Source organism: Anopheles ziemanni, chromosome 3 (genome assembly GCF_943734765.1).
Source record: "Anopheles ziemanni chromosome 3, idAnoZiCoDA_A2_x.2, whole genome shotgun sequence".
NCBI classification, from domain to species: Eukaryota; Metazoa; Arthropoda; class Insecta; order Diptera; family Culicidae; genus Anopheles; species Anopheles ziemanni.
The window spans coordinates 51,116,223-51,260,401 of NC_080706.1; the positions used below are offsets into that span (position 1 = coordinate 51,116,223).

Below are 144,179 nucleotides of genomic sequence, written 5' to 3' on the forward strand. Positions count from 1 at the left end.
CACACCCATAGTTTGCACTCAACTAGCGACTGTTGTTTGGCGCACGGTACTATGCAACGTAATCCCTTTTTTACTTTTGCTTAATTTTGATAAATCCAATTATTGCTCGGAAAAAATCGGTACTATATGATTAGTTGTATTTGATTCCCGCCACTATTCCCTATTATTCGAAGAGAACTAGATTATGAACAGTTGATTCGGCATTTTTAATTCGTTCGAGAAATTCGATGATGTTTTTCCTGCATCCGAGGGACAACACAATAGCTTACATTAGAACTCCTAGCTCGCTCCTGTTCGTTCGCCATTCGCCGTCAAAGGGTATTATTTCTTATGTCTTACAGTATCGAATATTTTTTCTAAGCTTATCGGAAGATGCCTTTGTCTTGCAATTTCTATGTTACATGTTTCAATTCGTTGGGACTATTAAAAAATAAGCTTGATCGGGATCTGCAGCCAAATAGAATGAAAAACACTACTATTTCTTCTGTCATAAAAACAACAATGGAGCAATTATTGGAAAAAAAGGATAGAAGAGAATATTTTTAGATGTAATTACGGTGAAATTATAAATTGCAGGATAAAGTTTAAATTCTTTTTTCTGTTATATGTTTCAAACATATTTAGGAAATTTGGCCTTTTCCGAGCATCTATTTGGGTATACATTCGACAACGTCAGACGTTGAGCTGCATAAGAACAGAAAAGCGAAAAGCTTCTGCCGATGTCGAAGGTAAAACCGAATTTTGTTTTGTAGTCTAATAAAATCAATTCTTCCTTCTCTGCCTTCCTCGTCCTTCCATTGATTTGATCGCATTTTTTCGTTAGCACAGTACCGTTCGGTTTTCTCGTTAATAATATATATCCCAAAACTTTTCACAAAAAACGATCTTCCCCCTACTTTAGAGCAGGCGAGAAGCTGTTTACTTCTGACAAAGAAAACAAGAAAATACGAAGTTTTAAAAACTCGTCTCTAAAATGCATCAAAAAAGGAACATCTAGTCCAATCACCGGTATGGGGAACGGCATTTTTCGGAACACTACATAAGGGGTGGTGCTCGTGCCGCGCGTCGGGGTGTTGTAATTGTGCGCGAACGTATCAGAAAAATGCAGCCGCCCTCGGTCCCCACCGTCTCTGATCACAAGTCGCTTTTTGTCATTTTATGCCCTTAAATCGTATTCTTGCTCCCTTGCATCCTTGCTCTCATTTCAGCGAGAATATATCTTCTTGCCTTTGCTTCGGCTTCCACACAAGTTTAGTTCGATCATACGCACCACACTTCTCCGAAAAGGGAAGGTGATTGACACAAAAAAGTAAAAAAAAAACAGTTTCACGAACAATTGGAAAATGGAAATTCAAACGGTTTTCAAATTTGAAACATGAAACGACACTCCCGAAAAATAAGGCCCACTCCTCCACGTCCACACTTCTCGTTGCATAATTGGGCAAAATCACACTCATTCACCCAAGTAACGGTGGTTCCAGCGAGGTATAAAGTCACTGGTACGCCAGATACTTCCAGGTTCACACATTCACAACACTCATCCATACAGCGGGAATTCTACCCTGTGCCCTTGCCACGGTGGTAGCTTGTCCGAAACGAAGCTTTCCGGTGCAAAAACGCACGGGGAGACACCCGGAGCGCGTTCATAAATATTGCTTTCTAATCGTTCACTGGAATCGTACGCTATGTACAAGTAAAAATGTCCCCAATTGTAATAAATGATAAACGCGAAAAAAAGATCATCTTACCACCGTGTAAGTTTCTACATCAATGCTTACCTCTAACGACGATTTTCCTTATGCTACTAATAAGCTTACGAACTAAGTACACTTTGCATCAACATTTGGGGATGCAAAGCGTTTACCTGATATTCCTGTTTGACTCGAGTTCATCTCGCACTCACCCAACCATTGCTTTCTTACAACATACGTATGTACGCTCCTCTACAAATTATTTGCTCGCATATACAAAGTCTTCAGTGGAGAGGCGCGTTCTTGTCACATTCACAGTTTGACAGTATTGTTATTCCATTACTTACACTCCTCATCGTTTCCTCCTTACCATTGATTGTATGCATTTGTCGAAACGCAATTCCTAACCTCGTTGTATAGACAAACTAAAAAGTAGTCCGGCAGCTGCACGATGCGTCCCCGGTAAATAGTGGGTTGTTTTCCCCACCGTATGATTTCCCTTAGCGATACTTCTTAACACCCATCTCCTCTCCCACACATTCGAGGCACTCATCATAGCAGCTGCCGTACCGAAGAGTCCCTGAGGTTACGAAGTACATGAAAATAAGGACAACAAGTTAATTCTTTTGGTTTTCTCGTAAGCTAATGATGTAAGAAGAGAAGCGCCTTTGGCTACGTACAGTTAAGATGAAAATTTGAAAGAAAACTTCTTCCGCCGAAACCCTCACATCATTCTTACACTACTTTTTTTTAACATTTACCATTCGGGTACAGGCGGTGGTAGATGTCACTTAATGTAGTATTACAAGACACATAGGACAGAGAGTCTTCTCATATATGTGTGGCTTAGTTCGCACTTCGCGTGCCTCGATCGGCGCGATTATGTATGCACGCTTAAGGATAAAAACTATTCACTTTTTATATTATACGGATCTTTCTTCAGGAAGGAAGAAAATTATCGTAACCAACAACTCAGCACACTCACGGCCATCGTTTCGGTGAACGGAAATGTACCGACGAGCGAGCAGAGTGTGGGATAAATGAATTCAATTGTTAAAAATGTAACGAAAATAGTAAATATTGTTTTTGATCAACATCAAACTATGTCTCCAAAAGATAACCGGAAAAATAAAAACAAAAAAACGAAACAAAGAGCTAAATCATTTTATGATAAATTGAAAAAAAAGAAAACATAGAGCATCACGAAACAAAAATAAGAAGTAGAACTAAATAACATTCGGCTAAGGAGTTGCCTTTCTTTCGCGATCGAAAGCAAGGGGAGACGCGACAACAAACTAGCAAACAATGCAATCAAAAGAAAATAAAAAATAAAAAACAAATTTTCTAATTAAACATACTCCAATAACTCGTGACCTCTTCCGAAAACATGGCCATGGATGACGAGTTGTTGGTTGGCATAGCGGTGGTTGTTCCGCCGGAAGCAAACCCACCGCCGACAAAATCATTCTGACTGACACAGTGGCCAGCGTCATTGCCCGAAGGCTTGACTGGTGAGCTGCCCATGCGTAGCGATCGCAGGACGCTGCTGCTTCCGCCAGAGGTCTCAGTTACACTGCCTGCAGTGGACCACGGCGTAGCTGTCCAGAGGGAACTAAGCTTTGGTGTAGTGTCGATCGCAAGTCCGTCGCACAGAGTGTCCTGCGGACGCACGAACTGAGATCTGGCTGCTGCTGCTGCTGCTGCCGATGGCATTGCCTTGCTGCCACTTGAAGGTACATCGCATTGCCAAGCGCCATGGTCATTGTTGCCGTTTCCGGTAATAGATGTCTGCTGGGGGTTGGTAACGGAAGCATCTCCCGTTGCCTGCCAGATAGACCCGAACGGTTCAACAAGGCCGTGCTGCTGCTGGGCATCGATCAGACCTAGTTTACTTTCCCAGATGTTGCCCGTATCATTGTTGCCATGGAGTGAGGAGGATGGTTTGGAGGGAATTGTGGAAGTGTTGCTCGAGACCAACGGGGAAGGTGGTGTCAGCATTTGCGACGAGGTAATGATTGGTGCAGGAAGGTGGTGGTATACATTATTCATCCCGAGGGGAGACTGAACGGATCCTGCCGAAGCAGTAGGCGTTGTCCAGGGAGAGTACAATTCCTTACTTGCTACGCTAGGAAGAACCGGTGGCGATTTCATTGGCGCTGCTGCTGCTGCTGGACTCACCAACGCTGATGTAATTGCTGTTGCCGTTGGTGGTGACGGTGGTGGTGCTGGTCCCCAGAGCGATTTGTTACCCCAGACTGCGGCTGGCAACACAGAGGAACCCGCCGGACCCAACTGCTTTGAACTCGTCTGCTGATGAATGTTGGATGTTCCGCTCATCGGTAGGTGAAATTGTAGTTGCTGGAGGTCGAAGTTGTTGCTGTTGGCGAGGGTGTTGGCAGGGGCCAGGCCGCTGCCCACGTTGGAGTCTCCACAGTAGGAAGTCGAGAAGCCGGAATCGGTGCTCGTGCTGCTGATGCTGCTGATCGTGCTGCTGTTGCTGAGCAGACGAAGCTCCTGAATGAAGGAGTTCATGGCCGCCGAATCGACGGCCGCTCTCTCGGCGACACTGGCAGCGATCGTCGACGTAGCGCACGAGGCGGACGATCCGTTGAATGGTGACTGTTGCTCCTGACGACCGGACGCATCCGGCGCGAAGCCGCTAGTCACGCACGACTTGGGAGACTCCAACGTGGCCTCATGCTATTGCCACTGCTGGAACAACTGGTGTGGCTGCTTAGTGTAGCAGTAGGACAGTGGCTTAACGAAGTGGTTGTCCTGCGCGGTACAATACGGACACGGTACGCTGCGGCTGTAGTCACTGTAGAAGTTCAACCGCTGGTTAGGATGCAGCAGCAGCTTGAAGCATGTGTTACACTGAAAAAGAAATAGGAAAATAGAAAAGATAAATTTTAACAAGAGGCCAAATGCATGGACAATATATCGATCTTACCTTCAATCGCTCTGTGCAGCATGGCATTGCTGCAAATATGTCGTACGTGTACATGGTTCCGAGCACCAGCGAAGAACCATCCCATTTTTTAACACAGAACCTGCGAATTGGACAAAAAGCAAATAAAATATTGTTAAACTCGCATCCAAATCAAACTATCCCCTGTCATATGTTCCGAGTGTAAACAACCAACGCATTCACAAAGCAAGGCATCCAAAATAATCAATCTTCCCGATGCGAAACATTTGCTTCCCAAAGGGTGCTTTTTTTACGAAACTCAATTAAAGAACCGTTTGGAAAAAGAGCATAACTCATGAATATTCGGGTTAATTGACCGTTCAGAACAAGAATTTCCATGAAATTAAATTGCTCTGATAATCCATCGTTAGTCTCGACTTCCATACTGTTGCCTATCTCGTTCGTGGACATAGTTTAATGCCAGTGGATTGTTGCGTTCGTTGTTTTCCTCTTTCTCTCGCGCATACACTGCCGATATCGTATCGAAATCTAATTCCAGCAGCTCGCTACAGCTGAGTTCGTCCTCATCAGAAGCGCCACACCATCACCACATCATGCCATTCTTATATTTACCTGCATCGTACGGTGCGGTTCGGTTCGACGCCTTGCAAGCACTTCAAGCAAACAGACGTCAGATACTGGACCCGGTTCTCGTACTTCACCTGCATGGTAGGCAAGAAAGAAACCCAATATAGTGTGTGTGTTACATTACAAAAAGCTGTAAAACGGAAAGTAACCAGAAGGAAGGTGGTACAGCCGCCATCGCTAACGTTGCTACTTGCCGCAAACATTGGGGCAATCCATTTGCATAACTTCTGGAAGGGGGATAATTCGTGCTTCTAGGACCTCTCCCCCGCAGACGACAACTCAAGCTCGCTCTCCCCCCGGAGTAGCGTTACGTACTTAATCGTTTATTAATTCATCGTTGGTTGTACCTTCCTCCGCGATGGCGATACGAACCGGCTCTGGATGGTGCCTGAAGCAATGGTATCGTTTTTTAATGTGTGTTCTTCGTGGTCCCTCCTCCTGCCAACGATCGGCGGAAGCGACTGTAAATCATGTTCCGCCATTACCGAACACCATGCAAACCTCACGTGTTTCGTTGGGCGATGCCAACGGTGTGATAGAGTCATGGCCATTATTTCTTTATGCCACTCCAATTGCAAGAAACCTTACGCCAAGTCCGCCTAGACGACTCCTCTGGCAGGGGGTGGTGGTCTGGACGGGCCCCGTCACTGGTGGAATTGGTGAAATTTGGGTCACCGGTGACATTGACATTCGGTCTACGACCGATCGCAAAGCCAATTGTCTGCCCCGAACAGGATTACACCCAATATAACTAATGCGACGCGGGTCGGTAAAAGCGAAAGCACTCGTAAACCTATCCAAACGTATGATGGAGCAGCTCGTGGTAGTCATAAGAGGGTTCTCTTCCTTCCCCACCTAACCTAGGTCAGACAAGCACACAACGGCACACAAGGTTGGTGAGTCACACACTTACCTCAATGCATCCTTTGGCGTGTTGTTTCGGGCTGAGGAAGAATGTTCCGTCGACCAGTGGATAGCGGTCGAAGACTAGCATCGGTTCCTCGCAGAGCACACAGGCGACGCGGCACTTGTGCTGTGCGGCAAGGGAGGACAGAATAAACAGGCGCGTCTCATCGTTACCGTGGTTGCCTTCGTCCTCGATCTGAAAGTAAAAAAAAGTGTATGAAGACTATTACAAAACCCATGAAGTAAGTAGAAACATTCAAAAGTTTTTCTCGATGCCTCTTAAATTTTCTTAAATTCCACAATATTTATTTCAGACTGGAAAGGGATGGGAAAAGAAAAGCTTTTATTGAAAGAAACTTTTTTCACGTTTACTGTTCCGATTTCCTTGCACTTCGAAGTCACTCTAAAAAGAGTTCATTTTTCATTAAAACCCGCAAAGCAGCTTCCGCGTCGTTTTCAATCATTCCGGCATCAAACGAATATGACCAACGGTAAGAAATAAGATAAACAACTCAACAGAGGAAAAAACAAACACTTCACGCCACCCAAAGAAATTCTCCATCAGCGATTCTTTTAAGTTTTGCGACTTAAAAGAACTTACAGGGTGGCATCGTAGAAGTGATACACTTTGTTTATGTGATAAAATTGAAACCAGGTACGATATCTCTTCGAAATTGATTTAAATAACTTCTATTACTACTTAACTTGCATTTGACTCAATTTATTTCAAATCTTTCACCTATGAACTTGATAACGGCCCGTAGACGCTTTTGGAAGTCGTTGAAGGCCGCACGCACAACTTCATCCGACATTTCTTCCCATATCTTTTGCAACCGTCTCTTGAATCCGGCCAAATTCAAACGTTTGACGTCGCCTAACTTCCCAAGCATGTATCCCCATATGCTGAAGTCCAACGGATTCAAATCTGGAGAGGCAGCAGGCCATTCCGATGCGTTGATGAAACATGGCAAATGTTCCTTGCACCACTCCTGAACGATTGAAGCTTTATGGGATGGAGCTGAATCCTGTTGGAAGCAAAAGCTGTCTTTGCCAAAAAGCTTCATAGCGTATGGTTTCAAGTGGCCTTAGAGAACGTGTTCTTAATATTACTCCTTGTTTATCTTCACGCCTTTGTCGATAAATAACAACGGCAACTTCCCTTTGGTCGAGATAGCTCTCCAAACCATAACCGCTGACGTATTTTGATACCGCTCGACTGCTCTTTTATCGGCTGGTATATCCCGAATAGATGCTCCATAGACTCGATCATTCTGCTTATTTAAGGGAGCCTCCAGAGTGAACAGTTTTTCATCCGAAAAGATGATGTTGTGGCCTGCGTGCGTCTTCAGTAGCAAGCGAGATCTGGTAACCCTGCCGGCAATATTGTTGGAGGTTAAGCCGTGAATTTTCTGCTTTTTAAAGGCTTCGTAACCAAGGTCCTTTTTCAAAATGCATTGCCTGGCAAAGTGACTCATGTTCATGTCACGCGCCATTTTTTTCCCGAGCGAGCTGGATTCCGCCGGACACGTTCCTTTACCGCTTTAATCACCGCTGGAATCCGGACACTCCGGTTTTTACCCATTTTCTTCTTTGGAACAACTGTCCCTGTCTCCTCGTATCGCTTGATGGTCCGGTAGACAAATAATCGACTTAAATTGAGATGAGACAGTTTCTGCCAAATCTGAATGTTTGTCAAACCTTGCATATGCAAAATTTTTACTTGCTCGCGACTTGAATTCATTGTAGTTACTAGAAAACTGAACTGAACACTGAGTGTACGTTTTGGACATAAATAGTAAACAAGTAAATCTGTCGAAATATACCCATTTGTTTAACACACTGGGTACAGTGGTTTGGCAGAAACCGCTCGAATAAGTGTATCACTTCTACGATGCCACCCTGTAGAATGGAGAACAGTAAAGCCGGAAGTAACCGGGAGTGGTGCAACTTTATTGCGGCGAACGGAAAATGAACTATTCGATGGGAAATTGAAATATCTCATTAAAATGCGTTTTCGCACATAAAGCGGAAAGGAAAGCAGCTTTTCGAGCGTTGGCACCGACGTAAAATGTTCGCCGAAAGTTCGATGGCTGCTCAAGAACGACGCGTCAACGACAAATGGTGATATTAGCGCTTGATGGAAGCAACACGGGAAACGTCGTCAGAGGAATCGCACCCTCTCTTCCCGACTTTGGTCTCTTAGGAATGAAAGGAAAAAGCTTAGCAGACGCGGAAAAACAACTAAAGCAAGCGCTGACTTGAGCCTGGAGAACGCCATTATGGCAGAATAGAACAGACAACACGGGCTGGCGGCATCGGCCATGCCAGAAATGCGACGTTAAAAATGTTGACCCAGAAAAATCCACCACCTTCCAAGTCCGCTCCCACTCATCCCACCCAAAGCACATCACGATGACTTGGGCTTGTCTTTGTGTGAACATTTGCTGCCAGACGACTGGCGGCGACGCTCTCCGTCGTGGGACTGGCATTTTTGTCTACCAGCCGGATTTTGTCACGACAAACCGTCATTAAGATTGGCGCTGCAGTGGATCCGTGGTGACGACGCCTTCTTGTTGCCCTTTTTAGTTCCCTTCGCTAGGAGTAACCAGAACGCCATGGCCCTAAGCCAACCATGGTCGATTATCAATAAAATCATAAATAGAGAAATATTTCACCTGTCCACCGCGGAAAGTGGAAACCCCACAGCAGTAAGAGAGGTTAACGTTTGTGATTTGCTGATCGTGGTGTAGATTTGAATTGAGTTGCACTGTGGTCCTCTGAGGGTTCTAAGTAATCTTTCCAATTAGTTTATACGTACACGGAATATTTGACCATAAAAGCATGGCGTGTATGCTCTGAATTGATTACGTTATAAAATATTTTGATAGTATAGAAAACTTGTAAAAAAATCGATGTTTACTACATTTATTGAGTATGTCACGATCACGTTCTTATTAAAAAGAAGATTATAACATCCGTTTAATTTTTACAAAATTCGAATCCACAAATACACTTGTATGAGTAAGATACCCAACAAGATAGTAGCATAATAAATGTTTGAAGAAAATAAGAATTCTAGTTGCATCATACGCAAATGCAACTCAATTGCACTCTTCAAATTGTAAATTGCAAAGGTAGCAGATTTAAAAGTTGCAGTGGATGCAAGTTCCTTGTCTATTTCTAATAACATTTTCTGCGAACATAATTTTCCAAGTTAAAAGAGTTTTCATAGGATTTAGCCAAAACAAAGTGGACGATTTCCCACTTCGGTTGAGAGGAATCAACTGTTGAAATAAACAGAGTGGACATATTTCTAACCCCAAATTAATAGAACAGTCTTGAAATCAATATTCTAATCCATGGTACATGGGGAAATGTTTTTCCAGTCTACCAAAAGGCAGTAAAACCCCTCGCACAGAATACAAAATCTGTACGAAACGTCAAACCAATTTAAATGTAGCATCAACAGAAGGACGACACTAACTATTTCAAGCACACTTACAAGTGAAGTGAAACAATCGAGAGGAAATCTTCGCAAATTTCCCAACCAGAGTGTACTTTTGGCGCACTGAGCGGAATAAGCATGGCGGATGCACACACCCGAACTACACCCTCTGCTACAAAACGGTTGGTTAATTTTCCTCCAAGCTCAAAATTAAACGATTCCCGAATCTGATTACGGAGGGCGCAGAAAAAGACAGCGGATGGAAAAACAAACAGAAGATCTGCACAAGGTGCTGGTGGTTGCTTTCCATATATTTTTCGCCACACAATGCACTGCACAAGTGAATGAAGCAACCATCCCAACTCTACCAGCACAAGTTTTCTTACAAAATGCGAAGGTACTTGCTCTCGCTCTCGTCCGACTATCAGCTCCGCCACTTCAAGAGTTGTTTGCCTGCAGAAGCTTCATTTCCGTCCAGGTGAAAAAGGAGCAATACAGTGCGCATCCGGAGGATGGTGGATGACGACATTCGCATCTCTCCCGTTGGCTGGGCAAACGAACGGCGAGAAAAGCAAAAGCAGACGGGAAAGGATAAATATTATTTTAAATTCTCGTCGAGCGCATTAAGCACCTGATCTTTTGCTTTTCATTCGCCCTCCACGTGTTCCGGAAAACACGTAGCACTGAATCGCTTAAGCTTCTACTACACTCGGGCGTAGTATAACGAACGAAGGCAAGGTGTTGGTGTTCGCTTTTCCTTTACTTTTCCCTTCTCCACTAAGAGATCAGACTTATTATTTCTTCCTCGTTTTCACACAGACCCGCCACTTGCAGGCGGCAGTGAAGGGGAAAAGGTAACGGGAAAAAGGGAAATCTTATTCAGCGTCATTCAACATCGGTGGGTGCATTGGCTGCAGCGGAAAAAAAACGAACAAAACGGAAACAACGTGCAATGGATGGGCAGAAGGTGTAAATGCTGTAGCAGCTATTTAAATATTTTAAACTCATTCTATGCATTTTTAACGAGATCCTTTAAAGCATGTGGGGAAAGAAGAAGCTCGAGAAAAGGTGCGAGACCAAATGAGGATTGGGGGTGCTGTTGCCGGCTGCAGAAATGCTGGCAGATACGGATTAAACCAACTTCACGCTACGGTGGCGAGGCGCGATACCAAAGGTGGCGGGGAAATGCTGTTGTCCTTTGTGCTTTTCGCTTCGCAATGGTTGGCCACAATGCTGGCCGGGGAAAACCCCTTTTTTCTCGGGTGTATATGTTTATCGGATTTTTCGGGGCAACGGAACCGCGCTCGCAATAGCATTGTTCAACCGTTTCCCTTTGCTCGTTTTAAGTTCGGTGTGCCGACGACGTTCGAATTGAGGAAAGGTAAATTTTCCACCAAAGTGTGCAACTACCTCAACTGAGGTGAGAGGGCAAAGAACGGTGTTCAAGTGCCATAATTTTTATCCCAATGGAGTTCGTTCTTCCCGTACCCGACACCATTGTTTGGCGAGTAAGTAGAAATGACGAATTATATAAACATGAAATATTCTTAAATTGACACCGTTATGAAAGAAGTAAAAAGCAATGTGCTTTACTAAAATATTACAAAAAAGCTTGGCGATAGTAAATACAAGAAACACATCAGTTTGAATAACATGAAATACATTTCCGTCTTCTTCGCTGTCTGCTTCTGACTTTAAGACAAACTACGATCGTGCTCAAACATTTTGAGACAAATACAAATGTCTTCCAACCACACCATGTTTGTTCATTAAGCGCACCACTTTACAACGAACTGCACATACTGAAACCCGTTGCAGCTTTTGGCAAATAAAGCAACCATTCGAATAAATCATTTGCATACAATTGTCATGTTTCGGTACACGTCGGCATCGTCGTTGCAAAACGACTTTCTCGATTCGTTCGGTGAAATTTTCGGTAAATGCTGATGCTACATAAACGTTTGTAATGCCTCCTCGTCGGATGCAGTCGAAAGCACCGCCGTATCTTGCACGGTTTATCTTTATGGGTGTTTGTTTTATAGGTCGGCTTCCATCACCCCGGCAAAAACGACCACACGTGGTAAAACGGTCCTTTCTGACAATGTTGTTGGTTATAGTAATGCTGAGGAGTTTTGCCAAGGCGTCGGGGGGACAATATAATGAAATAAAGGTTTAATTTTTACAACCGAAGCAATCATTGGCACGCTATTTTCCAATGAGACAAAACAAGTCATTCGACAATTCGACATTTGTCAGAGATAACCTGTGAAAATATTTGTAAGTCCAGAGTTTTTCAGAAATTCTGATATAACGAGCGTAAATGCCTATTTTGGATATTATTTGCATCGGGTGTATTTTAAGATATCAATGATAACGCTTCAACAACATGTATGCAGTTAAATGAATGTGAACAAAACCTTCCATTTGCTAACAAGTATGTCTATACACAATCGTTCGGAGCAAAATCGATGATTTATCTTCCAAAGTGGAGTAAAATGAATATGTTATGCACCATAAAAATCATCATCAAAATCGTCTTGCCGAAAGGGAACGGAACTACTTCTACTAGCCACACTACGTTCACAGCATCATCACTATCCTGTTGCTTCAGAAGCACTTTGTGAAAAGCATCACTATCTCCCTCCTCCCATGAGAAGTTTCCTTTTTCTTCAGCCTCAAAGTGAATACTGCGAACGCTTTTGTTGCTGCTGCCACTAGCTAGCTTTCCCTTCCAACGGAGATACGCTTTGCTCCAAGTTCTGCGTACAAATAGCAGTTTAACATCCTTTTACCGGATTCCATTCAATAGACCGAGTGTGTCGGGGGTACATATTCCTCTTTTCCTTTGCTCGGGGGGAAACTAACAGCTGCACCGATGCTTCCACCCCATCGTTGGCTCAAAAGTTAACACTATACCGGCGTGTGCGAGCATACGGTTGTTGCAACAGCTTTCGGCAGCCCGTTAGCTTCCTTTATGAAAATGCGATGTGCCACCGGGGAAAGAGACTGACGACAGTGAGTCGCCAGTTACGACCTTCTGATTGGCACCGAATGGTATCGACTCGCTCCTTCTTCACCGTTGCGTTAGAAAGCGTGGTACTCCGGGGCAGACCATCACCAGCACGAAAATGATAGTCATCATCCTGAGCTTTAGTGCGCCATCTCTCACCCCGTTAGCAAAACGCCCGGGACACTCCCGCTGAGGGGTGTGTGGTAGGGAAGAAAACGCATAGCTAACCACAGTGTAAAATTTCGATTCCAGGAGTGAAACTACCATGGGAAAGTTTTTCTTTCCATCTTCGCTAGAGAACACATCGAAGCCTAAGGGCAGACACCAGAACCACCAGGTTCTGCAACTCTTTGGCTCTTCACAATCACATCGTGCAGTCGTCACTCCTTTGGCCACTCTCGCGCGCCACACCATCTCCTCGGGGGAAAGTGATCCGGACACCGACACTATCGACACTCATCGCCAGAAGGAAAACCACAATCTATTCTGTCTTCAACGAAAGAAAAGATTTCTTCTTTAGCATCGCCGAACTTCTTATATTCTCTTCTTTCTTCACTTCACAGTGAGGATGATCGACAGTTTTCCTCAATCTCATCATTTTCACTCCTCGTTGGTTTCGATTAAACCGAACGGACCGAAGGAGTGAGCGAACGTACACAGCTTGCCTGCGGTGTGTGCGTGTGTGCCGAACGGATACCCCGGGAAAGCAAATGGTGGGTAAAATCTGACTGAAAGAAAGTGACTATAAAACTATCATCATGGGACTTCAACTTCGAGCAGCTTACTGCACAACGGGATGGAAACTTTTCTTGAGGAGTGCACTACGCCTTCATTCTTTTACGGAAGGAGTAAACTTTTCACCCGTTTCAACGACATGCGAAAACGACCCCGGAACAAGCGCTTAGGAGTCCAAATCGAAGGACAGATCCATTGGATAGTGTGACCATAGGTGTAGCTTCAAGTTTATGGAATCGTATCAACGTACAGCTTTAACAAACAAACCGAACTTTTGACACGTAGGAAAATCGTATTGAATTTCTTGTAAACCGATTCCACTTCAAGCCACTGACAAAAACCAATACACCACGTAGCTGTTTAGCACGAATATCCTTATAAGTTCTGCGTGGAAGTAAAATCCGGAAAGCAAGGAGAAAAGTTCAGTCAATGTTCTGGATCAGACGCCTATTTCCAAGAACTATTCAGTATAGCCAAGTCCTGGTTTTGGACAAGAAGAGCAAGTTAGGTTACAAACTGCATAGATTTTCCGGAAGAATGAAGCTACACTTTCCCAGATTCGCAGACGTGTGTTTATCGAATTTGGAAGTGAAAATTGCATTCCAGGAAGTGTAGTTTAAGTGTCTGGCACTGCACTGCATCGATGTGTAACGTGTTTTCACAGCGATGCATTCGGAAGAAGGGTTTGGAGCCACAACCAGGAACAACCTTCACACTCAAGAGAGAACACGTTGCATCACTTCAGTTTGATTGAAATAAGATTACTAACATTGGACACCGAGCTCGCTCGAAAGGAAACCGTCGGTGTATTTTTTTTTTGGTTCTAGATCATTCGGAATTCAGACTCCCTAGATGATACCGCCCATGATGATATCTGACAACGTTGAGAACAGAGTACACATCAGCAATGTCAGTCTACCATCTGTAAGCATCGAAACGAAGCTGACAGGTGGAAAAAGCATACAAGTGCCTCGCAGCAGTTTGCTGTCAATTCGAGAGAGCTCAGCCGTGTCGCCATTTTCGGATTGGAGGCTCAATATGTCTTGGAAATTGCCAAGCACCACAGGGTTCCGATTTGGTTTGTTTGTCGCACGCAATCCGGTCGGCGATCGGCAGAATCTTTCGACAATCGATCTCTGTACGTCAGATACCAAATGCACTTCAGCCAAAATAACTACACGGAATCATGATCGGCAAACATTTGTCTGAGCGTTTTTCACGTGTGTCCATAGTGTGTGAACGCAATTCCGCTTGTTGCGCTCTCTTTGCCTTCATGCCAGTTCCCCTCCAATCCGTGCCTGTGTGAAAGCAAAGACACCGATTCACAAATCAACCAAAATCCACTTGAAGAAACTTTTCATAAAGCGACGTTCGTGTGCGGACGGTTCACACAAGCCCCAACCGACAACAGGCGGCGGCACAGAAAAAGAGGCCTCTGGTTTACATTTTAAGCCACCACAGCAGACGACAGTTCCAGCGTCAACGAGTTGTTGTAACCGAAACGCAAAAGAAAGAAAACCGTAGACCCGAAAAGCGTGAGCAAAATTTTCAACATAAACCATCATAAAATGCGACAATGAAGAAAACGAAAAGCTGACCCTTCAAGAGTTGCAACAAGCAAGATGGGCAAAAAATAACCTCACTGACGGCTTGCCATTTTCTTACGAGAGAGCGGGAGCCCAACAAACTCGAAAATATTGCCGACTGGAGAACTTCATAAATATATTAAACTTTGTCCTTCGTAGCCCGTCCTGCGGTGTTGCCGGTTGTGTCAGTTGAGCAGCAAACCCTGGGGTTGTATCCTCCAGACGACAGACCGAGTGGGGTTCGGTGATGGACACGATGTGTCACGACGAAAGGTAGACAACAACCGGCGTAACGTGAACGCTTCGGAATTCCTGCCCCGGTCGCACGGTTGCGGAGTGCCTTGCGATAGCGCGATAATCTTGTGACAGCAAAAATATGAACCTGCCACAGAAAGGGGAGAAGAGGTTATGAATGGTGCACGGGATCGGTGATGAAGCGAAGGACCATTTGAAAAAAACAAAGCCACTCATCCTTTCTTACAATGTTACTCACTCAAACAAGGGACAAACTAAGTACGGGCCGCTGAACGCAGAAGTGATGCAGAGTGCAATGAGATGCTAACTTTGTTATTTTTGTGTTTCCTGCTTTTGCAACAAAATGAAAACTTTGACGAAGTCGCATCCTTCGAAAAGAAGGGAAGGTAAATTTGGAAAGATGATATACATTTTGAATAACACACAACAATACAATAACCGAATATTTCTAAAGAAGATAAGTTTCTCGGGCATGCCCGTCGTATTATCTCGCAGCTACCGACGGTAAGCGGTAGCTTTACAATGTCAAACCGATGCGCGCAAAAGCATAACAACCTCCGATAAAGTCATTCGAACGTCATTTAAGCTTTTAATGCTCGGTAACGCCACGAGCGAGGTATGGGAATGTTGGCAAAGCTGTGAATTTACAAAACCACCATTATCGGGCTGCGCTCCCTGCATAACCAAAAATACACGCTCAGACACACAAACCAACTACGTTGTCTTTTGCGAGCAGCAGAATGGTCACAATTTTAAACGCCGACGTCGCCGTTGAAGCGGATTTTGAACCTCCACGAACAAACTGTGCCCCCTTGGGAGAGAGGATCGCGGCGTTCTTTCTACGGCAAAACTTTATTATCCTCGCCAACCCGTCTCCCACTCAAAAGGGGGACTATCACCATCTCCACCGCACGATGGTACCATTTTAATGTGCATTTAATTTGATAGGATTGTCAAACGTCCTCCACTCTTCGTCCGTTGCGGTTGGTATATATCGCTGTCGTCGTCGTCGTCTTCGTCGTTAACGTCGTCAGTTTGCGGTTTATCCGATGGCGACAAAATCCTCGGAGTATTCCCCCCTCCCTTCCATTCACCGATCCACCCACTGCCTACGCAGGAAGTAGGGAAAAACAAACCACCGATGCGCCAAAGGTCGCACGATGACATCGGGTTTTGCCGATGGTGATGCCTCGTGTGCATTTAAACGAGCAGCATTATCTTTCTCCTCGCAAAACCAACCGACGTTAGTTTCCCTTTCGTTGGTGTCTCCGAGCGAAAGGAGGATAAGTAAAAAAAGAAGATTAAAAAGCTTTACAATTTTCCACCCCGACGACTGTAGTAGTAGTAAGAGCGTGTGAGTGTGGGAAGGACATTTCCTCCCACTGAAGAGGAAGCACGCAAACCTCATGGAGACGCCCGGTGATTCAGTTGATGAATTCAAATGACACTGTTTAAGGAACCTTTTTTTCACTCTTGTTGCCTTTTCACAACATCGCAAGACGTCACGAAACTGACGTTCGCGAATGCAATTTGCTTGCACAACCCCCACATCGTAGGTCGTATCCACCCGAGTGAGGGAGAGAGCTCACGAACGAGGTGACGATTGAATAATATTTAAATCAAAATGCAAAAGTCCGCAAACTCGCCCACAAATGCGGACAAGCAGCGGTTTGTTCTCTGACGATGAAGTCAGTCGGTGGATGAAGTAGCAAAATAAGAACATAAATTTTGCAAGTGCAATCCTCCAATGGATGCATGATAACTTCATCTCTTAATTGAATGGAGAAAAATTCCTCTAGTCCAACTCAATCAAGCAGCTGAATCGCAGGGGTTATTGCAATCGTGAGAGAGGTTTACACACACACACACACACCCTTGTGCTAGACGATGACGCTAGGAAGACAAAAGATGGTAGGTAAATCAAAGAAGAAATACACCACGCTACCAGCATTGCTGTTTGGTGTCAGGGTTCGCACCGTGATGCTGCTTCTTCTACTGCTTCATCGGAGTGTGTCTGTATCAATATTGACTGAACCAGAACCAGTCAGAAGCAGCAGATCGAAAGGTAAACACACGGCACACACACATACACCTATGAACCAGTAGAAGGAGCCCCCCTTACATATATCCTTTCTAAGCATCGCTCGATTGTCTTTCGCCGACAAATCGAAGAAAGCCGTTACCGATTAAAAGTAAACATACACTCAAGGAGCAGCTTTAATTATTTTCTCTCCATCTTCCCCCAGAAGCCTCATCCCCTCATCCTCTCTTTTAGCAGACCCCCCCACGAAGGTCACCCCACGAAACCGCTTTCCATTCAGCAGATCAAACGCTCTCTATTCGAAACGCACCCGTCGATAATGGCGTCGATAATTTATTACAAACCACCACCAGAAGTGCACCATCGAAGATAATATATCACTTTTCTCCCTTCGCATCGTAAGATGTGTGCACTTGCCAATACAAAGGGAGGAGGAAAATAATGCCGCAGTAAATTAAATCACGACTGGCCACTCGCCACCCGTCGCCCTCCCCCCAACCCTCAGTGTGTAGGGAAAAGAGCCTACGGAAGTCCAAGGGGATGGATTCGATTTCGTCGATGCGAACGGACACTGCAAGGATGCTTCATTGAAACAAATTGTGTACATCGTTCTGGCAAAAAGGAAGGAAGGACGGGAGTTGATTTTGGCGTATTATCTTTATTACTTTCTGCCCGCACTCGCCCCGCAAACTTTGGCTAGCACTTCAGAGACTATGCGGTCGTTCTTTCGGCAAGTGTCTCGGTAAACAGAAGACGATACTTTCGCCTTCCCCCTTCGGAGAACGTCTATACACGCCCCGAAAGTTAGCGGAGAACCGAGAGGCCCCGGTTCGATGGAAAGGTAAACAGTGAGAGACCACCTTCCATAAATGCCACAGAAGCGTATAGTATTCTAATCAGTGCAACTCTCCCCACCCCACTCCATCATTTCGTGCCGGATTCGATCGGGATACAACAATGCGTCGAACCGAAGCTCCTCTAGGCAAGCGCCACAAGCATACGGATGTGGCTTGTGAGCGTAAAATCAACAGTCTAAAATCATTTCATTCAATGCCCCCCCCTAATACTTCAGCTATCCCCCAATACTCCCACCAACAGCGAACCTCTCCTCCTGCCAACGCCACACAACAACATTCCAATCGAAAACGTGTCCTCGAGCGAAATGGAAACGCTCGTAATGGAAAAGTAAAATCCAAATGCAAATACGCCACAGGACAACGATCTTATTAGCATTATTATTATTTCATCATGATGCTTTAATCTTGCTTACCGAGGATATGCTTACGCCAACAAATAATAGCGGGGGGCAACACTCGTGAAACGTGCACTGGAAGCTGGAGAGAGGGAGAGGGTGGTGGCTGTGCTGATAAGAGCGGCGGAGGTGTGGGTGGATTAGCATGATTATGCAGGTGTGCCTTTGCCGTTGATTATCGATGCATCCGGTGGCCAATGTTTCTCTCTCGCTGGGGGGAGAATCGATAAGGACGACGACGCTGTCAACAGGTATAGAATCCAAAATTTTGGTGGAAATTCAAGACGAGTGTCAATGACCCAAGCGTAGAACGAAGGAAACATTTGGAAGGATGTGAATATTTCCTACTTTTAAATTCACCAACAGAGTGGTGAAAATGGTGTAATCCAGCAAGATCTCATCCAGTTAGAGATTCATGAGCAATGAAACACCATGAATGTTAATCGCGTACACGGGGATAATTTGCAGCTCGAACACAAAACCGGCCCCGGATTGGAGAATCTCCACCACAAAAGTACATCACCTCAGCACCAGCCGTTACATCAAAAACATTCATAGCCTTTCGTTCCAACGCACGTGTGTGGTGGTTGGTGGGTGGTGGAAGAATGCAAAGCACCATCATCACATCAACACCAGCCGGGGGGAGGGTCACCACCGAACGTCGCTTTGTATTCGCCACAATTTGTATCCCCGACACACAAGGGAGGGGGCAAGCAAAAAAGAGAAACAACCATACCCGAAAAAAACAGCACAAACCGCCGTGGCCTGGGAAAATCATACTAAAATATTCATAACGCTCAAACACAACGGAGAACTCCTTTTCCAAGCGAATGCAAAAGGCTCCTTTCAAATAAAAAAAAAGGGAGGCATTGGTCCCAGAGAGACCACAGTGAAAAGGAAGCGCTAAAGTGAATCGCAAGTGCGCGAAAAGTGCGAAATATAAAAATTTGTTTTATTCGCGTACCCAGACTCGTAATTTAAAACAAAAAAAATGGGACAGCGGAAAGCGAGAAACCTATCCACAGACGAAGAGGAGATGAGTGAATATCTCATGAGGTTTCGTAGTGTTCCGACGGCACCGGCCAGAGAAAAAAAAGTCAAAAGGAGCCTGTATAACCACATGCGAAGGTACAAGAAAGGGACACTGTACTGTTTTCAGGTGCCATAAACCCTTTTCGTGGCACGACGATTCCAAATCTCGTTCCATTCGGAGACAGGATAAGACGTTTGAAGGCGCGTGCTTGACTTGTAGGGGCTCCATATCTCTCTTTCCCTCTGCCTCTATCGCAGATTTGCTGCAATCATTTGCACTTCATTGGCATTCGCGACACACCGCGCGTGTTTCCGGCGTGAGGATTGCAACGTGACGGTTGTAAAAATTTATAACCTCCCCTTCCTTCTTCACCGGTCATCATTTATGGCCGATGGTTTTCGAAATTGTGCTGTTTGAGAATCGATCGGGGAGGGTTATTCGTCACCGCCGAAAAACCCTGATGAGGTTTACATCACGAAAGCCCAACACTTCACTTCAGAAGGAATGAATTTCGCATGCAGCAATGAAGAACGATATGTAGACGAGCCAATTCATCCACCCCAACCTCCCACAGTGGATCGGGAGCCACCGGTCGGTCGGTCGGTGGACACTTAATCCTGGACCGGGGGGAGGTGCGGTGTATCATCAACCTTCCACCATCGACCGCACGGGGTCCGTTGAAGGCTATTAGGAGGATTGGTGTATGAATACATTAATAAATTAGTATCCTTCCACCGTTCCATCCTTTGAAAAGGTGTAAACGAGAAGGTGAACGCAAATGTGCCATAGCGAACAAAAATCCCTACCAAACCTTAAACTTTGTCAACTCACACTCACGCAAGTGCAGACCACGGGAATGCCACCGGAGCGTAAAACATTTAATAACACATTCACCGGGTTCGTGTGATGTCGTGCTAATTAAATTTGATTTTCCGCTAACGAGGCATGCACCCTCCGCGCGCACCAAAGAACATCGACGAAAGCGGTTCGCTATCACCTTCATTAGCGCGCGTCAAGCTCGCTCTCCATTTCCATTCGGATGCGCGCTCCCGCGTGAGAGCGGAAAAGCGAGAAGTTGCATAATTTAGCGCACTCAAACGGATGGTGCACTTTTGCATCGAATTGTTCGGCCGTAGAACCCGTAGAGGATGAGTCACGCAACATATCCTGAAGAGAGTGAGCAAGAACAAGTAGGATTAAATTTATCTATGCATAAAACATTCCTGGAAGCGTATTATGGCTCAACCAAGAGAAAGTGGGAGCATTCCAGCAATTTATGTCAATGTCTTACAACGTTTCGACGTTTATGAGCGGTTGGCACGGCATTTTCTTCATCCTAACCGCTCCTCTGTGGCTTTAGAAATGGCTTTCACTAAGAGAGGTTATTGGTTGACGTTATTAAAATGTGATAACAAACTACTCCAAGCGACGTGTAGCACTCGTCCTTACGTTTCGAAAAAGAGTTTAGTTCCTTTGTCCTAAGCAAAGGAGAGCTCATCCTTCTCTGTCGGTAACAAGTCAAAACATCCACACACAGACACACACACACACAACCGCCGAGTGTCCAACAACAGCCGGTTGACTGCAGATCCTACACCTTACTGCAAAGGATGCATCCGTCCAAGGGAGTAAGTAAATATCTCGCCAGCAATACAGACGCCCCTCGTAGCACTTTTCCGAGACCATATCAACAGACGCATTTCCTCCTCCACCTCCCCTTCTTCCCGATTGCTCGAGCTGAAGAGGAAAAGGGCACCCTCGAGAGAAGTTAGCATGGGAATGTTTTACCGCCTCACTTTCCAGTTCATTTTCATTATCGCACCACCACCGGAGCGGCGCATCGTTGTGCTACTTTGAGCTGAAGTCGCCATGTGAAAGTGGGTCTCTTCACTTCGCTCAGCCTAAGGAGGGAGGCGGAGGGCGGAGGGTCCTTTTCGTTCTCAAAAATATCCACACACAAGTCACCAGCGAAAAAAAAAGTCCGACAAATAAACCGATGGAAAAGGAAAAGCAAGTGCAGCTCGTTGAAGGTAAGGCAGATGATGAAAAAGGACACTTGAATGCCTCAACAACAACGGCGCAGGAAGCATAACAGGAATAGATGGGAAAAGGGGTAAAGTACGTACATTTCCCACACATACCGCAGCACACACACAACACACATAGACCTACGGTCTCTCGTTTCTCACAAGGCGGAAGAAGGCGTTGTGATGTGGTATTATTTGTGGGACTTTTCGCCATCGCATCCTGGTAAAGGGTTAAGAGTTCCGAAAAAAACGTTGATCTCTGACGGAGGAGGTCGAAGGGAAATGGCACTTGGGAAGAACGAAAGAAAAATTCCTAAGAGCCGAATAAAAAACACCTAAGAACGCCATCTCACCACGCTAACATACTCAATCGTTTAATAACTTCCAAGTTCGCTTTACCGATTCTTAAGATGCCACAAGCAGGTGAAACGTTACACAATGGCCCATTGATAGAGCGAAGAGTGCTCTTTCTAAGTTTGATCTTTGGGAACTAAATAATAAACTTCAACATTGTTTAAGGAAGTAAAGAGTGTTCCGTTTAAAAGCTACACAGTGAGGACAACGAGAGTTTGTGGTGAATAAAAAGTAAAAAAATACTTTAAAAAGACTATGGACACGAAAACATGTTTGGCTTGAATTCCAATGACAGATATTTCAACATCAAAGATTTTAATCGTTGCGCAACACTCGACAAATTATAATTACTTTAAAAATATTTTAATTACTTTTGAGTTCGTTACGAGTGCTTCATTCATTTTTGTTTGGAAAATGTGGAGTGACAAGGTAGATTTCTCGAACGAAGCAAAACCGCTTCCTAATAACTTCTTGAATCATTAAAATACTTTAAAAAGGGACGCAAGACACAAAAAAATGGTCAAAGAACTTATTCGTCTGTGAAATGGATTAAAAAGTAATTTCCTTCCGCGAGGATATTTTTCCGTGGGTGTCGCGGCGCAACAAACGTATGAGGAAAACACGATAGAGCGATAAAAAAATATCATCACCGAAAAGATCATAGCTACCTTTGGCGTGGGCGATAGCAAAGCGAGATAGGAAAATGAAGAGGATCGGAAAACTTCCCTTCCGTAAACGTCGATGTGACTAGAAGGCAGACAGTTTTCGGGAGGAATGAAAGTACCATGAGAAGGGTATGTACGAGACGGGGTGCACATTTCGCAATGACGTGCTAAGTATGTCTCCCTTCAAAAGCACGTTTTGCAGAAGGGCCTTTCACCTTCCAAATGCCGGTGAAAAACCACCGTCCTCCTGCAGCGCGGAAAGCTTATCCACCGGGCGACACTTTTCCTTTCCAATTTTGGATGATGTAGCGGGGATCGAGCGCACGGTGGGAGGTGGAGGGAGAGAAAGGAAGGAAGAGGATACATTACTTTCCATAACAAATAGATATGATATGAGACGATGATAACGTCGCCGCAAAACGAGACGACAATCGAAACACAACGACAACGACGACGACGAACACACGATGGAGCAGACGAGGCTGGAAGGATGCGAACCGAACGAGAAGAGAGATATCGGAAGGGGGCGTTAACAAAGGATCAGCGGTCTGATAACGATACAAACGTAGACATATAAAGCCCGGACAGGTAATGCACCGTCCTACACGTGCCGATAGAGGTGTGTGATAGAGCAAAAGAAGCGTCGGAGAGAAACTTTCGACTTACCATCGATGGGGAATTTATCGTTCCGGAGACCTCCTTGTAATGTATACGAGGATAGTGGTAGACTCCCTTTTTCCTTCCTAGTGAAACCAAACCGCAATTTCCCACACTCTAGGGACGCTTTTCACCTCTCGCCAACCGAAACTGGGAAAACCGGTCGGACATTCTCTCTTCCCTTTCGCTCACGGGTTGGATAGCATCCGAAAGACAATAACGCTTATTGAGTACGGTGACGATGACGATATTATTGAAAGTAAAGTTTCCTATATCCAACACATACATAATCCACACAATGTTCATAACCGCCGGTTGGAAGCATAACAACGGAACAGCAGAGCAGCAAAGGATAAACCGTGCACAGAAATGACATAGAACAACGACGACGGGGGATGATGATTGAGTGCGCCTGAAAGGTAGGCAAACTGTCATGCATCGTGGATTACGGATGCAAACGGAAGGGATCAACGGTATTGCTGAGCTTGTATTCAATATACTTGACTATGTATGACGATACGGGTTTTGGAGTTACGAAAATAACGAAAACATGGGGCCTTAAGATGTGTTAACCAAAATAATGACAAATCGTTTTTAAGATGGTAAAATGAAGAGTCAACTCTACTTCACCATACCACACTCGGGAACTAAAATGAATTAAAGCGGGTTTTTATGATACGGAAATAGTTTTAAATGAGCTTCTGAAAACTAATATACTTCCCACAAACTCTTAACCACCATCATTCGACGGTTTGATGGATATGACGTTTTTATTATTACTCAGCATAATGCATCCTCCAGTCCCTCCTCATCTGCAGTCACCTCCCCGCTTCTCTGTGTTGAGTCTCGGGTCGCTAGAGAAAAACCACCGCACGACACCAAAACAATCTAATAAACTAAATTCTTATGAGGCACCGTAATTACAAATGGCATCTGACAAGCCAGCAGCAGAGTGAGTTTGCCGCACCGGTAACTCTAGGAGGTCTTTGTGTCCCCCGTGTGTACACTCTCTCTCCCAGTGTTGAATCCTGTTAGCTCGAAGGATTACGTCCACAGCGTGTCGCGCGGACGGAAGCAACCGAAGCGTACCTCGGTCGGGTTTGTCGTGTTGAGCGAAAGAAAAATGAATCCATTGCACTCCACCGACTCCAACAACAACGAACGCAGCGAAACCCTGGCATGCCACGCTACCGTGAACACTCGTTGTGGTGATGGTAGCCACATCTACATCTCCACACGGCTCTTCTAATGCTTCGCGCCAGCCCGCAGGCAGCCAGAAGGCGACAGCTTCGAACCATCTGTGGCCACCTCCTCCAAAAGGACCACCTTCTTCAAGGCTGCCGCCCCGTAGGTCTCCTCTGCTTTTTTCTCCCAACCAAGTTTTCCCACTCTGAAATGATGAATGATGGAGGTCCCGGACGCCATCACCACACGTCCAACTTACCCCCCGAGAGCGCCACCCACCAGCGGGCAGACACCGCTCAGACGGTCTTTACCCCTGCCTTCGCTATCGACCTTGCGTCCACGCAGTCCCTCACACCTAGTGTTGTGTAGTGAGCAGATGAGCTACCTGAGCCGCTCTGCTCACCTCACTGAGCAGAGAGCTACCTCTCTGAAACAAAAACTGAGGTGGCTCACCAACTGAGCTTGCTCACCTACTAAGGTGGCTCACCTACTGAGGTGGCTCACCAACTGAGGTGGCTCACCAACTGAGCTTGCTCACCTACTGAGGTGGCTCACCTACTGAGGTGGCTCACCTACTGAGGTGGCTCACCTATTGAGGTGGCTCACCTACTGGTGGCTCATCAAACGCAGTTGTGCGGTGGCTCAGTAAACTCAGTTGTGCTGGTGGCTCAGCAAACTCAATTGTGCGGTGGCTCATCAAACTCAATTGTACTGGTGGCTCTTCAAACTCATTTGTACCGGTGGCTCAGTAAACACAGTATGTTTTATGTCCATGAACCGACAATTGAGTAACATTGTAAAACTGATAAGTTAGATGGTCAAACATGTTCGTTTAATGCGGTTGGAAACACGTTAACCGCCATGTCAGTCCCTGGGGACTGACCGTTTCCGTTGGGTGAAGTTTTCGTTCACGCCACGTAGGTCCCTTGGGACTGACAAATCTATAAGTCGTGGCGGTCGATCAGTGTCGGTCCGCCAGTGTCGGTCCGCCAGTGTCGGTCCGCCAGTGTCGGTCCGCCAGTGTCGGTCCGCCAGTGTCGGTCCGCCAGTGTCGGTCCGCCATTGTCGGTCCGCCAGTGTCGGTCTTAGGCAAAGTTGAAGGGTAAGACTTTCCCCTTCGTGTCCTCCTTCTTGTCTCTCCTTAGTTTTTGCAGGCCGTTTGCTCTGAGCGAGGCGCGGATATCGCGGCGCGTTTGGGTTATGTTTCTTTTATTTTTATTCTCTTTGTCGCACTTGTACGGATTGCATGCGCGTATGTGTGATTGTGCATGGGTCTATTGGACCCGTTAGTTTTTTTGGGTTATGTTTTTTTTTTGTTTTTATTCTCTTCGTCGCACTGGTACGCATTGCGTGCGCGTATGTGTGATTGTTTACGGGTTTATTGGAACATTTGTACCAGCTTTGTTTCTATAAACTGCGGTTACTTTTTCGTCTCGTTTGCGTTTGAAGCTTATTCGTGTTATTGCTATTTTTAAATATATTTGTGCAGCAGAAGCATGTAGCGGAAAGCATGACAGTAAAAATAAGGATGTTTTATATTAATGATTTGGCTCTAATTAACGTCGCTACACATCTGTACGGATTTTTACGAAAAATAATCAATAAGGTCCGAGGCATGTAAAATTACACTGGGCCCAAAGTTAATCCGGACGCTCAAAAATGAACATGCGTCCGACGTTGTGCTCGATTTTAGAGTACTTAGAACTGATAATAAAGATGTTTGTTCATTGCATCTTCTTGTTTCCATTTGCTACGAAGTACGTGCAAAAAAAGGTTTAAAAAATCCTCCAAAAGCGGCACTATAAACAATAGAGTGGAAAAAGTCAGAATGTTGACGGCCAAACGTAAAGTCGGATAGTTTGATTTCATCGTATTTTTGTTAGCTAAAGTGGTATGTAAGTAAGGTTCGATTCATGATATTTGTTATCATCGATTCAGACAACTCTTGCGCATCGGTAGAAGCTTCCGGATGATTCGATTTCGATTATTGAAGTTTTCGTTGAAATATGCGTCACACAACTTTGCTGGAACGAAAAATCATCATTTATCTATCATAACGAATCTATCATAACTATCATGGAAAAAGTTTTCAAACATATGGAATAAGCCTTACATTAGCAAACTATCAATTTTAGACATCATTAAATAGTATAAAACTTCAAAAAGTATCGCAAAATCTCCGAAGAACAGCTCTTTTTTTGTGCTGCTAATCTGATCCAATCAAAAACAACAACTTTTACACAACAAATTCAATTGAAGGAGAAAAAACCTACATTCCGAATTACAAACAAATCCATTCACAAGCAGATGAAATCAACAAGCAAGTCGACAAAATGCTGAAAGACAACATTGTAGAACATTCTGTCTCAGTATACAACTCACCAATTCTTAAGGTACCGAAGAAATCAGATGAAGGAAACAAAAAATTGAAATAAGTTGTAGATTTTCGACAGTTAAACAAGAAAATCGTGACTGACAAATTTCCATTATGAAGGCTTAACAGAATTTTAGATCAATTAGGAAGAGCCAAGTACTTCAGTATTTTAGACTTTATGTCAGGCTTCCATCAGATCTCTCTCGACAAAGACTCGCGAAGATATACAGCATTCTCAACTCCTTCAGGCTATTACCAATTCACAAGAATGCCATTTGGACGAAACATTAGCCCAAACAGCTTCTAAAGAATGATGGCAATACCCATGGCCGGGTTGACACCTGAACTCGTATTTGTATATATAGACGATATAATTGTTATTGGATGCAGTGCACAGCATCATATCAGTAACCTAGTATTTTGTAGATTAAAAAAATATAATCTTAAACTTAACCCCAGTAAATGTAAATTTTTCAAATCAGTCGTAACTTATTTAGGGCATAAGATAACAGATAAAGGTGTTTTTCCTGACGAATTGAAATTCGATTAAGTAAAGAATTTCCCAACACCTACAAATGGAAACGAAATCTGACGGATGTTCATTTTTGAGCGTCCGGATTAACTTTGGGCCTAGTGTAATTTTACATGCCTCGGACCTTATTGATTATTTTTCGTAAAAATCCGTACAGATGTGTAGCGACGTTAATTAGAGCCAAATCATTAATATAAAACATCCTTATTTTTACTGTCATGCTTTCCGCTACATGCTTCTGCTGCACAAATATATTTAAAAATAGCAATAACACGAATAAGCTTCAAACGCAAACGAGACGAAAAAGTAACCGCAGTTTATAGAAACAAAGCTGGTACAAATGTTCCAATAAACCCGTAAACAATCACACATACGCGCACGCAATGCGTACCAGTGCGACGAAGAGAATAAAAACAAAAAAAAAAACATAACCCAAAAAAACTAACGGGTCCAATAGACCCATGCACAATCACACATACGCGCATGCAATCCGTACAAGTGCGACAAAGAGAATAAAAATAAAAGAAACATAACCCAAACGCGCCGCGATATCCGCGCCTCGCTCAGAGCAAACGGCCTGCAAAAACTAAGGAGAGACAAGAAGGAGGACACGAAGGGGAAAGTCTTACCCTTCAACTTTGCCTAAGACCGACACTGGCGGACCGACAATGGCGGACCGACACTGGCGGACCGACACTGGCGGACCGACGCTGATCGACCGCCACGACTTATAGGTTTGTCAGTCCCAAGGGACCTACGTGGCGTGAACGAAAACTTCACCCAACGGAAACGGTCAGTCCCCAGGGACTGACATGGCGGTTAACGTGTTTCCAACCGCATTAAACGAACATGTTTGACCATCTAACTTATCAGTTTTACAATGTTACTCAACTGTCGGTTCATGGACATAAAACATACTGTGTTTACTGAGCCACCGGTACAAATGAGTTTGAAGAGCCACCAGTACAATTGAGTTTGATGAGCCACCGCACAATTGAGTTTGCTGAGCCACCAGCACAACTGAGTTTACTGAGCCACCGCACAACTGCGTTTGATGAGCCACCAGTAGGTGAGCCACCTCAGTAGGTGAGCCACCTCAGTAGGTGAGCCACCTCAGTAGGTGAGCCACCTCAGTAGGTGAGCCACCTCAGTAGGTGAGCAAGCTCAGTTGGTGAGCCACCTCAGTTGGTGAGCCACCTCAGTAACAACAGCTCAGCTCAGTAGCAAGCTGAGCAGCTGAGCTAGGTGGCTCGCTCTGCTCATCTAATTGAGCGAGCAGGCTCTACTCTGCTCAATGAAAAGAGCTACTTGACACAACACTACTCACACCATGGGAAAGGCTCTTTTGTCGCATACCGGAACCGGAAGGACGAAACCGCTCGCCCAAAAAGAAGAGGAAGAACGGTGTCGGTTCGTTCGTCTGCTGCGAGTTTTCCACCAGCAGCCGGTGCCTTTTTCCGTCAGGAAGGACGACTTTTCGTGCTCCCAGGAGAGCGCCAAAGCGAGCGAGAGAAAAGGAGAGAGCGCGGAAGGAAAAGCTTGCAAAGCGGGAGAGGATCGTTGCCGGCATCGGCACGAAACGAGGTCAAAAACCTCCGCCAAATATAACGTTATTAGGAACCGACCGGGCAGGCCAGCGCTCTCCGTCGTTCCTTGTTCCGGGTCGGTAAGTAGCACGGACAACGAACACCTTCCGCGAGCCGTCGTCTTCTCCGACACTCCGGCCCCCCCGCACGCTTCTGTCGATTTTCGTGGTTGTGGGTGGGTGGTTGGGTGGTGGATTTTGTACGTGAGACCACCCCCGTCTGGCGGTGATTCGAACGGCAACAGAACGATCTTTAAAACAACCCTACAACACAACTGCGAGGAACAGAGCACGGTGGGCAACATTTTCCTCTCTTTCCATCGAACGCGACGAAACACGTGGGAGAAAAGCACACCACGGTGGAAATGGGAAAATTTAACTCCGACGGAAAAACAGCGCGCACGGGTGTATGTGTGTGTGTCTACGTGTGCTTCGTCATCGTTTCGCGAAAGCCAGTCGGACGCGTTCGGAAAACTGCACGAGTTGCCGCTCGTCACGAAGAAAGGAAGCTTTAGTAGACATTCCTTTTTTTTTCTCTCTGTTCGGTCTTCGTCCTTCCGCTTCCGGTTCCACCGTGGGGATTGACGCAGCGCCATGACGTGTTCCCCATCAACCAACGGCACCAGCGTAGAGGACTCGAGAACAGCTAACGAGGTTCCGTGAAGGGTGAAAAATCTTATTCCATCTGGAGTTTTGTCTCGATCTGCAAGGAGTGAAAAAACTGCATCTATTCTTCGATAATTCCAATAAAACCGCTCATATGACATCGTACTCGTGCTTTAACAAGGTAACGGAAAGCTTTGTTTGTAGCGCTGTGCCTCATGAATCTTTTGGCGAGATTCATTCATATGAATTTTCATCTAAAATTCGTTCAGATGGATTCAAGAATCGAGAATTAGAATCTTCAAACGTTTATGATTCTTTCGATACCTTAATGAATCTTGCATGTATCTTTCACGAATCTCTCTCGAATTAAATTTGTTTATAACATTTGTTAAACCGACGGTTTTCCAAAGCAAAGTAGAGACTTTGCTTCCCAAAGAACTTGTTTTTAATATTACTATAGTTTTTATGTTGCATTTTCTTTTATTTATGGGCCCAAAACTTTTTAGAACTAATTGAGTGACATGGCCAGTCAACGTGTTAACCCATTTTGTGCTCATTACTTTTCATCAGTTGCTGTACCTTTGGGATTAATGAATCTTTTGATGAAAGATTCATGCAAAAATACAAACAATCATTCAGATTCACGAATCTGAACCTGAATTACCTAACTCTATTTGTTTGGCATCCTATTTTCCATCGCCAAAATTATTTCCAATTGGAATACAAGCATCATCATTTTCCTGTGCAGGCTAATACATACTTAAAAACCTATCTTTAACAGCAAAATAATCAATTGCAAAAAGCTATTTCCGTAGTACGCAGTAAGAGCAGCTCTTGAAACATTTCAGCATCGCGAAAACCCAAAGCCAAACAGCAATTGAATTTGGTTCGGAATCAAACGGTCCTCGGAAATCCATTTCCGCTCGAATGAAGTGCAAAGTAAATCCCACACACAACACAATGTTGCATTCTGTCCGAGCATTGCACTTTTCTTTGTGCTTCGACGATACTTTGGTGGAGGAACCCATCTAAGGACTTGCAGCTCCAAGACGCGTGTGTGTGTATATGTGTGTGTAGGTGTACACAAAGGAATCGGAAAATGGCAAACCAGAATCCGCTTATTGCACACATTTTCCACCAAGCTTAGCTTAGGGAGGGGGCATTGTGCCGACCGGGTAAAAGATGGTTACGCAACTTTTATTTCGGTGTTTTCCTTAGGGGGAGTAATAGTGCAAGTTAATGTTCTCCTCACTGCCTTTGCCGACAGTATCGAATGTCAAACGAAAGAACAAATAAGGCGATCCCCACGTACCTTACGTCTGCATTTTACTATTTTACTTTTTTATGGCGAAGACAATTCACGAGGAAGGCTGAGGTTTCATGTTCTTCAGAACATCAAAAATGATGGTTTGAAGAATTAGTCCTTACCTAGAAAGAAAAATAAAAAAAAATAATGTTAGACCACAGTCATTAAAGATAAAACTGTTGTTTTGATTTGATGGAAAAAAAATGATCCATGTTGGGAAAAGCAAGTCCATCATTTTAAATAGCTAAGTACACAAAGGGCAACACCAGCACAATTCGTTTGTCTTTCGTCTGCAATTTAAATTCAAACTTGCACCCACAACCTACACCTGTACCCTCGATACTTTCTCTCTCGATGGCTGACAATGTCTTCGTCGCTATCGTAAGAAGCTTTTTCCGAGCGCTTCTTGCCGAAGGAACCGAAGCTAACCGGATAAGAAAACGGAAATCCATTAAAGTCGTGATTGATTAAATTCATTAAGGCAGCTCTTCTCCCCTGGTCCCCCTGCAATCGCCTGCACTTGCTTCCACATCCAATCAACGGAAAAATGAACGCCCGTCGCGGATCGGAAGGAGGAAAACTTCGCGCCAAACGTAATTAAACAATACGTCATCTTAAAACAGACAAAAAAAAGGAACTCAGAAGGATCTACCGAATTTCAATACAAAACCACCCTCAAAAGGACGGGTGAATGAGCTTTAGTTCTATTTATTCTACTTGCGCACACCAACTCACACACACACACAAGCAGGGGGGTTCTTCATCTCTTCATCGCGCTGCTGTGCTTTACACCTAGAATAAATTTATCCCATCTTCTGAGAAAAACTAAGTGATCCGAGAGAAAGATTTCCACAGCTGTCAGGCGGAGACGGAGACGTCAACGTGTGCGCGCGTCTCGGAGGAATTGGCCTGACTTTTCCTCGCCGCACAACCAGGAAGAAAATGGAGGTGGTTTTATCGCTTAATCCGTGCCCGAGTCGCGACATCGCGAAAGAAAGCAGCTCGGATCTTGGGCCGCGTGCGGTCAACCGACGAAACCACCGTGAACACCGCGTGAGGTGAAATCCTGACATTGACATTGCACCCCCACCGCTTGTCACCCACCACGGCGTGAGTGGGAGGGGGGGTTGTGGTCTGTCGGTCGGTGGCTTTACGGCGGGCCTATCCATCCTTCGCTTCGAAGAGCAGAATAAACTTGGCTTATCTGCAAACCATCATCCATCGACCGCAAAAAGGCAACCTCCTCCTCCCCGCCGGCCCCTACACAGACTGATGAAAAACAGCTGTTTTGTTTACTTTTCATTAAAAGCGATTTTCGTCGCGTCGTGGCATTTCAATCGAGGCGAGAAAGCTGCCGGCAAACCATCGTCAGCCAGCGCCGCCACTGGGCCGGAAGAGGTCGTTGTGGTAGACAACCGTCAACACACCGCGAGAGGCGCACACAGGGAAGGTGGTGTGGTGCGGAAAACAAAGTTCAGACGGAAGTTTGTTTGTGCTTCCGTGCGGGGCGCGCTTCGCGAAGTAAAGAAAAATCAACCACTTCCTCTGTCTGTCCTGCTGAGGAGAACGTGATAACAATTGATAGAGTCGAGGAATACTTCATCCACAGGGTGAAGCTTTTAATTGTATTTTAAAGTTTCCTCAATCAAGTTTTCGCGAAGCGGTCCTGATTACCATGTCTTAAATCGAATTATTTGATACATGTTTTCAGTTAGATTTGGAGAACATTTTTTCTACGCTAATACTAGACGAGACACAACTGTGTATGACACAACTGAGCTGTATAAAATATTCTATAGCGCAGTTAACATTCTTCAAAACCAAAAATGAGTTCATTATACACCTTCCTTCGTATTTCCACATCACGGCACAAATCGATATCACTTTGGTAGAAACTTTCCCCTGAGGAGGAATAAAAGCTTGCACGCCCTAATCGTTCCGAAAAATACCGGTTTCAATTAAAAGTTATAAATTTTTATTTTATTCGACAACTTTTACATCCTTCGAAATGTCGGTTGGGCCAATGTCAATCCTTCTTCTTTGGCCTTTCGTCTCTTGCCAGGCACGTTAGAACTCTTTGGGAAGAAAGGCATTCAATGATTGGACTCGAGAGGGAGAGAGAAAGAAGGCGACGACGATGCCCGGTGTGCCTGTTTAATGAACTTCGAACTATGGCCAATTTGCAATCCCCCACCGGTTAAGGGCTATTGATTCCGGGGCCGTGAGCGAACGACACTGGTTCCTCCTCCATTGGAAGTCCCGAACGTTCACTAGCGCGACAGTGGCGAAGAAAGAACGAACGCCATCCACAAATTAGCCTCCGACAACAATCAGCTGACGGGGTGGAAAACGAACGGAGAAAACACAGAAAATAGGAAAAACTCGCAATGGAAGCGCACCGGTGGGAAAACTTTTTCCACGAAAAACGCCACGATGAGACGACCGACACTTGGTTTCGATTTGGGAACTGCCAAAACGGGAGCAGGGAGACGGCGGAGGGTGCAAACGATAAGCGGATTTGCTTAATCAAGTATTAATGAGCTGTAAAATATGTTTCTGATAAATGCACCTGGAGGCGATGGCAGAGAGAGGGAACACAACCGGGAAGCACAAGGTGGGTTGCTTCCGTCGCAAAGGCGAAAGAATCGGAGTCCTTCTTACGTCGTCTTGGGCTTCGACGCGGTACAACTCAACACCAACGGAGCTAAAGTCCACGGAGTCGAAAGTCAACAGGATTCTGTTGATTAGGTGATATCAATTTTTATGAAGCACATAAAATTTGCCGGCTCATTTGGTAAACCTGGCCTTAATTCGACCATCCGTGACAGGGAATCGGCGTTCGAGGTCAAGGACGAGTGGGTAAGTTTTTTTTCTAGGTTTTTATTCCACAACGAAGAACTGCGGTTTTCTTCGAAACATGCGTAAAAATGTATAAAGTATTAAATTTAAATTGAAAGCAACTCATAAAACTACAAACTTTTTTGACAATCAAATATTTTCTTAAGTCTCACTCAAATTGCAAGAAAAGCTGTTGTAATTTTTTTTTTTTTTTGCTACATTAAACAATCCAAGTCGAAGGGGGTTTCTCCGCCTTCAAAAATATTGAAAAAGAATATTTAGCCCAAGTGATTAAGGTGTCTGGGGAATAGTGCCCCATAAAACTGGCCTCAATGCCTTAACGTTTCCTTTGCCGACACAGACTTCTTTATAGCCTTAAAACCAGATGCCACACGGGTGCTAGAAGTACCCCATCCCAGCTGTGCATAATGTTGTTTTCGAAGGGCACATCTCCATTTGCCTTAACGTCACATAAATATATGTATCTATTCATACTCGAGGACCTTCTGACGAGCGAGAAAAAAAAAGCCACATCTTTTCGGACAAACGTACTCAAAAACCATCCCCCAGGAAGGTCAACATTACCACGCTTCTGGATGAAGGGTGCGATTTTTGTGTATGTGTATACTGAACCACCCAACCACCCAAGAGCTTGTCATTAATAAATCCTTTATCATATTTTGCTGCGGGCTTTTTTCCCTCCCCCTGGAGCAGGATGGATGATCTGGTTTCCAACTTTAGAAAGCTTTACCGAAAAGCGTTGGAAAATAAATGTTTCCCCGAAGCAAGCAAGCAGGAAGAAATCAGGCGGCACTCTCCGTCGTTCCCCTGGAAAAGCGCCTTTCGGCGGTGAAAAACCTGGCGATCGTTAAGAGGCAAAGGATCTCACTCTTTGCCCCTTTCTCACACATCCCTCCCTTTCTAAGGAAGTCTCGAGACGATCTCATTTAGACTGTAATCACGAAAGTATAAATCACCGATTCGAGCATCCACCCGTTCTCCCCCCCCGCGAACTCCCGGTTCCAACCGCTTTTGGAGAACCAACTTTTCCCAGACTTCCCGGGAAATGTGGAGCGAGAGTAGGGTTAGGCAAAGCAGGACAACCGGTTTTCCGACTGGCGATGGAAAAAAGGCATGACCGGCCGCGTAGGTGAACGGCATGATGTGGTATGGGGAGGGGTGGCGGTTGTCTGCATGAGGCAACCTGAAACTGAAACCGAAATTTGCCATTGCCAGCTGTGTGCTGCTGCTGCTGCTGCTCCTGACGATGCCGGGGCAATAAATTTTCAACACCCCATTAATCCATCGGAATGGGAACGGCATTTTCCGCAAGAGGAGTGCGCAGGGGAGGAATTAGATGGTAGGTAACGGTGGATGGTGGTGATGGTGGTTAGCGCTTTCGGCACCGGTATTCGGATCGACAGGGTGTCTTTTTTGTCTGTTCCCTGTTTAATGCCTTCCGGTCCTGCCACGTTTTCTCGCGCCGGTTTGAAGAACAAAAAACAAAGCAGACGACGGAAAGGAAACCGGCGAGCGAGGAGGAAAATTCTGCACACGATCATTAACCGACCGCTGCGACTCGCCCACACGACCGGTCAATACAAATTCCCGCACCGTTCTTCTACCTTTCTTCCCACTGTACGCCAGGATCAAGAAGTTCCAAAAAAGGAAAAAAAAAATCCGAAATAATGACATGGCGCTTTTCCGAGTGTATTCGCAAGGTAAATGACCTGTGTTGTACTCCCCTGGCTCACGACCGACGAATTATGATAGTGGGATAGATTTGAGGAGGGATGGGATTGAGTTTTGGTAGGGGAACGGAAAATGATTCCATAACCATTCGGCGGGTATTAAACAGGCACATTTGAATGCATTAGCAGCATGGCATACTACGAGCAAAGACGATAACAAAAAACGGAAATGCATAATATGTTAATTTCAATTGGCAACAAAACATTTACAACCAGGTTCTGCTAGCCGCTAGTCTATTTCGTGGACATTTACCGAACAAATTGGACATTCAATTTGCTGTGAATAAATTTTAACCGATGCCGAAAATCAAATCGCAATTCGCAAGACACCAACTAAACGTCGTTGTTTTTGGTTCTTAGCCGAAAAATGCAGCTGAAAAATACATCTGCGCGCTCAAGACGAGTCGGAAAGAATTAGCACCCATTAGCAGCTTCCCTTAATGGTGAGGTCGTAACAATTGACTTGATGTAATTGTCAGCCATTCCGTGCCGTGGGCGCGCAGGGGGAGAGGGGAGGCGAGAGGGAAATACACACACAAGACACTCAAAACAATTGAATACTGCTTTTAGCCACCGAATGACGCATATTACTGGCAAAATGGGTCCTCTGGTACCGAAACAGCATACGAACGATTTAATTATCCACCTAACAGGGGAAGAACTCAACTCCATGCGGCTTCTCCTGGGTGAATATATGCTATGTGTGTGCCTATTTCGGGATCCTTTAGAGGAACAAAAACAAACCTCGGATGAACAGCAAAGCTGAGACACTTCTCCATCGGAGAAAGCAAAAATTGGGTAACGAAAACACGATGCCGTTCTTTGGTCCGGAAAATTGTAATTGTTAGTTTTTAGTGTCATTGTGGACCGGAATTTAACAACCGGTAATCCGCGCTTTCAACAACGTCCCACCTACGGACGATGTTGGTAGGAGAGTATTAGCTAGCAATTGCATTTCACCGAGGCGGACAAAGGGCGGACATCCTTGAGCTCCTGAATCTAAACCTAATTGAATTTATTCATCCGGAACTAACGATCAAACATGGGATTCGCTATGCGCCATCAAACTGAAGCAGTTCCCTCTTCTCCCCACCGTAGAACAACAGATGGCAATCACTCGACCGGTGAGAAACTTGCCAAGGATCGTTTCATTAAAACCCACACCACCCCGTGTTATTGCTGGAGTGTGCAAGTGAAAATAGGATTCGACGGGCGATGGTCATAAAAATGGTGGTGACTTTGGAAAAACTGTACAGGTTACGTTTTTGTTTTTCATTTCACCTACCTTTTTCCTAAGGTTAGGTTCGAACAGGTTCAAGCGAGGTTCAGTTCTCCTTCATGATGGTGATGGTTGCGTTAAAGCCATTAAAAAAGACATCCTCTTCGGGCTCTTTACCGAAACGTTGTTTGTGTTTAGTGTGGTGCAGCATTGCCCTGCCTCGCTTGATGGCAGCATAGCGTTGTTTTCCCTTTTTCGACCTTAGAATGGGTTTGAATATTAAATTTCACAATATGACGCCCGTTAAAGATCTCGGGTTGATCTTCCTAGCCGCTTCCGTCGTCATCGGCGAAAGGAAAGGTGGCCACCATTATTGCCTTTATTGTTGGCTCCGCAGCGAAAGTGAACAACAGAAGCAACGGAAAAGTGCAAGAAAAGCTCACCCCGCCATCGGAAGATTATCCTGTCCAGACGGATATAAATACAAGGGATGACACCACGGTGGGGATGATGGTTCACGGCGTGTCATCAAGCTTAATTCCACCCGCAGGGTTTAGGATCCTCTTTCTGGGAGCCGAAACACCATAAGGACGAGACTCATATTAAATCGGACTCATCTAGCAGCTGGTGGGAAAAAACAACCCCAGCAACACGGGAGATTCGGACAACGAACTTCTTCGTTCCTCGTTCTCGGTATCCGTCATGTCATGTTGCTAAATGTCTTCCTGCAACTCGTACCTGCTAGCTATTTGATCATACTGCATTTTCGAAAATAATTTTATGAGCTAAACGTTCCACCAAACTAAACAGAGAATATTATCCCAAGGCGGATTCGTTTTACTCTTCGGACGAAGCAACGAACGAACATAAATCGTATTTCAAGTGTTATACCTCCTGGTTAGTTTGCTTTTCTCCTCGACTCTTCCGTCTACGTTGTTTCCCTGCCGTTACCGCGGAACGTGAGGTACGCTCCGAGCCCGGCTCGCAAATTGGCTCAAATCCATAATTCAATTAGATGAATCGAGCTTTAATAAATGACTCCCGGGGAGGGTGACCGCCGGAAAAACGTTTTCCTTCGCTTCTGATAAATGAATGGGAAAAATGAACAAAAAAAATTTCTCATTTTTAATATGAGAAAACAAATTCGGCAGTTGTACCGACATGCTTTGTAGTATTAAGATGCATTTTATTGAAGGTACGAAATTTCGTTCGGTTCTAGCAATTAATGAGAATTGATTTTTAAGTGAAGAGCAAACTATTATAAATGAAATGGTTTTGTTTAAAGCGAATGACTTTCTAAATGGCCTTTCTGTTTAATAAAAAAAACGCGAAGGAAAATTGCAAACAGATTAAGCTATTTCAAAATTAACTAATAAGAGCAAACAAAACTAACAGAACATGAACAAAAATTATACGAATAAGAAAAAAATAAGCTTTAGTCTAAGAAGCCATACAAAATTTCAGCAGGATTTGTTACAAGACATAACTGTTTTCATTAAACCATCTCCAATTCCAACATATTACATATAATCAACAAACGGTGAGAGGCGGACTACTTCATGAGTTTTTCAGATAACTAAAAAAAAAAGGTGTTGCCTTCCTGGAACATAAATTTTATCCTGACCTATCGATGTGAAAACCTTGCGGCGAATGTCAATAAAAACCTGAAACGCTCGAGGGAAGCGCCAAGCGAACTTCGCTCGCATCAGTGATGCGCATTGCAAATATAAATAAATAACCGACACTGACCGATGGCTAGGAGGTGATCAACAAAATGAAGTCCTTACACACGACGGGAGCTGTAACTCTTTTTCGTTGCGCGTCCTTTGGGGGGCTTCGCTGCTGGAAAACGCTTTTGAGCTTCGCCGATAGAATAACAAACATCCATTTGATTCCTTTGGACCAACGCAAAGGAGGAATCAGCCGACCGAAAACAGGACCTTTCCGTCACCACCCGAACCCGGAGACCCGGGCTTGACCAAATGTGTTCGTGACTTCCGGTTGGTCACCCGATTGGAAATCATTGGCCAACCGTGTGTGTTGAGAAGGCGCGCTTGGCAGCCAATATTCGAAGCGAGACTAGGGTTTTCACTGGGAAACCATGCAGCCAGACAAACATCCAAGCTTGGGCACACACCTCTCCTTTCTGTGGAGGAGTAAATTTATGGGTGATTGATTTCTATGAAGAAATATGTGATCCACGAAACAAACGCCGTCCGCACTCCGTTCGCTTGTTCTAGCGAGTTCGGTTCTGGATATCAATGTTACTTTCTGCAGGCCATGGCCATGCCAACAACAATCATAACCGGCTAAACTGTTTCCACTCCATCAGAGATGGACGCAGACGGTTTGAGAATTAACCATTCTGCTGGGTAAAATGGAAGTGTGGAACGACGTCCACCGACATCGACAAGCGGTGCCGACTTTACTTCTGTGCAAACACCGTGTAGATTTAATTAATTGATATGGAAATTGAATTTCATCGCATGGAATTGATTTGCTCCGGTGAATGGCTGATGCTTGCGTCTCTTCTCCGTGGCAATGCATTGTAGCGAACATTTCCCAGCACTATCATTTCGTGAGTTGGCGGCGAACGGCAGCGCACACGTTCCAAAACTATACCACACATCCACGATAAAATCGGCTTTTTTCGTGACCTTTTGAACCGGTCGTTTGTGCACATGATACCCTCTCCTCATCCGTCAGTCAAAAGCCTGCACCGGGAAACTACATTGAAAAGGACTGCAAACTCGACGACAAAAATGTTCCCTTTTCATGTTGCCCCTTCACGCCCCGACTACTAAAAGGACCCGGAACGGAATTACACACGCGACACGCGTCACCAAAACGTTGTCCGTCCCTCGGTTGATGACAAATCCGATCACAATGGATCGGGGTTTTTGATTGACAGTAAGCCACTTCCGGTTCGATGTTCGATTGGTGATGCGTTTATCGGTCAATTTATCAGCCACCGCATCATAGATCGTCACTTTCACGGGGAAAAATGGAATATGCTCATTATTTGAAGCATATTAGTTATGATGAATGCCAAGAAAATTTACAAGATAACTATCCGAACTTTGTTCGATCCATTTTGCCGAAGCTACTCAAATGGAGCCAGCAAAACTAACACAACATTTGACTAGGTTTGCACACTAAAAATCTAAATAAAAGTTTTATAATTTAAATCAAATCTCACTGTAAGAATATTCATCTTGCAAATCCGCGTAGTTGCCAGCGAGAAGACGTCTAAATAAATTGACATCCATGTTTTACGACTATACCCGCCACCCCCTTACCCAATCGGGCGTTGACAGGCAAAAGCAAACCCAAATACTTCGGTGAACCCTCACCAACCTGGGATATTCTGAGGGAACACGGACCAGGACAGAGGAGCGTCCAAATCCATTCGCCACATTGATGATGTTTGCCAACGTTCGCGTCGCGCAAAATGGAACAAAATGCATGCACCTGGAAGAACGAATGCGCGGCGTTCGAAATCAACCAAATTTATGATGACTTTTACGCTTCTCGGACTCTCCTCGGGTGGTTCCACCCCTCCGCCACCCCAATGTACCTCTGACCATGCTCCCGCGAAACAGAAAGTGCAATGAGCCGGCAGCGAATCAACAGCACACACCGATTATGACGAAGGACGACCACCACCTCGAGACGGTGTGGTGACGGTTGACAGACAGGACATGCCGAGAGGGCCCATCTCGTTCGGTTCGTTCGCTTGCCACTATTCCCCTGCGCCTTGTCAAGTCGTCACCTGGAAAAGCGAAAATCCAATTCGATCCAACGGGCTATAAAAATCAAACAGAGTCCTCTTTCCTTCCTCAGGGCAATACAACAAACCGTGACACGCGGTCCAACGATGTGGGTGTGGTGGTGGTGAATGGTTATGACTTCGGTTCGAAATATGCGGAAAACTGCGATGCGATGCGGAAGGGCGAATGTCGCTGAAAAATATTCTCCTTTTCCCGAGACGAGGTCGAACGGGTTAGGAAAAAAACAGGAACCAACATCTCAGGTTTTCCGGGCAAGTAGGAAGCCAGAAGAAAAAATCAATATCCGTCATGCTGCGAGAGAAACAGCGACACATCATGACGATCACTGCCATGTCAAGTAAGGACTTTGCCCTCGGAATCAGCAACAGCGAACAACATCAGCAGAAGAGGGTGCCTCTTTCTATCGATGGTTTTAGTTTGCCCTTCAACAACCCCAAATGTATGTCTTTAAAAAATAAGATACATACCACGTGCATTGGCAGTCTTTGTGCTGGCGTGGCAGAAATAAAATAGGATTCAATAACCACAACCACAAGGATTTTATTTATTTCGATCTTTTCTTGTCTTCCTGTGCAATTTAAAAACAGTAATATCAAGACCCTAATCGGATGCTGAGAAATAAATTGGGAGAAGTTTAATTCCGCTTCATTCCATTGCGAAACAAAAACTTTTTCATGTGTAGATGGAAAAGAAATACTAGTACAACGCTCTGAAGAGATTTCATTGAAACAAACAAACATCACCCATTAGTTACCCACGTCGTAATGAACGACTTATCGGTCGTTTTGCAAAACAATTATCACCGACTATCTCGGGGTGAATCTTTTTCACTTGATCATTTGTGGGTTCCGAAGCAGCAGAATGAAACACGCAACTCACCAAGCCATTTATCCGTTGCTAATATGCTTCTCGTCTTCTGCATTTGTGTCCAAACACGCACCAATATCCACCACTTTTACCCAACCACCCCTTTTTACTTGTTCAATTTCCTTTCTTACTCTATTTTTCCTACAATAAGATTGGCACAAGACACAACACACTCGTCTACGCGCTGAAGAAAGCAGTTAAGTGGTTCGGAAAGAAAGGAAAGAGATACTATTTTTCCTGTGATTGCTTTACCCTGAGTTTCGATCGTGGAAAGCGTTCGAGCTTTCCTAACAAAGATGCTCTCCCGACCGTATGTGTGTGTGTGTGTTTTGTTGGAGCTGCTCTTCCTTCACTTGGCAATCAATTCTGCCTAACGACCGCAGAAGAAAACCGACCACAGTGCGGCGGCTCCAACAACCACACGTTCTACCCATTCACGCGGTGAAAGAAAACTGACGACACAAGAAAGTCGCAATCCTAATGCACGCAGGAGCAGCAGAGTACACACAAAACAACGCTTCTTGCTGTCAAGGGTATGAATTAATTCGCAGCCGCCAACAATATCGCGGTTTGGGGAAGGAAGAGGAGAAACAGTCTGAGGAAGCGTTCGGAGATGGACAGCAGAGCGACGAAGAGCAACATTAACATGTTATCAGCTGGCACGATAATCGTTTTCTTGCGCCGAGGCAAGCTAGGGGGGGACTGACTCTCGAAAGGAGGCATGTGAGGAAATCAGAATGCATACAAGAGCATGTGCGTGAAAGAAACGTCGGACGAAGTGCTTACGATGAATGTTTTCTGTGTGTAAATAACAAAAAAGGGCCAAATGGAACGAATAAAAATATCGCATCAATAAAGAATGTCTTGTTTGAGGCAACCGGGAGGGCGCGCAAGTGGAAGTCACCAATATCATACGAAAGCTTCTTGAAAAAAAAACTCACATCTCCAAGAATGCGCCAAGAGGGAAAAAAAAACTACCGACAAACTCTATGTGTTTTTCCACATTCATCGCACCCACACACACGCACACACGAGTGAAGAAGAGAAAAACAGCAAGCGCCTTTCAAGTAAGCTCGTTATGGTCGCAACATTCCACCGCGTCGAAGCAAAAGCTTAACCAAACGGAAAGACTGCGGCAAGAACCTTCACATTGAGACGACAAACGAGCGCCTAAACGGCAGCACCGAAAGCCTGAGAGCTACACCGAAGGAGCCCTTGACATAGGCCTACCTCACACACCTAGCGCCATCCAGCCCCTCGCAACCGTTTAATGGAATTCCACCTTCACAGCGACTAGGCTTTTCCGGCTTTTCCTTTCGGTGTGGCCTTGCCGGCAAACTCGTTGGATCAGCCGTTGAATGGTTACACATCCTACCCCTCTGCTGTCTACGGCTCTTGGGTAGCAGGATTTTATTAGTAAACGAGCCCACCGGAAAGCCGCACACGAACCCGACCCGAGTATAGCCCGAGAGATGGCGGCACAGTTCGACGAGGGAGAAAAACTGAGAGAAAATGAAGCGATGAAAGTTATCCTATTCTCCAGCTCTTGTTGTGCGGTATGTTGCTACATAGGCCTAACAAAGGCTAGCGCTGATGGGCCAACACGGTTATAACGCCGTGCACAATGATCGGTGACATGTTTTACACGATTTTTACGATCGATAATATTAAAGAGGAAGTAGATGGTCCTTCGTTTCGGTCTTTGAAAGCTTATACTCTAGACCGGTATCAGTGTTATGTCTTAATATTCAATAACACAGCTATGATAGGCTGTAACTACAGGAGAAGGGCTTTTGCTGAAATTGTGTCGTAACATTTCAATTAACCATGATGTTTCGACGAGTTAGGAACTCGTAAATATCCCACATTTTAGTTCTTTTTATTTCGAAAACACTTTGTTTGTCTTCCAATATAGGTATAAAAACTAAAAGGCCAGAGAAGTGTGTAAAATATTTCGAAAATTATTCTATTTAAAACAGTTCTACGTCCGAGGACGTAAAACATACTCAGTTCCCTTCGCTCCGTATAAGCTTGGTTCAAAAGCTGCTTCCCAGGGTCTCGTATGCATATGCTGAATAATTAATAAATTCTGTGATTTTATGCTTCCTCACCACGGCTCGAGGGTGAACAAATGTTTCCGACGACTTCATCTAGTCCAAGACAAAATCTGAAGGAGAAGTAAAGTGCAGAATTGACTGACCCGATGGTCGCTCAATTCTGGCTTGAGCAAATCACTAACGGAGCGCTGAAAAAAGCAGAAAAAGTGTATTGAATGTATGCGCGGATTGATTCCGAATTCCACAGCTGTGTGGAATCCACAGTAGAGCGCTGCACTCGTTTGCGGTGAATAATTCAGTCAGCATCGCCACCAAGGAACTAGTAGCAACAACCTGTTGATGATGAAATACGATCCCAGTGCGATGTGTTGTGCTTGGTCTTTGTTCTGAAGGAAGCCAGCCAATTCAGTGACTAAATTGTGGTTCACAGAGTTTTTTGAATGGATGTTGGCGTGAGTTAGGCGATGTTTTTATTATTTTCAAAAACACTACTGAAGGACGAAGATTATGATGAAAGCTGCCTCTCTAAAATCATCTGGTTTTTATTTTCTCTTGGTAAGGTCATTTCAGTTTTTCTTATTTCCTCCTGACGACCTGTATCCAGACTCTGCGGGCTTGGGAAACGTCAGACATCAGTCTAATGGATTTGCATATTTTATCATCAATTCTAAACTTCCATTTCCGAGATCCCGGACAGTTTTCGGAGCCTCCGTGTACGTTCCGGAAAAGCCGGAGGTTCCTCCCCACAATAGAACGTCGTCCAGTGTATTCGACCGCCGCCGAAGCGCAAAGTTCACAGGAACGGTTCCGGATTTCAGGATCCCTTCGTTATTCTTCGAATTCCCACGCTGTCTAATCTCATCCGTCGGTGACGCTACCCATCACCAACACCCTCTCTTCTCTCACACCCTGAACCATTTGCATTTAAACCACGACTTCATGGGTCGTTTTCCACCGAAAACCATTTGGCAATACACACATACGCAAATGGACATTTAAATTCCGAGCATTACTACCTTGACTTCCCAACCGGCGCCCAACACAGTTCCACATCCAAATGTCACTGACATTCGGCTTCCTTCAAGGAGGTTGCCGACATCCGGCCTCTACCATCGTGGCGGGACTCATTCATTTAAAGACCGACACTGTTTTGCTGGGACCTTTAAGAGATCGTGCGACGGACTGCCTACTGGATGATGGTGAATAATTCAGCCCCCCACCAAACATTAGTCCGCATTCCGGTGCGACGGCCGAAAGGGAAAACAACTTCAACTTCGGTGCATAAATCTCCACACACAGTTCTCGGCTGTTCGTGTATACGATCTATCTAGAACGGCCAAGCATCGGGTCGCACGATTTAAAAATTCAACATCCACACTTTGACGACAAGTCACTGATTGACGAAGGTAAGTTCCAGTTCCCAGAATACGCAACAGACGCCGAAAGAGATAACACACCCGTAGGAGCGGCTAATGTTTACTGTCACCGTATGTGAACTCGCTGAGTTGTTTTGACCATGACCCATGGATGAAAGCAACGACTTGCACAGGTTAACTAACCTCTGATGAAAGCTACCCTTCCCTTTTTATCAATTACGTATGCACCATGTCAACGCCATCTAGATATATTCGAGAATTGAGTTAGAGGTCAAATCTTAGAAGCTAACGCTATCTCTCATTTTTTCAACGATTTAAATTGGCCTAAGAAATGTTACCCATCCTCGGGACAGGGAATAGAGATGACCATGTAAGTCAAATAAGCTTTGGTTATTGAGATCGTTCACGTTCGAGTATGTTCGTTTCGACCTCCGGGTGGTTTAATGACCGCAACGAGGTTTAATGGTCAAGGAGAACAAATCATACCTACTATAATCCGAACGTGCGAAATACAAATTATCTTCATCACCCTACAACACCGACGACAACGACGAGCCATTGTGGCTGTCAATGTTGCAAATGTATGTCAACACTGTCGTCGGACATCTCTCACACAGCAGAGACTTCAACAAAACACTCGTGTAGGTTGCATCGCAAGCTGCAGCGGGGGTTATCAAAGTTCGCTTCTGCAACGTTCGAAAAAACAATCTTTCAACGGTGATGCAACAGTAGCGGCACTTGATAACATCATCACCATATGATGGCTGCTACCTACTGCCCTGAGTCACAGCTGACAAGCCTCCTTCCAACTATCCAGCTTCCCACTGGACCCCAGTACAGTAAGTAGCAGCGATTATTATTTAATACACACTCACATTACTTTCCCTTTCAACGGACCGTTGTTCTTATCGCCGTCGAATGTGCGCGCTCGGTTCGCATGTGTGCCATCACCAGCGATCCTTGTACACTACACACGGTCAACAATCTCACATCATATCGCTAAACTCTATCCCTGGTGATGTGCAAGCAAGTGGTAGAGCCTGTTGGATGGTGTAACTAATAGGCCTTCCTTGAACCATCCGGTTTTTGCTCTTCACATGGGAACCCGGGAAAAAAGAACATGCCTGTCTATGTTTCTACTTTGCGAATTTCGACCATTTATGGTTATTCCTAGACACTGTGGTGGGTGATAAGCCATGAAAAGAGATCTATTAGCCAATTTTGACGGCAGGTCAGTTGTAACTGGAACGGCGAAATTAGTTCAAGGAGTTTAACACCTGATTAGATAGTGTCAATCTGCGGTTGCTCTTGTTTGAGGATAGGAGTCAATTTTCTTCATTCGACACGGTATATACGCGACCATATCCGTTTAGTTCGTTTTTCTTTGCTAGTTAAAAAACGTGTTCATAGAGGCCTTAGAAGCAGCAGACATTCCTCGGGCGGGACAAAGACCTCAGAGTCACGTTTCGACGGGCTGATTGTACCGATCTAATTACCTATGCTACCGTCTGTTTCAAAACCCATTCTCAGAACACGAGACCTTGTTCTACCTTCTGAACGAGGCACCACCTTCTTGTACGCTTGTTATTTTCTCACCGGCAGTCACAAGCGACGACCCACGCCCAAAGAGATCTCTACCCCCTCTAACCCTGAGACGGCACGCGGTGAGACAAATCGTGAGAGCAGATTGCATATCGAATGAGCTAATAAGTCGATCCATCTTGCGATCGCGATCGCCACACCAGGTTGCAATGACAGGTCCCGGTGTGGTGTTGTCCCTTCGTGATCGTGCCTTGGGATGTCGTCGGAGTCGAGCAAACAAATGACAGCTGCGTGCCGCCTTCTGCCGAAAGGGACCGAGGACTCCTTCATGCCTTATTCAAACACACATGCATCAACCAGTCCCCTTTCGGGGGAGGTACGGACCTGCAGCAGGAGACGCACAACAACTCGCGGTTGGGGAACAACCAACCGTCCCCGATGTTGCATACCTTGACTTTTCAATTTGACTCTCCGCAAGCATGCTGTAATAAGGGGGCAAGCGAGAATAAGTGCAGCCATAACTTTTAAACGTCGTTCGATTGTATCTCACAACACTCCAGCGTGTTTTGCGCGTTCGATCTGAGTGAATGATTGTCGGTCAAGGGAGCGATCGTATATTTCACTGTGGTACACATAATGTTTCTTAATTTGCGGAAAGCATTGACCAGATGATTATTTTCACGCACAAAAATGTGCAAGCCAAGGACTCACCGAATGAAGAACGCCACACAGATGGATGCAGAATGAATGTGACTGCATAAGTAATGCACCATCAGCTTTACGACACTCTCCGCTACAAATATCGCGGAATGGAAGGCATTTGAACTCCTCATTGCTCCTATATCATCTCTCCCCTACACCGCCGCGCGACAAGTGGTTATCCTCCTCCCTCTCTGTCGGTCAGTTAGTCAGCTGCCAAGTTTGCGCATTTCTGACCGCCTTTCAAACCGCCGGCCTCACCCAGTTATGCGCGCTAGTGTCATCGAGACACACGAGATTCATGTAATAGCTGTGGGTTGTTTGCTTCCTCTGACCTACAGAACGCTTCCCTCTGCAATGCGCCCGCTTTCTGACACCTTCTGGTAGCGGACTAATAGAGCGCCTCGCCTACAGCTTACGGTTGCCAGTTCCCATCATCATCAACTCTCCACCGGCCCGCGCTGACCCACAGCCCAACCGGAGACACACACTGACACCCCAAAGAGCTTGTGCACGATCTGCAGAGTGTAAGAAGCTTACGCTTTTACCTTGTACGCGGCCAATGCCCTGCCCGCAATGCAGTTCGTTCGCGGTAAGGAGAGGTACGGTAGGCTGCCAGCCGGGTGGTTCGACACAGCTCCCCCAAGAATAGATTGTAATGACATGCACTCTGCAGTGCCTCCTCCCACCCTCAAGTTTCTCCCTTACCGAGACTGCATCGTGCCACTTCGTAGGTCCTTCGATGGTTATGGACACGAAACAAGTTTCGGATGAGACCAAATGAATGCCAACAGGGGGGTAGAGGTGGGAAGGTCGACCCAGTATGCATTTTTCTAATAAATTTCAATACTAATGTCACTTCACCTCCATTCAACACGAACTGATGGCGCGCGCGCGGTAAGTGCATTTGACACGTAGGACTCAAGAGGGGATTTCATTTTTAAACTGCACCTTCCATGACTCACGAAGAGTGCATGGATTAATTAATTCCCCATTAAGGATAATTGTTTATTGGTTACTAATTGCATAAGCGTCTATCTGTTGGAGTTCAAAGAAGAAGAAAAAACAGATAACCAAATGCAACCGATGCAAAAGTTCCACTCAAAAGATGGTTTTATCCGGCAACATCATTTGGTTGTCATTATTTATACGTTTTCGAACGGAACGGGCCAATCAAAGCCAAAGTTCGCTTGTCAGCGGTGCACACATAGGGCACTGAACTCTTGAAATGCGGGTTTCTTTGGATTTGCCAACTGAAGTGCGTTACTTCTTTACGTAACGGACGATGATGATGACACGTCTGTCAATTGTACCAACCTCTCTCTCTCTCTCTACCAAGCCTTTCACCACACCACACAACATTTCGATCCCCGTTCGGCTTTCGGAAACGAGCTGACGAATGTCCGTAACGGAAAGAAGACAAATTGAACGAATTCCGAATGCGAACACACGTTGCGCTGATGCTGCTGCTCCCGTCCATGTTGCAATGTACGTGGGTTGGTCTACCGGGGGTCTCTACCACTATTTCTTACCCTCGAGGAGAGCGCGATGTAAAAACAACAGCAAAACTTTTCGAGTTTTCGACTTGACAGCACCGGCACACGGTGGCGAAACGAGCGCCCCCCGGCTGATGACATCATTAGCGACGACACATTTTTCGCGTCTTTCCGGTGTGCAAATTATTTATATTATTTTTTGTAGTGCGTATGATCGCCACATGGGGAAGATGGACTGACAAGCCAGAGCCCCGCAAGACGTCGCGTCGTGGTGTTGGTGGTGGTAGTCCTTGTCAATGACAAATATTTGCTTTGCTCGAAAGCGGTGTGAGGTAAATATTGGGCTGTTAAATTTGATGGGAGACTTAAAGCAAACACACTTTATCCGCCATAAGGAATACAATTAAAACTGAAAAATTTAAATTTTCCAAAACTATACTTTTGTTCAGCTTGAAACGATACAGGAAGCAAAATACCATTAATGAATGAAACCTTCTTAGTTCAATGGGACATATATAGGAACAAATCACAGGAGCTAAAAATAAACCTATTTCCTCCCTTCTTAGCTTCGGTCCACCACTTCTCCATGGTCTTTGAATTTTCGGTTATTTAAATCCGTCCGTTTGCCAACATCCTCTAACGATTGGTGCAAGATTCGGTCGTCTCTACCTCCTCCGGTCGGATCGTGCTGCTGGGCAACAAATAAAAACCCCATCAAACAGAAGACAAACCCCAAAAAGAACACACCAACATCTTCCCGTTGCTCAAGTGCCAAGAAATAATCGGAAGCAAAAGGCAGAAAAAAGCCAACTTCGCCGAATTCCGCGACCACGGTGCATTTACCGTGTACGCCGCCGATGAGAAGCACACAGGAGGAGGGAGAAAAGGTTAGGCGAGGCAGACAAGCAAGCGGTTCAGATGGACGCCATTGGATTGTAAATAAATAAACATCTCCATCGACGTCTTGGGCTCGTTGCTGCTACCGCTCGCTCTTTATCGGAATTTTGTGGAAAGGCGGATTTCGAGACTGTGGAGGGGTAACAAGAGACGAAGATTGCAAAAAAAAATAAAGCAAAACGTCTCAAAACGAACCTCTCAAGCTGCACACACAACTTTGTAATCAGCTGTTTCCTCACAATTCGCGGTTCACTTGGAGACTACAACGAAGCCTCTAAGGTTTCGTTTTATTCCTTTTCCGGTGTTAGAGGCATCGCGCGGATTCGCCACCTTCAAAAAAGTGAAAAACATGGATCAAGCTAAATAACCTTACGGCTAACGGCCTTTCGGCTGCACGTAATGATGTGATGCGAGTGTGTGAAATTTGTCGCAAAGCACACCAGGAGGATTCGGGAATACTTCGGTAGAGTTTAGGGCAACCTGGTGTTTTTGTTGCTTCCTCTACCGTTTCCCACACTTAGCTACACTTGTTTTAACTATTGTCGTTAGTTTTAAAAAAGGAAGACCATAGTTTGATTCCGTCTGGTAGCAGCTACCATCATCAATCATGGGGCTCAAATTTTGAAAAATGAAAGCACCCAACAAGCGCCACACATTGCAAAAAAAATATTTTCTCTTTCTTCCATATTTGAAATGCTGAGAATATTTTATAAAAAAAATTAGAGCAAGTAACAAACGATCGCAAGAATTGTATTGCTGCCTTGGATTAAAAAGACTAAAAGATAATCCGGTCAGCAGAAAACAAAATTTCTCTTAATAAGGATATCAATCGATGGTTTATTGAGCGTAAAAACAGAAACCTTCATGACTTCCAAAAAACAAAAAAAAACATCCTTGCGGAAACCAGCAGATGACCGAGATGCAGCAGAAGGAGCGAGCGAGAAAATAATGTTAACAGAAGGCAATGAAGGAAAGATGGAATGAAACTACTTCATCAACGCTAATTAAGAACTGTAAACGTTCGGCGGTACCATCCTCGGACAGTCTTTTCTCCTCTTTTCTCGTGCCTTCCTCGCCCATCGCATCGTGGTTTACGTTCCCGGAGCAGTTGCAGTTGCAGTTGCAGCCGCCCGTCTGTCATCGACACACATATTTTGGCATGCTTGAAAAATGCCACAGCTGCAGTGGATGAAGGACACCGTAGGAACGTTGTGCCTTTACCATTCCCAGTTCGTGTCCTCTTCTCGCTGCCTGCTTTCCCAATGTTTCTCATCGTGTTCTCTCTCCTTTTTGATAACGAACAAACAGTTTTTTGTATTTTCTGTTTAAACAACGTTACTTCTTTTCCATTCCTGCGATGTGTCTTGCAAATATTTAAAAACGAAAAATGACACAACTCAAACGTCGCCGCCGGCGAGGTTGGGAAACCACACACTCGTCCTACTCCCCCCTCGCCCCTTGCTTGCATCGACATCCCATCCATTCATTGTTTTCTCCTCCTTTTTGCCGTCTACACCATTTGCTGCAGGCCAATGGGTGTGCTGCCTCCCCACCCAGCATGCCAAAGTCCCCAAAGTCATCACTTCTGCTTTCCGAGGGTCCATAACGCTACCTCCGTGCCAGTGCAGTTTTTTACTCCACCCTTTTTCCCCCTTCATACAACGAACGTGTACTTTATTGTACAAACAAATGAACCACCCAAATGCATCATTTTAATAACAATGCCCAGACCACCCCCTCATTCACGGAGGCACACTTTACGTTAACGGCCTCTGCTTTCCTCTGCTGCAGCTCGTGACGGCGACTGTCGTTGCATATGCAATTGCGAATCCATCGTTCCTCCATCGGAGATTGCGTTTATGAACAGTCAGCAGGCGACAGAAGCGGAAAATGAAGGAAGGGATCCAGTTGCCTAGCCCCCCCCGCCCACACACACACACACACATACTTGGAAACCACCAAAGGACCATCAACCCTAAATGAAAGTCCTTTTTTTCTACAGACACATTCGTTTTACTTTTTGACATTTACCATACAAAACTAGCAAAACCAAAAGCTAGCAAACATCCTGATTGAATAAAAAGTTTTGCATTATTGTGTTTTTTTTCCTTCGTACTGTGTAGTATCCATTAACCGTGATTATTTCTTTCAACAGCAACAACATTCCCATCGCTTGGTGATCGCGCAAACCAGCGTGTAGTACTTTGAGATAGTAATTTCCAATCCCATTTCATGCATGTGACATGTGGAAATGAGAAAATCTAAATGAACTGCAGGATGAACGGGGAGGATGAACATGGTTTGCCTCATTTCGAGAAGTGAAACAGTACATGTGATGCATTCAACAAAGCCACCCTAGCGTAGCTTCTGTAGGGAGAAAATACTTTTGATGTGTTTGCATACATACATCTTGTGAAGCATAAAACAAGTTACTACCTCTAACATTACAATATAAATTAAGCAATACTTAGCAAGGCAAGAGTGATAGTAGTGTCACGTGAGAGTTAAATAAAATTCATATAAAAATGAATTAACTGTTAAATTAAGTCATCGAAAACTTAGAAAACAAAATCACAATTTAACTAGTATGGTTGCTAGTACTAGTCATTATAAAAATTGAGATTAATTTTCAATCAAATTACTTGATAAGAGGACAAAAATAATAGAAATGAAAAAGCCTTATTGTCCGCACTTTTTTATTTTCACGAACCCCATCGCATTTTGCACACTCACCCCCAATTAAATCACACATTGTAATTTATGTTAAACAAAAATGCATTTCGAAAATTACTCCGTGACTGGCCAACTACTAACTGCCGCCGGGACCAAGCTGGGCGGTCTTGCTTACTGACTGACTGACTGACAAATGAAAATGCGTCAAACGAGGTGAACTTTTGCGAGTGGTGATGGCGCGCAGCAGCAGACCCCAGACGCACGAAACCACAGAAGACTGCACATACCCCCCACACATCGCACATCCTCCTCCGACAGACTCACTCCGGCGACACCAATGCATCACACATCACATATCGGTATGCAAAAACGCATCGACGAGATGTGCGAGTGGTGCATAGCATATTGCACACGTCGTCGTTACTGCCGCCGTTGAAAAATCGTCCAACCGAAAATTGGCTCCACTGGCACCGAAATTTGATGAATGGAACGCAATCATCATCAGTCATTTTTGGCTTTTTCGCCGGTTTTTAAGTATGTTTTCTTTACGCCGCACATTTTCGGTACGGTACACATATTTTGCAAAGTTTTGTTTATTTTTCAATCATTCTTTCAGTCCTTTTATTTGCATTTTCTCCGGCATACCGGTCCATTGCAGAGGGTCTCTCATCACATGCAATTCAGTATGCTACACGATATGTGCGTGCTATTTTTAAACGCTTACTGTACAATGTCGCGGAAAAAAACCATGAAACAATTGCCAACCGCACCGGGATGCACCGAAAATGCACGTTCAACTTCTTCGTATTCTCCCCCTTTTCCAATGTGGGCCTTATGGAACCGGAGAGAAAGCCAACACATTTTCGGGGGGAAACAACAATAAAAAAAAAACAACCCCGCAACTGCAACATAAAAGGCAAACATAAAAACGGCAAAATTCGGCCATATGCAACAAGAGCATCGTCACATCTTCAGCTGCACAACATATGCGGCAGAGGCTGGGGCGGCTTTAATTCGCTTTCTTTTCTTCAACAACCATCAGCACACCACACCACCACCGTATACTCTTGTGTGAACCCCCATCCATCCCATTTAAAGTGTCCCACTTTCGTCAGGGAGGGGTTCAGATGTCAACCGCAGAAGGGTCGCGGCGGCGTGTATCTCTTGACGTTTTTCTTTCCGACAGTGCGGTTACAAAATGAAATTACTTTTAAGAACCAAACCCGACCGGGGAGAGGAAGGATCCATATTTGTATTTTATTTTTTCCTTTTTTTTGCAATCGCAGCACTGAAAAGTGCAGCGAACAACAAAAACAGGGGACATGGGAACGCGAATGAAATTTCTTATTATCTGAAAACCACCCAAATTCAAAACACATATGATGCTCCCCGGGGGAGCAAAAGGACGGGAGGAAAATGTCAGCACAAAAAATATGTCGCCCAGTCGTCGGAGCGAGAAATACGGGTTTCTTCGGTCGAAAGAAAAACAAAACGACGAACGCACAACGATTCCCGAGCTCATAAAATCAATCACAAATGCATCGCCTGTTCGGCGAAAGTTTTAACTTGCATATGTTCGGTGCGTTATGCCCAACCTCCATGAAATCGTCGACGACTCGTTGGCTGCTGCATCTTGTCGCTTCCCAACACAACAGATCATTTCACTAAAAGCTTCCACACGGTCATATCGTAAATGTTGATGATGGTTGCCTCGTACCGAAAAATAACCTCAAAATATGTTTTAGCAAGATAGCGACCCAAACTTTGCAGCAGTAGAGCATGCACGCTCCCGCTAGGAAAAAAAGGGTTCCGTAGCAAAAACAGGGAAAATTTGTCCATCCATAATGTCATCCATCCCCCGCTGTCTTCGTCTGTTCGTTCGTCCATCGGTTGGGTGTATGTTCCCGCTGACAACTGGAACAACTATTTCCAGCTTTCCAATCCATTTCCAGCCACGAAATGCAACTCAAGCTCCCTTCAACCGGCACGCACAGACACACAGGCACAAACAAGGCGTTTCTCCATGAGCCATCCTATCAGTTCGAATGAATCTTCACAAACGAACGGTAGGAAAAATGCAAAACGGTATGGAGGATGGCTGGCTCCGAAGCGGACGCCAAATATGTCTGTCAAACAATTTCAACTGCCGTTAGTAAAAACGGCTCCAAGGGAACGTTTTGTCAAGTTTTTTTCCTCCCCACGGCATGATGACCTTCTGCTCTGCTCGCTTTACCCCCCCTTGGGGAAGAAAATGTCTGTCGCGTGCTTTTCCAGGATCAGGAAAACTAAATTCCCCCGTCCGCAAGCACGCGTGATGATGATGCGCGTTGCCGGAGAAAGTTGAAAAGTGAAGAGCGACTCCTCCTGCTGGTGCTTCTTCTTTGGGAGGATTTTCTTCAAAGCAACACACGCTACTGTGTCCTTTAACATTTGCATACAGATGTGACTTTTCTAGCATACTCCCGCTCCGCGTAAACGTCTTCGGGTCATATGAGAAGTGAAAAATTCCCATACTGCATATTGCTACCTCAAAGCGAGGATGCCAAGGAGGGCAAACATCTTCTCAAAGTGAAACGATATCGCCCTCCGGCCCTTAAACACACACTCTGTTTTTCACAAATAGAAACTCTACTTATGGGAAGTCGGTAGTTTTTGGGGAAGGAAAAATAGCCAAACACTTCGATGAATGTGTGGAACAAGTTTATCCAACGGTAAAGGAGGCATAACCACCCTCTATCCTATAGTTGTGAACTTTTCCGGATTATGCATTGGATTCCTTCTCCAACAGATAACTCTTCCTCCCCTAGATGGCAACGGAAAAAAGCTTTCCATCGCTTCCAATGCAGAAGCGAGCCAACTTCTTTCAGCCACACACAAACACCCAAATATCTCCGGGAGCTTATATCTGCAATCCCATAAAAAGTTATAGTATGTTTAAAAGTTCATTCGTGAGATAGATCTGCCGCCATGGCTCAAGGCATAGTTGGAAACGTGAGGTAAAATGCAAAATTGTACTCCTGATAAGGCGTCCACCGAAACGGCAGCACCGAAAGAAAGTTAGATCACGCAAACGACATTATTTAAGACCCCATCTAATGTCATTCCTGGTGATCATGGTAGTCGTCCCTGCCGACCTACACATCCCTGCTGCAGCATGCATACACACATACACACATTGGAAAAGGATATGGGGCGTCGGTGAAGTAACAGATTGAAATTGATCCTGCCCGAAATCGTTTATTTATTCAAAATGGCTTTTTAAAAACATTTTTTCGCCAGTCCTTCCTTCCGCAGGGAAAGACCAGACCAAGACAACGCATGCATGCGCATACACACACACAAACACAGTGAGGTAGAGGAAGCATGAAAATTTATTTTTATGGTCATTTCTTTTCTCCCTTTTTGCATCCCGCTTTCCACAAGAAGAGACAGGACACACCAACCATCTTCTCGTTTTGCATCGCTTTTATTCAATGATACCTCCCTCTCCCCCTTACTGGCGTCAGGGGGGAGGACTTCAAAAACCCGATCGGTTCACCAATGGTCTATGAAATGAGCCATCAGCTTCACACTTAAGCAAAATGCACGCAATTTGAAGGTCGACCTCGGACATTGCGCGTTCGACCCCGGGGCCGGGGTAAAGGAACAAAAAACGACGAATCGAAGTGCGAAAATCAACAAGCTTGTGAAAAACACAAACGAGTGCAATTTTGCTGTGAAATACGTTCGTCGGGTGTACGGAAACTGGAATTTCGCCTGAAAGCCGTGCGAACAACATGCTTAATGGCAATTGAAACATAAAATCCAGAACAGTAATATATTTAAAATACTATAAAGATGGTAGCTTGAATAAAGTGGGTTGTTAAGTTTTTCATCACCAATGCAAAAACCAAGAAGAACCAAATTCAAATCCCAAAAGAATTGGTATTAAAGGATTTTTTTCTTTTAGTTTCAACCATCTCAGTTGAATAACAAACAACGTTGTACGAATTAAGAGAATATGTTTTTAAAATCAAATAACACACGTCAACTTACGCATTACAGCTCACGAGAGATGGTTACTTCCACATACCTGGAACGAAAAAGAGAGAATAAATCATTTAGTATCATTTAATTTTTTCTATCAGCTATCGATAAATACATAAACTACCCTACACGGTGAATGTGCACAACTCTAATGCAACACACACAAGAGACAACGGCAAACTGACCAGGAAGAGTTATAGCATCCTTGATCACACTTTCGTAGCACGTGTCATCAACCAACACCCTCCCTCATCCACAAAAGACACGAGTGCATCATTAAAAATACGGCGACCGCGTCCACTACCATAAATCACAATTCACCCCAGAAGTGAGTAGGTGTGTGTGTGTGTCCTGTTGTCCCATGGCGCTGGAAACAACACATTTTGGCGAAACTCAATCCCGACGATAACCCGATAATTGATTTGGTATTGAAAAAAATTAACCCCACATTGTAGTTGTGTTTCATCGGACGACTTCAACCAGGCGGTCTTAGGAAAAGTGTGGTTCGCCATCTAAGATTGACCACAGAGAGAGAGCAATTTATGTCCATATGTTTTCACACCCGACCTCCCTCTCTCGCAACACTCCCAACGATGTCCTCCACCATCCGATGGTGCGGAAACGTGTGTCCACTGTCAATTGTGGAAGGAAATTGTGGTCACGTAGGGAAAACGGAACCGCTTCCTTTTCCGCCATCCGAACCAGCCACAGCGATGCTCACTGCTGACAGTGTCCTCTCTATGGGTAACAATAATAATACAACGCATTTGAGAAACGGTGTCGGGAACACGATTATCCTTCTCCGGCGCGAACAGTCCCCGAAAAGAAGATGCATCTCCTGCGGTTGCCTTTTCCGCTTCGCTTACAGGTCCTGCAGAACGGCAGGATACACCGCATACACACACACGGTGGGGTGTATGGTGTGGTCAAAGGGAATTGCTTGGTACATTATTGGTGGACGCTGGCGAAAGTGCCACACGCGTGGAATGATTTACTGGCATTGAAACGCCACACCGCGCTGCTCCGCTTTGGTGGTGGTCTCGTCGACTGAACCGTTGTGTATCCTGTTGATCGTGGCCGTAAATCAAGTTTCAGAGCTTGCGTTGCCCGTTTGAGTTTTTTTTTTCGCTTCGTCCTTGAAGAAAACATGAACACCATTTCCAAGCCGCTCACGGCGAGTCTCCCTAGGGCGTCGAGAATAGATCCTCCACGGTCTTTTTCCCCGCTTGAGTAGCCACAAGTGATTGGTGGCAGGAGGGCATTACACCGTTTCTTGCAACGATAAAAACGATTGTTACTTAAGCTGGAAAGGATTGAACACGTGCGGGGTTAACTTAACCACCGTGACATTAGAGCTGAGATTTTGAACAACCATGATTTTCTACGTGGAAATGATTAATTTAGACTTCAAATGTCGCATGTTTCTGTCCTGAATCGACTCGCTAGCCTCATACCAACAATTCGGGAAACTAAAACGTATCACAAGAAAGAGTTCATTGGCCGACCAGACACTTTTCCGATCTACGAAAAACACACACAGGACAACAACGCAACCTCGCGTCTTCAAGCGCCTAATCGGCGAAAAAGTGAAAGCAAAACTGATGACCATTCGATTTTCCGACGACTCTTATAGAACACCACATCATTGATTCTTCCTTCCACTGGAACCATAATCTGTCTACGTTTCGTGAGGGAAGAGGGAACAAGGCTCAAGTATATCACCACACACAGTTCGATTTTGTAGCCGGAAAAATACCACCAGTGGAATCGATTTTCCGTCAACATTTCCCAAAGCACCTGAATCAAGAATCCAGCGTCCACAGCTGCGTTCCGTCTTTGAAAGCCAAAATTCAAGTCGCATGAGAATACAGTTTCAACTCACACACATCGTGGTGTACGTGTCTCCACTGTTGACCTGTCCATTGCTTCCGAATATTGCTATTTTTAGTATTATTCCTTCCCAAACCGTTATCCGTATCCTATTTGGAAAGGATAATCCTCAATTATGGGTGTTTTCTTATGACTTCTATCGTTTGCCGCACGATTCGATTTCTATAACCAATTTGTGTTCCTTCTTTTCCGCTCTCTCTTCCTGCAACTCCCCCTCACTCGTTTCTAAGCTTTCTTCTTTTCGCTTCCTTAAGAAATCTTTTTGGAAAAGCTCCTTTTGAAAACGTCTTCAATGGCACCAACCGTTGGAGAGATGGAGAATATGTTCGTGCAGGGAAAACTTTTGACAGAAAACATCGCCGACAGATCAACTCCCCCCACACACCAAGGAAAAGTTTGACCAAACCCAACCACCTCTCACACTCGCTGCTTCCGTTTGGTTTCTTTGCATTTTACTCCAGAAGCTTACCACTGGGGCTCAAAATGGCGAACAAAAAATATCTTCACCGAACTCTGATAATCACCCACCAGACTTAGTTTGTTTCAATCGAAGTCTACCGGGTGGTGTGGTGTTCGGGTTGGTTTGTGTTGTGCCATCGTAAAAAATCAATCTGGTTTATTAATTTCCGATAATAACCGACGCGTTACGATGAAGCGAAGCTCAGCGCAACTTTGTTCGCAAACTTTCTTTGCCGCCCCCGAAGCAATAGAACTAATCGGTGGTTCGTGGAACAGCAGTTAAGATTTGCGAAATTATATAGACCACATAATCCTATCATTAGATAACAAAAATCTCCACATTGCAACTTTTCAGAAAACGTTTTTCTTTTTGGTTCTGGTGAGGCGTATGTTTCAATAAAATAGAATCTTTTTTTTTTTTTTGGCAGAGCGTTGTCACAAATAACGTCAACCTAATGGAGACATTTTCGTAAGCAAATGATTTTGCGCAAGATGGGCAATACCAAAAGCAAGCTAGTCGTTAACCTCGTTGGCAACGCTCCAAACCAACAAGACGAGGAAAATGAACTCTTACCAAATTGAACTGAAGTGGCAGCAACTGACAGCAGAAAGAGTACACTTACTACGGCAAGCGGTTTTACGCTTCGAATACATCCGGGGAATATTGACCCGCAAGAAAGCAAGTTATGCAAAATTGAAAGATGGACTTAGGTTGATTCGAAATACAGCGATTATATGTAACCACGTGATGGCAAAGAAGTAGTATTTTACAGTATAAAAGATGACAAATGTAATTTCATACAGAATGGTGCAACGAATTAAACCAACTACATTAACAACTCCTAACAATTGTGGTTTTAACAAATACATATATTAAACATGTTGAAGGTACAAAATTGCTGGTGAAGAGTTTTACCAGAATACTGCTCAGCATAGTTTGTCATCAAAATTAGTTGATTTCACTGTCGTTTTTGTTGCTGCAACGTGAAAAGTAACTTCTTGGTTCACCCAAACTATTCGCCGGCAATATAATTGAGTGCGTACAGAAAATTCTGCGTTTGGAAACCGAATGCTACTTTCAAACGGCCCGTTTTCGATGGCGACACGTACTGATGACACTAATTAACACACCACAACGCGGCAAACGACTCCAAAGAATAGTAACGAAGTCGTTACCATTCCCCGGCGAAAATAACACGACTCGATTTACCAAACGGAAACATTCACAAAACGACTCCCGGGGCGAGCAAAACGAAACTGGTCCAAATAACCGCGACAAAATGACCATTACTATGCAGCGCGACGCAACAACTCGATGATGCTGTTGCCTTGCGGTGAAGTGAGGACAAAGAACCGAACACCGATGTTCTTGAAGCAACGCAATCTTCTAGGTACAACAACCATTTATTGGGAGTTCTTTCCGGAATATACTCTCCTCTTTCCGTAAGAAGAAAGAAAACACGTCTGTGCAAAGACCACCGTCAACTTTCGTCGCTCGGAAACGCTCGCTCCACCCTTCTCGTTTGTAATGCTCGTCAAATTCCTGACGGTGGGTCGAGGAGGATTTTCTACGCCTTCTTTTCTGAAGGATCGCCACTGAACTCCGGTTGGTTGACGGCAACAGGAGGACATCGAGTGTGATGGGAGAAAGCGGCGACAAAGGGAGAAAGCAAAAAAGGACGATAAATTTCGGGAACGGCACTGCGCAACGTCAAAAAATACGCAGCATGTGATGTGGAAGGGACGGATATCGTGATGAAAGTGTCCAACAAACGCAATTCGACCACGGTTACCTGTTGCTAACTTAGCGTGGGTCACCCCTACACCGGGGGGGTTGAAAAAAAGGGCGTGGAAATATGACATAAAAGTCTTGGAAAAATATTAACTTTTCCACCGCCGCTTTGATGTATTGGACAAAATTACAGCATCAAAAATACATTCGATTGCTCAAATAAGACCGCGCATCCGATGTTTCCCTGCAGCATCCTCGGAGCTCTTTAATGGAACAATTTAATGAGCGGCCCAAGTCTCAATCTGCGTTCCACAGGCGGGCCAGTAGTAGTAGCACCACACTCCACAGGTTTACGAGTTCCTTCACCGAGAAAAAGGAATTGCCACCGTTTTGCCACCGTAAACGTCTTCATTACCGCCGATTTCGCTCCCCGATCCACACGCACACAGAGCACTCATCGAGCAAAGGAAAGAAGAAGAAAAAAGCTATCCGTAAGGAAATAAGAATAATGTTCCGAGACATTAAATTTATTATCCTATGGCGTGACAACGACAACGACGATCACGATGACGACGCGATGAGGACGACGACTCACCTAAGGAAGTAAGATGGCGCGCGATGTAATAAAACAACAAAAGTGAACGAAAGAAACCCTCCTTCCTTCCAATGGTGGTATTTCTCACTTTACTCCAGGGAAGGTCGCGATAACGGTGGGACGTTGAAAAGAGCAGCAGCAACCTTCCAAGACTGGATTTCCGCTTCACGGTGTGCAGCAGCGAGTGTCCTCCTTTGGGGGGTATAAGCCTCAGAACAATGGCACCCACCCACCAACCAACCAACCTCGGTCCCGCCCGTCGTCTGTGGTTCATCAATTTAACGCCACCCGTCTGTGTTTATGGGCGAAAAAAGCAGCCATAAAATCACATTTATTTTGAATGAAGAAATTCACGGCACAAGTGAAGAGCGCACGACAACGAGAAGAAGTCGTTCCCGCGGACCCCAAAAGCGTATCCTGTTGAGTTTGTTTGTGTTATTGGTAGTAGTTACCTCGCCAACGGGAAGAAAGGCAGAAGTGTGGGAAGCGAATGCTCCTTTGCACTCCAACGCCAACACTTTTCCGCTTCCCCCATAAACACCGGTTTGCCCTCGTCTAGTACTTAAGGCGGAAAACTTCAACCAAGCAAATACTATCAGTTTCATTCACCAAAGCAGCCACACAACAAGAGGCACCACCACGCTGGGAGAGAGGACCCGCCATATCACACCACATGAAGGTTCAAGTGCCATTCTTCGTCATTTTTCGTGCTTTCTAGAGCATAAGTAGTTCCTCGAAGTCGAAGAAGCGTCTCACTGGGAGTGAGAAACAGAACTCGTGGTTCAACGCTTGTGGCCAAGGGACTGATGAAGGATCAGAACGGTGGAAGACAAAAGCTAACTTCAACAGAACACTCGAAACCACTCCCAGCGTACCCAAAACTCACACACACGCCGACGTAACGGAGGGGTCTCGCTGTGGTGTGTGGTTGGAGTTAAAGTCATTTGCACGTAGGAATAATTAAATAGCAAAACTATCTCCCGACCCAAACCAAGCGCGGCGTTGTTCGAGTGGAGTGGAGGAAAAAAAAGTGCCAGCATCTCTCTTCTGGAACACAGCATCACAAGCAGAGGGCAATGTGCAAGGATATTTTGAACCGTCGAACCCGGGCGACGACGACGACGACAGTAGAGATAAGCAGAACCCGCAAACATTCCGAAGGATCAAAAGTTCGAGCGGATGACAGCATGATAAGGAACGAAGTCACCCTCAATAAACGGACGCGGGTAGAACAATGGCATGTCCAAGCAATTATGGTATGTTTATACGAGGTGATTGCTGTGCTGATGTTCAAAACACCGAGCGGAGTACACAACGAAGGGAAAGTTTTCACAAGTGGGAAAAATATTCCAATATGCCAGAGAAAATTAGAAGAAGAAGTTCAATTGCCCGCAGAATGAAGTCCTTTATCGTGTTGCACTAAACCAGAGAGTGTCACAGAATATTTGATAAACAAAGGACGGTATCCAGAATAAAAGTTAACGTCTTCATGCACTAGACTTCAAATTTCTAAATTGATGTCTCATTGCTAAATTTAGTTCATTTCTATATCCTCCAAAAGTCATGAACATTTTGTTTTCAAGTCCTTCGAAGCACAAACTTCACCCTGACAATGAACCGAAAAACCGATGATATCGATCTTATGTTTCCGGAGTGTGAAGACCGTTGTCATAATGATGACCCGCGGTCAACACACGCAACCACGAGGCCAACGCCTCCCGCGAGCGTCCCCCCTCCATACCAATAAAAACAAAACGCCTCAGGGACAAGGATATCGCGTGGCGGACGAAAGCAATCAATTGACGGTTCGGTTCGACGATGTCCGACCGACCAATAACTTGCCCCGGCCCTTTCCGCTTCCTTTTGGCCCACACAGACCAAAACCATAAGGATAACAAATTGTATCGCAAATCTGATTAATGAACGTACCGCATCATATCCTATCGACTGACCATGCGAATCTGCGGGTTTTGCCTCAGGATGAAAGACGTTGCGGAAGGCGATGCGATGCGGACACGACGCGATCGGTATCCGTTCGCGCGAGTAACTACACCACATCAGGGATTCCGTGCGGATTCCTAAAGCGGGCGCGCGCGACAGCCAAAGGGAATGTCTAGCCGGCCCATCATCCCACTTCAGAGCGATAACCGGATGGGGAAATTACTCAGCCATAAACTAGCTTCATCGTTCATTTTCCCACAGACTCCGGGTGCGGGTCAGCCAGTCTCCGTCTGCACGCAAGCAACAGCATCCCACGGACACACACGCGATGTGGATCCGGAAAATCCTCGCTGAGCTTTTGCTCTTCTTGCTTGTCTCAAACGAAAAAAAAACGCCCATGCATTTCCTGATGGGAAAATTCAGTGAATTTTCGCTCCTCTTTTCCTCTGGGAAGGACGGGTAATGGACGTTAGGAAAACGCACACGTGTGCGGTTCTCACTCACCTTCAGGGTTTTTTTTGTTCGCGCTGTTCCTACTCCAGCGGTCAGGTCCGGACAGCGAACATGCTACGTGTGGCACATTTTAATGCAATACACTTTCACGCACTGGTGGTGTAAACCGAACAACCCCGGCAGGTCGGGCTCTTGGTGTGGTGTGTGGTGTGTATTGCCGAAACAACACGCCGGAATTCGTAAATCGCTACGAGCAATCAGAGAAAACATCGAAATCCGCTGCCGGGAAAAAGGAGGAAAACGTGCGCGTGGTTGAAACCTAAATTACATTTTATCAGTTCGTTAGTCCCCGACGCTCACCACACCGTCGGTGTTATTCCCCGTGGCATGGAGCGTGGTAGGTGGGAAGGATAATGGTGGATCCTGTGGGGGAGCCTGCGGTTCAACGACTCCACCGGAGGGATATCTATCCATAATGGTAAACAATGAACTGCTTTTCAGCAACAACTGAAATTAATTAATTCAAAAGTTCCACTTCAACGGTAACCGGTTGGTCACAAAATTATGATCTGCCTTCTTATCGGTTTCTATTAGGGGGCGATACTATACGGTTTCATTATCAGCTATAAGTTCCTACACTAAAAGTTCTAGGAAGTCGCACAATTCGCACATCTTCACGACCAACAATAAAATACCACTCGACAACAGACGGCGATAATGATCACGACCGGTTCCGGGCAAAGAAAACTGCGGTCTAAACCTCACCGTATCCCCGTTTAGGTTGGGAGCTGAAGTGTCTTTAATTCTCCACACGCAATTTGTGCAACACATTTTCCTAACGGCATCGCGCACGTTTTCTATCCCACTATCGAACCCGTAATGGGCATAAGTACCCAATTCGTTATTGGAGAAGACAATAAAAGTGTAGATAATTCCGCTTGCCACAATAATTAATTAGACGAACCACTACTTAGGTCTGTACATGATTTATGATTTATGGAACAGAATTCCATTTCAGATTTGAACCTATCAATTTACAAACATTTTTAAACTTTGTTTAGCCCACAAATTCAAGTAAAACGGCCTTGCAAAAGACTTCTAATGAGTACAGAAGTAAGAGCTCGACTCCACAGACTGTACCTTGGACACAGGAAAATATCACCAAAATCAAGCAAAGAATGCACAAAGAAAGTATCATTTCACATGGAGTAGAAATAATTAAATTTAAAAAACGACACACAAAAGAGAGTCCATTTGGAGTACACCATCCCTCCATTGATTAAATTGATGCTGTTCTAAGTTTTCGGAGTAGCGACAGTGAACCATGGTCAAGAAAGTATATGGCATTTAGAAGAATCTTTACCCGGAGCGGAAGGAAATGAAAATCTAATAAAAAAAAAACTGAGCGAATGAAAAATTAAATGACACAAAACGAACAATTTATTCCAGTCTGTAACGAGGAAAAAGTTTACTACTCAAACCGTCTGCGCTGTTGTGTGTGTGTTTGGGTGTCTTCGCCGTAAACTCAATGTCCAAGCTAAGACATTTAGTGTAAATTTTCTTCCTATCTTGACCTCCAACCACCACTGTTCCTCTTTGTGACTTCCTTTTCATTTTCCACCCCAGCAAAGACTTGAATGCAAAGTTGAGCAGAAAAACTGTCCACAAAAAGCCCGTGTTAGAAGCGAATAAAATTCTACACTGGGCAAGTAAGTAAGTAATGCACTCTTCCCACCGGTTTATGCACAAAAAGAAAGTACGTTTTGAAGCGAACCACGATTGCAAATGAGACCTCTGCAGAACTAACTAACGAGCGACCCTTCTCTCTTTTTAAGTTATCATTGAAGAAATTCGTCGCCTCCAATTAGTTCCGAGTTGAGGTGTCGTCGTGGGAGTGCAGCAAATGGCATCTGACTGCGATTTGGCAGCAGAGCGCCGTTTATGTTTTTGTGATTTTGCAACGCGAAAGGAAGTACCAACCAGAACAATCTTCTGTTCCAGACATTTACAATTTGTACCTTTCAGCCCGAACGAAAGGGAGAGGTTCATGGAGGTGAAACAAAAATCATTTAAGAAGCTTTCCCCTAATGGTGCCCGTTTACTTCTCCCCTGATATTCTATCCGTCATTTCGCAACTGAAGAATCTTCTCCTGTTTTTCGTTCGCTATATAATAATTACAATTTAGTTGAAGATGATGCTCGTATCCAACTATGGTTCGTGGTGGAATTGTTATGAACGGGATGAGGATGAGAAGCAAACGAGTTCGAAACTCCTCGATCTATCGCGTGTTACTTGAGAAATGACGAACATGAACGATAAAGGTGTTCACGACCAAATTCACGTTAAATAGAAACCCTTCGCAGTGTAGCTCAAGGATACATTTTCCTCCGTTTCTTTACTTTCTTATTTATCTAAACCCCGCTAAAGACAAAATGGGCGTCATCGTTTGATTCTTCGTCGTGATTTACAATAATTTTCACATCGACCCTTTTTGGGGAACATTGTTGAAACGAGAAGCGCGCAAGATTACATGCTTACCTTGTACCTAATAATAAAACAGTAAACTCTTTAGCACGACATCGTATAAGGCCTTAGCCTTTTTATAATCTCCTTTCATTAATAAAACGAACTAACCGCTGATAAATGAACGTCTTCCCACATCGAACGAACGGCCATGTTGAACAGCGCTCATTCTTCTCTTCAAGGTGAGGTTTATCTTTGAAGCAAAAAAAAAACAACGATAAAGGCCAACTCCCTTTTACCAAAGTCCAAAATCAACTCCCAACGAGCCATCGGTGCACGAAAAGGTCCTTTATGAGGATTAAAGGAAAAAAAAGGTACGAGTAAAATATTGCAACGGCATCCCTAAGTACCGCCAAACTGCATATGCAAGCACAGAACAACGGAGGATGGGGTCGCCGACGACGACTCTCTCATTACCATTAACATTTTCATGAAATATGCTGTCACATTATGCCGCCCGCTCGTCGCGCGCCGGTCGGAAACAATTTCGGCAGATTTCCCTCACGTCCACCACAAACTGCATGGGGACACGACAACACAACCCTCCAACCATTCGCGACGTTAACCATATGTAGATCGTTAGCAGACGCAGCAATCGACCTCTCCCGTGCACCGACCGTCGGGTGTATTCGCGATGACAAGACCGACGAGGAATGCTTCCACTTCCTGCCTTCCTTCCTTCCTTCCTGTTGTGGCGTGAGGGAGAAGAAAAAATTAAACCGAAAGGATCGCCTTTCGATTGATGACTTCAACCACCGCTGTTGTGCAACGGAGAAAGAATTCTATTCTGAGCACACTTCACATTGCGCTGATGGCATCTCCCTACCTTTTGGCCCCCGGTTAAGGGTTGGAGGGTGTGTTTTTGCGAAATTTCGCTTGTACGATCATCATAACGAACAACACACAACGTCAAATTATTCCTCGCCACTTTCACTGTCTGGCCCAGCAAAAAAAAAGGAAGGGTAAATAGAGGAAGGGTTGTGGGGAGACAAACAGAAATCCACCAAAATTGCTTCCCCATGCAACAAAACCGTCAGCAGCTCAATATGGATGTCTTTTCCGAGCACATATTTTCGCCGGTGGATATTATATCTCGTGGAAACGGTATGGCAAGAAAACCTATCACCAGCAAAACAAAAAGGTTGCAAAAAAATCGTCGAAAATGGCAAACAGCTGTTTTTGCGTCATTAATCCCTCTCCACTCCGTGTGTGCATATACCCTTCGACTCTCAACAGGAAACACCGTAGAAAAAATTTGCAACGTCGGGAGGTCAACGAAACCATATAAACGTGACCCGCGAGGAGGAGGAACCCCGAGGCCACGATTCTCCAAGTAGCGCGCTACCGCGGCGAGAGATCGATTATCCGATTATTTACCCATTAAACGCAAGCATTATTTACCCCCTTTTTCGTGCCAAACCTCAATGCTTCTTCGAGGAAGAGATGAGAACGAAGAGATGAAATGCACCTCCATACCAGCATCCACGCAAAGGTTTCTTTTTCGTTTTTGTTAACTTTCGCAAAACACCGCCGCCATTGCGTAACAGACAACCACTCGGTTTGAGGCACGCATAGCTCATAAATTGTCTCGCGTGTGCCTGAGAGACATTCTTCCGAAGAGGAACCCCCTCAAATTCTCCCTTGCGGCAGCAAATTCTGGGTGCCGCCTAAAAATATTTCATGATGTTTAATAAAATGTTCCTCAACATTATTGTCCCACATAAACTACGATAACCATGAATAAAAAACACGAAAATGTTATGATTTATACTTCCTTGCAATGCAAGAGGACCTGCTTCACCCCGATTCCCCCCCCCCCCCCCCCCCCCCCCCCCCCCCCCCCCCCCTCCGTGAAGAGGAGATCTTCAAAAGTCAACAAGCACTTGATGCAACTTCCGCACAGACGGGAATCGTTCATTACGGTTTATTCATTACCATCGCAAACATATGCAAAGTCTCGCATCATCGACAAAAAACACATTCATTTTTGGATGTTTTGGAATGGATGATGTGTGTGTTTTCGGTAAGAGACGTTGCAACAGATTTTGACAATTCACTCACCGGAAGCAAGGAAGCAGAGCAAACAACAACACATGTATGCGCACAAAAATTTGGAACAAAAAAAGGTTCTCCGTGCATTGACCTCAGTAGTGCGAGTGGAGCACAAAAAATGGACCACTGAAGCAAACGTGAGTTTGTCACACAGATGGTGAATATGTGAGTCATACGAAAGGTCATTTTTCAAGTCACTTTAAATTAATGACCTCAACTGAAGACGAGGAAAATGGAGATGTTTTGTTTTGTGTTCCCCAACTACAAGCTCCAACTTCACAACTCCTTGAGAGACGTCCGGAACTCGCATGGAGGCGAAACACCGCCGAGATTTTCTGCGCGGTAAGTGATTAGCCCGAAAGCTACCGAGACATGATTTCGATCCGCTGCAGGGGATAGAAATAGGATAATTGAATTTCATCTGTCAAATCACGACCCGACCCCGTCGGTGACTAGGCGGGAGAGCGCAACCGAGTTTGCGAATGCTGTCTCACTCCATTTTCCATGCCTTTTTACACTCCCACTACTTATCCCGCTGTGCTGCTTTTCCTCCTGTCACTCAAGTAATCTCGCAGTAAGTTACCGACCGGGGGCCCCCGAAGATGAACTTCAACTAGAACCTGTCCATCCACCTGTCTGCCTAGGTTTCCACCGATGTCACTCTCGGTTTTCTCGATTCAGGAAAAACTAGTTCCCTTTCCGGGAACGCTTCAAACCGACATTTGGTGGGCGCCACCGGTGCTGATGAACTCTTCTCCCGTTTTGCCACCACAAGCGCGCAGGCAACTCCACTAGGAGCTCCCACTCGAAGCCTTTCTGTTCTGGCAAGTTCTCTTGCATCGCCAAGAATTCATTAAAATCTCACACGAGACTGCTCTTCCAAATTGTCCCGAAGCGGAGCTTGCCTAATCCGTGCCGTCGTTTAGCGAAAACTAGCAGCGTGTTTATGGCTGCGACGTACAGCATCATCCCTCCTCCCTACGACGACAGCGCGAGGATTTCCCTCTGAGCACTAGGACTGGAAAAGACATACAACAAAACCATGCACGTATGCGATGTGAGGCCAGGTGTTACGCGCGCATCGTAAATTAGATTGTAAGAAATTTAATTAAACATACCTAATTATTGTTCCACAATCGCGTAAAACGGCGTACGAGGCGCTCGTGCGCGCTTCCCACGAACGTGTCTTGGTCTGGGTCGTTTGAGGACGAGAACTTTCGCTTGCTATACGCTACACACCCAGAAGCAGGGCCATCTACCGAGAAGATTAGGCATCTACGGGGAAGTTTTGGGAGGTGCTGTGTGCTAATAAAACTATTTCTCATACGACATTATGCGGCAAACTGCCAGCAGGTGCTACGCCAAGGTGGTGTAAAGTAGAATTTCTGGAGACCAACCAGAGACCTGACACGGCCGTTGTTAGACGACACGACACGGGGTTGCCTAAAGCATGATCCAACGATTTATATCTTCTGCAACATTTGCCCATGAGTAGTTGTACCGTCGGCCATCGCGCCACTAATGGTGTTAAATGTTGACTAATGGTGTTCATTTATTTTGCCAATTGACGATGTAGTAGCATTTGTTTCTCCAAATCTCCGGAGACGTTAATCGAAATGGATAATGCTCAGGACGTCTAGGAATAGTTTTAAAAATAATTGAAGAATATAAAAAAACACATTGTTAAGTTATTCATGGCAACCGTATAATAAAACTAGAGATCCCAAAACAACTCTTTTATAAGCGTCATACTATATGAAGTATTTATTTGCAGTTCATTGCTCTTTCAATCTAAAATTACCACCCAACTCATAAAATATTAAAGTCTCCAAAAACCTAAGCCTGCTTTAAACCCCTCGTTCATTATTAGAGACCATCCATCTTGCTTGAAAAAAAAAACCCCCCAACAGCAAACTCATAAAAGCATTCCAACAGAAAAGTCAGCTGTTTTCGTGCGCATTTTTCTGCCCGCACAAGCACAGAGCGTTTATATTCCATCAGACGGAAACTCGCCGTAAAACTCGCGAGGAGCCTACGCACTTCGGACTTCGGAGAGAGTGCCCGGTGGGGAGTAAACTTTTCCGGTCACATTTCCACACTCCATCTCCCTTTTCCCAACATCCTACCAACCACCCGACGTGTAAAACCGTTTCGCAATATTTGACCTTGTCCTTGAGACACTCTCGCACGCACCAAAACGCCCTTTCAAAAACAAAAAAAAAAGGAGAAGAAGAAATAGGCCTACGAGACGGCGAAACGATTTCGGCACGATTCAGACGGAAAACCCATCGACCGTGCACAACACGAGAGGAGCGCAGTCGACAACGACGACGACGAAGACGACGACGGTTGAAAGAAAGAAGGGCAAAATCACCACGCGAGGAATCACGCATCGTTGCCTTTCCTCCGCACTTTTCCACCGGATGGCTTTCCACCCAATAGGCTGGAATCATAAATGATGTCTGGCACAACCATCGTCGGCCCGACCTGACCCACCGCCTACGAGGAGGAAAAACAGGCCACCAACCGTAAAGAAGGAGAACCCCAGCTGGAAAAGTTGCGTGAGGTTGTGGGCCTGCGCTGGTGTGCACAGTATCTTCCAAAGGGCTTCACATTTCCACCCGCGGAGTAGGCTTTTTCCATCGTCTGTGGATTGGTTCGGAGCCGAAGCTTTTCTCGTGCCCACTCGGAAAAGCCTGTCTGGGGCCGAAGTGCGTCTATTGAACCCGGAGTGGAGCCTACGGTGAAAAGGCCTTTCCCGGCTCGGTGGTGAGAGAGGTCGGAAAAACCGGCAAGGGGGGCTAAGCTAGCCAGACGCCAGCCAGACACACAAAGAACCCGAAGCCAGACGCGAAGTTCAATGTGCTTTTCCAATTTTTTACTCGTTTTGTTTCTTTTTTTATTTATTGTCGTTCGGCGTCGTTGCGTACCGGTTGCGTATTCGTCGTCGTCGTCGTCATCGTTGCGTACACAAGAGAGCGCGTGACTCAAATGGTAACCCGAGAGCCTAACTCAAGTTTTCCACGGAGGCTCCACTCTCCACTGAAGCAACGGCATTTACGGATCGGAAAAGCCTCCTCTTGTCAACGCACTCAAAGTTGCCTCCCGATGAATGAATTTTACTCTCACAACGGGGAGGGGAAAAACAACCGAGAAGTAATTTTCCAGTGAGAACGAGTGACTGTGCATGTGCCGGAAAAATATTCTCCTAAACTGAGAAAACACGATCCTTATGTGTATATGTGCGTGTGCGAAAAAAAAGGATACGTCCGAGAGATACGAAACCCTGCTGATGCCCCCTAATCGGATAATCACCCAGAGGGTTTTACCTTTAGGCCGCAAAGAAGAACAACGAAAGGATTCCAGCCAAAAGCCAGACAGACGGAAAAGAAGAAGCGAAAGGATACCAACCACCGTCACCAAAGATTGATGCCGGCATGTAATGCGACTCGGGAGGTACAAAAGGGGACATCCTCGGCAATTAATCATTCCAACCAAGTTTGTCGCCATCGCATCGAACTCGTAACGAGACGATGGAGTGGGATTGCGAAATTTTAAAATAAGATTCTTCCTTAACGAAGCAATATTTTCCGTTTAATTCGTTCTGAGCATGCAAGAAGCTTCCTTTGCGAAATTGAAACACCTTCACTCGTTATGAGGATTCCTTCAGAACGCATTCCTGAATCAAAATAGATATTACGTTAAAAAATACAGCAAACAACCAATGAATGAAATAATCGTCAAGTACTTCTTTTCCACCTGAAGGACCTCGAGAACGATCTACCCGAAATTAGCCACTTGTGAATCTGTGCGCTGGGTCTCTATACTTCTGAACGGGGGGATCTCATAAATAACGAACCGTGGAATGTGATGTCGAATGGAATCGCGCGCCATTGCAAAGAAAAGCAACGGGAGTACCACGCTACGCTCGTACAATGCTATAGTAAAGTAGCGCGCGATTCAGGGAATTGCGTAATAAATTACCAAGGAAGAAACACCACCCCCAAACACTGCGCCTCTCCTCGCCGAAAGGACGAGAGGATGATGGAAGTACACCAAATGAGGCAATGTTTGACGAAGGTTCCGAAATATGCTTGCACAAAGGTCCTGCTTTTCCCAGAGTTTTTCGCACGAAAACTCCTCGCGTTTCACGGGGCAGCGAAAGGGGCCAGGGAGAGGTTTGGATTTTTCAACGTAGTGGCATAGTAGCTGGCACCACTTTAACTCCTACTTTTTCACCACGAACCCACCACCGGGTAACCGGAGTGGTGGGAAAACTCATTTTTAATCTGCAGATGGTGAGCTTTTTCAAATTTATTTCCCTGCAAACCGTCTGTCAGCGAACGGTGCGCGGTGTGCCCACTCTTTCACTTTCGTGGCCATTTCCCGATCCTGTTCGACCAACCCCTCTCCTCCCCTTGCCCCTTGTCTAGAGGTCACCAAGAAAAGTGAGAAAAAAGCTTCACTCTGTGCGGGGTCCTGTTCCTGTTAGTCTGCGCGACTGGCCTGCGTTTTGCCATTGAATGTTAAAATAAAACATATCCAAGCATCCCCATGCTCAGTCATGCGTAAGTTTGAACGATTGCCTTTCGGTGAGGAGTGTGCAACAGAAGAAAAAAAAACCCTGAAAAAAGATCCAACCCAACAGAACACGGAAAAGTCAGTGAACTTCCTAGACTTTTCCCTTCGCTTCCCGGATGCTTTCTCTGTCAAGGACCACTGCTGCGCGCCTGCGATGAAAATGGTAAGGAAGTAGATGCAATAGGAAAAAAAAGGGCACCAACACCATACACCCCAACACACCCACAACCGTCACTTCTCGGGAAGAACCAACAGCTTCTATATTTACCCAATTTATCTATGTTTGTCTAACGCAGCGGCACGGCGACCCTCGTCGTCCTTCAAACTGCCATTTTTCTTGCCCCGGTTCATGTGCGCCACACCACCTTCTTCCTTCCTCCTACGGGGGCGGCATAAGAAATTCCACCGACGTGAGCTAAAGTGAGCTTTCAAAAAGCTATAAACATTCCTATTCATGCCAAAATCGCAGCTCACAAAAACGCCGCCGCTTTCCTCCGCCCGACAGATATCTCTCTTTCAAATCGTTGAGAACCGCGAGCGGAATGGGTAGATAAGTGATGGGGGGGGGGGGGGGGGGGGGGGGTACGATTCCGACCCGTGGCTCTGTAGGGTGGGAAAAGCCGTGGAACACACAGTCATCGAACAGCGGCCAAGGACGAGCGGCGATGCATATACGCGCGCGAATCGGCATCCTCACGTCGCTTTTCAATGGGAAAAGTGTTTTCCTTCGAAGATCCTTTTTTTCTCCCACCCAGTCGGCCGCAAGCAGGAAGAAAAGAGGAACAGAATTGCATAAATTTTGGCAAAAAGATCCTTCACCGGCATACGATAGCAGAGTAAAAACGGAAAAATACAGACAGTTAAAGAATAAAAAGTAAAAACGGAAGTGACTCCGAATCATTTTGGAAAAACTACTTTTCCAAACGCTGCTGAGATATAAAAAAAATAATCACAACATACAACCCGTCAGAAACCCAAACAAAACAAACGCCAGACGGCGCGTCGCGTCCGAGCTCAGTGGGACGACCAGACCGATGGAAAACTGGGAGTGAAAGGAGGCATTCGATCGATGACAGCTGTCATCGTTCAAACTTTCGTTGCCGGCGAGCGCGCGCTCCTCTTAGTGCATTCAACTACTTTTGCCAACCATCGCCCACGCTTGGGTGTGGTGGTGGTGCTTCGCCCCAACCAGGAAAAGGTGTTGCGGAAGTTGCTTCGATGCGAAAAATTCAATTTCCTCCCATTTCGATAGGAGCGCGGAGTAAAAGTATTCATTTATCAATCAAGGCAGTAAAAAAAGGGTGTGAAATACATGAAAATATATAAACACGAAACTGGCGGGAGAAAAAAAAAACGATAAAAAACGAAAAGAGAACGAAAACCGATTGAAATTACAATAAAGCGATATTTAAAGAGCGATGATTGATGGTCCCAGGTTTCATCGGACGAAAAAGTGCACTTTGTTGCACATTGTTTTACGAGACATAAAAAAAAAGAAAAATAGCATATCTGTATGAAAACGAGAAAATCAAGAGAAAAAAATATACCTCTTTCAAATTGCGGAATTCGTAAACTGGCAATGTGTTTTTCTCTTTTCGAGCACAAACCCAATTTGTTTAAATTCAAAGAAATTGTAGCAAACAAAACCGTAGAAACGGAACATGAACCTAAACGGAACGCCCAATCGTTGCAAGAATGCAATTGCAATCAGTTTTCCACGCGTTTGAGAGGAAGTTTATCTTAAACCGATTCGCAATAAAATTTCGCCTCGAAACGAAACCACCAACGATAGAGATAAGTTTACAGTTTTGCTGCCTTTCACAGACGACCCCCAAAAACCCAAAAGGATTCAATTTACAATTCCATCCCAATTTATGGCTGCATTTTTGGATACGGTTTACGACCGGCGAAAGGAGAGATATACTGCTGCGAACGAGACGACGGCGAGCTAAAATCGTTCGCGAAAAATAACACAACCAAGGAAAGTAGCAGAGAGAACACGGTGGAGGAGGGTAATCCGTTCACTTTGAATTCAATAAATATCATCGTTTCGTTCTGCTTAAGAAAAATAATTCAACCTAATACACCTACTCTTTCTCAACCTCCTAAAAAAGATCTATTTTTTCCAAGCGTCGAAATGACACCAACCGGGCGGCTCCATCGTGTTTTCCCGAGGCACGAAAAATCCTGAAGTAAAACAGTCTCTTCCCATCCAATTTCGAGCAACGATGCACACTTTGGGGGTCACCTAAGCAAACAAGCCGAGAAGGGAAGCAACAACAACAACAGTCCACAAAGCTTGCCACATTTCGGGACCCAGAATGAAGGAAGAAAAGAAGTTCAGCCACCCAAGCATTCGCTTCACTTGCGGTCTTCTCACTAATACTGTTTACTGCCATCATCCAGGGCCCGGGATAGAAGAAGCTTTTGACTTTATATTTCACAGAAACTCATCACCACCCAAAAGCATGGGCGGAAAATAAGGACAAACCATCGGGAACGCACATTGCAACGACCGGGTAGTAGTAGGATGAAAGAAAAATCGAAGAGGATTTAATTTTCTTTTAATAAAATCACGTACGAAGGATTTCCTTGGGCAAAGTGAAGCCAACCACGGTGCTCTGCAGAACTGCGTTGAAAACGACAAGATCGCAACCAGCATCCCGCAGGCCGTGTGTCTCGTCCTTCCCCAACAGAAGCATCGATGAAGATGAACAACACCTTCCTCTTCGACCCTCGTTCTGCTCTCGGGCTTTTCCGCGAACAGACAACCCACCCGAAAGCTCGGTGTATACATTTTTAAAAACATCATTTCCCGACGTGCGAAAGGACGAAAGTGTTCGCGTCGCCGTGCCGGTTGGAAAACCTTTATCGATATTAATATTCAATGAATATCAATGTCAAACCGTGTTTCCTTTTCCTTCAACGGGCAAAAGTGGAGGAGAGGGAAGACCGGGCACACAGGTGGGTACGACGTATTTCGTGCCTCAAGTTGGAAAACCCGTAAGCAAACCTTTCGTCCCCTACCGACCCGTTCGTTTGTCAGTCAGTCACTTCTCGCAAAACCAAACCTCGTCCGTCTGGTGTGAAATATTCTCGTCTAACACGCTTCGGCATCGCACAGGGCAATGACCTTTCCGTCTTTTTCGACACGAACGGGAGGAAAGTTGTTCAAAGGGATGGTGTTGCAAAAACATCTGCCTAACGTTATCCCTTCTCCACAGCATCCTTCTTTTCTACCTTGCAGCGCGAAAACCCGACCACAACCAATCAGGGAAAATTTCCACCAGCCGGATGGCGGAAGCGTGGAAAAACCAGGAAGGATCAGGTGTTTCTTCCGGCGCCGGACCAGGAAAATTCGCCTGTCCGTCGCGTGCTGAGCGAAGGAACCGAAACTCCACAGGACAAACCGAAAATTAAATTGATTGCTTTTGCGAGCTGCTGTATTTCTTTTCAGTATCACGTCCTTTTCGTCCTTTACTACAATCTACTGCTCCAACACTCGTGCAGACAGACGTAAAAGCGGTTATACAGCGGTTGTGCAAATGCCGTTTGTGGCCATTGGACAGTAGTGCTGCGCGTCATTATCATTATTCATTTTGTCGTTTCATTTTCACAGCTCAAGAAAGGAGAAGGTGTCTGGCGATGGCTTTTCGAGGAAGCAAGGTTGAGGATTCTTCGTTGTCTGCAATCCGCAAATCAAAACATAACCCATCTCCGCACCAAGAAAGGTTTTCTCTCACCTTCTGGAGCTGTTTCCGCCCGGTCACGTCCGACGAGTCCACAAAAGTGACGAGACCGCAAATGTTATCATAATAGATGTCTCAAACCCCGAAACTCTCTGCGTCGGTCCCAGATTGACCGGATCGGAAGCAGCGTGACGCCATCGAGAAGGGAAGGTTTTTCCCAACCATCAGACGGATGGAGATTTTGGCCGGTTATGGGATCGATTCTCCCCCCACTCTTCTGCTCTAGAACTACCTTTGGTGGATACAAAGATTCAATCGAACGATTCGGAAAGGCCCATTCAGGCTGGGGATGATTCAAAACCTAACGAGAAGGAACGAAAATAAACACCACTAAAAGAGGAGACTGCACAATCATGGATACCCTAGCTTTTCGGCCAGACGGAAGACCTTCGTCCTTCCCTCGATCCTTCACCCAGGGACACCTTTCCTCCGATCCTGAATAAAATAATCGCTCCATCCGAATAACGCTCGAAACTGTGCTTATATTAATTGGTACAGCGTCTACTATCGAATGGTTATGGTTGAACAGGGAAGATTGTAAAACGTTGATGACTTCATCACACCCAACTCCCACCCCACCAACATCCTCTTCTACACCTCTCCGCTCCTCTAGATTTGAGCTCGCTTTCCAGACAGCAGAAAACGAGCCGGCCAGTGTTTGCATTCTCGGTGCAGAAGAAAACTTTAACCATGTTGACACCTTTCTCTCGGGACTCGTTTGTTGCCGCACTCTCCGCCGGATTTTCTTCGTGAACAAACACACACCATTCCCCCACCCGCTCTCGGCTCAGGTGGCTGCCAGGAGACTCGAGCAAAACGGGTAAAATATTACACCTAATTAACATCGCATTTGCAACGTGCGACTGAGCGGTATATCATCGTGGAGGTAAGAAAAAAAACACTGAATCTGCGCTCTTCTCCCTCGCCACGAGATGGCCAACGAGCCAGACGCGATAACACGCAGAGAGCTGGTGATTAATTGAATCCAATTTTTCGTCAGCGAGTTACACTAGTGACAAAAAAGCTCCTTGGTTTGTTTGCTGCTTTCGGAAAAATGCACCATATAAAGAGTGTTTTCTGTAGCGGTGCGAACTACTCGAATTTAAATCCATCCACTGCCGTGATTTGTACTTCTACAGCCTTTAAATAAACCTGTTATTGTAACGCACAAAATCGATATGGGGGAGGGCTTTTTCCAAGGACACTAGAATGGATGACCAATGCATACATTTCCCTAAGGCTAACACCTGAGATAAACACGGACTAGATGGAAGGGAGGGAGCAGTTCGATAACCTTCGCCAGGAATTATTTTCATCAAAAATAGGTACCGAAGCCGAAGAATGTGAGAGAGCTTTTCCCCTCGCCAGTTCCCATCAATATCTGTGCGACACACACACCCACACATAGTTGAACTAACTTCCCTGTCGAAGCATAATGCAGCAGGTGTGAAATGTGGAAATTTATTATCCCCCCATCGAACCCTTATCACACGCCGAGAACGGGGGAAAGGGAATGTGGAAAACAAGTAAAAACCTAGCGCCATACAGAAGAGTGTTTGACCAACCGATAGCCAATATTCAGTGCGGAACATCAAAGGGAGAATATCCTTTTCTATTTCTACCACACAGGTCCAACACAGACACACACACACAGGGACTATGGGGCACTATGTGTGAGGTGTCTGCAAATTTGTTTCCTATTTTATCAACCTCTCGCCGCCAGACACTTCGAGTGGAACGAACATCGTTCCTTTTGTGGGTTAAATGGTGCCGAAACGGACAAACTGAGACTTCTTCTTCCCCGTCCTCTGGGAAAGCACTTTGGAAAAACAGATTTAATTTTATTCTTTTACAATGTAGCTTTAAGCTTGGAATTTTTGTCCCGCGTAGGTAGACGCTGCTTGAGATCCGGCATCAAAAAGCTAGGAAATGCGTGTGTATACCACCACCATAAACCTATCGAGGGCAAATGCCGATACACTAAAACAGCGATCAAGATGGAATACCGACTTGGGGGGTGTCCTTGGGTAACCACCCCTCCCCTCCTCCCCCTTATGCTCGAGAGAGTTCAGCAACCTAGGCGCGCGATAGACCGTGGAAAATGTCCATACGACGCAGCAAAAGGATAACAAATGTTTACATAACGCCGCCCCCCATTGGGATCGGTTGGGAAGAGGTGTGGATGAAGGGGGAAACCGAGTGGGGGATCCGTCTGGGGAATGCGATGGACGATGCCGTTATCTACGTGAAAAAGGAAATACTACTACTGTCCCAACAATAACTCACTCTCCTCGGTAAGGTCGACGCGGTTATTGAACAGCGCGCTTACTCTCCTGGCGTCTGCTTTTCCCGGGCTTGGTGTGCGCTTTTCCCGACGCCTAGTACGAATAAAAAGAGACAACCCTCCAAAGAATTCACCCAACCCCGGCTATCGTGCCGCAACTCTCCACCTGGGCTTATGCTATGCAAATCACTTCCCAAACCTTCCGATCACGATCGAAACAAACCGGGAAGCAAACACACACACAACAAAACGACGTTTGTGTCGTCCGTGCACAAAACGCAAATCGATTCACCCCGAAACCCGAAAGCGCATTTGTCTCACTCGATGAATCTCCTGCTGCTGCTGGATATACTCGTGTCTGTACCGCCATCCATTTCAGGGACGCTTTTCCGCCCTAGCAAGAAAAACAGGACGAGGAAGCGATCAAAAAGAGCGACAAATTCTTGCAGCAACTTTTTTCTCATTAAACTTCCTCGTTTAATTTATTATCATTCCGGGAGGAAGCACTTTTGCGCCATGCCGGAGTTTTTTTTTTTTTTTTGTTATTGGAACCGAAGACGACATCACCTTCCTTTCTTTTCCCACATTCCTTCGAACCCACCAGACGACACCACCCACCCACAGGATTTTCCGACGACACCGGGGCGAAGTTTTGCTTGAAGGTTCGGATGGTTTGTGCCTGTAATGGCATTCTTGCGCACGTCTACGACAGAGGACTGACGCGACACGGCTTTCTCGGGCTCCACACAGCTTTTCCTGCTTATTCCCCACCACCGGATGATCTTTTTTCCTGCCTTCCGGAGCGACTCCGGGAAAGTGTCGATCCTAGTGATTCTAATGGCGGCTCTGACCGGGATCGTTTTATTTGTTCCGCCTTGTACGTTTAGCCCACATCACATCGACATTGCATTATCCGTGAAGTAGTCGTCGTATGAAAATGAATATCGCTGGTATTCTATTTTCAAATTAAATTGCAAAAGGCATAAACGGTGTTAAAAGGAGCACAAAAATGTACATAGTTAGGAAATTTGTTTCTGAACATATATTTAGGGTGCATTCATTGCAGTTTCTATTCTTTATAACCGAAAATCAGTTTCATCATAAAATAATTGATGAAATAATTCCCGATTTTCTATCGTCCTGAGACAACCTTCATACAAGGCGTCCTCTCCAATTCGCAGACGAAAACTGTACAATTTATAGCTTTTTCGCCAATGCTCGCCCGTGAAACATGGTCCCTAAACAATAAGCAGCTTTATTAGACTTGATCCGAACGATGACCACCTTCGCCACGCCCGTCTGGTTGGCCTCCGACCGATGAGTCAGGGAAGCAAAACTTCAAGTTACCAACAGGACACCTCTCCCGCTGAACGTACAGTTTTTACCGAAAGTGCATCTTCTTTTCTTCTCTTGATTATTATGAGTAGTGGTAGTATTGGTTTTTGGTCGCACAAATTTAATTTCTTCCTTAAACCAGCGGCCAGACCAACAACGCCCGATGGTGAGCTCATATTCACTACTACCCGAGCAGTTTCGCCGCCCATAAATCATACAACATAAACCACGCTCGTAAGACACATAAATACATCACCGACGATGACGACGACGAGCGAAATCGGAACAAATCCTTTACCAAAAACCGGCTTCGAAAGTCCCAGAAAATAAACGTATAACTTCTGATCTCAACCGAAAGTAAGTTCGGTGAAGAGGGGAGAGCTCATGAAACTTCTTTTCCAAGAGAGGCAGAGTCAAGTGATCCGAAACTGGTACACACGGTGAACGTTTTATGACACTCGAACCCATATTTTTAAGCCGCTCGTTCTGTTCTCCTCTCGAGATTCGGAACTGGGTGCGAACCAGAGATGCAGTTGCAAAAATATGTCCCGCGCTCCCTTCAACGCCCCAATGTCTATCATCGGGAAGGAGCAAAAGTTTGACTGATATTCGCGACATGCTCTACCTCTGGTTTTATGACCATCGACTGCTTCTGCTTCGAAAATGTCAAACGTAATCTGCATCGTGGATGACAGGAACCGATGCTGGCGAATTTCCTTGGTACACTCCCTTTCGCTCCTCATTTATGCATTGTAGATGGATTACAGGAAAAAGTTTTCCCTCCTACCTTCGGGCAAGTTATGCAAGTTTCCATTATACACAACACGACAGAAATGAACGTCCCAAGCCCCTACCTACATCGCGCTCGCGCCAAACTCGTAGTTACTATAGTTCGGCACTAGATTATGTCGTAAAAACTAACGAAGCAGATGGAGCCGTATAAGACCCACAGACCGACCTCCCGTGTTTCGGAGGGCCATGAGAAGTTTTCTTTTTACGAGCACATTAAATTATGTGTGTGTGTCTCGCTTCGGCAGAGACATCGACAAAGCGACCGCCACCAAACAACACAGTTCTCCCTTTTTGGATTTAGGTATCCCTTACCCAAGATGTCTAGGTGCGAAGGGCGGAAGTACTGGAAGATCATCGGACGGTACAATTTTTCAGCTCATTGTGTACACTCCATTAAGACATTACTACTAGCGTCAGCCCTTAGAGGTGCTCGTGTCATATGCAAGTGCCGACCCGGAGTGTTTCTTTTCTGTGTGCTCATGCTTGCTTGCTCAACAAATCAATCTTCCCAGGAGTCGTGGTCCGATGCCTGCTTGGAAATCCCCTACGACACCATCGTAAGGGTGATGAATGATTTTATACTTCGTTACCGACACACGACGGACCTACGGTGAAGCTCTCCCACAAAAAGCACACCACTCGCTCTCTCACCTTCCCTCCCTTTGAGTTGCGCGCACACGCGGAAGTCGAGAAACAAATTATTCGGTGACCATTGAAAATTAAACACCGACTCCAATTAGCATAAAGCGGAAGTTTGGGTGCGCGCGACGTTTGGTATATCTAAATTATCTCTTTGTCGAAGGCCTGCGCTCCCGCATTCGGAGGGCTTTTATCTTGACGGACAGGGGTTGAAAGATTTGATAGCGCTCTTTGTTGCCATCGTTTTGAAGTCCAGTGGAAAAGATGGCAGACAGTGTGGCGTGTGATTGATGAATGGGACACCCGGACGCAGGTGATGTAACGTGAAATAGAGCCGCTGTAAGATAATATCTTCATCCACAAACAGTGAACCCATCGCCTTCTTCTGCACTCTAGTACTAAATTTCTCCATCCAACTCTTTGTTGGGAAACACGGGATGTCATCCTGCATGGTGTTGGTGGGGGAAAAAATTAGGAATAGTCGGTACTTAGCAACAGGACACTTTTAAATCCCGAACCCAGAAAAGAACAAAATGGAAGACCAACATCACAGCCGACCTTTGGAAAAACAGTCCATCCATCTCCCACAAGTGAACCCATCCGGCGCGCAACCGATCTACTCGGGACTAATGAACCCATTCCGAAAATGCGTCACTTGAGTTCGGTCATTTTAATCGTCGCTCCACGACGTTCCACCAACCCGCCATCAATTTCCCCATCGTTTGTGCTAGTCAACCAAAACAATGTGCACCCGAAAAGTGAGCTACCAACCACCCGGGCAAGGACGAAAAATGTTCATCCTTAATTAGCTTTAATTACTTTCATTATCATTTTTATAGCGACCGGAACGGGATGCCCGTGAGGTCACTTTACCACCAGCCAAAAACAATGGAAAAGCCACTGTTTGTGTGTGTGTGACCGAGTTGATTCTCGCAGCAGCAACAGGGTGTGCTCGGTTTTAATAGCCGTTGGGTGGATTTTCCACCCGCAATTTCCCGAATGCACTCCTTCGTACACAACCCTTTACCCGAAGTCGATTTTCTTCCCTTTTTTTATTTCTCTAGTTCCGAGCAAAAAACGAAACTTCCGACAGATTTTTGCGAAAAGGAAACCACCTTCCAAAGAGCATCATCATTATGCCCGGGAAGCACAACACGAGACACGGATGCCAAGCCGGCAGGCCAGACACCCATTTGTTGCGTCGTCGATGGGTTGCGTGAGTTGTCGGTGTTGCGGTTGAGGTGATGAATTATTTATCTCCGGTTGAACGAAAAACCGGTTCCGATCATAACCACCACCACCACCCGGGGTATGCCAACCAGATGTCCTGAAGATCATCCACAGGCCCTGCTGCCAAAGGCTAAAACCGATGTGTGAAAGTGACCGGAACGTCCAGAACCTGACAGAAATTTATGATAAACAGGATCGATAAATAAATGTCCCATCTTTGAGGATGAAGCACGTTACGTTAACGCACACAAACACACACTTACGAGAGGAGGAGTAGGACCTCTCTTAATGTGTCGTAATTTCGAAGGCTAAACTAGATCCAACGGAGAGGTCGACCTTCACACAGCCCTCGTCCTCGTCACGACCGGGAGTGCGCCTCGATGCTTTATGAGGATGTAATTGAATTTTTATGATTTAATTGGAACACCAGACTGCGCTCGGCAGGTCTGTAATAAAATCCTTTTCGCCGGGGGGATCCGGGAAAGCAAGGGACGACGAGAGAACGCGTTGCTTCCCATCTGTGCGCTAAAGATAATGTCACGTGAGTCGTAAATCTATCCGAATCAATGAACTTCAGAGCTCATGGTGACCTGTTTGTTTATACTTTAACCATGAAGGGGTTTTAACTTTTCATGGGCACATTCCCGAAGTCCATTACTGCATCATTAACTCCCAGACTGGTTGTGCCATTTTTCAAAATGCATCGAACGAAAATTATCACACCAATCATGGACGAGATAAGTAAGGATTAAATTTTAATTACACATACCACGTTTAAAAAGTAGTTACATTCTTATCACCAGCATCGCCTCTCCCAACGAAAATAAAAGAATCAACCGGTGACCGGTAAAGGCGACGACATCGTCTGCCAGGCGACGGATCCCCAACGACAAGCCACAGTAACATCACGCAAAAGGACATCATGCCCATCCGAAAGAACGCAAACGGGAATTTGAACCGAAAGGAGAATTATAGGAGAATTGATTGCTTATCGATTGTCGCGCGAAAGATGGCTTTTCCTTCGCTGGTACTTCGCCGTCCGTAGTTCTGAAGATGGTAAAAAATAAACTACCAATCGACTCCTTGCTCCCCCCCTCAACCGGATGCGCAGCAGCTCTGGAGGGGGCTCGGAAAATGGAAAACTTTTACACTTTCCGTTTTGTTCAGGTTCCCCGTTTTTTTTGTTGCATTTAACTGACAGGCCATTGCCGCCTGGCACCCCCTCCCGTTATCGATCTCCTTCCCTTCCTTTTGCCAACGGTTTCGTCGTTGTGTCGCAGCATGTTATCGGCGAGAGAGAGGAGTTAACGAAACTTCGAGCCAACCCTCGATGGAAAAGGTCAATCACTATGGGGGGTTGTGGGTGGTAGGTTCAGTATTTTTTTTACTTTTTCATCCCATCAAACCCACCTTCAACCTCCGATGGTAGGGGGCGGAGGAAGAGCGGGGAAAAAGCTTAAGCAAAAGTTCCGACTTCAACCGGCGCCGTGCCAAAACTCGTATCAAACACTAATAAATCACTGAGGTTTTTGCAGCAATTCGCTTACCGGGTTTTGTGCCGACTTTTACAGAATACCGAAACGGTTCAACGGCGTTTTTTTATGTTAGATACACCGGAAGGATGTGTAACCTCCACTTACAGAGCTCGTTTTTCACAACAGATCTTTTCTGGTGTCAATGTCCACCATAGTGGTGGTTGTCCACTTAGTGAGTTCAGAGCAACAGGATCTTTGAAAACAAATCCTCCTGCTGTTTGCTTTCGACAGATCTGAAAATTATGTTTAAAAATAGAACCAACAAAACCTAAACTGGTTTTTGAAATGATATGTTCAACTTTAAATACTAGGTACAGACATATAATCAAACCGTAGATAAGTAAAGTTTTGTCTAATTTTTGCACGATACAACACACAAAGGTACTTTAAAACCTCTTCTACATTTTTGTAAAATGCCGTAACGCACGTTGACAATTTCAAAACGACACGTAATATAATACGCGGCACATAAATAACGCTTTGCTCGTAATTAACTGCTATAACCTGCTGACAGGAGCGGAGACTCGAAAACGAATGGAATATACATGCGGCATTCCAGTTGCCCACACAACGCCAGCTTCTCATCGTGCATACACGATGCCGTAATATCGCAACCAGCAAGCAAGCAAAGGTCAGTAATAACGAACGGCGGTTAATTCAGGTAACCTCATAAACACCCATCAACTCCCGGGGAACTCGCCGTTCAACCGTTCGCTTCTAAAAAAGGCCAAACCCACCAGCCGGCCACCTCGATGATACCCCGGGCTCTGCTGGAACCGCACACCATGCGAAAGGTAAAAAGGTGCGTCCAAGCGTGGTACCAGAGAGCACACTTACGCTTTTTCGCATGACAAGTGCTCGTTTCTCAGCCCGGCTTGTGTGATGACCCGCGCGAGGGCGAAGAAGATGCCTTTGGAATGAATTACGCGACAAAAGCGCGAAGACGTCTCGGAAATGTATTCCCGATCACAGGCGTAAACGAAGAAATACCCCCGATTGCCCTGGTATTATGCGTACCATAAACGCCTGCGTGGAATATTATGAATCTGTTAAAGAGTAGTAAGTTTTATGTCAAAGCCTCGAAAAACTTCCGGTTTCGTCCAAAAGCCGGTTCAGATGAGGACAGTTGTTGCGAAATCCTCCAAACCTATGCCAACCCAAACTACGTTACTTCGGGTTTGGGGGAGTGAAATACATTGTCACAACATTGTCATGCTCTTGTGGTTTTGCCCCGACTTCGAAGGCATGCAAAACGTGACTGTCACTCATTAGCGACCGACAACAGCGTCATTGACACTTTCTGCGGCGAGGGGGGTACGACGGAACAGGGCGCTTCTCGACCAAGTGAGCTCTGATGCAACCGACGGTCGACGACGAAGGAACTAGAATGCGGAACTACCGGATCGCACGAACGAACGGCGGGGTCCCGAGTACCTCGTCTTTTCCCTTCGGAGTACTTCCTCTCCCACACTTCACGCCTGGCAGGGTTCCAAAACGATGGAGTAGAGTACCTAGTAAAAGTAGTAAAACTCACATTCCTATGCCTGAACGTTTTGCTAGTATTTTCCGTATTGCGGTTGGTCAGTAGCGTACCCTGGGCTAAAACACACCCTTACCAACATCTTCGCCACCAAAAGGCGTTAGGGTTTTATTATCACGCCACAGAGGCGATAAGTTTGTTGAGCTAATGCGCGGCGCGCAATAGAAATGTTAGAAAAAGGAACACACATCTCTCTTCCGGCCGTCCAAACGCGTATTGTTGACCAATTTGCCAGTAAAACATTGACGTTTGCCAAGGCACGTTTTCCTTTGCCTAGGTTGCGCGATGATGTCAGCCGGGGGTTGGACTCCGTGGAGGGGTTTGAGAAAAGGGCACACACCAGGGGACGATCCAGTATTGCGTTGCAACAGAGTGTACGGGATGGATTCAAAGACTTGTTGATAATATATTTTAAATATAGCAAAAAATGAAAGCAATAAAATTGCATCTTGTAAGTTGATATCAAATAAAGATCTTTTCACATGTTACATATGATAATCATGTTCAATTTTAAATCTTGACCTAACATTCATACGCCAAATCAATTTACTCAACGTTCTTAGAGAAGTGACACATTGTCGTTATAACAAAACCGCAAAAGGAACACACACACAGTACTCAACAAAAAAAACCAAAAGTACTTCCATTCCATTTAGGAAACGTGAAACATGATCTAGCGCGACCCACATTACGGATCTCCACACCCGCTGTTGACCACCCGTAAGCCAAGAGCCACACGTGCAATTCAGCGGAAATGCACCGGAGAAGTGCATCGAGAAGCAACTAGGGGTAGCAAATGTGTCGATCGAACAACGAATCCGTTTGCTTGAGACGTGGGGTGTGGTGTTCTGACTGAAAAAGGGAATAGAGCCAAACACATCTCACGACACACCTACCTTGATCGAGTAGGAGTTTATCCGCTGCCGCGGCAGCACGTTGAACGACGAGAAGTCCAAACGACGCGAGAAGATCCCGTTGGCACCCGATGTGGCACTGTAATGGAAGAAGGAAGAATAAAAAGGGTAAGTTGTAGAGCCCGTGAAATTTATACATTACAACGCACGTAAAGTAGCATAAAGAGAGCTAAAGAGACGACACAAATTGGGCCTAGAATCTTTAGGGTGGTTTTTCAAAAGGTATAACTTAGTTTTGAATGAGACGCTGCAATTGAGAGGATCCATAGAGAATTGGTTTTAATAATCCAAGCGTTGTTTATGTTCAACACCTCCATAACTCACGAAATATTCAATCGTGAAGCTATACATAAGATAATCTACTTACACTCTGCCCTAAGCTTGTTTTTTTACTTAAAAATTGAAATTATTTCTCTATGAAAACGATATGAAATAACTTAACATTGCAAATTTGGAACATTTAGAAGCAAATTGCCTTCTACAAAATCGAACTGTGACGCAATGTGACATAACAATTGGAATACCAGCTCACCGCACTCACATGCCTATTATTATCGTTGAACATTTAAACCACAAAACATAAACAACGCCTTTTCTTTAAACCTTCGATGCCGAGAGTGTTGGATAAAAGACGACGATGGCCAAACGATGTTATCAATTAGCTGTATCGACATTTCCAATCCATTACACGCGCGTCATGACTGATCACTGCCAAAGATCGACCAAACTCTACGCTGCCTCGGAGGAGCATAAACACGTGAGGAACACACACAAAACGAAGGAAATTTATCGCCACTCCCGCGTTAAACCTCGAGGCCCCTCCCTTCACGCCACCGCAACCTCCGAGAATCCTCAGCACATTTGCCGACAGTTCTTCGCGCGGTACGCAAATAAACACTGGATGAGATAAGACGCCGGCAACGTGAGTAGTAGTAGTAGCGCGAAACGAAAAATAAACGGAAAAGCGCACGACGGAATGTTCGGCAAACCCCAAACTTGCAGAAGAGTGCGCGCGGGATGGAGCGAGGAAAGTCATGGCAAGATAAGACGCAGAGAGCGCACAACGTCGTTCGTCGGGGCGCGATGCATTGGGTGGACGGAGGAACACGCCAACAAAAACGCAACCAGAACACGATCGAATGCCAAATACTCGAACCTACGTACAACTCCCCTCCTTCCCCTGACTGAACCAACCGTGGGATGGTGGCTGCTTATCGCGAATCTTTTTTGCAAAACAAACAAGAGCTTGAGGATGTTAAAAAAAATGTCAATTCAAAGAAAGCCATAGCAGAAGAACTGAAACTGGATCGGGCACGGCAACATGAGGACTAAGAGTTGGCTCACTTTTATTCTCAACTTCCTCTCCTCCATCCAACCAGGGGGAAACGTGATGATAATGGACCTTCGTTATTCTATCATGTCAACAATTCGATACTGTTCCAAAAATCCGCTATCGTTCGTTCGATATTTTACTCCTTCCGTTATAAGGTGATCCAGTGCACTATCTGGATCAGGATGGTTTGGATCACGTTAAACGGAAACACCTGAAACTTGGCGCCACATGACCGATCTGCGATGCAAAATAATTTTTGTGCAGTTGAAAGTTTACAATCAACCTATCAGAGATGGACAACTTACTATATGTACTGATCAGATTCTCAAAACTGACGGTAAAAATTTAGCTTTTATCCATTTATCCATATAACCTCTGGCTGCATATAAAACAGCGAATGATCCAAACAGCGAAATGTTGTCTCCAACGTCGATTGACGAAAGAAGTAATATGGCAAAGAGTGCGCACACAACACATTTCGAGCGTTGCTTTATTGGAAAACTTGAATGCCACCAGTGATTGAAGACCGAAACTTTCTTCTAGCTTCAGTCAACCCACCACCGGATAGCAAAGCAGATGCCAAACCAGCCGCCATCCAGAAAAACTTTCGATGATTCATCGATAGTATACCGCCACCATTTCCGATGCGGCACCCACCCATCGTTTGGAAAATCCATTAGAACCGGCGTGCGAAAGGAGTGAGGAGAGTTCACGAAGCGTGTTTACCTAAGTTGTGCATTGTGTTGTTATTGTTGTTAGCGGACATACACTGTTGTGTGGGGCTTTTATTTTTCTTTACCAAGCCCAACATTGGTATTTCTGCCTTAGGTTCGGGTCAGGGAGGAGTAACTCCCAGACAAGTGGGGACGCCGGACGAGCTGAGGTCGTAACGACGATTTGCTCTTCGCCGCCCCGGGAAGCCTCGTCAAGGTTAACTATTCGTACACCTACCTCGTGGTTCCATTGCCTTTGGGGAGGGTGACCTTCGGTCAGAATGCTTCCTCCTAAAATCGCCTCTTCTCTTCGCCAAATCGACTCACGCAGGAGTGATCATATATTCCGCGTGCGAACGGGTGTAGCATATTACCGAACACATTCCGCTGATTTATCACAAAACAAAGAGCGTCTCAAAGCACGAGACCCCGCGGTAGGAGTCCTCTTTTCTTATCAAAGAACTATACCCCTTCTCTCGGCGACTCCGAAGGCCAAGGGTAACGGAACGAAAGATGTGCCCAAAATACTTCTCGTTCAATCAAGATACCACACCGCAACTACCGAGCCACACCAAGTGTGACGTGCCTCAATCAATCCCCGACGTAACTACCCCACCACCCATCCACCACCTTGGGCACAAACCCATACTCAAAAACCCAGGGGAGGGCAAGTATTTGGTCGTAACATCGAACAAATCGTGATTTCCTCCTTCTTAATATTCGGCAGGTTTGGTGTATCTCGTTTTGCAAGGGGAATATGATGGTCAGGAGAAGAAACGATGGTTAGAATCCTCCTCTCCCGCCGCACATTTCAAACGTGACAGGAATTCATTTGACGCGCGCGAGAACAAACCGGACGAAGCTTGGTCAACGCCACACCAAAGCAAGCAAGCAAACACGTCCAGCACGGGAGGCAGAACACACAATTTCCACGGTTCTCTGTGGTGCAAAATAAACCAGCAAAACCTCCCCGTCGTGCATAACCGCATCGTAAATGAGAGTAACATAACTCAAAAACAACGCAGTGCGAAAAAAAATCTGATTGAGCCCAACTGGAATTATCTAATCTCTTCCTGTATCCTTTCCTTTTCGTTACACCAGATTCCTTCTTTACGCCGTAAATTCATATGAGAAGAAGTGGAAACGAAAACAGACTGCGAGACTGTGTAACACATTCACACCGATCTGGGGACGAGCTAAGTGGGTGAACGCGGGAAGGAATGTATACGAAAACCTGGATTGACCTACACCACATCGCGATCTCCCCCTCGAAAGGAGGGAAACACTTAGCCCCATCGGTACGATAAGGCGGAAACGGAATGTTGAAAACAAAACTCGTATTCATCCGCAGAAAAGACTCGCGCGCTGAGAAGGTGAAACACGCAACAACTATTCTCTAACACACACGTGAACGGTTGGTGAATTCCTATGGCCACCACCCCCTTCCTCCAGTAGGAGGAGGGCCCTCCGCTGACTAAAACGCTAACTACAAACAGGAAGATTGAAACGCGAAGTTTGCGTGAGTGGAAGAAGTGCAAACTGGCCATAACAACAACAATCCCCAGTGCTGTATCTCAAATGCTTGCTGCCGGTGAAGAGTGTAGAAGCTGGTGAAGGGGGAGTGGAAGAAAAAAAAAGCGAAAACATCAACAACTCGACCAAGCGCAACACGACAACCACAAGCGGCGGCACTGCCATAACCATGCATATGCTGCCCATGCCACCATGCCAGCACCCAAAGAGCTCGCTGTTTAACCTTGACATTGAGAGTCGGCGAAGACGTCGGCAAAATTATCGACGGAACGCCGGATTGGGTGGTGGTGGCGGTGGAAGCTGCAGAGAGCTCCACCGCCTCCACCGCCTCCACCCACCCACCACACACCATCTTGATTTTATAATCCACCTTCCGGCGTTTCTTTCGCGCGTCTTTGTGGCGTTTCTTTCGCGTTTGAATCCGAAAAGAAGCATAACCACACGCCCGGCTCTGCGAGCGTGTGTGCGCGTGCGATCGCGATCCGATGGGTGGCACACATTTTTACATGCTGTATATGTAATATAGAGAGCGCGGCCCACGACGGTCCGCTTACAAACACGAACATTGGCAGGCAAAAAAACCCCAACCACGTTCTTACTCTATCGCTGTGCGCTGGTCCGGTCGTGCAACATGCTTTTTTTCTGTGCGTATTCAAATGCCTCCTACCAAATCTAACATCAAAAACATAAACATTCTGAATCAACTTCTTTCGGTGCACTGCTTTTTTTGCTAATGTAGGATATTTTGGGGGAAGAGAAAGGCAGCTTTACGCATTGTAAACATGAAGAGCTATAACTCTCCCAACAAATTGAAACTAATCTAAATGAAACGAAATTGATAAAGCAAAACTATCACTCTCGACCGTAAACTATCAATTTGAATAACAAGCACTCGATCACGAGATCTTGAAATAAAAACGCATTTAAAAAGGTTTAATTTCAAGCATGACAAAAATATTGGTAAAAAATGAGACAAAATCTTGATTTACATGAAACAATACTAACACTCCCGACCGTAAACTATCAATTTGAATAACACGAAATCGATCACGAGATATTAAAATATAGACCATAAAACACATTTAAAATGATTTAATTTCGGGTTTACTTTTCAAAATTCAACCGTGTCAAAGACAATAATAAAACATGAGACAAAAACTTGATTTACATAGTTTTGAGCGTGTCCATCCGATAAATAAAATCCAGTCCACCGAAAACAAGGTCAAATGCTCGGTTGACTGACTTCTCCATCCCTCGTTTGTGCTGCTGCACTTTGCACTTTCTGTATCTCACAAATTCATTGCAAGGCCATGCACCGAAGAAAATGCCATCGAGTTCGTTTTGCCTTGGTACTAAAAAAAACTTGAGCAAAAACAGAAGCACCGAGACGACGCAGCAAAAGCAGCTCCGCCGAAATGCCAAAAAGATCAATCAGAAGCCGGTTAACACTTGGAGGTGATTTAAAATGCAAAAAAATGGGGATGGAGGGAAACAGAATCACTCGTATATGAACTTCTCGAGGGAAATCCCTAAGAGAGGCTGAACATAAACCAAAACATAAAAATCGGATCACGGTGACCTGTGTTTGGGATTTAAAGGTTTGTTCCTTTCGGTCTCGGATTTGCAAGCAGGTGTGGAGATATATAGCGCAATCCCGCTCTCGGGCGCAATCTGATTCGGATGAAGCTGATAAACGGTGACATTCTGTGTTCAGTAAGCTTCCATCAATGGCAAACCCTGACGAGAGCAATGGTTGTATGAATAGCACGAACAGAACAAAGCCCTGAGGAGATGATGTGTTACCAGAACTTATACAATGGTAATAAACCAACGAAACATACCTGCCACCTGCCTTTAATTTGTTTAAATTTATTGATATACTTCAACCCTCGATATGTTTAAAAGTCGTGATACTGTGCTACCACAACTACAAAAGACAGAAGGTTGTCCCCATTCACGGAAGAGGAGTCTACAGATCTACCTCCGAAACAAACCGTTCTCCCCCATTGGGGTTCCACTCTAAACAATATACAAATCGAACTGTTAAACACTTCGGAAGCGAAGATCAAAACGAACGAGACTCACTCTTCGAGTGGGAATCGCAACCAACCATCGAGATCGGGGATCGGGGTTTCCACCAACCCCAGGTTGACCTTGGAAATAATTACCCCGCCAGACAGATACTTTGACGGCATAAATCATAAGTGTAGCGCGCGCGAGCCGGCGAACCAAAATCGAACGTCCCAAGAATTATCCGCGTCTCGGAACCACTTCACTCTCCACAACCACAGACCATCGTCAATTCCTTAGAGTATACTCCATCATCTCCTCCGTTGAATCTCTGTGCCGATCGATTGTGGTCCCCTACCCTCGATAGGGTTATGAAGCCGGCGCCTATCGTTTCCTAGCCACATACCGGCGCGATGAGTCTCTTGCGAGGGGATATAAAAATAGCAGCACTCTGTAATATCGGACATTGCGTGACGCACTAAAATGTAGGAGAAACCGACTGACGATCGTTTCCGCAGAAGAGCAGCAGCACTGCAATGGGGTCCTGAGACATCCTATATTGCATTATCGATTGTGTAAGTGAGTTGCATGTTGCTGCCAGTTTAATGTCCGCTCTCTTTTCGCTCAACCTTAGCGCGATGTGCACATGGCGGCAGACAGTGACTGACCGTAAACGCGAAAAATCAATTAATCATTCACCAACAAAACGGGTGCGCAGAAAAACATGACCCACTATCGCTACCTTTTTTCCATACATCCTGCCTCTTCGCAGCATTCCACTTGTGGTCAATCATTATCGCCCACCAAGAACGAAGGGTGGAGAGGCCCCTACGGGGTTTCACGCTCAGGAGTTCCTCCACGTTTGGCATGTTGGCGGGCTCATCTCCTCAGCGCCCTTTTTCCGGTCCAGTTGATACCACAAACTTACACAACCTAGAAGCAGACGATAAACTTAGCTGGAGCGCTCTACACTCTGCCTGGTTGGTTTTTGGTGGCTTCTTTCCAGACATTCTCTGAAAGGGAACGAGTTTTCCGCGTGCGGGAAGGAAACCAGAAAGGGCAGTAACAACAGTGTGTTTTGCGAACCACTAATACCAACAATGACTGTCTAGCAATACTTCTTTCTAGAAAGACGCCGTGTCTGTGCCGATGGTCGGATAATCAATCATCGGATACATTGTGTTGTTGGGTGCACAACCACCTCGTGCGGTTTTAACTGGGGGAGTAGTGCGTCGTGACAAGTGGGTTCCGCCAAACTAGACTAACGGCAAACAACAGTAGCCCACACCGTACCATCCATCCTCTATTCTGCTGCAAAAGTCCAGCGCGTTAGACACACTCTAACCACGCAGCTGTCACTCCAAACACAGAAGGGAACGTGCGCGCCAGTAACCATTGAGCAAAGATAAACGCGTCTCAATGGGGTTTCCAATTTGGTAGCGAATCAATAGTGTGAGCTTTAGTTTAAATACTCTAGTAGCCTGCGTCTCATCGAGGAAATGGGGCCGGGTTATACTCCAGTGCGTGTGTAAGACGACGATTGCCTATCCATAGTCCATTAGACACACCGGAAAAGTGTGGCCTGCAAAACGGTTCACCCGCAAATAACTAACCCTTCGATTGCTCATCAACTGGACGACAAGAATAGCAGTAACGGGAGTCCTCCGGGTGGTGTTGGTAGACAACCTTCTCCTCGACGTTGGCGCCCGAAGGTGTGCGCGACACAATTTATTGGTTCTACGTGTAGCCGCCACGAGGCTCATAAAACTGGGCCACATACACATATACCCTCGCCTTGGGGACATATATATTTGTCATCCCAGATGCAGCAACAACCAATATTTAAAGTAAATTTGCGCAGAGGCGGATGCTAGCAAATACTAGTCGCTATAAACTATCGAAGCGTAGTTGAATTAGACACTCAGTAGATTTTGCAATATGGCGAAAACGAGTCGTCGGGCACGTAGAGATCCCATCTACAGTGGACCCGTCGTGGGCTATAAGAAGATTAATGTTTTATGTTCCCAGCTATATATCCTGGTTCTAAAAAGACACGGACTGTTCTCCTACGGCGACCTTGAAACGACGCCAAGCTATACACAATTTTATGTTCCCACATACAATAACGGGCAGGCCTTTTCGATTCACGGACCATTGTTGTTTCGAAAGTGACCGCGGATCGGAGCTCGAGTTCCCAGACTGAGAGGGCAGGTAGCAAACCCGTCCTCTACCCCGTCAAGGTTAGAAAGAAGACCGAGGCAACAATCTTTCGGGGCGATCGCGAATAAATACACAATCGGTCGCGCGAGAGATGATACCTTGGCATAGGTCTATGATTAAAGAGACGAGACATGGGGGGCGAAAAAAAAGCCACTCCAAATGAAAATTAACCCAAATCACCATTAATGGCCCTGGGTTCAAATGCAAGCGGGCGCGCGCGCGGCTAGCCTAGTCAATATCATTCGATTCCGAACGGTCCAAAAAAACCAGGGTCCCCCAGACAGAAAAGATCCTTTTTCTATGAATTAGATATTTCCACCATAAACAACCGCATCTCGCTCGGCGATGTTTATAGTCCGGACGGTTCCGTCCATCGGATGGCGTGAGCATATTTATGAGCGACGAGTCGAACCATCATCGAGCCAATGACGCACGACGGAAGGATCACATGGAGGAGGAGGTGGGGATGCACCACAACCGAAACGTGTCGGTCTCGGTTATAGTCTGGCGATGTGCAGTGTGCGGCGTCGTGCTTAGCAGGCAGCTGCCAACCGATGCCTGGCCAGATTCGGCGTTATGCAACGAAACACGAAAATGAGTGTGTCTCCAAAAGATCGATCTGCATCTTCTCAAGGAAACAACAGGCTGCCATAATCTCGATCTCGGGTGAAGCTGATCAGTTCAGTACAAAACAAGTATGCAATTCGACGTACGAGAATTGCAACATAGAGCTCTGTAAAGGCTCCTGGTTATCCACCGAGGCACAACTCCTGAAGCGCATGTACATGGCAGATGGTCACCAAAAGATAACGGGGGTACGGAACATGCCCTCCGAGACCAAAAGAAACATCATTTTCCCCCCGAAGAGGGTCACCTCCCAAAAGGGTCTTATATTGGTGGTACGTGGAGTGTTGGTATATGAGCGTCTCGAAACGCTACCCCCTGCGATCACATCGAATGAAGCGAATCCCAACAGGGTGAACATGACTCGATTCAACAATATGTCCTTCCTCTACCACTGTCGGCATGGCACCGAATCGAACGATTAGGGGTCCAAAATGGACAAACTGGCGGTTCCAAGACTACACAAGATTTATTACATCTCTATACATGAGCACGCAAGCGGGAGCCTACAGTTTTCGTCCCCCTGCTAACCTTATTTAAACGCTTCGCTTCGTCGGGAGGAATATCTACGAAGATGACTTGCGGTGTTCCTCCAATGTCTGTAACAATGGCGGTAGCAGCAATCAACCTTTTCTCACACGAAGTTGGGGGGTTTTCAAACATACATACACACACACACATTCGTTCCGTGTTGTAAAAGCTCAAGCAAGCTATCAAAATAAACGGTCAAACATAAACACTTCCACCTTGGATTCGATTAGGCACTCTTCTGCCCATCAGGGTTCCACACCAGTTCCAAACCAAGCGTTTTCGTGCAGATTTTCAAAGCTCGACCCAAACCTCGCTTTTCGTCGAAGTGACGATCAAATTAAACCGTAACACAAAATCCAACCATTAAGAGGCACAACACCGACGGGCTAAGACCTATTAATGCAACTAGAAAAAGGGATTTTCGGTTACGTCTGAAAGATTTATGACGGTAAACCCCAGTCTCAATCATTTTGTACCGATCTCCTGGCGCGACCGTCTGAGGAGGGATCATAGGAAATTTTTGCGGAATTCGATCTTCGCGATAAATAAAGATCGAAACATAAAATGACCATCTCTTAAAAGATTCGCTAACTAAACACGCTGTAGTTCCTCTAGGAGTTCTTTTTTTATGACTATAATCTTCAAACTAATATTAGTTCCAGACTCGGGTGGATAATTTCGCGTCTGAACATTAAAAAAACATTTAGTCGTCCCCGCAATCCAGACACTCACCATGATCGCATACGGTCAAAGGAAATCGGGCGGCAAAACGTTAATTGTTATGCAGAACAACCGACACCCCCACGAAATGCGGAGACTTAAGACGTGCGGGACCAACATACCGCCATCAGACATCGATACTCGATATGTTGGTACATGAATTCCCAAAGTGAATAATGGTGGAGAGAGGCTAAGAAATTTCGGAAGACGGCGTTGGCTCAACAAACGGTTATGCTTCATCAAGCCGAACACATGTCACCAGCCATGTCTTACTCCGACCCAATAACCGTAACATACCATCCAACTTCCAATGAAGACATCGTATGGATGATCCGCTATAACACGGTTCGTACTTATTATGCGGACACGCTCACCTGTCCCCGACTCTCTTAGCCATTGTGTGTTTCTCTACGCAATTTGACCCGCGACAAAATCGGAAAAACAATGCGCAGCACACACATCTGCCCCCAAAAAGGGTACACCACTGTGTGGCGCCACCTAGTGGTTCGGGGTGCGCGCACAAGGGGCTTCTTTGAAATCACCGTCAAACGCCCAAGATTCCCCTCCGTCGGTATTAAATTTACTCCAAGAGGAGTGGAGGAGTGCTCCTTTGGTTGGTGGTGGATACGTGCGTTGAGAAAATATTTTGTCGAAGAATAAACCAACGACAACAACACGTCGACATGACACTTAACGGACCGACCACCTCCTCTGGTGTGGCGTACGACGGTGTGTTTCGATGGATCATGTCAAGTCTAGCGCGATCAGCGTTTTCTTGACCATCATCTGGCGCAAACTTACCAGAGTTGACGACCAATATTTGCCCAACGAAACACAACATACACACACGTGCATAGAGGGAGGGCGCATTTATGACATAGAAGGAATTAACAATCAACCCGTACGACACCCTTCGAGTCCCCACTACAGTTCCTATTTCTCTCTCACTTCCAACGGTTTGGTTGCTTGGAAGACACAAAATGTGCCTCTGATAAGCAAAACTCCTCAACTTCGAAATCGCGCACTTCAACTTGTGCACAATGGCTTCCATTCATCCCGGAACAGCGTTCACAATCCGTCCGTCCACTGGCCCCGCGTACATCCCTCCTTGTGCCTGTTCAAACCCCACCAATATGCAGCAAACCACTATCAATCAGCATTGGTTTTGCTGCAACAACCACAAGCTGGCGCAGCAGCTGCACATACAAACTTGCGAAGCGGTTCTTTAAACGTTCCTCTTACGATCCAACTGCGCCACCCGTCGGAGTTGTTTACACTGGGGCGCATTTCTTGACTCCGCACTCCTAAGAGTGTAAAATTCCACCGGATCGAAGCCCACCGCTTCTAACTTCCACCGATCAGCAGAAAGTGGATGCTTAGCGTCGCGCGCTGTTGCTTGATTTGTTTATTTACATTAGGCCTAATAATGTTCCTTTCTCCCTTCCTTGCTAAGCGTTTCACTTCATTACAGCACCGAATTCGGATACAACCATATTTCTGTGCGTCGTAAAAACCTTCAAAAAAGTTAATCCAAACAGTTCAGATTCTTAATTGCTAGTTCTTTTCCGGAATAAAATGGAAAGAAATAAACACTTTTCACGCAGCACGATCGGGTTGCTTTGGCTGTACGTGACAATCTGCCTTAATGAAAACTTCCCTCTCGATGGCCGGAAAAGGGGAGATGAACGAGGGGGTTTGGTAGGTAAGAACTGTTCATCCAAATCGAGATTACGTTTGGGAAACGTTCGTTTCCGTAAACGCGACGGACACACACGCTGTATTGCTTGTGAAGCAAAAACTCATACGAACCATAATCTCTCGTATATCGAGAGATGTTGAAAAAAGAAATATGAAACAGAACTTAGATCGTCACACACTTCTCACACGGAGCGGTTGTGGCGCCACGTTTGGGATGATGATGTTTGCGGAAAAGATTACGGGAGTGTATGCAGTGGAGAAAACGTGCCGAACGACACGTTCCGTGTTGTCGCCGTCAAATGATCGTTAAAAGAGTAGGTTTAATTTGTGAGAGTAGCCGATCCTGCATGGATCGTTGATTGATAGAAATAATGTTGTTGCGAGTCACAAAAATTTAAACAAACCATTTGTCTGATGATTTACTGTTTTTGTAGACGCGTGTTAGGATCGCTGCTAGAAACAGTAGGAATTAAATGAATATCTTCTCGACTGTAGCAGCTAGTTTTGACGCTCGAAAGTTTTCGTTGGAATTCATTTACGCAGTATTTTATTCAATCCCCTCAGCAATAACGAAACATTTACCACTAGCAATTTATGTTACCGTGATACAAAGCACTGAAATAGCCCTCAAACTATTTGTTGTGGCATTCAGGTGCGATAAAGGATTCGGTAAAAGCCGAGGTGTCATATATATCGCACCGTACACAAAACTTTCTGAAATTTATTGCGCCCACAAAATGCGTACAAATTATCTCCGCAATCATCATCATCAAAAGATCAGATCTAAATACAGTGGCGAAACAAAACATTTCAAAGAGCCTTTAAAAAGCCGAAACGTACGCTATTTTTATTCGTCCATTTCCGGCTCTCGCACGACGAAGCCCGCACAAAGCGACAGGCCACCCAAAACCGAACCGAAGCTACGATGGCAGAGCCCCAAACCGGAAAGCGTTCATAAATCCATCCGATCCTCGCGCTACCGTGCACAGACACACACACACATTCGGTAGCATTATTTTCCGGAACGATGATAAACGCGAGACCGGCTCCGAGTGGCTTTCTTCCTGTGAGGAGCGCGCGGCGCGACCAGACACCTCCGGACGCACTAAAACATTAAAAAATCACCCCGCCGAAACACACCCAAGGCCCCCCTCCCCCCAACCCAACAAAACATGTGAAGGGGAGGCGCGCGCATTTTTCGGGGCGAAAGTAATTGGGTGTTATATTTAATTTAAATTGGATCACGCGGAGCGAAACAAGGCAAAATACACGCGCGCACGATCGGGCGCGCTGGTGGGCCAAAACAACAACCTGCCCGGGCGCAAGGGGGTCCTATAACCCCACATCCGTGGAGGAAGAACGGATGAATTGACGTAACGGCGAGTGGCAGGCCTGGGGAGGAGGGTGTGTACAAAGAGAGAGAGAAAGCAAACGATCGTAAATTATGCAAATTTGCTTTACAGGAGCAAAGTGTTTCGGTTCTTTTCGGGTTGCAGTCTTTATTGCTCTCCGCTGCCGGTACCTTTCTTTGTGTGGGGGGAGGGAGGAAGGACCCCCGAACTCATGGGGGCATGAAAAATGCATCCTACGGCCACCACCGACCACCACCGGCATGCGATAGATAAGGAGAAACCGTTTGTAAACCGATGGAACCATTTTCCCGTGACGGATATCATGGCGGCCCATTAGAGGATATCAGTGTGAATTTAACACGCTCTAATTAACGTTCCCAAATGAGTTCCCTTTGTGTAGTTCGTTGTTGAAAAACGAACGGGTGTGCGGGAAAAAGAAAAGGGTTCGCACTGGGCCGCCCAAGGACATCAACAAGACACATTCTCAGAGCTAGTCTTGACCGCGCATCGGTAAATACCAACAAGTTTATGATGGAGACCGAAAAACAGAGTGCACAAAGAGCATTCACGCCGTGTGACCACAGAGAATGCTTGAGAGGGACTATCGAAAATACACGTGCGTGACGGAGCGATAAAAGATAAAGAAAACGCCGGCATTAAAAATTGGGTCATATTCTGGATATCGTAAAATACAGTCAAATAATTTTAAAAAAACCACCCTACAAACGACGTCGATGGGAAACGGGTTGTAAATCAGGTGGCCAGAGCTTTCTGCTCGGTAGGTAGGAAAAAGGCAATCTCCTTTTTCAAACCTACTCAGTTAATTCAACGTACATGACTCACCCCCCGCAGGGAGCCTTCTCGCGTGTGGGTGAATGGGCGATTAATGTGGGGACAACAACAAGCTACACAGGATTTTGCGCTTCAATTAAGCGCACAAAAACAAAATCGCCATTCACCCGCACACATAATATTCACACCGCGTGTCCAACATCGAGCTCTGTGGCATCTTTAGCTGCCAAAGAAGTTCACTGCCAGAACAACTAACCTTTAAGCGAGCGATGGAACCGGTTTTAAAAGGATCAACTTCTTCCTTCCGTTCGTGGTGGTGCCCCTGCCGTGCTCCAGCGTCTGATCAACGTCTGCAAATGGTCGGGGGTTTGGCGACCAGATGCATCCATCGTTACCACGCAAAAAAAAAGCATATGCGCGAGATGATGATAGCAAAATAGAGCCATTACATGCACTCTTTTTTCCCGACTGGTTTCGTTGGCACATTTTTTTTCCGTGCCATAACTGCAATCATCCCGATTGCTATTGGGGAAACTTTGAACGAAGAAGTTTTCCCAATCCACCACCACCAACAACCGGGAGAGTTCACATTTGCATACGCATTCTAAACAATAAGCTTTGTGGAGTGAGGATAGTGCACGAAGAAATGACTGAAGCTTTGTGTCGAACCAAGGACACTAGTGGTGGTGCATTCTCGTTATTGAAAATTTTTTTTTTTTGTTCTACCCACAAACTTTGTGCAAAGTGCCATTGCAGTCTATCAAAACGATAGTTAGTTGTAAGATAGTTGTTACATGGACTTCTGTTTTTCAATCAGTGTGCTTAACAAATGTTTGTTGATTGAAAATATTCCAGAATAAATTATAAATTCAATTAACTGAGGCCCGTTTGGTGTGATCGAATTTTTAACAAAGCGCACATTTTTTAATTAAATAAAAACGAAGACACAGACACCATACGAAACTTAATTCCTAAAACAAAACAAAACCAATCAATTGTTTTGCACTACAAGTAAAGCAACCTACAATAATAATCAGACAATCTATACTGGATTCAAAATTGTTAAATTTTATTTTACACTGGCATCTTCTTTGCTATGATGTTTACCACCACAAACTCAAATAAACTCAATAATTCAAACAACATTCTAAACGAAACTCAATTTAAATTATGAAAACATGTAAGACACAAATGGAACCTCAACTTCACAGCATCTATTTTTAAATTTAATACCCAACATGGAGTGCGAGAATTGTAATAGGAGCCACGTGCCCTCCCTCTTCCTTTCTGCTAAATTTTGCACCGTTTCGACATTCATTTCCTACACACCATAGCATGGTGGGTAAACGGAAAAGAATTAAATCGCCATCCAAACGGCAATCGATGTGAGGTACCGCCCGCTCGTACACGAAACACACCAACAAATTCGTCCGACCGAACCTTCCAATTCAATCAATATGCAAATGAGATTAATTTTTTCCCCTCACGATTGTGACAGAGCTTCAAAAAGGACCGGCTAACACGGCAGGCAGGCTAAAAGGGGACACCACTAAACGAAATCATAATAACAAGAAACTGCCCACCGTCGCGCCACGAGGACACGAGCACCCGCGCGCGGTCGGGGTTCTGGAGCTGGTAGCAAATCTTTCCGATTCCTTCGTGGGCGGTAGAAGGGAAGGTGGCGAAATGTCCCCAAATTGCCAATTGTCAACGCACCGCAACAATTGGACCACCGCGGGGTGGTTTGTGCGGCGGCGCTGAGGGAGGAAAGGAGATTGACCCGTAAGGAGCCGGTAGTAGTTTAGCATAAATCATCATTTACCGACCGAGCGCGTCATCACACGCTAGAACACTGGGTGTGTGTACGTCATTATCTCACCACGTCCCTCCCTCGGCAACACTTCTTAAAAAAAGCATAAGTGAGCGGAACGGAAAAGAAATTACCGGTCGTCGATCCAAGCCCTCACACAACAAACAAAGGACACTCTTGGTCCGCCCGCGTTGCTTTCTTTTGCTTTATCTTCCCTCTCGCAGGCGGAAAACAAAACAAGGACGAAAATTAGTTTCCACACCATCCGGAAGTGGGTGAAATGGAAGTAGTAATTGAAAAAAAAAATTAACACCAGATAAATAAGCGATGCAGATGAAAAGGGGAATTTTAAACGAAATTTCTCCCAGACGGTATGTTGTAAAAAACAAAAAAAGAAGCAAAAAAAGACTCCACAAATGAAGATGTTCGCACAGTAAAACTCTGTGCACCACCAACAAAACGAAATGCCGAACACAAAGCGAGATAAACGATTTAAAGGCCATTCAGGCGCAAAAATGCACCACGGGGATGCGTTCCGGACGAATCCCTTCCCCATCCTTCCCAAACCACCATTTTGCGCCAAATGTGAAATGGAATGACAGAAAAATAAACCAAACGGCGAAGGACTCAAAAACATAATACCACACCGTTGAAAGTATAATGATTTATTGAGGATCTTCCGTGCCACTGCATTGTCTCGGGATATCTCTACCGTAAATCTCCGTCGACCGGCGAATGAATGCGATCCCTGCCCCAGTCCCCTGCCACCTACACCTGAATAAACACACCTCGCGAGAAGTTCGAAAGAAAACCAACTGGATAAGGCCAGAGAAAAAAAAAGAACACGTAAGAGCGGGTTTTCTTGGAGGGTTTTAAAAACCTTAAAATCCTTTTCATGCTTACCTTGCACCACCACAACACCACGACGCACGGACTTTCCACGGGCTTCTCAACGAGCGTAGCGGGGATTATTAAACCGATTCGTCGAAACCCTTGCTCTATCGAAGGTGATGAGCTCAATGAATGGAGAGAAACAAGCACGGGATACGAACATCACCCGCGGAGAGGTTTGAATTCCCGGTTCAATGGAAAGCAAGCAGGATAAAACGAGCGGCTCAAGAAGGTAACGGATATCCTTTTCATCTGGCGGGAAGTGTGTGATTTCGAACGGAGCGAAATGAGGTCATCAATGATGCAACAACGGTTTTATATCCTACCCACAAAGTCGGGTGTACAAAAAGACAAAAATAAAAATAGTTTTTTTTTTAACATTTGCTAATTCAAGCTAGAATTAAGCAATGTAATAATACACATAAAGCAATTGAAACAAGTAAAATAATATAATAAAGTTATGTCATTAATTGAACTGGTATTCTCTGTGAGTTCGGTAAAAATTTAAAAAATGACACCATATTTGGAAATTTTCTCATAAAAGGCACAACAACACTTATGTCGTGTCCAATTTTTGACATCGAAATATCCCAGATAAGGACAATCAAGTTTGAAAAAATGTGCATGCGGGTTTGGTCTGATAACGTTGATGAATGTTCATTAATTTTTTAGTTGCCTTTGTAGTGAAAAAAACAAACTAAAAATAATTAGCTGTGTAAATGAAAATTGAAAAATAAAACTCGTTTACTCGTTGACAATACACAAGCCGTCTTGTGAAATACGCTTCTCCAGAGTTCCAAAAAGAGTCATTTTTGGTTTGCTAATTTTAAAAATGAAATCGAATTTACTTCCATGTGTTGTGGGAAGGTAAGAGAAGCAAGGATACTTTCCCTTTTCCCTCACGGAAACGCACTAGTTTAGTGCCAGAGCCTGCATCGTTGGAGGTCAATCAGAGTGTGACAAAGAATGACGGTCGCACTAATCAACAAACACACACACATCCCAGCACACCCTTCCAACACCATAATAGTGTCAAGTTTACGGAAATTGAACTTCATGCCGGCTGATGACGATGGCGGCGCGTTAGACGATGGCATAACATGCGTGTCAGTTCGGTTAAGCCATGCGTAAAACGTTAAAATGCACGAAACAAGTCGACCACCATTCTCCCCACCCCCTGTTGCGTTTTGTGTGACTCACCCCTTTCGCCTGCTCTTGCTGATAACCTTTAAAAGAGTAGAGTTGGCTTTGTTGCATACCTCTTTAGGTTTTTTTTGTAAGTTTAACTACATGCAAAACAGAACCCAATTTCGAGGTCAGTGGGTATGTTAAATATTTTAATTTGCCTTTTGGTGGCGAATCCAAAACAATGGTGGAAACTGTTTCACCAAAACGAAAACACAGGGAGAAAACAAGAGGGGGTTTAGTTTGTTGTTGGTTTTTTTTTTTGGTGGGTTATTTACACACCATTTTACTATAAGACAAACATTAAGTTCAAACTATTAAGCTTATAAGCCAGCACAAAACTTGATAACCATAGCTAAACCAAAAACAGATTGAAGATCAATTAAAGCTTTGGCGGTCGTTAGCCGATCGAAAGCGCGGATCCGTTCGGACCAAATACTAAAACGAACCGTTCCGCGGAAACGGTGTTCCAAATCCTCAAGGTTATCTCTTGCAACGAAACGCGGCGACATTGAAGGACGACCAAAGGCCGCAAAGGTAGGCACAGTGTGTTAAGAGGTTGTGGCAGCGCGACCGCCCTCCACCAAACCACCTGCCTATTTAATGCATTTCACACTCTCATATACCCTGTTTTCCGAGGCGGACCCACAGTCGAACGGGGCACATTTTTTCAAAAATGGTTTTACACAAATTTATTCCAAAGCTCTTTCGATACAAAAATGATAAACAAAAAAAACTGCAGTCATTCTGAAGCGCATTACCATACGACACTTTTGCTTCGCAACAACGCTGTGCACCATAAGTGACTTCTATTGTAAGTATTTTCACTTCCCACCAAAACACGCCCGGCAAAAAAAAAGGCTGAGAGATAGTACAGCGATGATGGAGTTTCCAAAACGAGCGGTGCCGCATGTTAAATACTAAAAGAAAAATCAGTCAGTCTTCAGCTGCGCCTTTTACCGACAAAGTATATTTAGTTAAATATGCGCACCACCCCGAATATGATGGCACTCCGGGCGCGTGGAAACCAGTTGAAAAAAAAAGGTATCCAAAAGCAACCCCCAAAAAGCAGTCAATTCTTTGGACAAACTTAAAATTCAAGGTTAACACATCATATGGTTGAAGGTGACGTCGCGCATTTTGGTGGCAGCCGGTAAATGCTGGCGCGGTTTGAAGAAGCAAAAAATACAACCACACTCCACTCTTAAAGGTGTACAACAAAAAGTTCGGTTAGTTGCCTCGCAAATTGACTTGCACACTCCTCCTGTTAGGTTTGCTCTTTTACTCGATTCTACTTCCTCTCATCGTGAATAGAATGAGAAAACTTATGCTGCTGTAATTAATTCGTTGTTTCCTATTTTTTTCTACACTTGTCAAACAGGAGTGGTGTTAAATAACAGAGTATAATAATTTATAAAAAAAACGACGACATCGTAAAACTGGGTGCACTAGAAAGAAACAACAACGAAACTTGCAGCATTAATTTGCTGGATCATCTTTTGCTGCAACGGAATCGTGTGTAAACTTTTTTTTTGCTTAACACTTCGAAAAAGAAACGTCCACCAGGTTACACCTGTTTGGTAGGAAAATAAATAAAACGGAAACAACTAAACCAGACCGATGTTGCTAACGCCCGACGACGACGAATGCGTAGTGTCTGTCATGTTCAGCTTGGACGGCGCCAATTTGCAATTGAATGGACTCTGCGCGCGCGATAATAATTACCACATTTTTGCGCGGTGTTTGTAGCTAAAAAAGCCAGCAAGCAATTTGAAGGTTCGCGCGCCCGCATTTCTATCGGTATAAAGTAACAACAACAAAAGGCAGGTCGTGACGGCTTTGCGAAATTAACTCATCACGTCACAGCATCATCAGCATAATGTTTAGAAGTCACCAGGATGAGTTGTCACAATAAAAACGTTGGTGATTTTATTTATGGCGTATTTAAAATTGTTTAACACTAACAAATGAAATATGAATACATGCAGAATATTAACATTTGAATGGCTATAATGTATCGTTTGAATTAAAACAAGAGAATCAATCAAATTAGTTTGAATTGCACACCGTTGCCTCAACTCCATTTGAACAATTTTGATGATCTATTTCCAACTTCTTTGGAATCCTCAACGTAGCGCGCGAATACAACACGAACAAAATCCCCAATCAAATAGGTATGCGGAACCAAAAGTACAAACCATCAACACATGGAGAGAAGCATGGCGAATGGACGCGCGATCATTGCCGGGCATTTTCGATGAGGAAAGCGAAACCACCAGCTGCCTTCGCGCCACGAGAAGTTGTGGGGGACCGTTGTCATCCGTCGCCAGCAACACAACAATCTCAACGATTCCGACTCCATTCGTCACCCCGAAGCGCAGCACACGGCGATCTCCGAGGGAAACAACCGGTTTTTAATTTCTAGGTCATTACCATAACCAGACGACCGTCATCTTCCCGTGATAGATGGAGATTTGTGTCCGACCGGGCCTAACACACCAAACGCCAGGGGAGGGGATGGAGAGACGGGGACGCTGTTTGGAGGAAGGCAGCATAATGTAACGACGACGACGACGCGTTGCACAATCCGGCCCCCGCGGGTTCGGGATTCGGGTCGTTAGCGTGACTGGTTCGAGAACTGATTGAGCGTGGAAACCAACTAGTTCAGTAATAAAAACGGCACACACTTTAGAATATCCGTAACAACTTATAATTGTATTGATTAGCACTGGGAATGTGAAAGAAAATATCTAAGACTATTTTACACTTAAAAGCATCTAAACCTAATCTGTTAAATGCTTACAAATAGAAAAGGAATGAAAAACAACATAAGAAAATACATACAACGACTTTAATAAGCTAATCGTCTCTCGGCGGATCCGACAACAATCGCAAAAAAGGGCCAACAAGAGAACAATCGATATATTCCCAAACCGATTGATTGTGCCCTGCGGCAAAAGACGCACAGATAATAAAAAAAACAGCAAAAGCACAAGAAAACCAGAAGTGTGAAAAAGTATGCGTCCAAATGAATCGGAAAAACCAACAATCATCCACCCGCAACCGGAAATATGGAATGCGGGGAGAGCCGGCGCAGAGAACGGACAAAATAAAAGAAGGATTCAACGCTCCTCCGAACATTCCTGGCTCAAAACAAATATTTTCCCCAAGCCACACCACCACCCCCGCGTGCCACTCGTGGTGCTACGAAGCCAATCAGAGGAAAAGCGAAAGATTCCCGAATTGAACGATAGAGAGATACAGGAAGAAAAAAACAAACAGCGCAAAAAAAAAGCTCGATGAAACTTTATGTGTTTGTTTTTCAATATTCTTTCCTCCTCCACAATCAGCCCCCGGGTTCGATCGATCGCGGGAGAAAAAAACCCGGGCTCCAATGAGAGTGTGGAGGATCGAACCGAAAATTCCTACTAACAAGCTATCCTTCCATCATTCATGGCGCCGCCATCGCTCCCAACGTCGTAGCATGCCTCTTATCGTATCCTTACGGGTTTTTCTTCCCGAAACCGTCTTCCTTCATTTCGCCAACGCGCAATCATTGCACCCAGCGGGGCAATGTTTTCCACAGCATTTTTCTTTCTCTAGCTTCACTTCCACGTGGAAAATCAGAAAGGACAAAAAAAATAGGAGCCACAAGCGAGTGGATTGGATTTCGTCTATTTTGCAAGCATTGGCGCCTTGCGACGAAAGCAGGACAGGGGAGATGATCTCGCAGCAAGACGGCAAACGAAGGATGAGAAAAATATTGTTTGCATTTCCTCCGCCCAACCGATCGAACCGCCACCTCACCCACCGACCCGGCGTGACGAGGTGCGATTATGATAAAGGATTGACGTTCGAGCAAAGGGGGATTATGCTTCAAGGGCCCATATCTTCGTGAGCTTTGCGAAATCATAGGGAAATTCAACATCACTTAAATCGTAAGCTTATACTTCAGTCGAAGCACTCAATCGAGATCATTTTAGAATATATGAAATAAACCCTTACTTAAAATATAAAAACAAATCTGTGACATAAATTTACAAACAGCATTTATCCAACGGAAAAATTAAAGAGAAAATCTAATTCCTTTACGGCCTCCAGCACAAAATTTCCCTACGGATCTTTAAGCAAGAGGAGACGACAGAGACACGACCTCCAATCGATCGCTACAACAAACAATTGGGGGCCCGGAGCAAATCAAGGACTAAAGCAACACAGCGCCCAAGAACAATTCCATTTATTTTATCTCCTGTCGTCCAAAAACTGGCTCGGAAAAAGCCTGATTTGGGCAAACGAACTGATGCAAGGCGACCAAAACCAAGGTCAGTGGGGGGAGGGCAGCAGGCAGGCAAAAGGTTATGCTTAATTTTCTCCGTCGAGCCTCAACAAAGTTTTCCTTTGTTTCATTCGATTTTCCATTCCGACGGCCCAAAACGAAAATGACGACTGCTATACCGCCGACGGACCGATTGGCGAAAGTGATAAAATGTTATCATTCTTTTTCGTACCTTCTTCTTGGTTTGTTTTCCATAGCATTTGGAGGTTTGGTTTGCAAATAAAACGGATCGTAGCGTTGGATACTTTTTTTCGTTCTACACTTGGTCGACGTTGTATTTCCTTTCCACCAAAGTCGAGAGACCGACTTGCCAAGAGCAAAGCAACAGGAGGTCCTCGTTTTGCTTTCACGAGAAAACTCGTGGAAATCCAACCCCAAACGTTCCGTGGAAAGCTTGAAGCCCTTTAACGCCACGAGGACCAAGTGAAGAAAAATGGAAATAAAACCTCCAATACTACCCACACCCCGCGTCGCATAGGCTCGACGAGACGGTGTTAAATGTGGTGCGTGCGTATCAAGGTCAACATTTCCAAGGGAAAACACATTCTCCCCGCCCTCTCCCTTCGAGGCACGCAACGCAACACACAAAGAAAAACTCCCGACGGAGAACGCAACCCCCTCTTCTCAACATAACTGCCGCCCGCTTTTCCCCCGCCATTTCCCTCTCGCGCAAGCAACCGACGGGGCCATAATGTCGGGGAGGCCGACGCCGCCGACACGCCGCAAATCTTGCCTGAAAGCAATATTCTTGCTGGGAAGCAACAAGGAACAAAAAAAAACCCCAACAGGCAACTTGAAACAACGAGAAGCCTACTTCTCATCGTCGGTGCCTTCTTTTCCGAAACAGTAGGCCTCCTCCTTCACCCGCCGAGGACGACCCTCGCGCGGTGGAAAAACGACACTTTTCTCCTTGACCTGCCTTCTTGTTTTTCCACTTCATCTTTCTTCTACGGAAATCTACGGCGAAGACGAAACGCCGCACACGGCTTTCGTTGTTCTCCTAGTCGCCGTGGAAAAGTTTTCCAAAGTGCGGCGGTCCTTGGAGATGAGTTTGAGAGAGTAGGATTTCGCCGGAAAAATCTACCGGCGAAGAGAGTGAGCGCAAGCAAAGGTGGGAGAAAAGAGAGTGAGTGATAAGGGATTTTGTTGCGTTGATAAAAAAAAAACGTAGGGGAAAAGGTTCACGGTGCGTTTGCCCCTAGGATGAACCTTGAGTGACTGAGGAAGAGACACACGCGATGACACAACACAGGAAGAAGGAATAAAGCTTCCATCAGCTGTTGTCAGAGCAAAACGATTTTTGCCAGACAAAACAGTATAGCACTCGACAGTAGCAAATAGAACTCATATGGGATTCTGTTGCCAATTTTGATTTTTAACAATGTAAACTAACTTGGTTTGACTTACCGAACACGCTCCGAGTAAAGTTCCACCTTCGACTTCGGTGTCAGCGGCAACTTGGCGATGCTTGCCGGGCTCGGTGGCTGGTTGTGGATCGGCGAGATGGACTGCTCCGAACCACCGATCGATGAGGCCGACGCCGGCGGCGTGCTCGAGCCGTTGCTGATCGACGACAGGCTGTTCGCCCGGAGGCGCGCCGTAGCGACGGCGGCCGCGGTGGACATCGCGATGACGTGGTTGTTGATGAGGCCGTTCGGGTTGATGCCGCTCAGTTGCAGACAGGTGGCAAAATGGTCCGATATCTTCAGATTGCTCAGCACCGAGAGGGCATTCGTGGTGACTCCCCCGGCCGGTTGCTGCTGGTGATTCGGACCACCATGTTGCTGCTGCTGCTGGTGAAGATGGTGTTGTTGTTGCTGGACCATCTGCATCTGATTGTTAGGGCTGTTGGTGGCGCTACTGTTGGCGCTGCTGGTCGTACTTCCCAAATTAGCGTTGGTCGAAATAGCCAACAGAGCCGCCGCCGGTTTCTGGTTGTGGCGATTCTTTTTCTTCTTTTTCTTCATACTCTCGTCCTCCCCGGAACCGATCGGCCCAAGGGAATTGCCTCCGTTGCCGGCCCCACCAACGCCGCCTCCTCCTCCGGAACCTACCAGAGCCCGTCCGAACATGCTGGCCGTGGTGGGTGCGTTCCAGTCGAGATCCTTCTTCAGATGTCCCCGGCCGCACTTGCAGCCGCACATCTTGTACACCAGATCGTAGCCCTTCTTCGTCCAGAGGTTCTGCTGGCGCTGCTTGTCCGACCACGAGCGGGCGCGCCCGATCGACTTCAGATAGCCCAGGATCTCGTCCTCCCAGTGCTCGAAACACTCCCGGTGCATGTACTGGCCGACGGTGCAGCTGTCGTTGCTGCACAGCACGCGCACGCAATCCCGCAGATCCTCCACGTTGATCATCGCACCGAAGTCGGCCAGCAGGTTGCCGGTCTTGGGCTTCAGGCACTCGCCGACCGGGACGCAGCAGCGGGTCATGTTGGCGCCCTCCGAGCCGGAACCGTCGGCCGAATGGGACGACTCGAAACCGTGATCCGAGTCACCGGATGCGCCACCCCAGCCGAATGGATCGTACAGACTGCTGCCGGTGTTGGCCACCAGCGAAGCAGTCGTCTGCTGATGCAATTGCTGCTGACTCTGCACCTGTCCTCCGCCTACGGCCACCGATCCACCACCACCAACCGAACGCCTTGGAGCCATCGCTGCGAACAACGACGAGCCACGGTACAGCGCGATGGAATCAATTTTCGTATCTTCTTTCGCGCACGGTGTCACGACAATGACGTTCTAGTCTAAGTAGGCGCCACAAAAAATATTCCGTCTTTCGACCGAACCGAAACTCGGTATCGACACGTTCAAACACGTTTTGTTTTGTTCAAACGAATGTTTTACACTTTTCTGTTTTCCTATGTTCTGCACTTACATCATTGCTTGCCGGTAAAAAAAAACGATTGTTCTGATTGACCTTTTTCGCTACAGGCGCCAGAATACTTCTACTTCTGAACTTAACTGGGGTTTTTTGGCAAACCGAGAATATTTCAGATTGTTTGATTTTATTTGCTTCTCATTTCGACTAAAGTTTCGTTTGTTTTCAACTCATTCGTGCGATTGCCGCTAATTGTTCAGCATGCACTGTATCATCGCCTACTTGTGTCGTCTGTCTGCTACCCTCTTTCGCTACTCGGTTTCCAAGAACAGACAAAAATTTTTTTTTCGTTTTTCGGTGGTTCGATTCTTGCCTTTGTGTTTTACGTTTTCTCAAGCCAATTTATTTAGTTTATCAACTATCTCTGCGGTTTGTTCGTAAGAAATGTGTAGACACAATTCTTATTTTTCTGGTGCACCAACACAACTCGTTTTACTTTCGTTCGCGGCAGTGTTTCGCGATTTAAGCTATTATGTTCTGCACTACAGTGGCATCCACTTTGCAACGAAACAGGGAGCTATTGTTGTCACACGTTCCTCGCGCTTTGCTCAAGCATTCTAAGAAATACGCAATCGATCGGAACCGAACAGTTCTCGGACATCGCTGGTCCACGTTCAACAGCTGCCCTTTTCCGGGTACACGATTGCCAAAATCCACACTGTGTCTTTGGAAGGAGTTACCTTTGTGTTTGTTGTTTCGCGCGGCCTACCACGATGAGACACACGGCTTTTGACACTTTCGGAAAATCGTCCCGTCTGCTGACCTTCACTTTTGTTCTCCGTCGAGAGCGTAGCAACTTCTGGTGAAAAGGAAACAAAACCCTCCAACATCGACAGTTGCCATGCGGGTAGAATTTCGAGTTCCGTCTTTCAAGTCTTCGTTCGCACTATGTTGCGATTTTCTCCAACAAACACTGGCGAGTTTCCGCAAAGACGCGCTGTTCACCGTTTGTTCTCACTGCCACTGCCTTCCCAACGACGCACGACAAACGATCCGGTTCATCCGAGAACGAGAGCAGGATCTGACATGATTTTTTCCACGGCACACACTTCCAGCGGAACGCGAACACCCGCGTGGACTCACTGGAACTCCGTGCACCAGCCGAGCACGACGACGACGACGACCGTGTCACTCCCGTGGACGGTGGATGGCACCGGCACGCACCGTTCGCAAAAGCTGGGGAAAACGGATTTCCCGGGCGGGAGGGCGCGCACGTTGTGGCATCGATTTTTTCTTCGCTTCTTCGCCGGGCGCAACGGCACACGAAAGTTCAATCGCGCGGGAAATGATGTCGTCGAACGCAGTGGGCCGAGAGAGAGTGTGAAGAAAAACTCCAGGATTCTCCAGGGGCAGGATGTATTTTTCTTGTTTTCCTCCCGTAAGTGTAATATGTTCGTTTCTTCTACGAGCGAAGGCTTTCCAAAAACAAAAAACGAGGTAGATTTTCGATTGCTTCGTTTGCTGCTTCTTCTATACTGGGTGCCAATTTTGACTCGCTAGCAATTACTACAAGAAACTGCCAATTCTGTACACCACTAACCTCCGCTGACCGGAGGAGGTTGTTTACCGTTCAGTTCGCTCCGGCGTATGATTGCTCTTGTTGCGTTCCAGCGAATTCGGACTCGGTTCTCGGAATTGATACTGCCAACCGTCGATTGTCCTAACTCCATTAAAAAGTGTTAATGCACGCACCACTGCGAACGGCGAAACTGTGCCTCTGTGCAACGGCACACACGGGACAGATGCACGCACCTCTCGCGAGGACACCACGCAATCCTGAGGATCCGACGACCACGACGTCACCAAAACTGCACACACAACAGCGCCTCCCAAACAACAGAGCCTTGCGGAATGCAAACCAACGAAGAACCAAACTCGAAAATAAAACAAAAAAGAACAACAGGTCGTACACTCCCGCGACTCGACTCACTACACTCCGAAACGCACTTCCGAGAGACTCGACTCGCGCGCTGCTACTTCTGCTGCTTCAACTACTACTGCTGCTGCGGCTGCTGCTGCTGCTTCCACTTCTGCTGCTCGTTCGCTCGCGACTGACTCGATGGAAAGCGAAAACGTAACTAAACTGCTCGCGATCGATTCCAGAAGTGTATATAGCAAAAAACGACGACGATAGCGAGAGTGACACCAACACACACGCAACCGAATCCGTCGGCACACTGTGCGCTGGTATACGCGCGCCCGCTTGCTTTTGTGTGTGTGCTCGTAGAGATCATCATCCGACGCCGGTTCAAACGAATTGCATTCGCAGAACAGAGCGAAAAAAACAAACGGAAGCGTCAAACGTCAACGTACACATAAACAGGGACCGTCTCGCACACCACTTCAAGCGTGACACCGGCCGGCACCGGCGTTTCGTAGAAGTGTGCGTTGTCGCCCGCCGTTTCGGCGACCAACACATGCGCACGTTCGCACACATGCTTATTCGTTTCCGACTGCTCGCCGCTTCTTCCGCCACCCTTCCCTTCCGGACCTGGTTTAGCGTCCGACGAATCGAAGGGGAAAGTGTCCTTCGATTGGATGAAAACGAAAGGCACCGCAGGTCCGCGTGCTGCGGGCGCACGAGCGAGATCACACGATGGCGCCGCGTGCGCTGTTTGGCTCCTTCCTCGCAGTTTTTCCGGGCGCCGTTTTGGAATTTCCACCAGCACGCGTTTCCAGGGATAGTTTTTTTGTGTGTGTTTCAAATTCGAGTGGAAAAGAAGCAGGATTTTATCGTGCGAAAAAGAGGGCAATAGAGAGAACAACGTAAACCTGCGTAGCTGTACATGTGCGTTTGTACGTGCCGCGTATGTGTGCTAGTCAATGAGTGAAAAGGAAAGCGTAATTTTTCCCCAAAACACCGACCCACGAAAAAAAAGATAGTGCTTTGGTTTGGGTGGAAAAGGGGGTGGACTTTTCATCCACCGTGGGGTGGAAGGTGGCGAGCGGTAGGCGCTTTGTATGTGAGTCATTTTAAATTGTTGTTGAAGAAAATTAAATTTTACCCGCCCCTTTGCTCCAACCGACTGCCAGCCCACGAAAGGGAAGCCTTGGTTGGAATGCCGGTCTCGGAATGGTGAAGTTTTCCCGAAACCCCGAGACGGGAGCAGATGTGAGGTCAGATACGGAGAAACGAGGTGGGAGGGAAAAACCCCGGGAAAACCGAAAATGATGGCAGCTTAGTTTGCCATGATTTTATTTTCCCTTTATGGTTGAGCTGAAAATTATTAGTTCGTAAGGTCCGTGCGAGGTGTAGCGCTTTCCCGAAAACGACCCTTTTCCCAGTTCCGGCAAAGTGTGTATTTTTCTCCTATGCATTTGTCCATTTGTGATGACATTTTCCGACATTTACGCTTCAGTTTTCCACAATTATTTCGCTTCACTTGGCTGGGACGTAAAAGAGAATAAAACAAACGAATTCTAAAAAGAAATTAAATGAAACAGAATAGAGGAAAATTCTAGGAAAATCCAAAGCGATCACATCCGGATGCGGTGGTGAACGGTTTGCGAAAAGGAACCACACGGACACCGGTGCTTTTCCGGTTTGGAACCGCCTAGTGTTCGGTTGGAGGACATAATGTATTCTGTCAGCACGTTTGTCTAATTTGCATTTCTGACGAATCGTTCCAGAGCGCAATGGCGTCCATGAGAGGAAATTCTTGTTCAGAACCCCCATCCCAGGCAAAGTTAATTAAAACCAAGAAAAGTGCATTAGAAACGTATGACAACATTTCAATTGGGAAGGGAAACTGTGTGATCGTAGGTTCTATATTTAAATAGAGTTTGCATAACCAATTTACGTTTATGATATTCGAATCTTGTTTCGAATTGGTATACTTGCTTATTGTTTTAATTGTGAATATTATTTTATCACCTATGTGAATGTTATTTATTATTTATTTATTATTTTATATGTGTAATATTATTTTTGAAGATTCGCTTTGATAAATGTCCTCTAACTACAGAATAATATGGCAACAAAAGTAAAGCGTAAAACTAATGCATAGTATATTTCAATGCCATATAAAATAATTGAATAACAAGAGAAATCAGATACTTCAAGTTTTTAAACACATTACTCTTTATGTAATAAATCAGCCATATTTGATAAATTAATCGCTGTATGAATTTTAAGCTGGTGGTACTATCTATATTTAACTTATTCTTGAACGATGCCAAACATTGTTTTGGTAGGATACTACAGCGGATCTCATTCTAAATAAAGGCTGTAAATGTGTATTTATTGTGGGGTTAAGTTAGAAAGTGAACAAGAAGTCTGATTTTTGTTTCTAATTAGACTCCATAAACGACTGTCGTTCAACAAATATATTATTAGTGAGTGAAATTCATTCACTTTCGTAAAAGCGGATAGTGGCATGTTGAAATCGTGGTTGTCATTTACGCCAGTTCATGTAATTGGACACAGCTGTAAAACTTCCGGCAACTACTCATTCGGATGTGTATATTTTCCTCTGAAGTGCATCATGCAACTTTCCACGGCGCTTACGTCCAATCCAACCCCGGGCTCGTCCTAGGCTAGGCCCCAACATACCAGCCCAAAGCGGCGGGAAAAGCGGCGCCAGTCAGGCTCCATTTCCATTTCGACCCACTGTGCCATACAATTATGATGATCGTCACCTGTGGTTTGGGAAAATTCAGTCAATGTCACGTTGGTCAGGTGAAAGGCAAAACAAAAAACAAAAACCCACAGATACATGCACGACAATGCAGCGCCCCGGTGCAGTGGCACGGCGGGGCACGGAAACACAGCGGAAAACTGGGCTGCAAGTTCTGGAACAGAAAGTGCATTTACATTTACAGACAAATCCCCGCCCGGGCATCGGCGTTTGGGGTGAGGTCCTCACTTGAAAACCGTTCCTTGTGGAAGATTTACAGGTAGCACCATCGATAAATGTTGCTCCCATCTTGGTGTTGGATCTGGAAAATTTAATCTAGGAGGGAGGAAAACTGGCACGCTCCAGAAAAATCATCGAACACGGACAGGATCAATCCGGGAAAAAATTCTTTACACCAATACCGGTAAAATCGATTGGAAAGCATGGTGAAAGTAACGCTGATGCACTCTGGCGGCGTTGCAGTATGTACGCAGTTTGCTGCAGTTTGCCGTGGGGAAAACGGAAGCCTGGGTTTCGCTGGGAAAATTGCAAGGATGTGCCCGTGACCATGAGCTTGAATTATGCTATTGAATGCGTCGGACCTAAGGCACAGGTGATTCGGAAGGCGAACGGGAAGCCCCAGTTTTAAATCATCCCTTCAACCGCCCTCTCTTTTTCTCACTTTCCGCAACGTATTTTCCCATGTGCCCTCCGTGAAAAGAATGTCGAATATCGCTCCTGCAGCAGACACTGCACACGTACGGCACCGGCTCGCGTTTGCATGAGTTTGTAATGGCCCGGTGCATTGCAGTAAAAGCTGCGCTGTAACGCTCGTAAAGTGCATCGTGTGACACCACTACAATGTAATCACCATTTCACTTTCAGTTACAATCTGCAACCCTGCACATGCATCACGGCCACCACTTCCGGCCTGCCTGCATCCGAGCAAACCGAGAATGGGTTTTCCCGGGCCATTATTTCGATCGAGGAGCGCTCGATTGGAAGGACATTGGCCACCGGTTCGGGTTGCGGTGCAGTGTCCTGCCGCTCGGGAAACGCCACCGTTCGCCGTTGACCGTCATCGACCATATAGGGCCGGGGGGGAGGAGAAACACGGGAAAGGTAAATCCCCCGCGCCCCGGGTATTACCGAAGAGGAAACGTTTACCTTCCGCAATCGCGTATGCACACAGGATGCACTTCGGCCCGACATCGCTCTCCTTTTTCCGTGGCTATGTACTCGGGTGTGTATTGGGTTTCATCCATGTTCCTCCCCGACCGGAGAGGGAAAGTTGGGGCAAAGGTTGATGGAATCCGAAGAACTGGGGAAGGGAAAAAATAATAACTCCACCGATGGGAAAAGCACGAAGCTTTCCCGAGCCGGCGTGCGCAATCGCACGGGAAACGTTTTCGGCGAGCCGATTGCATCGATTCCGATCGTTGTTACGAGTCCCGAGGTCCCGAGTCACGGTGGCCGGTCCCGGTGTGTGCGATGCACCCGGCGTCTGGCGGCGCCGGTTTCCGGGAGCCGCGGGGAAATGGGAAAACCGTGCACGCTGCAGCAAGGACCGTGATGATGGATGGGAAATGTTTTCACTCTCACTTCGGCGACCGGGTTCGGCATTCGTCTCGGGCTCGGATGCCCGACACGACCGGAACGTTGTGTTGGTGCCGGTTGTAGTTGCGCGTGGCCAGACCGTGAGGCCAACGGAAAGCGAAACCAAACCCGTGGCGGGCGAATGGAGCCAGGGCCAGGGCTACGCGACATAAAAACTGTCCACACGATGGCGATGCGGCGTCCGGCGGTGAATTTGTTTTCACGTTCACGGCCAGGTGACGCGACATGGCACCTCCATCGTGCAGATGAGAACGTCTCGTGGAAAACCGACCGCGATCCGAGAGAAGGAGAGTGAGTTTCTTTTATGGCGATGCATTTCACACTCGCTTGTGCTCCAACAATGCGAGTTTTCCGAAACAAAGAGGCATGATGACGATAAGGGTCGTGAAGGGAGGCTAGAACTTACGGTGACAGGGGGCGTGATATAATAGACAAATGGGACACGCACTTCACCGGAATGCGCTCGTTAGGTGAGAAGTGAGCCGGCAACAGTTCACCATGCGCCAAACACGCTCACTTTCGGTCGGGAAAAGTGGACGATAATTTTATAATTTTCTTTTGACGCAAAAAGGTGACATTCACAGAAGTTACAAGTGTTGCCAACTTTCTGACGTGTTTTGTCAACAGTTTAAATGTACTATTTCACAGTGATATGTTGTGAATTTGATGCATGAAGAGACATATCTTAGTCTTTCTTGGCATTTCTTTGCAAAATAACTACTGCTATTGTAAAATCAATGATTTACCCATGTTACTTCTTTAATTAAATGAAATATATTTTGGTCTGTTATAATTCCAATCTTCTTAGTTTTTATATCAATTTCATACAATGACTGTCATTTAGGTGGCTTCCATTAATAAAAGTTGGGTACTTGGGTTGTATTTTAAATTGGTCTACTGGTATCAGTCTGCTGATTGCCGAATCGACCAACACCAGCATGTTCTGGAAAATGGCTGTTTCAATTAGTTGACTCAAACTAACTAGAAACGGTTGGTAACTGATTTTGTTTGGCTATGATGATATAAAAAGTGATTTGTTTCTTTGCCCTCTTGTTTGTATGAAGTCTGATGTTTACGAATGAAGTATGGATCTCCCAAACATGAGCTTAATATCTTTTCTATATCCTCATAAATGCATATAATATATAATTTCGTTCCTTTTTTAAAGTTAGTAATTTGAAAGTTTTTCAAAATCATACTTATTCTATGTAGTTTAGGTGCCTTCCTTTTCTAGATGCTATTATTCCATTATCACTTTTAAAGAAAACAGAAATTTCTTGAGCAAAGTTATAGAAAATAGTTCAGCTTTCTATGGCACTGAAAAGTTTTCTAAAAATAACGATGTCACAAAAGAAAAAGAGAGTTTGAAGGTGGTTTCAGCAGACAATCTCCAACCACCGAGCATCTTACATGGAGGGGTTTGTTTTTATTTCAAATCTTAAACTATATTGACATGAAATGAAGCGGTAAGCTTTATCAAGAATTGTTCACTAGTTCAACAATAAAAATAGATATTTATCGTTACCTTGCATGCCACGCGATTCGCACTATGTCACAGTGGGTTTATTTCTTATCTTATAGAGGTAAATCATTTTCACTGACCATTTCGTTTCCGTTTACTTTATCCATTAACCATTTGTTCAAGCCATTACATGAAAATTCGGTTGAATTCATTTGGACAGTCCTTTTGTCTATTGCAGAACTCTGCAAGAATCACATATTCGATTACGTAATTGAAAATATTGATGGCGCTTTATTTACAAATCTACAATATCAACATAGCGCGCTTAAGATTTATGCTCACTTTTTCTTTATTCTATTAATCGATTTTATTTCCTGCGGCAAAACAATCGGTGTGGTAGGAAAATTTAAATTACCCGAATAAAAAATTCTTTTGTCGCAGAAATCGATTTCGAGAAATTTCCACAAGCGCTTCCGGTGGCAAGCGATGGCGTCCGGTGCGCTCGTAGATAAAACCAGTGTCCATTAACAAATCCTGCGTGAACAGAAAAACTAGTAGGAAGTTGTATGAAAAATAGAAAAAGAATCCATTGCGAACAAACGCGCAGACAGTGGAAAAGCAGCGACCAGTACGGACCAGAAAAAAGGGGAACACCAGGACACCCTCTGGCGACCCGACGAAGCGCAAGGAACTGCGGAACTCGCACACTGGCACAGACACACAAACCCACACATACACTCACACACACACACACACGAACACGTCCCCCGAAGGCAGCCCTACTTTTCACCGAATCGGTTCACCAGTTTCGATCTGGCCTCCCGTGTGTCTCCCCGGCGATTTTCCTCCTCCGGATGTGCGATCCTTTACGGTTGGCTATTGCGTCGTTTCGTGTCCTTGTGCCAGAAGTTCCTCTCCGTCCTCGGTTGGGATGGGAGCGAGCACTGACTGCGGCGCAGTTAGGACTCGAGGTCCATCACATGCTTGGATAGCCAGCGGAGCGGGAAAGTCGGGAAGGTCGGGCCGCAGGAAAAAAGAAGGAAAAATCCCGAAAGCGAAACCTTGTGATCATGTCCCTGGCGAAACCCCCGGATACGTGTTTCGTTCTATTTCACTTCTTGTCCGCGAGCTGTTCCAGCCCGATCTGGCCCATCCGCTAACACTAACGCTAACGAACACTATTTTAGCCCCATAATCTATTTACGCTCTCTTGTACCTCTCAAACCATACCCGCCCGCCTGCCATCCATCCTTCCATTGACGCGCTGCGCACCGGAAACGGGAAAACCTGGAGTCCTTTTTCCGGCCCGCTCTAACTCATGTGGGGGAGCTCATTCACTCTCTCTCTCTCTCTCTGTCTTACGTTTTCCCACTTCCTGCCACAACGTGTGCGCTTGTATTGGTGTGTTTGTGCTCACGTTGGCGATGGCGTTGTTGGGGCGTAGCCCGGGAGCGTCAGCATTATCCAGGCCAGGGAAAATAATACCACGTCGTAGTTCCGCGGACGGTTCCCGGGTCTCCGGTACGCCATTCAGGGAGGCCAGAGGTCTCCGCATTCCCTGGTGTTGCGTATTCGAAAGGAAAAGTTTTCCATGTTCCTGCTTTCCCTCGGCAGTCGATCGATGGCGGTTGGAGGGGCCGAATGGCAGTGGAGTTCTTTATTTGTTCGCTGTCACCCGGCGACGATGGGATTTCCTTGGGTTGGGAAAAAAAAACCGGTGGAGGAACGTCAAGGGCGACTCCGCGGCTCGTCGTTGCCAAAGCGATGCTGTCGAGGTTTTGGGGGAGCGGGAGGATGTTGAAATTCATTTATTTAGCCAACAAATGACGCTTCGGAAGGAGACACAACGCCTCGAACAGTCGCCGACCATACATGCCGCGGCCTCTGTATGCTGCACCAACACATCGAGGGGCACAACCGAGAGGACATTAATCAATAAAAGCAAATTACATAACCCGCGTCCAGGCAAACGAATCCCAGACATCCGGAAATAATTCCGTCCATCCCGTGGAGGATCCGTGTCCCTGGACGTTTGGCGGTGACGTTTGCGCTGTCGTCCGACGGCCGAACGTGCCGTGGTCTCTAATTCCGATGCGTCATTTCCACCGTTCCAGTAACCGGGGCGAATTATGGCGAGCCGCGGACCTCACGGGCTGCGTTGCGGGTGCTTGAAAAGACATTTAAATTCAAGTACTCTTGCAGCTTTGGTGATGTTCGTGGGGGGAAGTGTGGGCTTATTGGCATGTCCCACTGAGAACGCCACAAAACAAAAAACAAAAAAACAAATGGATTCATCTCCGGACTCCTGAATTGTCCAAGCGGGATCAGAAGCTGATGATGAGCAGATTCGGTGGAGTGGTTGGCGAGCAAACGCATGAGCAAACACTTTCGGAAGCTCGCCATGTACATGCGGGAAATTGTGATGGCCGCCGGTGTGACACTTGTCACTGCTTCTGCACACGTCTGTCGGTTGGATGCTGAGTAGTTGGGGAGACCACCTGGTGCTGGGAATTTCATCATTTGATGCGGAGATTAGGCGACGGCGAAATTAGCTTGGTAATATGTGGTTTGATATTTCTTACTCTCTTAATATTTTAATTATGAAGCCATTGCCTTTTTCGTTGTGTTATAAATAACAGATTATAACTAAAACAGAAAGGCGAAAATTATGAGTTTTAGTTACGATTGCTACAAGTTTTCTATATAATGAGAAGCCATCAACTAGGACTGCGTAAATTGTATGATTACATTTCAGTATGAACATACTTTTTAAAAAATGTGTTCAAATACAGTAAGTTAGTTAATTTAGTTAGTTAGTTAGTTAGTTAGTTAGTTAGTTAGTTAGTTATTTAGTTAGTTAGTTAGTTATTAGTTAGTTAGTTAGTTAGGAAACTAAACCTTATTTCCTAACCCGTCAGCGATTACGTATTGCCATGAATTGAAAGTAAACAAGTATAAAATAAAATTCAAGTCTGTGTCTGGTATGACTAATTACAATTAAACAAGATTTCCTTGAGTCCAATTGAATAAAAGTAAGATGTAAGTTTAGACACTTGGTTCACTCGCTTTGGGAAATGGATGTGAATAGTTTTATCTTAAACACGACTGATTCAAGGTTCATTTCTTCATATAATTCTGCATTGATCTACCATAGCAGCTCTTTTAACAACTTGTTTTGTCTATCTTATCGGTTCTTTCAACAAGGATTACATAAAAATAACATTAAACATATAACATTCCAAACGTCCTTTTTGGGAGATGGTATTTAGCCTTTTTAGGTTATGTGATAAATGAACACGACATTTGTTAACAATTCTTTCTAATTTCTTTCGACTTCAACTACTAACCACCATTAACGGTTGATTGATAAAGAGTTGAAAAAAAACATTTAATATTTTTGCTCCTCTATTTTCATATCTTTTCTTTTTGCTTTTTCGTAAATATAGCACATATTGGGGTCGTTATATTTTTCATTAGTCAGTTTTGGTTTACCAAAATTCACAGCACGACATAATGATAAACAAGAATGATGACAGTTGCGTGGACCAAAAAAGCCGCCAGCTATTATCGAGGGGCTTCCATTGGCCATTTTCGGCCATCTTTGTTTGCGATACACAAACCAGGTTTGCCATATCTTGATTACATTTCGCTGACCTTCCCTAGAAACCGGGTGCTTCACAACCCTCGCAGGGGCATCATCCGTGCCGAATGCCACCGAGGATGGGAACCAATTTGCCAATTTAGCAGCCATCTTTAAACTCCGCCATGCCATGTTTCCTCACACTCCCGTCCGCAAAACAAGGCCCATGCTTAGGCCCATCCTTCGACCCACAAACACAAACACTACGCGTGGATGCGGTAGCACTTTCGTTTGCCTGCCGTAATGTGCCGAGATTCGGGAGCAGCGGGATGGCCGGATGGTCGTAAAGCCCCGGGAAAGGAGGCGTATTTTTGCTTCTGCACGGTCGCCCGGCAACACATCTCGAACTTTCGCTTCCCGTGTCAGAATCCCGAGGGTTTGCGGGTTCGTGTCCGGTCCTTCTCCCGCTGGAAGTCCCCGGCCTCGGTTCTCGGTTGTTTTGTGTACCGTCCTTGGGGTGCGGTGTTCGGTTGCGTAACAGAACGAGGCCCCGAACGGCTCGCCTTCCATTCGTTCCATCACTTCGAGAGTGGAAAATGTGCGATATTGGAATAAACAGTAAAAAATACCTCAATGCGTATAATTTTTTTTTCTTTTATACAACCCAAGAAAGAGATAAAAGAAATCGTTTTGGGGGTTGCAGGAACCGAAACGCCGAGGAACGGCTTGGGGGAAGAAAAGAAGGCAGGATGCGTACCGAGCGTCCCGTCCACGCGGTTCCGTTCTACGCACATCCGGCCGTCCAACCTACTTTTCCATGCCCCTCCCGTAGGCCGCCCAGCTTCCTCGGACGCCGGTGCAAGCGAGACGAAAGTAGTCCGAAGAAAATGTTCCTCCAAAATACTGCGGTGCGTATTTGATTGCTTTGTGCGTGAAGAAAAAGCGGTCTCGGTTGCGTACACGCATAATCATGGAAAAAAGACCCCCTCCTCCAGTAGATGGTGGATCCTTACGAACGAGTGAGGGTGGTGGAGAGGGGGAGAAGGGAAACTGGGTGGATAAAAGAGAGGGGTAGCTGGAACATAATCACTCTCGCTATCATTTGGCAGTAGGCCACATTTTTCGTACGCACACACGCAACACAACGAACACTATTTAGTAGAGGTGGGAGAAGTAGGAAGTGGAGGGAAAACTGTGTAGGAAGTTTTCTTCCACCCCAAGGAACCTCGCCAACCCCTGCTCGTCCCATCCTGCTCATTTCAACCTGTTTCGGACACAACAAGGATAGTGCTTGCCTGTTTCATGTGCTCGAAAATCGTTTACACACACCACTACAGTCACAAAACGTATCCTTGACGAAACTGCTCGAATTTTCCATCCGTTTGTCGAGTGGAGGGGAAAATTTTGGCAAGTGAAAGTGAACCGCGGCCGGGCAGAAAGGAGTGAGTGAGTGAAATTGTCCATACGGTGAACAATGTTCTCACCCTTTCTGCCGTGTTCTGTGTAGAATAAGATTCTCCTTTTCGCGCACTTTGACTCGCGAACTTTATCTCTTCCTCTTTTGAATGTCCTTTGAACATACGATTCCTGTTGTATCCTTTTTGCGAGAACTGTACCACCGAAAGGCGAGAAAAACGAACCCCGCCAAGGGGAATCCGTATACATGAATGTGTTTGTGTGAGTGCGTGTGTGTGCTTGTATTGGTTGGTCGTGGAAATGCCCCTTTTCCCGGTTGCTCGGCAGGAGAACAAACCCTGGAAGCGGGATTGAATTTTGCAGTATGCGATTTTCCACGAGAAGTTGAGACAAACAACAATTCTATCCAGTTCCCCCTTCGGGAACGGATCGTTCCGTCCAACGCCGTACCTAAAGGGTAGTTTGGCCTTCAAATCGATTCTTCGTGGTTTAGGCCAGCAGGCAGCAGTGGACCGGGCGGGAAAAAGAACGTGGAACGAGCTGAACCATGAAAATCTATCGTGGCGTCGAACCGCAGGCGGACGCGAAACTGCCGAGATTTTCTATTTCGAACCCCACTTTACTTGGCATTGTTTTATGACCTTCAACGAGCGCAAAGGAGGTTGGGTTCTGTTTTTTTTTTCCTTTTGGCGGCCTTTGGGACGACTCCAACGTGGAGTCGGGTTCTTGGGTAGACGATTCCGAAAGGCGGTAGACAACTTCCGCTGGGACAGATCTACCGCGGCAGATTTCGCACCGCTGGTAATATGTCCATGGATGTCTAGCTCGTCCGGAGGCGTATTTTTAATCATCCGCCGAACGGCTCATTCCGGGCCACAACACATCATGGAAGGGTGAAACGCGTAAGGTTGGTAATAAAAATAGATTAAGAACTCCACTTCGAAACCCAACAGCTAGCAGATGAGGTGGAGAACTCTGGCATTACGTGAGCCGGTTTTGGAATTAGCACGAGTAGTAATTTTTTTGTTGTGTGCTTAATTTTGGCGAAGATTTTAGCAAAGAGGAAGAAACAATTATATGCAGGAAGGTGAACATAAAAGGCAAAAACCACCAAACCTTCGCCGGGGAACAAACCATTCTTCAGCGCTCTTGGGGCTAGAATAAAGTTACGGAAACCGCGGAAACCGGGTGGAGATGATCTCTATTGTGTAGCTCACGGTGTACCTGCGGCGCAAGAGTCCCAAGATAATTGAAACATTCCCAAACCCTCCGAGTTGCTCATCAAACATGCATTGCTGGCGTTCGCCGACGGGCGTCGAGTCAAGAATCACGGTCGATTCCTCTTCTTTCTGCAAGTGGTGCTGTTTGCCCTCCGTCACAGACACACACAAGCAGGTTGAGGCGAGGTTTACTTTACTTCCTTCGTTCCAGCTCTTGGTCACGCTGTAACCGCGTAACTTTAGGTAAGTTTTCACTGTTTGCTTAACATAAATTTGAAATTAGTTCAATAGTGCGCCACTTCAAACCGATCGGACGCTTGGGCCGAGTGGATCCAGCGCACGGGACGGAGGTAATTGTTAATACCTTTTAGCAGGTCACCGTGGTTTTTGCGGTTTTTGGCGCTTTTCTAGGGCGATAGGTTTTGTTTCTTCATTTTTATCTTCATCCGTGCCCTTCTGATATGACGGACGAGTGATTAAAATGGATCTAAATCTGATGGAATGGCTAACGGTTAACGAGTGGCATAATGCTGGTTTGTTGTAGTATAAAGTTTGAGTTTTGTGTTATACTTACTATGTAATACCAATGGTATTTTGAGCTTCTGAGAGCTCTTTGCCAAACAGATCAATGTATCCCAGTTGGATTTACTTTCTGTTGAAAAGATCTACAATCTATCCATTCTTTTTTTCTATTCTACTTAAAGCCTTATTGTCTCCAATCAAAAAACGATTAACATTATCAGGTGTTGAGTTATAATTCAATTAAATGATCCACTTCAAACTAAACCGTGGTTAAATTTAAGATGTTACAAAGCTCTCAACTTCCTGACAAAATAGAAGGACTTCGAGGACGAAGTATATTTTTGGCATTCAATCAGTTTTTAATTATTTAAAACTAGCTTGACGCCCCGGCGTTGCTCGGTGAAGAAGAGGTTGAGAAAAGAATTATGGTTTTACTCTTTACTTGAAAGTTCGATTTAATTTAATAGTAACAATAACGGCATATTTAAATTGTTTGATATTTCATCAATTCCCCCATATTGTATAAACCTTGTTGTAGCTATGGTTGATTTACCTTGACATTTGTTTATATGCTTGTTTTGTTTGTGTTAGTAAAACTGAGTTTAAATTGTAAAATTTAGATGATTTTATTAAAAATAGTGATCAAACAAACCTTCAACAACATCTGCAGTACTTAAACTTAATGTGTGGAGAGTTTCAGAAGCGACGGTTCAGTATTGGTTGAGTTTTTAATGTACATAGAACTCCATACATAAAAAAAAGCTAAAATATGTAGTAGATCTATTTTCCTTATGGGTTATGTTATGAATCGAAAAAAAGGGCAAAATATTTCTGCACTGTTGTAATGCTACGGTGAATCGAACAGCATGTTAAAAAAAATCTATTAATAACGAAACTGATTTCTAGACTCAAAATGATGATCAAATACTTGTTTTTCAATTAACTTATCATGTGTTGTTTATTTCAATCAATATTTTTACACTTTTCATTATAGTAATCATAGGAACATTCTAAACCATACATTTTTTTTAGGAGAATGCTATTAACGAAATTAACTGAGTGAACTGTTGTATTTTAAGCGACAGAATATGAATTATTCGTTACAGCACTGTACGTATCTAACTTCCCAACATAAAAGTACGATCAACCATAAAATAAATTCATTTTACTGATCGTCATAGAATTCAACACATACTGACCATACTTTATCCATGGTGTCTGTCACAACAATTTGGAATGGATTTTTGAAAACTCGTCAGTTTAAAATCCAATTGAGCAATTTGAGGTCGTTCTTCAAGCTCTTATAAATAAATTGAGTATAGCTTTTCCGCTTAAATTGAATTGCAATGTATGATTACTGTAGCATTTCCAACATTTCGATGAACATCGCTCTCAAATTGTTAACAAATGGTGTGCAAACTCTTGGTAAAACTTAATGAGTCAACTTTACCCAGCGTTGAAACTAGGCTATTGAGTATCGGGATAAACGACTGGCGCAAAACTGTTGAAAGACGCCTGATTGAACGTGATCAAACAATCGGTTTTCGCTAATCTTAATCGACCTTGTACCATCAATCATCCCAATTCAGCAATTCGAACCGCGCGCGCCAAACGACTTCCTTGTATTGCCTTCCCGAAGCGCTAAGGCAACACTTGCCAGTCCCCCAAAGTTCACGAATAAGCAAACAAAAAAGAGAACGAATGAAAAATAACGCACCCATGCTCGACGATCATCTTATTACTCTTAATTGCTCGAGTGGTCGCGTTCCGCTAACCACCAGCAGCACGGGCTGGTTATTTCAATTTCAATCTCAATGCCAAAACGTGGCTTAGCTGCGTGGTGGCGCTGATTTGGTACGTTCTTGCCCCGAAACGCTGCCGTGCTTATGTAACCCGATACGGCGACGCTTCAAATCGAGCCCTCCGTGTCGAGCGTGTGGTTTAAATGGTTTTCGCTTCGAATCCCCCGAGCATTCTGCTCAAGCTCCGGTTCGGCCGCGAATAGTTTTCGAGTGAGCCGCGTTGATCAAAAGCATGATCTTGGATGAAATTGATACGCGAAACGATGCCCGAGCCATGCGGCGCTTATAATTATGAGCTCCCCTGCTCAGCACTTAGAACCGTCCGAAAAGCATAGAGCGCCAGCCGCACATTATTACACCACGAGAAGACGATCTTCAGAAAAAAGGATTGCGGAAAGAAAAATAATAAAATAAGTAAAAAGAAACGAGTCGGAATCACGATGGAGCGAAACAATGAGGCCTACCGAAAACATAAACCGCTCCAGCCCACTTTGGAGCTATTATTACCACGCATCAGCAACACTCGAGGGAAAAATCTCCTTTGCCTAACGCATGATGCGAAACACAGGAAGTGCTTCGGGACGTGCAAGCTCTCCTGACCTTCTAACACAGATTCCCGAATTACTTGTTTGATATTAGCATTTTTTTGTTCTTTTCGTGTGTGTCTTCCTGGTATATCCCTTTTATTCGCCTCCCCCAACACCACTCCGGCCCCCGCCTTTGCTTTGTTTTGTATTGTTCGCCATTCGCCAGGGATTTTTTTTCTTCCTGTGACGAAATTCTCCCGCTATCGGGATGATGATTAGTTGCATACCGAACGGGACGAAAAGCGAATAGCAAAAGAAGCACACGACCAGGATCACGATCCCTCGTCGCCGGTGCCCACTTACATATGTGTGCCAATGGTCCACTGCTCCAGAGCGGTTGCATCGTCGAGTGGCAGGCAGAAACAAGTGGGTTTTCCGAAGGACCTGCAGCAGTGTTGCACTGACGTACGCCAGCACCCGGGGGGGTCAGAACGGTGGCGAGTGGGAAGAAGAATATCCAAAAATCTAGAACAAAAGGTTTGCGGAGGTAGGCGCAGTTTTTCGGGTTGTTTTTGTTCCCCGCTCGGATCGTTTCGGTTTGGGATGCAAAATTTGCGCAACCACCTCAAGGACCTGATTTTGGATAGGGTCTACACTTTTCCTTACTGTTCTTAAACAAGTGCGATTCTTGACAAATACAAAATTTCTGTAGAAACTAATTATCATTATATTAAACTATTTTTATTATCCTTGAACTAATTTGTTTGTAACTTTATAAGTCACTCGATAACAATTAGTACGTTAATACTGTTTGATAATGTTTTATAGGTTTTTGCGCTTCAAATCAAAGATAAAATTTTGGTTTTTAGAAAGCAATCAAACATGAAACTAATATTTTTTCTCATCCTGATATTTTACAAATAAGAAGTATCTCTTTACATTTTTTAAATAATAAGATCCTTCGTAATCAAATCCTTATTAATATAAGACACTGATTTAATCGAGGAAGGTATAATTTACCCATTCATAAACTATGTGAAATAAACATTGAAAAATACCTCTATTAGCTGAAGGACAGAAATTTCGGTTTTGGTATCTTGGAGTTTGTTATGTTTTTTTTTTAATATAACAATGTATCAAATCTGTAAAGAGAGAGATGATTTAAATAATAGAAATAACATTGCTGTAAAATTGTATCTGCCAAAGAAACGATTGAAATTTGAAAATTCCAAGCAAAGATTACCAGTTTCTGGTTGAAGAAGTATTTATTAGTTTCAAATTGAGCACTTAAAGTAAATTCAAATATCCACTTCAGTTTGGCCGACACCAACGCTCTAGGTGTATTACATTTCGGTCGCTTGGTATGCCTGTCGTAAACGCACTCGTACGAAGACCGAAGTCTAATTAGCCCGCGGCTACGGAGGCGACGAGAAGAATCTCATTCTTTGCCTTTGACTTCCAGCTCGAAAAAAAAACAACCAACCCCCGATCCCTGGCGCGTTTCTTGACGCTGCTTCACGCTCGATCTGGCTCGTCTTCTGCATTCACTCGCCCATCGGTCCGACCTGCTGGCATGCTGGCCAACATAGTGTCCAACGTTCTCCGGTGCCTTGTTCCGCTTCCTGCCGCATCTTGCCGTACCGATCCAAGGGTCGTCTTTGCTTCCGTTCGTTCCTCCGCCGCGCCGCTTCGTGCCGTGTGCCATTTCCTAATTCTTTTGTCGGTTGTCAAGTGGATTTCTGAAATGTGGCCCCAACGCAAGGGACCGACCGGGACTGGGGCGAGTTTTGCATGAAAGGAATTCACGGGAACAGATTCAAGATTTGGTCCACTGATGCTGAGGGGGGGATAAAAGGCATTGCGTACTCCCGAAGTAATCCTCCCTACTAAGAAACTGTGTGCGCGTGTTTGACCGTGTGTGTATGGATTTTTTGGGTGGGCCGTGCGTGCTTTAGCGCCGTCTTCGCTGTTTTCTGTCGTCTTTGCCTTTCGGTACGCAGTCCGTCTTGGGTATGATCACGAAACTCATTCGAAGACCTCAGCATCGTAGCGAGAAGGCAGGGAGGAAGGAGAAGAGCCGTGCGCTCGGGGGCCATTTCTGCCCTGCTGCCCTCTATTTTCCGCCCATATCAAGTCATGTCTCCCTGTCGTCGACGTCCATCCACCGCGCCGCCCCAAGTTCCAACCTTGCCCACTGCCTATGTTTGGGCGGCTTTTATTCTGTCTCATTTAAAATTAATAACATCTGCACGCGCAGACCGGGTTTCTTGTGGCACGAACGCGCTTCTGCTCGGTTGGCAGTATTAGTACTTCCTTCGTTTTCGCTTTTCGGTTTCGTTCACGTTCTGGGAACGCACAATTCTATGCATGGCGGCCAGAAGTCGCTTCCAGAGAACTGGGAGGAATCTGCAAAAGGGAACGGTGTGGAGATGTCGTTCTGGCCGTTCGGAATTAGAACGCAACCGTTGTTTGCCAGCCCGGAGATGACGAGATTCGAGCGTTCGTAACTCCGGGACGTTTGCACACGCGGCAAAGATCTTGCTCGGTGTCCTGCGTTCAGCAGAAGAAACGCAAGGCTCTAGTTAGCCCTGTTCCGATCGGAGTGGGTTATGTAAGTTCCTTTTGGTCGGCCTTTGGGGCGGAATGCGTTCGCCGTAGCGCATCTGGGTTATGACACAGTAGCCTGGAAAAAGGAAGTCCGACCGCTGGCCAGAATCGGCTGACGTCCATTGTGCCGCTCCATTATTGGCTGCATGATGTGGAAGATTGGCAACAGCTGGCCATCACCAACCGGGCGGCCTACAGTTCGTCTAATAATATACTACCGCTGGTTGAAAGTGAAACCGAAGCATTGAAGGCAGGAATGCCACCATATTGCAGAAGATCATCTGCGATGCAATGGACAATGGACGTGCACCTGCTCCGGATATGAGCCAATAATTGCCAGATAGTGATCATATTTTGAGTGCTTGGGAGCACGAAAGAAGGTGTCCGGGGCATAACGTAAATCGAACTTTAATAGGCAGAAATAATTATATTTTTTCAAATAAGGGTTCGGTATGCAAACCACGCTTTATTTGAAACTAAGTGCCTTATTCCCACTGAAAAGTTGACAAAAATTTCCATAAAACAATGTTAAAATGTTGTAACATTTTAAACTGAGAAAACATTTTCATTCTAAGACTTATCAATCATTGAACTAACTTGTTCCAAATATATAATACAAAAATATAAAAGTTCAAACTATCTGTGTTGTTCCAATAAAACAAGTACATATCGATTTAACATTTAAATCAATCTAAAATTATGGGAAAAGTTTCATCTATTAGTTCAATATTTCAACATTTGAGAAAGTCATATAAGGCTACACGTATTCGTCAGTGAGTGAAAGTATTGAATTACTGATTGCATGTTCACATACGCATTCTGTTTTCATTTTTTTTTGTGGTGAAGTTAAAAAATTACTGATTTTCTTAGAAAATATTCACTAAATCACAGACGTTGGGACCTGTATAGTGTTTTTTAAAAGTAGTAAGTAAAGCAAATGGTAAATAGTACAACATCTTACTTAAAAGGAGGTACAATCCATTTGAATACATAAGAAATAAAAAATCTAACATTAATTCAAACGAAACCTTTTAGATGGCATGACTACAATTTTATATGCTTAGATACGAAATCGTTTATTTTAATAAATGTTGTTTAAAAATTCAATTGTCTAGATCCACTTTGACTAGGGATGTTAAGAGGTAAGCTATATAGAAATTCTTATTTCATGATTTTCTTATACATTTATTTTTGTAGTGAGCATTTTCCTTTACTTGTCTTATGAGCATTTTGTTATCGAAAACTTGCTTTTTATCATTTTTCTTTCATAATAAAACCCGCGTTCGAAAACAAGATAGTGCAAGGCTGTTGTAAAACATAAATAAATAAAAATAAAACAAACCCCTCGCACGCAAAACTTATGTTTTCATAAATCAACATCTCCCATGACAGGCTGAACCGGGCGTTGAAGTGCGTAAACAAATAGGCCCAGTCTGCGGTTGAGTTTGGCACGTATCTTCCCACAATCCCACACGGCACCTTCAAGGAACGATCGCATCGGGCGGGGGGACAGAACGTCTGACAACCACTGTTATCGGCCTGCTGATGTTTCCTTTGTTCCGGTTTTTTTAAATAAAAATATGTTGAACCACCGAGGTCCCAGAGTGTGCTGGTGCTTCTCAAGACGCTCCACTATGGCGGTGACATGGAGAAGAAGACAGCCCGCTTCAAGCCACAAGCTGGACAAAAGGTGCGGGTTCTGGAGACCGGCTGCCCATAAAAACCCATCGTAAATCGTGCCGTTCTGGACGCCGAGCAGCCGACATCCGGTCGCGGTTGACGATCGGTCGCCCTGACCTGATTCCACCGTGACAACTCATTACGAAACGGTTCGTGCGTGCGATGCGGTTGAAATGGGACCGTGCTGGCAAGAAGGCCGAATGTTCGGCACGGGAAGGAAAAAAAACCTACGACCAAAATAAAAGTGCAACATATGTTTGCAGTAGACCCACTTTGGCGTTGCAGCGAGAGAACTCCCCTTCCTTCCCGTGCCGGAACCATCTAAGGTCGTCTCCGAATCCGGGAGAACAAAGAACTTTTAACATGAATCCGTCGCCACTGCCCTGTGAGAATCCGCCCCGAAACATGACGTTCCTTCGGTGGACCCAAGACGGGGTTCAGAAGTTGAGTCCAGCCTCGACCGCGCGCCCGGCTAAAATCAGTACCTCCCGTTCTTGGGAGATTCCCACCCCGAAGTCATTCGATGATTTAATACCGTTCGGCGTGCCCCTCTCTGTCGCGAATGAGGTCGTGCGGATTCCTCGCGTATGGCGTTTTCGGTGGATGGTTTTCATTAGTGAACGAATTCCAATTCTAATTCACACGAACCACCCGCCGGGAGAAACTGTGTTCGGGTTACCCAACCAAGCACGGGAATGTGATAAATTGAATCGGGCGAAAACATATGTTTGCCTCTTGCCGGCTCGAATTCGGGATGATGTTTTCATTGATGTAAGCGTTTTGGTTGAATAAGGAGTTTCTTTGTCTTTAGTTTGGTGATAGAGAATAGATGTTGTTGTTTTAAAATAGGTCATTTGTATTATGGCTTGTTCCGAATCGGTGTTCCACTTTCCCAACGATCAACATATCGAAAGTCAAACGTTAAAACGTGCAGAAAGAAATGAGTTTGGATTTGATCCATCAGATTGAAGGTTCATGCTCAGAATTAATTGTAATGTTTACTTTAAAAAAAAATACGCTTAGGACTACTAAAGCCACATACCTTCCATTCGATCATCACCCACTCCACCATAAATCGCGCTCCTCCAAAATCGCGTCATGAACCGATCGTAAAATATGAACCGTAAAAAACGGGCAAACGCTAAATTCCTCCGCTTCACTCCGTCATCATAATCAGCTCAACAGTTGGCCAGCATCGAGCACAAGTACGCTTCCCCGTTCCGATGCAGGCCGTTTTAATGACTTCCAAATGACGGCGGACACGGTTTGGTCACGATCTGTGTTTACGACAATTTTTTCTTGCGCCTGGAACACAATCCCGTGTGGGGAAACTTAATTGAAATGCTTCCCAAAATACAAATAGCGATACGCCCGCGGGAGGTGGGAGGCATTTTGGGGAGTTCCTTTTTTTATTTTTCGTCGGTTCCTCCTGCCATTCCATGTAATCTTCCAACGAAACGCCGGAAACGGTCGATCATAACCGAAAACTATGCGACCCCATAATTAAACTGTTAACGCGCACGTAATTTGAATATATTGAGATAAAAACGGCCTCCGGGGGTGCTTGGGATGGTGGAACGAGGGACGAATAAAAAAAAAAGTGGTGAGAAGCTTGTGGCCACTAAATGCTGCGGGTGGAAATTCGACTCGATGTCATGGATCCACTCGATGCCGAATCCGGGCCGGTAATCGTTTAAAAAAAGTCTCCGTGCGTAGCAACTAATTGCCGCTCAAAGATATCAAACGCGGCAGAATACTTTGCAGACAATTATCGTTCCTTTTAAGATAAGACAAAGTTAAAGAACACAAACACAAGCACCTCCAGCAAAAAGGGAGCGAACGAAACGAAAAGGGGTTCCGGTGTCGGCCGGTTCTCGCTGCTAATTATCACCTATCAATTATTCAACTGACACTTTCTCGATTTCAGCCGATGAACGTTTCCGCAGCGTGGAGGCCTTATGAGGCAGTTGAACACCTCCTCCTCGAGCCCCGAGGAATTGTCCATCCCAGAGTGTCCTTCGCCCCGAGGTGCGTTGTCTGCTAATTGCCCCCCGCCCAGCTCGGAGTGTCCGCGTAGAAAATGATAAATTTTCCCGCACCGAAGAAAATTACATTTTCACTGCGGTGAAGGTACGCCACTGTTCCGCTAGGAATATTGATTGCGACCCTTTCCTCGCGGAAGCGGAAACGTACGTCGTTCTTAGGCTAGCGTACTTTGCACACACACACACATAAATGCACTCGTAACTACTATTATCATTTTCATTTTCCACTAAACTGGCGCGCCGTCGCCGAGCGGATAGTGCTTCCACTTGCGGATGGAAGACATATTCTACTTTCACTCTCATACATTTTCAATGGCGTCCTGCTGGCCAGGGTGAGGCGGCAACATCGGAAGGGGGGAGGATCGTATGGGAGGCAAGTAAACCAAGGATCCATATGCCATCTTTGTGCCAAACCCATCGGCTCCCCCGCCGATGGCCGGTAAGAAGGTCAAGAGGAAAGTGTTTGCGCTCGGCACGCTGCGGACTTTATCAGCATCCATCTGTCTTCACTTTCGCTCTCTTTCTCTTTCTCTCTCTCACCCTCTCTCCCACACTCAAAACCGAGTGTCCTTTCCGGGCCAGGGTTGCCAAGTGGAAAAGTTCGCCAACGAAAGGATGGGAAACTTTTCGCAGGCCAGTAAGGAATTTCTGGGGCCAAAAATGGTGCAGAAATGTGGAAAAGATGAAAATGTGCTGGCACATAATAAAAGCAAAACGTTTGCTCCTCGAGATGGGTCCTGGTTTGGGCCAAGGAGGCCGGGAAAAGGGCGCAAAAGGGCGGTCACACACTTGCAGAAGCAGCAGCAGCCAGAAGGCGCTCCCGGGAGACGTTACTGCAGTGCAGTATTTTTGCAGCGTCGTTGTATGCGGGTGGGCACATTGCCAAGGGTCCAATGTTTATGTGTGTGTGGGTAGTACATTGGCGCCCCCGTGTGTGGATCCTGGCACCGGGCTCGCTACAAAGTCAAGGTTAAGCAATTGAAAAGCGCATGATTGCGAACGGATCTGGGAGCTCGTCGGGTGAGGTCCCGGAAAACGGGTCTACGTTACTTGCCCCCCATCCACCTGCCTCGGCCCAGTGTGGCCTTTGTGGGCCTCATAACCCGGTGGCACAAAGTACGCCCGATGGCCTCTGTATGTGTGTGTGGTTGCGTGTGTACGAGAGAGAGTTTGTGTACGATCCACTTGACTTCGGCTCCGGAGGATTCCGGCAATGGCGGATTGGTAGGGGCTGGGGTAGGAAAATTGTTGCCGCGCACCCTCGACTTGTACCCGGACGCTTTCCCGGGCCATGCGCATATTTTCGCCCGGGCAGCATGGCAAAATGGCATGGAAACGAGCATAATAATGTCGCCTGAAGGGCGTAACTATTTTACCGATCGTTGGTTACGGCGCATAAAGAGAACCCGCTCCGCTGGGCTGGGAGTGTAACATTTGCACATTGTTTGGCGAGATTTTATTCATGCTGGCAGCATGAAGTTCATGCCACAACCATCAAAGCAAGTGTCGTAATGCGTTCTAACGTCGTTATCAAAATTGTTAATAGGAAATTATGAAGATGTATCATTTTGGAAAGCATCTGCTTTTCTTTTGCCGTTTAAAATGAAGCAATCTGTGTTATTATAGTGTATAGTTACAGCAGATTGACTGTTAGAATCGATTATCATCTCTCTAAAATGTTAGCTTAACACAAAATCGCATCGATGGTTTAATTTAAAAAATGATAATTTTTTGGATAAATCTAATCCAACAAAATGAAATTCTTAGAGTAATGGAATTTTGTACTTTTGAACATTGAGTCAAAACAAATATATGACGCATACTGCTTACATTTATATTTCGTTTACATCTCACTTACTTATTTACTTAATTACTAACTAATTACTATCTTTAGCGATTTTCCTGCTAAACTTTATTTACTCTTACTTCTGATTCACTGCGACAAAAATAGTTTTTTTCTCAAAAATGTACAATAATTCATTTTACAAAATATGTTTAATAGCATTCGCAAGAAATATAAAACCTCTCGAATATGAAACGAACATTAAGCAAGCTCCAGTGCCTAACTTTTTCAAAACAACTTATTTTAGTTGCAGAGAGATTCGACTTCATTTTAGTAGATTATATTTGTGAACAGACATCAATGAAGCATGAATTTCATAATTAGTGAAGATAAGTACTTTATCAGTCTTCTCAAAATCATCATAGAAAATTGATGAAATGGCTCATCGTAATGGTTTACATTTCCTTGAACTTGAAAATATTTAAACCAGTTTTGCTGGTTTGCAGATAGTGAAATCAAGCCAAAACGAACGTAGAAATGTAAATAAAGATATTTTTGCATCTGCCCAACGGGGATAACCTGTCGAAACCGGGGGAACGCCACCAAAAAGCTGCTAAAATGGAAACGTTTCGCGGCAGGTGCTACCGTTCCCGCTGGAGCTGCTCGGCCGTTCGGCTGCTGGACTGCAAGCTGCCAGCGAATCGGGCGAATTATCGGCCGGAACACGCATCCGCAAGCCGCGTCGTCGGCCATTAGCGCTCGGCACCTGTCCGGCAGTTTCGCGCGACGGCCACTGTCAGGGCCGGCTGCCGGCTCCGGAAGCAAATGTGGCAGCGCAAATAGCAAACCCTGAAGACAACTCCTCCGTCGACAAGCCGGCAAAAGTAGCAAACGTATGCTCGCGGTTTGTTGTTTTTTTTACCAAGGCGCGGACGAAAGAAACGAACCGGGTGGAAAACGGCCGGTCCGACGGGAAAACCGGCACCGCCATCGTCCTATTGCACTTTGTTTTGTCGATGGCGTGTATGTGTGTGTGTGCGTGTAGGTGCTTTAAAGCCATCCATCATGCCACTCGGTGGGGAGGTTTTCGGGGAAAAGCGTTTGCGTTCGGAGGGAAAGGGATGTTGCATAAAAGCAGCAAAGGAAATGGCAAGCCGCGGCCAGAACAAAATAAGAATTAAAACAAACAACAACAACAACAACAACGACGACCGACACACCAACCAAGATGGCCAACATCGTCGCTTTTCCAGCGTCAGCCGGGGAAACCATCGTCTCGCCGGTTGGTGTTTGATTGCGCACGACTTCCCAAATGCCACGCATACACAGGCAAAACGAGGGCCTCCCCAGTAAAGTACGTGCCGAAGCGAAGGAGGAGGATGTGGTGTGCTCTTGAAAAAAAATGGGGTAGTCGACGGTGCGACAGGAAGCGGCCTCCGGAGGGGAACCCGGTGGGGTTCTTCCCGTTCTTTCCACGGGAGATATGTTGCGATTATGCAATATATTATGAAAGCCGCCATCCGGGCTCTACCCCGTAGGGGTCTGGCCGTTGTTCTTGAGGTGGAAGGGTTCCGGTGGGTTGGGCAGGCGGAGGCAGGCTTCTCCCATCCGCTCTCGCTTCCCGTTTTCCCGCAGTGTTTTTATGCTGTAGCCGTTTTATGCTGTCTGATTCGCTTTCGACCTCTTTTCGTCCTCTGAGGGCGCTTCGAACAAACACACAAAAAAAGACAACATAGAATATGTCGCCGACGATCGCGGACGGAAGTGAGGTAAGATTCTACACCCCGATTCCAGCCAGTCTCCCCCACCCAGCCGACTGCGTTGTGTGTGAAAATGAGTGAGCAGGGTTGTTCCTTGTGTTGATGAGTTTTAAAGCATGGAATGCTTGACGTGTACATTTTCCCCTCCCTACCCCCGTTGGCCACACGATTTGTCTTGTTTTTGCCTGTTTGCATTTATTTTCCCCGCACATAATTACCGTCCACCGCCAGGCCGGGAAGGCCTCGAACCCAACGAGAGTCCTGGCCCCGCGGAAAACCAACGCCAATGCTTAACGCCGTTCGGTAGGAATCGATTTCGATTCTGGAAAGCGACCGCTATCGTCGAGCGTGTTTTTCGGGAACGTTCTTTCCAGTTCCTTTCCACTTGCCACCAGCCTGGGACAGCCCTTGTCGCCTTTTATCCTTCCGCTGGAAGGGAAATTAATTTTAACGTACTTTAGGGGATACGATTTTAATGAATTCGCAACCCGTGCCAAAAATGCTTTCCGTGTGGCGTGGCGTGTGTTTTTCGCAAATGGCCGAGGGTGGAATTTTAATGGAAACGTTTTACTTAGTGTGTGTGTGTGCATTGGGTGGGATGGGCTATGGGTTTCGGGAAAAATTGAACAGGGCCGAGTGTGCTATGCTCGGTGAAAAATCAGCATTCGGTAGAGCTTACGCACGCAATCGGGACGATTCGTACAGGAGTGAAAATGACAGTCCAATTTTCACTCCCACAACAAGCCGTGCTTCCCCTTTCCCCCTTCCATTTTCCATTATCGACAATTACGCTCGTTTTCGGGGGAAGGCGAAATATCGATCTTGTGCAGCTCCACGTCCCTTTCTCGGGAGGAAAGGGAAGATGCTCCCCGCATGGGCAGCCAGAATTGGATTAGTTTCTTTCGGGCATACATTTTTCGATGGCTGGTGGAGCTGCATGGTGAAGGTGCATCCGGCACTGCATGCATGTAAAGTGCAACCGCTGTGTGTCTGTGGCCGGGCGTGAAGCTACTAACATACATTCCAGCTAAACCACTACAGCTTAAGAGAGCACTGGAGAGAGTGTAACTCTGTGTACAGTGGGTGACGGTTTTGGTGAGAAGACATTGAACAGCTCGATAAAAATAAAATTAAACGTCACGTAAATTTGCAATGAAATTTAAATTTAAAATATAACCCCATGGACCAGCTTGACAGTTCATAAAGATAATTTAAATTTTAAAACTCCAAATAAACTCGCGCCGCGTATCGACGTTCACTGTTTATTGCCGTCGGCAAACCAGAATGAGCTTTTCAGCAAGCAAGCAAGCTGTTGAACAGACCGGCAGGAACGACCAATGAACTGAACTGAACGACTGAACAGTGCATAGCGAAAAGAGCAACCTTAGCCACGAAAGAAGAAGCGACAAGAAACGGGTACGAGCAGGGAATGTATTGCATTGCATTTTTGACATTGAATCGACTTTGGCGACTGCAATTTGGGTGGGTTGCGTTTGCTCCATGCGTTTCCTTCGTGTGTGCATCCCTCACCACAGTAGGCTCATACGCGTTTGCATGAATATTATCTGGTTTTCCTTTCCGGATTGCGCATGACATAACCGTTTCGTTAGTGTTTTTATTGAAAATAATTTTTAAGTAGAATATTAAAACAAACTAAGTGTTTAATCGTGATTAGAACACATAGAAATGTTTCAATTATTTTGCATAAGATGCATAACTTATAATGTTCATAACTTAGTTCAGTCGTTTGATAATTCATTTACCTACTTATTTACTGATATATTTATTTTTTATTTCAAGTACGCGTCTTCATCAATCATCGTCTAAATGTATAATAAAACTTAATTCTAATGGCTGGTAATATTTGTTTAATGGAAACATTGACACCCTCTTTTACTTGACTACCCAATTTTACTGTTTTGAGAAGATATTTTATCAATATTATATTCTTCTTTCAATCCTTAGTAAATGAAAAGTGGAAACATTTATGCTATTTTTATACACTTTGTAGATTTCTCTAAAGTGCTGTTTTTTTGCTTGTTCCCCATTTTCGTTCAGTTAACGTGACATAACGTTAGGAATTGTCCGCTCATGCTTCGGAATGGTTCAAAATATACCTTTAAATTCCTAATGCGATTATTTGCGGCGTAAAAGCATCCACTTACTGTCACTGACAAGAGGCAGAACAAAAACCAAAAAAAGAAGGCAATTTTGGAACACACAAGCTGCATGTGGTGCACCACCGAAGGGATGCACTTTCCCAAACGTGCCCACTCTCTATGCTGCCAACATTCAACTGCACACACATACACGGGCGCCTCCACCTACGGGTTGCCCCTGTGACCATGGCACGCTGACGGTTGCACTCCTAACACACTTCACTGCGCGACTTCGTCGTCGTCATCGTCGACCGTCTGCAGAGCCGACCGATGCATCCGACCGGGCTTGATGATGTGGGTGAAAGGGAATAAAAGGGACACTGAGAGAGAAAGAGACAGATCTCCCCTCACCCCCACCCTCGTTGCAAAAAGAGGGTAAGCGAGGGGGATTTAAAAAGGAAAAAGAAAACACTCGACCTAACAACCAGAAGCAGAAAACTCCACCGGAAAACCCGGTGACGGGCTGGTGACCGTGACAGTGGCCGAAGGGAGCCGGGAAGGGTGCCGGCGTCTGGCTCCAAGTGCAGTTGTGCAATAATGGCGGAGGTCTCGGTCGCAGGCGGACATGTGTGTGTGTGTGTGTGTGCAGCCCTCTGCACTTGATACACTTTGGCGTGTTTGGCCGACTGTTGACTGTTGTGCGCACTTTCCACTCCGGTCGCGTCGTTCGGTTGCATTTGGCGTTTGGCCATATTTGGCGACTTCCTAGCATGTGTTTTTGGTTTTTTCTCTCCGCTTCTTTTGCATCAAGACGAGGTACTCGGCAAGCATGGAGTTTATGACAGCGGTAAGCGACGACGACGACGCTATCGTTGGGGCAATGATGAGACATTCAAAAATGGGTTGATTTGGGGGTCTAAAATTAGTTCTCTGGGAACGAAGGAAGTTCCCAATCATGTTGTGTTTCGTGATCTTGTTCCCCGCCCGTTCCTCGCCCTCCCCGCTGCAACAACATCGAGGGTAGCCGCCTTCTATTTCTTTCACTTCGCAAAGTGCAATGAAGTGTTTTTCGCACAGACAGAACGAGAGCGAGAGTGAGAAGTGCCAGCGAGCCCGTGAAGAAGCATTAATTAAATTAAATGACTGCTGAAGTGCGTCGAATGCTTCTCAAGTAGTCCGGGCCGGATGCCGGCGGACCGTTTTAGCAAATTCGCACCGTGGGACACAACACGGCCACGGCATTGGCGGTGAGGAGGGTGGTGATAGTCGTGGTGAGCTGGCCCCAAATGTCCGTGTCCTCGTTGGGCCCCGCACTAGGGTTGAGGTTCGATCCGAGCTCTGGCCGGCTGGAAAGTGGTCTAATTGTGTAATTAAAAATTTATCTTTCTCGCTGCTAAATATTTTCGACAGACGAGAGCACTGGTTGGACGGTGCGGAGTTTGTGAGGCTCGTGGGGGTTGCGGGCACTTTGCCAAATGTCACAAATGGGGCGAAGGTTAGGAAATTTCTTCGAGCCGTCTTCGATGGAGGCTAGCTGGCGGAGAAACCGGGAACGGTTGCAATTAAAAATGAAAAACATAACTCGACGCAACAGCAGAATGTGCTAATTTATCGCTTACTAAATTTATGTCTCTCCAGGCCAGCTTTTGAATAATGTTTGTAGCTCAACTTTGGCTAAAACATCTATTAAATAAATAATTGGTTCGAGCATAAATTATGTCTCTATTTAAACCGTTATGGAAATCACAATCTTGCACCATAATTTTAAACAAAACTTACAACACTCCGACCAGGCCCAAATAGTTGTATCACTACACACAAGTTGCTAAGAAAGAAAATAAGGAATATGATATGTTAATAATATAAACCCAGGTTATATTAATTGTTAAGGTGCTTTCTATAAAGTTTACGTGTTACGGTGGGGAGTAATAATGAAGATCATAAACGGTGTAGTATTAATTGTTTGAACGCGAACAAATATTGAGTATATTCTATCAAATTCCTAGCTGGCAGTCAACAAGCCAATGTAAATGAAAGCGTTACATCCACTGGTGCGTAAACCAACCTTTAACCTATAAAAATATTCCACTTTTCAGAGGCCTTAACAAAAGAATGATAATCGAAAACTAATAAACAATTATTTCAATAGGTTTTTGTTCAGATCTTTCATTTATTTTAGTTGACAAGTGAAAGGCGATATACAAAGCAATACATATAAAAAAATCGAAAACATTCAAACAGAGGAATAAGTAGTTTGGAATGTTAGCTGCATGTTTGTTAGAAAAATCTTTTATGTCCAAACGTTAATTTGTTACTCACAATCACGTTCCGTTAAGTTAGTAATGAATAGAAACCTTTAAAACATTTGGAATTAAATAATTTAACTTAACTCAACCTCTTTATGGTTGCTATCCAAATAGAAGGTTTGGTCTAGTTGGAAAAGTTGAATGATGAATTCTGTTCGTTTTCAAAATACACCATACCCAGAAAAATTAAGCGTTACATAGTAGTTATGTAAGAGCATCGCCTTTAATGTGCACATTACTCTCCACTTCTACAAGTTACACCAACCAGCAGTCCTATCCTTGCACCTTATGCTTCCCCTGCATCCTTGAGCACAAAATATTAAGGTCGATAGTTGCGCAAACAATACTCCACAATGGAACCCGAAAACGGGTTAAGAACGACGGTAGACAAAAGCTATGCAAACGAACCATCAAATGTAGAGTAAGCGGTAAGTGGACGCAAAACAGAGCGCACAAAGTTACTGAAAAACGGAAAAACCAAATAAAACTGGAAGCACTTCAGCAAGCAGGGGCCCGAGGTCAGCAGGCCAACCGGATGCCGCATAAGGATGCGCTGCAGTGCGAATGATGAGTCGAGGCGTGCGAGAGTGTTTGAAAACATCAAAAAAGGTAAGTTAAAAATCGAAAGCAACCGGAAAAATGCTGACGCAGGGATGCCAACAGTTTTCACACCCTTTTTTTTAGCCTCGTGTGAAAGTGCACTGGAAACTTTGCTTTCTCGTTTTGCTCAGAAGTGACGGTGTGAGGGAGAGGCATCAAACGGACGCACACTTGAAACACTTGGAATCCTAGCCTGCTGATGGAAAAAAGCGTTTATCCATGCAAGGAAAATAAAATAGACAACGAAAGGAAAAACTGCAAACCAGAACAAAAGGAAACCAAAAGAACGCTATCGCTATCGGAACACAAATGCTGAATGTGAATGATTCCGCGTGGCCACAAATGGGCGGCACAAATCGGGCCGGATGAGGAACAAAACGGATGGAGGCAGATTTTTCTGCCATACATCCCGCCATGCAGCACTTTTCATCGCACCCATGTCCAGTGGAGCAGTTGGCAACCCTCAACCGTTTGTTAAGCGATGATATAACCGGTTGCTGGCACGGCTCGATTGCGAAACGCTTTCCGGACCCGGGAACGCGAAAAGTGAAGATTTTTAAAAAAAACATCAGGGAATGGAAGCAAAAATCCGCGCACGTCTGTGTGTGTGTGTTTGTGTGTCTTTGTGCCAGAACGGTAGTTGTCTCCCTGGCCCGTCGGTGGGATCGCATTCTGATTATCATTATTATTATTATTATTTTTATTATTTTTTCCTTATTGTTACTTGCAACTTGCGGCCCGAAGGATGCTTCAAGAGCGCTGAAGGCCAAGGGCACGGCTTCCACGGAGCAGCTGAAGCCGGTTTTCTGCTCCTTCGGGTTGGGTTTTTCGCTTGCGACGAAAAGAGAGAGAGCAACTGCCGAGGCATAAAACAAATGCCAACCAGTTTTCTCGGTCGTCCACGTTCCCTCACACCTCCCCTTTGCCGATAGACACAAACTCCACACGCCCTACCGCCCACCGGCCTGGTTCAGACCTCCCACTCCTTCCCCCCCTCCTTGCGCTGGCCAGGACAACAAACGACTACGTCGATGACGATGGTGATGATGGATGCTGCTCTGATTGTCGACCGGTGAACATCAAGCACGGAAAAAGGGACGCGAAAAGGATGCGACCGCAGGCGGATTGTGTATATGTGTGTGTGTTTGTGTGTTTGTGTGTGAGACCATAGTACGGGTGGGTGGCAGGCTGAAAATGCTGAAGGAAAAAGATGGTAAATGACGGTTTCCAAAAGCACCGATGTACATAAGCCCGCTTTCTGCTGCCTCGTTGGAAAACGTGGAAAACGTGGAAGGCCAGAACCGTACGAACCGGTGGTGAAGGGTGCGGGGCATTTTTTTCTGTATGTTCAAGACTCTATGTGTGTGTGGAAAAGTGGTGAAGATAATATAAACCTTCTCCGGTGGAAGGGAAAGTGGCAGAATGGACCATCTCGTTATGGCATAAAGGCCTGTTGCGGAAAAATAAAACAACCTGACGGATGGGGATGGAAAAGGTGTCGGGCTGAGGCGCGGGAAACTGCAAAACGGGATATGAGAACTGACAGAAAAATGGCGCCCCCTGAGCCCCCGGGAGCGGGCCTGGTTCTACGGGGATTTTAAAAATAAAACCACGAAGACTCCCCAGAAGAC

At 45.4% G+C, this 144,179-nt stretch overlaps 1 protein-coding gene across 1 annotated transcript; it reads right to left on the bottom strand.

The window, feature by feature from the left end:
- Positions 1-3,035: 3,035 nt before the first annotated feature.
- On the bottom strand, positions 3,036-110,680 carry LOC131284952 (headcase protein). Its single transcript, XM_058313809.1, has 7 exons — positions 109,434-110,680; positions 86,261-86,357; positions 6,161-6,349; positions 5,233-5,321; positions 4,642-4,741; positions 4,399-4,565; positions 3,036-4,350 (listed from the first exon to the last, which is right to left on the bottom strand). Exons 1-7 carry the CDS (start codon positions 110,678-110,680, stop codon positions 3,036-3,038), a joined length of 3,204 nt encoding a protein of 1,067 aa, XP_058169792.1.
- Between the last annotated feature and the right edge of the window lie 33,499 nt (positions 110,681-144,179).

Excerpts from the sequence above, each read along its gene's own strand:
- LOC131284952 (XM_058313809.1), bottom strand. The coding sequence starts at position 110,680 with ATGGCTCCAAGGCGTTCGGTTGGTGGTGGTGGATCGGTGGCCGTAGGC. Across the intron at positions 4,742-5,232 it reads AACCGCACCGTACGATGCAG|GTTCTGTGTTAAAAAATGGG; the intron begins GTAAATATAAGA and ends TCCAATTCGCAG. Across the intron at positions 4,566-4,641 it reads GCTGCACAGAGCGATTGAAG|TGTAACACATGCTTCAAGCT; the intron begins GTAAGATCGATA and ends TTTCTTTTTCAG.